The sequence below is a fragment of the Meles meles genome, chromosome 6 (genome assembly GCF_922984935.1).
Source record: "Meles meles chromosome 6, mMelMel3.1 paternal haplotype, whole genome shotgun sequence".
Taxonomy (NCBI): domain Eukaryota; kingdom Metazoa; phylum Chordata; class Mammalia; order Carnivora; family Mustelidae; genus Meles; species Meles meles.
The window spans coordinates 106,886,500-107,006,414 of NC_060071.1; the positions used below are offsets into that span (position 1 = coordinate 106,886,500).

Below are 119,915 nucleotides of genomic sequence, written 5' to 3' on the forward strand. Positions count from 1 at the left end.
TTAATAATGCAGTGTTAAGTCTTCTAGTCCATAAATACAGGGTGTCTTTGCATTTATTTAGGTCTTCTTTTATGTCTTTCAACAATGTTTTGTAGGTCAGAGTATAAAAAGTTTTGCTTATTTGTCAAATGTATTCCTAAGTATTTTAGTCTTTCGATGTCTTGAGTCATTTTTACTAAGCTCTGCTTTTGTAGGTACTTATTTCATCAAAATTTTCCAACTTACTGTCATAAAGTTATTTATAATCGTCCTGAATTTGTCAGCATTCAACCAGAGAAATAGAACTAGCAGGAGAAATATATTAGAAGATTTCTTGCAGGAATTCATTCACACAGTTGTGGAGACTAGAAGGCAAGTCTGAAACCCTAGATACACAGTGTAGACCTCTAGGAAGGGCAGGCAGGAAATCTGGCTTGAGCTGAAACTGCTGTCTACAGGTTTATTTCTTCTCCCTCAGGAGAGCCTCAGTTCTGCTCTTTAAAGTCTTTCACCTGATTGAATCAGGCTAACCCAGATTATCAGGATTATCTCACTTACTTAAAGTCACCTGATTATAATATAATCTGTAAAATACCTTCATAGCAGTACACAGGTTAGTGTTTCACTGAATAACTGGCAGATGTGGCCTAGGCAATTGACGGACAAACTGATCATGATAGGCCTCTTTCAAAAATCTGTACCATTTGTAGTTAATACATTCCTTTCTATTCCTAGTATCACTTATCACTCTTTTTCTATTATGATTAATCTTGCCAGATATTTTCCAAATTTGTCTTTCAAAGAACAAACTTTTGGCTTTCTGATCCCATTATGTTTATTTTCAATTCCATCACTTTTTACTCTTTATGATACGGTTCCAGAGAAGGTAGAAAATGGCATCAACAACAGGACCATCACCAGCAAAAGGCAACACTTCAAATTTTAGGCTTGAGTTGTTTGGTTTTCTTTTGGATTTTTTGGGTCCTTTTTTTATACCTCTTGGGACCATGAATTTGGACAGCATATCTATGTGAAAGAAAAAACACATGCACAGAAGAAAGCCTAATGACATATACCAAAATACTAACAGTGGTTACCTCCAGATATTAGGATTGGAGGGGATATTCCTCCTTATTCTTCCCGTATTAAAAAGTTGTACTTCTGGGGCCTCTAGGTGGCCGTTGGTTAAGTGTCCAATTTCAGCTCAGGTCATGATCCCAGGGTCCTGGGATCAAGCTCTGCGTCCCTCCGTTGGTCTCCCTGTTCAGCAGGGAGTCTGCTTCTCCCTCTCCCCCTGCTTGTATTCTCTCAAATAAATTAATAAAATCTTTTAAAAATTATGTACTTCTATTACAATGTATATATGTTGAAAACTAATAATTAATATAAATTAATATAAAACTAATAGAATACTGTATGTCAACTAGAAATAAAAAAATGTATAGGGGCGCCTGGGTGGCTCAGTGGGTTAAGCCGCTGCCTTCAGCTCAGGTCATGGTCTCGGGGTCCTGGGATCAAGTCCCACATCGGGTTCTCTGCTCAGCGGAGAGCCTGCTTTCCTTCCTCTCTCTCTTCCTGCCTCTCTTGTGATTTCTCTCTGTCAAATAAATAAATCTTTAAAAAAAAAAAAAAAAAAAATGTATACACTTCTAATTAAATGAAATGCAGGATTTTTTAAAAGATTTTTTCAATGCAGGATTCTTGATTGATCCTAGATTGGGTGGTTGGCAGGGAGGAAAGGCTAAAGGATGCTTTAGGGGAAATTTTAATTTATAATGCATCTTAGATAATAATACTCTTCTGTTAGATTTCTTTGATATAATATATTGTGGTTATGTAAAAAAGAATGTCTTTGTTCTTAGGGGACACAGCTTGAGTCACTGAGGGGTGAAATATCATGATGCATATTTCAAATGGCTTGGGAAAAACCCTACTTATAAAGCATATATTGCAAAATGTCAACAGTAAGTCAATCTTCAGATAAAGGGTGTATTATGTTCACTGCACTACTTGAAATTTTCCTTAGGTGTGAAAATTTTCAAAATAGAAACCTGAGGAAAAATTACATACTTCTATAATAAAGCAATTGGAAAACAAGAAAGACCCATAAGACAACCAGTCACTGATTAAGATACTTTCTACATGGATGGGTCGCATCTTTTTGTCTACGGGGATCTGTTTCCTGTTGGTGACAGTGGCTCACCACAGGCTACTGCACTGATTCGATAGGCTGTAGATTACCACAGCCCCCAGAGGTGGCAGGCATAACTCAGTGCCCACTCACTTGCTCTCTCGAATAATCAGATGATGCTCTTTTGATGAATATAAAGAACCTCCTTTTTGAGAAGTTTTTACTATTTCATACAAAGAATGAAATTAAGCAAACGGCTATATTCTACAGCACATAACAAGCTCAGAATGGGCAACATTATTGATATAATGATGATGGTTAATATATTCATTCATTTCCATTTCCATTTCCCCACTCTTAAGTCCCAACTCTCTGAAAAAAATTCTTTTTAAAGGTTTAATCTTATATAGCAAAGGAATAAAGGCAATGTTTCTTGGTTTTCAAGTTCTGATTTAAAATTTAAACCAAGTCAATACAAAAATGTTTCTTCAACCAAATAAAAGCCCTTTTTGGGACGCCTGGGTGGCTCAGTTGGTTAAGCCTCTGCCTTCAGCTCAGGTCATGATCCTGGGGTCCTCGGATCAAGTTCCACATCAGGCTCCTTGCTCGGCAGAGAGCCTGCTTCTCTCTCTGCCTCTGCCTGCCACTCTGCCTGCTTGTGCTCTCTCACACGTGCTCTCTCTCTGACAAATAAATAAAATCTTAAAAAAAAAATAAAATAAAAACACCTTTTTCTTTTTCTTCAAATCCTTAGTATTATCAGGTTCCCGTGGAACTGTAATAACTGAAGGACTATATCCTATGTACAACAAATAAGTTGAGGAAATAAAAATAAATATATGTCTACAACCATGTTTTCCAAAGTACTACAAACTTTTACCTCAGGTTCTTGAAATAAAAATTCATACAGTACTCAGAACAAAATCAAATGATGAAGCAATATCAAATACCCAATAGCATAACTAATAATAGCCAACATCTATATAAAACATTACTATTAGGAATTAAGTGTTTTTATCTCATTTAATTCCCATAACTCTAAAGTAGGTACTATTATTATACCCATTTTACAGATGAGTGATCAAAGGCTAGAAACTTGTCCAAGGTTTATTTGGCTGGTAGGTATTACAGGGAGTTTTCAGACCCAGGCTGTTTGACTTTGAAATCTGTGCTCCTAACCACTGCACCATAATGTCTCTTTGTACGAGCTATTCCTTCCTAACCTTAGTCATCATGATGTATTCCTTCCTAACCTTAGTCATCATGATAAAGAGTACCTTTGGCTTCTACATATCTGAATTTTCAACATATTATATTCCTTCCAACATATAATACATCCTCAATTCTGAGCCACCTGATTTATTTTTACTACAACCCCCCCCATCCCCACCCCCGTGTATTCTGCTCTCATTAAATGGCTGCATTTATATTAAACTCTGCTTAGAATAATAACCAAAAACATATGAAATAATTAAATCTTGTTTGTTCAAAATTAAAGAGGAGTTCAACACTTTCCCTAACTCTTCAACTACTCTCTTATCAAGGTTTCAAAGACTTGCTCAGGAAAGTACTGCTGATGATAACCAGAGTATCTTACCAAGAACACATTATGACCCGAAATACTGAAATACTATCAAAACAGTATCCTCAATCTTCTTTTCCATGTGTATGATGCTTAGCAGGATGGGTGTGATGGTGGAAATTATGGCAATAAATATAAACTGTATTTTCTAGAAACATTTTCATTTCATGGAAATACAATGTTAAGACCACAGCAAGCTAAATATGGAAACGTGAAAGTCATTTATTTTTTAAAAACCAGGCAATACAAAGACAACTGAAACCCATATATGAAGAAATTTCTGAAACAAACAAAAGAAAAAAATCTCATCTACAAAATTATTTACATGTTTAGGGTTCATATTAAAAAACATGGTCTATAGACATAGAGAAGAGTCTATGGTAACAAACCTGGAGCATGACTTCTGTAGTACTTCTCCGTACATGACATAAACCAAACAAGGAAACCCCTTGAAGGTACTTCCATGTTCAGAGGTTTTAAGACCTTGGCTTTGATGATTTTAAAGGTAAGAAACAACATCAAACTGGCATCCACTAGGACATGCCAGTGGCTTCACATCAGTGACTAATCACAGTGTTTTTCAATGTACCTCCATTTGGGAGCAGAGCAATCTGCAGAGATGACAGTTTTTACACATGCCCTGTTACCTACACCAACATAATCACTACATTATCTTATGAAGACAGATAGTTGTCACTAAACTCTCAAAAATATATAATGAGTTTTCTAAAAAAAATTTTTTTTAAAAGTCCAGGTTCATCAGTGATGAATAAAAAAATCCATTACCTACTTTCCTACTTTCTTTAACTCTATTCCTGCTTAAATGCAAAAGCTGACAGTTTCTGATTGGTAGAAAGATCTAAAGGTTTTTGCTTTTTAGGCAAATTCAGATTCTCCTTTGCTTTGTCCTTCTCATTTTCAGTTTCATAACTTTCATCAACCACATGTTTTCGCTTCTTTGCTTCCGCTCCATCACTTGTAGTTCCTCCTTTGGCCTTGGAAGCCCACGCCTTTATAAAAATATGGGAGGAGAAAAGATTTTTAGGCAGTAACAAAGAAACAGGAAGGAAATGATTTCCTTTCTTTTCCAGGTAAAAATCCATATATAAAAGAGCAGTATTTTTTTTAAAAAGCAGCATAATTAGCACTTGAATTGTTAAGCTAATCATTAAGGGTTCTCATTGTTAACAGATCTTTTACTTAATTGCAGAGCACGTTAAAAAATTTACATCCTACCTCTAATATTTCAATCTAAACTCTGCTTGTATTTAACCTATACTAAGTGCAAAATACTGTAACAGCAGTTACTTTTTTAAAAATGAAACTTTTTGAGATTATTCACAAGCAGTTGTAGGCAACAATATAGAAGGATCTCGTGTACCAGTTTCCCGGTTTACCCCAATAGGAGCATCTTGCAAAACAAATGTAGTATCACAATCAGGGTACTGACATCAATACAATCCTCTTTTTTTTATTTCTACTCCTATGTGTGTTGTGTATATTTAACTCCAATGTAGATTCCACGTTCAAGATACAAAACAGTTCCATCATTATAAGGATCCCTCATGTTGCCCCCAAAACCTACACTTGCCACACAGGTCCCCACTCCTGGTAATTAGTGCTCTGTACTTCATCCCTATCACTTTGTCATTTCAGGAATGACATTTCAGATATTCTTTTTGGACTGGCTTCTATTCACTAAGCAAGAACCTTACGAAGTTCAGTCGTTTCCATTTGTCTCTTATTGACTGACTGAATGACTGATTTTTTTTTTTTTAAGATTTTATTTATTTATTTGACAGAGATCACAAGTAGGCAGAGAGGCAGGCAGAGAGAGAGGAGGAAACAGGCTCCCTGCAGAGCAGAGAGCCTGATGCGGGGCTCAATCCCAGGACCCTGGGATCATGACCTGAGCCGAAGGCAGAGGCTTTAACCCATTGAGCCACCCAGGTGCCCCTGAATGACTGATTTTTTAAGTAGGCTCCACACCCAGCATGGAGACCAACGAAGGGCTTGAACTCACAACCTTGAGATCAAGAACTGAGCCGAGATCAAGAGTCAGATGCTTAACTGATTGAGGCACCCAAGCGCCCCTCCTCAGTCTCTTAAATCTATTTTAATATATAATAGTTCCTCCTTCTTCCACTTTGCTTCTTTTCCCGTTTCTTTACTATAGAAAAGGAACCCTCTGATGCTGCAGAATTTCTCACATTAACAGACCGGATTTAAGAAAACGTTTAAGGTTTACCTTAACAATACTGATTACATTATTAAATATTCAAATACACAATCACAACCTTTACCAAGTCTCTTCCTCTTCTGCTGCATAAGACCATTCAAATGCCATTTTATCTAATTCTTTAGAATTTCTATCCTCTTATAAATTCTTATAAAAATGAGAAGCATGATGTTGTCAGTGAAATTCTAACAAGGCTAGAGGTGGTTAAACCAGTTTCTAGCCTCCTCATTTTGTAATACACTTTACTCCTAAAACCCAGTTTATCGAGGCAGGTATCTATTTCACCAGGTGCCTATGCTGTGTACTGTCAGCCCTGGGGAAGTGAAATCTGAGGATTTAACTGATATACCGCAAACATTCCTTCCCCTTGCACCAGAAAGCTGCTCCTAGCCCTCCCTCACATGGCAGAAATTACATGAGGAGCAATAGGTACCAGCTACCTGTCCTAATTTCCAAGTGAAAGGCTATAATAGAACCCTACCTTTTCTCCCCAAAAGCAGTATTCTCATTTTGGGTTGTTTTTTTTTTTTTTTTTTTTTTCCTTAAAGTAAGCCCTATACCCATAGTGGGACTTAAACTCACAATTCCAAGATCAAGAGTCATATGCTCTACTGACTGAGCCAGCCAGGCAGTCCAGTATTCTCACTTTGTATTCAGTGTGGAAGTATACAGCATTTTAAAAAATTCTTCTTAAATTACAAGAACCTTAAAATCCAAACATGTGAATTTCATTTTTACTTATTCACTTAGTTGGCTTTTGATTTAGAAGCAATGTACTTTTTCTTGGAGTAGCCTAACTTGCATTATATAGGAACTTATATACAGATATAAACAGCATATCTGCCCCAAATTTAACCCCTGGCACTAAATAATAATAATAATAATATCAAAGCTGACATTTCAGTTATTTAATTCCCTCTCAACCAAGAGTTTACCAGAATATCTGCAATTTCCAAAAACAGAAAAAGGGAATTTTCTGTAAGAATTTTTAAAACCTGGGGATTTAGTAAGATCTCAATCTCAGCAAAATTATCCTTACCTTCCTTTCTTCAGCTGACAATACTCTAAATCGCATCATTCCTTCTTTTATTATGTCTGCTTCATCTGAAAAGTCAGGATTGTCAGACAAAATACTACTTCTGTTTTCTTCCAGCCACATCTGGAACCCAGTCTTTGGCCTAAAATAGCAATTATGTGAAAAAAATTTTATACTTAAAATGCAGTTTAAAGTGCTTTATGATTTTTCAGGTTAGTAATGAACCATTAGTCTTTGCATACCTATATAAAGTAAGAGAGACACAATTAAATTTTTTTTAAGATTTTTTTTTTTTTTTTTTTTTTTTTTGACAGAGCACAAGCAGGGGGAACAGGAGAGGGAGAAGCAGGGAGCCTGATGCCGGCTTGATCCCAGGACTCTGGGATCATGACCTGAGCCAAAGGCAGACACTTAACCTACTGAGTCACCCAGGTGCCCCGAGAGACACAATTAATTACATCTGTTAATATTCATACTACATATTACCCTGGAGACCATGGGAATAATGAACTGAAAAATCCCTTGTAAGATCAATTCAAAGATTTTACTTATATTTGTATTTTCCAAGGGGAACTCCACACTTTCAGCTCTTTTTAGAATACTTATAAGCTCAAGATCTCCAATTCCCCTCAGCCCTGCTGGGCCAGTAAAATTTTTCCAAGTATCCTTGGTGGGTTCTCTTTCCATTTCCCAAACCAGCTATTTGAAATTTTTATTTCTCTCAAGATCCTTACCCAACCCCTCTCTGCTCTCATAGCTGACCTGGGAGTGGGGGTCCTTTCTTGTGCAACTATTATGTAAAGCATAAACACAGCACACTTGTCAATTTCATTAGACTTTACTTCTGACACAACTGTCTTTAGGTCATAAGCAAAGGTTTAATGTAAACATTTAATATTTACTGAGCACTTACTATGAGCTAGGCATTGTTCTAAAAGCCATGTATTACCTCATTTCACCCTATGAGGTAGGTGCAATTACTATCTCCATTCCATAGATGAGGAAATTGAGGCTCAGAAATGTGAAATAACTTATTCCAGATTACACAGATAGCAGAAATCAGACCTGGGATCGAATAACTTGGCAGTCTGTTAAGCAGCGTCCCCATGCTTAACACATCAGCTCTACTACTGCCCCACACTACTCTGTAACCAAATGGAGCCTGAATAATAAATTTAAGGACACGGCAAAAATTAGATGCAAAAATACCACGGAAAAATGTTTATGATAAAATTTTAAATGGAACCAGAAAGACAGGATATAACATTATAGCTCTAATACAAATCTCATTAAATATAACATCTTAATTTTACTAAAAAAAGATTAGGAGAGAAGAATTACCTTTATGAGTAATTGCGGAATTTTGCCTAAACTTTTTAATTTTTAGAAAAACAAGCTATTAAAAAATATTATACTTGCCCAATTTCTGGAAAAAACCTAATATAATTCTACTTTCAGAAAAATAATAGAGCAAATAAAAACAAATAGCAACACTAAACAAAGGTTCTTGAATTTCTAGAAAGTAATATTCATTTTAATCAAACTTGGGGCAAGTCTAGCTAACAGCATACAGTCTCCCCCCAAACAGCTGTGTTCAAGAGAAAAACAAAATTGAACATTTCTCTTCTGATTAAGTATATCAACATTTGTGACAAAATATTTAGTTAAGCAGTGATAATTCTTTAATGAAATTTCAAGTAAGTTAGTTTTCTGTATAGCTCAGATAATAAAAAAAAATGGAATCTTCTTAAATAAAATCATCATTTAATATCTGATTTGAATTCAGGACAAAAATGGGAAAAATTAAAACCAAAGCTACTCCTCAAATTAAATTGGTTAACATGAGTGGCACCTGGCTGGCTCAGTTGGTAGAGCATGCAGTGTTTGAACTTGGGGTCATGAGTCTGAGCCCTACGTTGGGTATAGAGATTACTTAAAAAATAAAACCTTAAGGGGCACCTGGGTGGCTCAGTGGGTTAGTATCTGCCTTTGGCTCAGGTCATGATCTCAGGGATTCTGGGACTGAGCCCCATGTCGGGCTCCCTCCTCAGCGGGGAGTCGTCTTCTCCTTCTCCCTCTGCCCCTCCTCCCTGCTTGCGCTTGAGCTCTCTCTCACAAGAAAATAAATAAAAATCTTTAAAAAAAAAAAAGAGAGACCCCAAGAAGTGTGGTAACATATTGCACTGGCAGACAAATAGGATACAGGCAAATAGGAACTCTCATATTACAGGAGGCATAGAAAATGATACAACATCAAAGGAGAAAAATTTGGCATATCTACTGAAATTACAAGTGCACATTAACTTGAAGCATACAGGAATCCATCTTATAGCTATAGGTATATGTGAGAAATGACATTCATATGAAGTTATTCTTTGTGCTACTATTTGTACTAGCAAAAGACCAGCAACCACTTTCTGTCCACCAGTAGAGAACTGAATAAATTATGGTATATCCATTCAGTGTATGTGAAAAGATTAAAGAAACTCTTTATGTAGTAATATGTTCTATAAAAAATGTTAAGTGAAAAAAAGCAAGGTATAGAATAACATGTACGCTACCATTTCTGTAAAAATAAAAAAATAGATAAATCTAAGTGTTTGAACATGCACAAAAAATATTGGAGGGCTATGTGAGAAATCTGCTATAGTGACTGTGCAAGAGGGGAACTGGGTGGACAGGAAAGATGTTTACTCTTTATCACACTTTTTTGGGGTAACTTTTCATTGTTTCTCCCATGTAACTATCTATTTTAACAAAAAAAATTATAAAATATGTACAATTTAAAACACATAATTTATCAGGGTGTATCTTATTAAGTAACATAAATAAACATTAATCAATATTTATGGCTTCCTTTCCTTAAAGTTATGTGTTCAGAATGTCCACTACCAGTGTCAATGTATTACTTGTAATAATGAACAAGAGAGTTGAGTAATTTTGTATTGTTTCTGTATGCCTTTTATTGGGATATTATATCTTAAGAATAATAAATTTGTTGGGGTGCCTGGGTGGCTCAGTGGGTTAAGCCGCTGCCTTCGGCTCAGGTCATGATCTCAGGGTCCTGGGATTGAGTCCCGCATCGGGCTCTCTGCTCGGCAGGAAGCCTGCTTCCCTCTCTCTCTCTCTCTCTGCCTGCCTCTCTGCCTAGTTGTGATTTCTCTCTGTCAAATAAATAAATAAAATCTTAAAAAAAAAAAAAAGAATAATAAATTTGTTTATGTACTGACCTTTGATTTTCAGTGTTTTGAGGAGACATAGCTGGTGTTTCAGATGATAACTTTTTAGGATGTTCTTCTTTTACATCCTCAGTCTTATCAGTTTGGGAAGTTCTTTTCTGGAAATAGGATGCTGCAGATGCCTGTAAAAACAAACATAATGGGGCGCCTGGGTAGCTCAGTGGGTTAAAGCCTCTGCCTTCAGCTCAGGTCATGATCCCAGGGTCCTGGGATTGAGACCCGCATCGGGCTCTCTGCTCAGCAGGAAGCCCGCTTCCTCCTCTCTCTCTGCCTGCCTCTCTGCCTACTTGTGATCTCTATCTGTCAAATAAATAAAATCTTAAAAAAAAAAACAAAAAAAAACAAACCTAATGAATACTGCAACAAAATCTAGTAAGATTTTATATACTACAATCAACTTTTGAAAAGTGTGGGAAAATATATGTAGAATTCTTAAACCAACATGTGAAGAAGCCCCCTGAGATTCTCAGCTGAACATAAACATGACTACAGACACAAAATCCCCTAAAACTACAAATTCTGTATTTTCTAAATGCTGAATTTTATTATATGAAATGGAAAAGAAAAAAGATCTATTGTACTAATGACAAATCTGGGATGAAATACAAAATCTGGGCTGAAACCAGAAGGCAAAATAAGAATACAGAACAAGACTGGGGGGCGCCTGGGTGGCTCAGTTGTTAAGCAACTGCCTTCAGCTCAGGTCATGATCCCAGGGTCCTGGGACCAAGCCCCACATCAGGTTCCCTGGCTCAGCGGTAAGCCTGCTTCTCCCTCTCCACTCCCCCTGCTTGTATTCCCTCTCTCGCCGTCTCTCTCTCTTTGCCAAATAAATAAATAGAATCTTCAAAAAAAAAAAATAAATAATAAGATTGGGGCCAGCTACTACAGCATCATCTTGAAACAAAGATATGCATCAGAATCATCTGGGAATTTTTTTTAAAGACCAGATAGGTGCCTGAGTCCCTGGGCCCTGAATGTATATGAATATGTATATGTATATATGTATGTATGTATGTATGTATGTAATATATATATATTTCCCCCCAAAAAAGTGATTCTGAAGCAAAATCAGATTGGAAAACCACCACCCTTGCTAGACAATCAATCATAAACAACTGGAGCCTCCTGTCCCATACCTGAAAGAGTAAACAAAACAAACAGAATATGTGCTGCTTATTGTTAATGTGTGTAGTTGAAACTGTACCTGCTTCGACTTTGGTTTTGGAACTAGAGGCTTTATAACTGGAGACTTTTCATTATTTGTAGCTCGATTAAGTGCAGTAGATTTCTTGGATGATTTGTTCATATTGTCTAAAATATTACTTGAACGTGTTGAATTCACTGAAGTGGATGGTTCTTTGGAATTGGCTGATACCTAAAGAACAAACTATTAGCATTTTATATTTAAAGAAGAAAAAAAAATCCCAAGAGATTCATTTTTCCTTAAAATATGTCAGGTCTATATTGTGGTCTCACATTTGGAATTGAACACATTTTGTACAATACAAATTAAGACTGATACACATACTAAGTATACCACATCCCCAAGGAAAAGAGGGAATAATCTTTCAAAACTATCAGTATTTAGGGGCACCTGGGTGGCTCAGTTGGTTAAACAACTGCCTTCGGCTCAGGTCATGATCGCGGAGTCCCGGGATCAAGTCCCACATCAGGATCCCAGCTCTACGGGGTCTGCTTCTCCCTCTGACCTTCTCCCCTCTCATGCTCTCTCTCACTCTCTCTCTCTCAAGTAAATAAATAAAATCTTAAAAAAAACAAATCAGTATTTAGAAGGTAAGGAGAACATATAACTCTTAGCCCAAGTGTGAACTAGTGCTGCTTTCATCTGTTTTCATGAAGATGTGCTTCAGTCTTTAATGCCTCCAAGTCTGGAGAGTGTCATCTGGAGGTTTGGAAATATTTCTTTGTATAAAAATGTATTGAAATACATTTTAAATATCACTGAAAGAGTTTACCTTGAAGGGGTTTACTCGTCCTTGGTTGCTACAGGTAACTGCACCTTTTGTAAGAAAGAAACCCTCACTTAATAGTGGCAAAACATAGAAGACTTCTGACTTCTCTAATAATAGATGGAATATTTTAATCTGTATCATACAAAAACAAATGTACTTTGCAGCTTTAAAATCATTAACAACTATATATGACCTCCTACCTCTTTCCAAGCTAAAATACAAGCTAGTAAATGGGACCTATTCCAACTTGTTACTATGAAATATAACAACCCAATATTTATATAGATCTATCCTTTTCTCCTATTACCATGGAAGAACAGTGACTCGTTTTAGCTAAGGTTAATAATTCCTCTACTTGTGCCCTAGATCCCAATCCCTCCTGCTTTGTCAGGAAACTTGCCCTATCAGTGCCTACACCATCTTTGGATGTATACTACTTTTCCTCTTTACTGGCTACTCAAGTTTCCTAACTTAAACCCCATAGAGCCAAATTCAAGAGCTGTCGACAAAGCTATTCCCAGTTCCTCAAGGTTCATACATTCCCACATCCAATGGCTTCCAGCCCTACTATCCTATAGAATCTGCTCTTGCTAAGGACCCAATAAAGTCCGTGTGGCCAAATCTGGTGGGTAGTTTTCAGTCATCATCATTTTGACCCACTCAACAGCATTCTACATAGCTGAGTGTTCGTTTCTTTTTGAAACTGTCTCCTACCCTTGAGTTCTGAGATTCCATGTTCCTATCTCCTTCCTCTCTTACCTCATTTTCTTTTGATGGTTCCTCCTCCGCCTAATGTTTAAATGTTGGGGATTCTCCACCCCCTAAGCTCACTTTTCTTCTCACTTTATATCCTCCTCCAATGCTCAATCACCCATGCTCATGATTTAAATTGCTATAGTTATGCCAACAATTTTCACTTTATATCTCCCTTCCAGACTACTTCCCTGAGTTCCTAACCCAAACATTCAATAGTAATTCATCCTCCTCCTATTTAAACCTGAGTTTCCCTAGTGTTTTCTAACCAGTAAATGGTACCATCATTCATTCAAATATTCAAGCTGGGAAACTAAGTCATTCTTTATACCTGAACTTTCATACTCTCTACATTTTCTTCAGAAACACTTTATCAATTCTTCTCATTCTTTCTCCCATTAGTCACCACCACCCGAGTCTAAGACACTATTCAACGTCACTTGGGCTGTCTCCTTATGTGCATTCCTCCTCTGCCAGTGTGCATGCTCTGCCTCTGCTTTAAACCTACAACAGCCTCCCAGTGACCTCAGAATAAAGATCAAAATCCTTACTGTGGCCAAGATGGATCTGCATGATTTAGCTCCCGCCCTTCCCTCCAAAACCACTCGGTGTCACTTTTCTCTGCCTCTGTGCTCTTCATACTACTCTTACAGTCTTCGCAAATGCTATTCCTTAAGTCACACACCTTTACCTTGCTTCTGCTCTCACCCACATCAGCCTAGCTGATTCTTATTCATCTCCGCTTTAAACATTCCATGAGGCCTCCCTTGGGGTCCCGACAAAGCCCTTACCTCTGACTAGATTACAGCACAGTGTTATATGCTCTTATAATACTCTGTACATGTGTTTACAGGTAATTTTTTAAAATCAAAGGACTATATACACATGGTTTAAAAATTCAGTTCATATGCTGTGAAGTGTGTAAACCTGGCAATTCACAGACTGTACCCCTGGGGATAAAAATACATTATATGTTTATAAAAAAATAAAAAATAAATAATTTTTAAAAAATTCAGTTCATACTCTGTAAGATTTACATAGGACTCAACCATGCATGTCTGCCCAACTTCTGTATGTCCCACCTAGTCAAATACCTGACACACAATAGGCATTTAATAAATATTTGCAAAATTAGCAGTTTCACAAATAATATTTCTGATAAAAACAAACCAAGGGCAGAAGAGTGGAGGTGGGGGTGGGCAAAAGGGGTGTATTTGAATAGATATATCACTTTAAAGACTACTTGCACAATTTTCTTGATATTACAGAATCACAAATATTTCTTACCTAACTTAATAGCTGGCACATCAGCAGAATTTGTACTTTTGGAAAATGGATTCTGTCCTATAAAATTTAAAACAATACAATATAAATGGGGAGATAAAGTTACTCTCTATAATCAACAATCAGCATAGATATCTTAACAAAGCACTAGTATTCAATTTTCCTCAGCTAAGTAAAATGGGGAAAGCCATATAAATGACATTTCTCATCCTTAAATTGCCTTAAAAATGTATCTTATGGGGCACTAGGGTGGCTCAGTTAGTTAAGCATCCAACTCTTGATTTCAGCTTAAGTCATAATCTCCAGGTTGTGAGATTGAGACCCATCTGGCTACTTGCTTGGTGGGCAGTCTGCTTCTGTCCCTACCTCTCCCTCTGTCCCTTCCCCAACTCACACACATAATCTCTAAAATAAGTAAATAAATCTTTAAAAAAAAATCTTGCCATGGTTATGTAATTCTGGTTCTTCTTCTTTATCATCAGATTCTCTGGTGTCCTCTGCATCTTCTTCAACTTGGTTTCTAAGCCTTGGCTGGCTCCACTCTGCAGCAGTATTACTGTAACTAAAAGACAACATATTATTCAATAAAGAGCTATACAAAGACCAATTTAATATTCAGAATGGTAAAGAAAAATTTAAGCAACTGATTATTTCTTACCCAGCATTCAGTTCTTTTCTGAAATCTTCCTCTTCTTCTTCTTCTACCTGGGTTGTTGCCAATTCAGTTGCCTTCTCTACAGCCAGTTCACTAAGTCTTTGGGCCAATATTAATCTCCGGGAACGAGAAGCATATTTAATGGCTAAATTCACAGCATTTTGAGTCATTAAATCAGCTAGTTCCACACAACGGAATTCCCGATCCAGTTTACAAGAAAGCTAACCCAGAGTGGAAAAAAATAAAACCATGTCAAGAGAAACTTTTTATTTAAAAAATTTTTAAATTTATTATTATGTTCAATTAGCCAGCATATAGTACATTAGTTTTTGATGTAGCGCTCAATGATTCATTAGTTGCATATAACACCCAACAGAAACTTTTTAAAAATAAGAGAATGATACCAGTAGTAAAACTGAGAAATCAGTTTTCTAGATAATACATCTCACTGATTCTAAGAACCATATTTTTATACATTTTTATTTAACATCTCTGAAAGTGGGAGCATCTCACAACTGATGGTGGGTCAGAGTTTAATTTGTAGCATTTTGGGGGGGGCTTAAATAATGCTGCATTTTACAATCAATAGTAGCTTAGATTCAATGAAATAAGGCTTAGGATTTCAGGCTATTAATTGCAAGGGAAGTAAAGATACTCCTTTACAATTCAAATGTGGTTTTCTTAAACTTGTTTCACTGCCCACCCACCCTCACCCCACCCTCGCCAAATAAGGCAGCAAGTTCAAAGAAGGAATAGATAGTAAATGATTTATTTGCTATTACTTTGCCCAGAATTGGTACACAAATACTACTAAGTGAGTTTGGGTGGGGGGAGGTAGATTGAGCCATTCATTTAAAGTGTGATTGTCTAAGATCTCCAACTACCAGAAATAGTTACACAACTTCTAATTAACAATTCCCTTTTTCTTGCTCTATTTTTTTATATGTAACAATACAAAACAAAGGGCATTCATTTAACATCTTAGAAAACACTTGACTACTTTTCTTTTGGTATGAATTTTTACAACTCAAAGTGAGCAACTCAAGTACAATGTAAGGAAAATTAGTACTTCACAGACTACAAATAGTTTCCTAATTCATAGGGCAGAAGGATTATTTTGTTACTTAGACATCCCACATCTCATGCTTCAGCACAGAAGGTTTAGACAGTCACCTGCATGTCCTTTTCAGGGTTTCTACTATCACTCATCTATAAATAGTAATTCTTAATCAGGGTAGTACTCTGCCTCTGGGGACATTTGGAAATGAAAAGTAGTATGATTCTCATAGTAATGAGGCTGAAGTTCCAGCATTTGCCAGGGGGACAGGAATGCTAAAGAACTGACCAGTCCTTAAGCTACTGATACTCTGTTCAGAAACTCTGTTCCAGAGGAAATACTCCTCCAATACTACATGGTAAATAAACCAAACGGATATTCTTACGTGTGCTGTGGGAAATAAAAAGGTTACTAGTTCCTACACCACAAATGACATTTTTATAAAAGGAACAAAACTTAACTCTACAATAAGCTAATTAAATTTCTTTAATACTGGGGGGCACTCAGATTGGTTAAGTGACTGCCTTCAGCTCAGGTCATGATCAGAGTCCCAGAATCAGGTCTCACATCCGGCTCCCTGCTCAGCAGGGAGTCTGCCTCTCCCTCTGAACCTCCCCCCTTCACACTCTCTCATTCTCTCTCTCTCAAATAAATAAATAAATAAATAAATAAAATCTTTAGAAAAAAATTTCTTTAATACTATACTCAAAACAGTGTCACATAGTGGTGACAACAGTGAATATCACATTTTTCCAACAACATGATGGCTCTAGAGAGTGTAAGGCTAAGTGAAATTAGTCAGAGAAAGATAAATACCATATGATTTCACTCATATGTATAATTTAAGAAACAAAACTAACATAGAAAAAAGGAAAAACAAAAAAACTAGACTCTTAACTATAGAGAACTGGTGGTTACCATAGGAGACATCAATAGGCAGATGGGTGAAATAGGAGAAGGAGGTTAAAAGTACACATATCTGCCCATGATCTTAGTTACAAGGTAATGTCTAAAATGTTTTACTTATTTATTTTTTAAAATATTTTAACTGCAACATCCACTGGGAAACAATTGAGTAATGTACAGAATTGTTGAATCACTGTATTGTACACCTGAAATTAACATAACACTGTAAATTATACTAGAATTAAAATTTAAAAAAAAAAGTTTCTGAGGTTGTGGAACTTGGTGCTAATTCACATACTTTTAAGAAATCCAATCTATAGAAAAGTGCAACTTTAATTTTTCCAGCATATTTATTATACTCACCGCAAGCATTTTCATTAAAAGCTCCTGTTGTTCTTTTATTGCTTGATTTTTAGTGCTTTCCTCATACTCATAACCATTTTTAGCTAAATAATCTAGGTAATTGTGAAACATGATGGAACGCCAAAACTGTTCCTACAAAAGTGAAAAAAAACAGTTTAGAGAAAACTACCAGCTTAATACCAGGCAATTATTAAATATTTATCTTAAGATAACAGATTCTGAATTAAAATAATTTTTGAAATACTTTTTCTATAGTTTATTTTGTAATTCAAATATTAACATGATACCAAACCTTAACTTCATCTTTTGTACTTAAAAAAAAAAAAGGAAATACAGCATTTTAAACAGTATCTTAGCTATCATTAATGCTCAGAGAAGGTGGTATACTACTTTTTAAGAGGCTGGTTTACTTCCTATTTAGAGTAACTAATTACAAGATTTCAAATGACTTTTGATGGTACAGGGCTATGCCTAGAGTGAAGCAAGCCTGGTCTAAGACCCAATATTTATGGAGGCCCACCCTCTCAGGCACTCACCCAACTCTGAGAGTGAGTGAGAGCCCTTACCCTGATGTTCCTACCCTTTACCTCACAGACAAAATCCCTGGAAGCAGAGATGGCAATCAGGTACCCTTGTGATCATAAGCAGTCATCCCCACCCTGTTACCACTATTTATTTAATCATAAAGTAGTGAGTATTCAACACTGTTTATCAGGGAAATTTTTAAATGTCTACATCACAGGCAATGTATTATCAAAATCAGAGTGTCAAGTTAAGATTTCCACATACCTCCATTTGTCCTTTCTCTGTTGCAATCTGACAATAAGGAAGGTTAAAGGATAGTATAGCTACAGCAGGTCGAGGAAGGGTGGGAGGAAACCGAGAACCTTTGCAAGGAATGCACCTGTCAATAAAAAAAAAAAAGTCTCACTACAAAAACTCCCTCCCAAATCATAAAAACTGTTAAAATATAAAATTTCCAAAATTCAGTAACTTGGAATATTATTCCTATAGCTAGCTTAATAATATACAATAAATTACTTTTTTTTTTTAACTTTACACCTGATTAGGTTTAAAAACTATCCCTCCCCATGCATTTTAAGAATTTCAACAAGCCCTCCTCACATCAGTTTTTCCTTCAGAAACTGTCCACTTTTAAAATACGGCAGCTATGCCATAAATAGTTGTCAAGGGATCCATGTTATAAAACAGATCACCCAAGATGAAATGCTAATGAAGCATTTCCTTTTATTTATCAGTTTGGGAACACTTGGTACTGCTGGTAGAAAGTGTCAAATAAGAGAAAAAGACGGTGATATGTCCAATAGAGATTAAGTATCTACTACTAGATATTGGTAAAAAGTGAAGCAGAAAATCCAGTATACACCTGGTTATAATATATAACTGCTCTGCTAAATCAATGGTTGCCTTATGTGATAATAAATAGCTCAGTGGGCGAGAGCTTTGTCTAAACCTTTTCTGATTATGATATGATAGTATTTAAAGATGCCCATCAGAATGAATGGTAATGCAATTCATTAATTAAAAAGCATTCATTAATCACAGAGTGACATATGCATGTAGAATACCCTTTCAACTTATGTACTCCAAATTATTTATAAGAAACCACTGGAAAACCATGTTCACACACGAAGTACCTTGGGTGAATTTTCTAATTTCTCTAGTCATTTAAAAATACAGTACAATGTTCAATGCCTATTAATAACCACCCATTTAATTTATAGTACAGCCTTTTAGTCATGGCTTAAAGTCATGGCTTTCTTAAAGGGAAATACTAAGTAGAAATCAGATCCTCAGGTGTAAATTTTTTTCATAAATGTCTTCTAATATTATCAAATGCCCACTAGAATAGTTAAAAATTAAATAAGTGGCAATACTCAGCAATCTTTTAAACTAGAGAGGCCCCCCTTCCTAGTAAAATTTGAATACACTTTCTTCTTTTTGTGACCCTACAATAAAAATACAAACATGTTTTTAGCGTTCCAATACTTTTGAACATATAATCTCATTTCTTCTTCTTCCTCTCCTTTTACAATTTCATATAAATCAGTGGTTATCACCATACCAGGTGGCAGTTTGAATACCTGAAAAAAAATCTCTTGTAGCAATTCTGTCATTCACAGAAGCTAGTGATTTATTAGTCATGCAAAATGAAAAAGCACATGTGCATTCAGAAAGGAACAAGTCTAATTATACATATATATGTATATTAACATAATCAGAAGGAACATTGGGAATAATCTTAATTGCCTTAACATTTATTTTTTTCTATAAGAAGACTTACACTCTCTTGTTTAAAAACATTTTATACCTCAAATACTCCACTGACTTATCACAGTAAGCAATTATCACAAAGAAAAATTAGGACTTTATTAATGGTTTTTTAAAGCTACATTTACATCAAAGCAGGGTACTAATTCACATTTCTTATACTTTTAGCTTTAAAGACTTGAAGTAAAAAGACCTGTTCTCCATTAAATACCCCTTTCATGAAAGAAGAGGAAGAACAAACTCATTTGATTGCTAATTTGGTGGGTTTTGCCTGTAATGAATGAGCCTCCAGGAAATTGTGTGGCTAAACCATCTGGAGAAGAAAATGCAAAAAATAAACTATGGGTTACTAAGAAAACAAAATTACTTCAATTCCTTTTCAAATAAATAATAAAACTTATTCTTGTATTAAGGGAAGAGTTGAAAAAATATTAGACTAGTGAAAATTGGGGCCAATGTCCAGACTAAGCTTCCCCCGGGGAACGAGTTTTGCTTTGTGTTCTGGGTTGCACGGAGAAGACTTTGTTCACAACTTGTTTAGAGCACGTACTCAGGAGTAGATAATGATTTTAGCAGCCAACTCTTCCAGGCTGCTGGCCTCATTTACATTTACGTAGTACAGCACATATAGTCAGTACTGTAACAAATGCTTGTTAAACAAAACTCAAAAAAAGAATTTGTTTGCAAGCACGCTCAAAACTCTTAAGAGCTTTTAAAAGCTACAGAGAAAAGGAAGGTTGTTGGTAGAGAGCAAACTGGACTGTAGCATGCAAAATCAGGAAACTCAGTTATATATCAACCAGTAGCGATTATGAAAAATAATCTTCAGTGGAAACAATAAAGATAGTTTTTGCTAAACTGAAGTGTCATTCGAATGGAGGTAGGAGTGATAGCTTCTACAGATTAGTAATTACTCATATCCATGACTAAAGGCAGGTATTTTGTATGGACTCAAATGACATGTTTTTAATTCCTTTATTTATATCCCTAAGGAGGTGAACGGTTAAATCATATACTAACTCTATGCTTAACTGTTTGAGGAAATGCCAAACTGTACCAAGTTTCTATCCCCACCTAGCACTGTTTAGGGTTCCGCATGCTCAACAGCACTAATTATTGTCCATCTTTCAGATAATAACCGTCCTGGTGAGTATGAAGTGGTATCTCTGTGATTTTGATTTGCATAATGATGCTTAATAACTAATGAATACTTTTGCATGCATTATAGGCCGTGCGTGTTTTCTTTCGAGAAATGTCAATTCAAATACTCTGCCTAGTTTTTAATTGAGTTACCTTTTCTTAGGTTACAAGAATTCTTTATATATTCTGATACACATCCCTTATCACCTAAATGATGTGTTTCACCTTTTTTTTTTTAATATTTTATTTATTTATTTGACAGAGAGAGATCACAAGTAGGCAGAGAGGTAGGCAGAGAGAGAGGAAGGGAAGCAGGCCCCCCGCCGAGCAGAGAGCCCAACGTGGGGTCCGATCCCAGGACCCTGAGATCATGACCCGAGCCCAAGGCAGAGGCTTAACCCACTGAGCCACCAGGTGCCCCCGTGTTTCACCTTTTAAATCTACATGGTACTCTAGTGTGCACTCGTACCTAACATTACCTATTCTACTAATAGAAATTTAGGGTTCCAATCTTTTGCTAATATTAACAATCCTACAATGTAGGGTATCTTTTCCATGTGTCATTCCCACATGTGCTAGCAGCAGTATTTCCTAAACTTTAATGCACACACGAATCACCTGAGGATCTTGTTAAAATGCAGGTTCTGATTCAGTAAGTCTGAAGTGATGCCTGAGATCTGGCGTTTCTTTTCTTTGAAAGATTTTATTTATTTATTTGAGAGAAAGTGCACGCATATGCGTGCGAGAAAGAGAGCATGAGGGGCAGGGGAGCCACATGTGGCTCCATCCCAAGACCCTGGGATCATGATCTGAGAGGAAAGCAGATGTTTAACCGAATGAGCCACCTGGTGATGCTGATGCTGCTGGTCCATGGATCACACTTTAAACAGCAAGTACTAGTACATGTGCAGGAAAAATCCTAAGGCAGATAAAAGAGCACATGCATTTCTAATTCTGGTAGTTCTTGACAACTGCCTTCCATAGGGATTATAACCAATTATAACCTATTATACTATTATAACCAATTATACTCCTATCAGCAATTATAAGCTTGATTATTTCCCCCCAGCCTCACCAAATTTGATAAGAGCATTATCAAATTTTCAAATTCTCCTCACTTGATAAGTAAAAAGAGAGTTTTTATACGTTTTGATTTTTTTTCTTATTTTGATATCAATCATCTTTTCACATATCCAAGAGCCATTTTTATTTTTTCTAACTAGTGCCTTTCTTGAAATAGTCTCTACTTACAGCTTCTGTGATATGATGTTCTTCAAGTGATTTTTCTCTTATTTGCTTAGCCAATATTCCTTTTCCTCATTCAAAAGCTCAGTCTCCCAAACCTGACCTCTAAAGGTTGGAATTTCTAAGGGGTGGATTCTGTGACCTTTTTTGTTTCTTTCTTCTAAGTGATCTCATTTATTACGATGACTTTATTTTTTTTAAGTGTTTTATTTATTTTTCAGAGAGAGAGAACACGTGAGCGAGGGGTGGGGGAGGCAGAGAGAGAAGCAGGCTCCCCACTGAGCAGGGAGCCCAATGTGGGGCTCAATCCCAGACCCTGAGATCATGACGTGAGCCAAAGGCAGCCACTTCACTGACTGAGCCACCCAGGTGCCCCCTGTTTATTACTATGACTTTAAATACCTTCTATATTCTGGTGATTCACAAATTTATATTTTACAGTCATGTATTATAATACCTTCTTGATATCGCCACTTGGATATTCTGCAGGCATTTCAACAATATACCCAAGAGAGAATTTGTTTTCATCTCTCTTATTTCTATAAATGGTATGACTATCCATCTAGTTGTTTTAATTGGAGACATGGGTGTCATTATTGAGTCTTCTCTCTCACTCCCAATACCCCATCTATCAGAAAATCCTACTTGTTTCTTTTTTTTTTTTTAAGATTTTATTTATTTATTTATTTGACAGCAAGAGAGAGAGAGAGAGAGAGATCATAAGTAGACAGAGAGGCAGGCAGAGAGAGAGAGAGAGGGAAGCAGGCTCCCTGCCGAGCAGAGGGCCCGATGTGGGACTCGATCCCAGGACCCCTGAGATCATGACCTGAGCCGAAGGCAGTGGCTCAACCCGCTGAGTCACCCAGGCGCCCATCTTTTTTTTTTTTAATTTAATTTTATTTATTTGACAGACAGAGATCACAAGTAGGCAGAGAGGCAGGCAGAGAGAGAAGAGGAAGCAGGCGCCCCACTGAGCAGAGAGCCCGATGCGGGACTCAATCCCAGGACCCTGAGATCATGACCTGAGCCAAAGGCAGAGGCTTAACCCACTAAGCCACCCAGGTACCCCTACTTGTTTCTATCTCAAATCTAGTTCCCTTAATTTCTACTGCTGCCACCCTAGTTCCAGCTACACTAATAGCTCTGCTGGATGACTGCAAAATCTTCCTCAATGTTTCTCAATGGGGGCACTGATAGCACTTGGGAAGGACGATCTGTAGTTCAATAGGACCATCCTGCACATTCTAAGATGTTCAACAGCCCTGGCCACAGCTCTCTAAATGCCAGGTAACCCCTGATCATTCTGATGGCTAAAAATAAGACCCTATGTCTCCAAACACTCTCAGAAAGCAGGATAAATCCCCTGACTGAAAACTGGGCTCCCTAATTTCATTCTTACCTCTGCCAATATATTTAGCACATGTATTTTTCTTTTTATAGTATAAATCAGATTACGTCATTCCCCAGATAAAACTGCATAATGGCTTCACGATACAACTTCAAATGAAATATTAACTTCTCTATATGGTCTATAACGCAGCCTGTGTCTAACTTTCCGATATCAGCATGGATTTATGTTTCCCATCAATCCTCAACTTCTTATATGCTAGCCATTTTTGCATTCTTTCAATTCTTTAAACACAACTAGCTCTTTCTGACCTGAGGACTTTTAAACATGCTGTCTATTCTGCATGGATCATTTTTCACTCCACTTTTGCCTCATAGACTCCTTGGCCTTGGGTCTCATTTTAATTCTATCTCTACTAAGAGTCCTATGTGATCGTGCTACCTAGAATGTGCCCTTTTGTTATGCTCCATCATGGGTCTGCTCAGATTAATTTGTGGCATTTATCCCAAGTAGTAATTAACATTTACTTATTTCTGTTATCTGTCTCCCCAGTCTATAAGCTCCATGAAAGCAAAGACCTCTTTGTTCACCAAGTACCAACATAATGTCACTGCCAGTTGCTTAGACCAAGAAGATATCAAGGGTCAAAAAAAGAAGAAAATATTTAATATTGAATAGAGACTAAATGGATTGAGAGTTATTCACCTGCAGTTAGCTACTAAATTTCTATTAGCCCTCTCTCTGGTTACAATTACTGAGCCCTTTAAAATTCTCAAAAAGCTACTGAATTACTCAATTCTAAATCACAGTTTAAAATAAAAGGCTGTAATAAAAGATGAAATGCCACATTTAGCTCTCCCTTCCCTCTGGCTGAAATAATACTAAAGTCTCACCAATAAATGTAATTTCTATTTTGTTCAGTAAGTTCTAAGTCAAGCAATCAGTTGAAAACTTCAAAATGAATATAAACAAATTTCTAAGCTAGTAAATATGGAAAGCAAATATATGAACGAAGGTGAAGGACAAAAAAAATTTTAAATACCTTTAAAGTGTATAAAACAAAAAATTTCACAGTACTTTTTAGAAAGAAACAATCAAGCATGTTCTAATAGCCTACCTGAGTTGCTGGGGATTTTCATGGATACCAACCACCCAGTAGTGATCAGATTTTCCTTTGCAGTGTTCTCTTGTGTTACAGATTGGAGTCCATGTGTTACCAAGCCCTCTGTTAAGCATTCGAACAATGCCTTCTGAATCCACATAACAGGGAGTACCTACATACCAATTGAAAAAGAAATCACTTGGAGAAATAGCTACATATTTGTGAAATAAATCCTATTTCAAAAATATATACCAATGATTCAAATGTCAGTTCAAAAGCAAAAAGGTGAATAATTAAAAATCATTTCCCACAAAACTTCATTAACCACACAGAGTAAGACCTAACTGAATAAAAGAAAAAAAAAATGCATGACTAAAATTTACCCAAGGGAAAAACTGATAGTTTCAGTGAGAACTATGCCACCTACTGGAATATAGCAGTATTTTTAAAAGCCAATTTCAGTTTAAAAAAAAAAAAAAAAAAAAAAGTTAAACCTGAATCCGAAGTTTCACTACTTAAGAGAGACTTGGAAAAATGAACGGAACCTGACACACAGTGATGATCTAGAGAAATTTGTCTTTAGTACTCTTCTTCTTGCTTTCTTGGCCTTGTCACTGTTGTATTCCTCAACTCCTACCTAAGCAATTCTTAACCCGAAAACAAGTCAGCATCTCTGTTTCCCACTTACTCTGCTCCCAGGTCAGGAGGTACATAGCATATTTGCTAATTACCCCTTTCATTATCTGTGACTTCATATACCTCTCACACTGCAAACAGCATGTTCCTCAAGTCTAGATCTAACTGGTAACTGGGGAAAAAAATAAAGCTATATGAATGGAAGTTATTAATGGTCACATTAGAACATAAATAACGAATAAGGGGCACCTGGGTGGCTCAGTGGGTTAAAGCCTCTACCTTCGGCTCAGGTCATGATCCCAGGGTCCTGGGATTGAGTCCTGCATCAGGCTTTCTACTCAGCGGGGAGCCTGCTTCCCCCTCTCTCTCTGCCTGCCTCTCTGCCTACTTGTGATCTCTATCAAATAAATAAAATCTTTAAAAAAAAAACAACAATAAAATCCCACTAGAAAACATCTAGAAATGGTTGTTTTTTTAAAGACAAACTAGAGTTTCCAAAGATATAAGTGAAAGACATGAATCTCCAATGGAAATATCTGAGTTAGAGAATAGGTACCTTAAACAGGTACCTTAAAATAAGGTACTTCAAATCATCATCAGTCATAAGCCATTATTAAATGAGTCTACAAATGTAATTTTTAATTTCTTGTGCCACATGAGGAAAGGGGGAAAAGAGGCGCCTGGATGGCTCAGTGGGTTAAGCTTCTGCCTTCGGCTCAGGTCATGATCTCAGTGTCCTGGGATCGAGCCCTGAATCAGGCTTTCTGCTCAACAGGGAGCCTGCTTCCCTCTCTCTCTCTGCTCGCCTCTCTGCCTACTTGTGATCTCTCTCTCTCTCTCTGTCAAATAAATAAATAATAAAATCTTAAAAAAAAAAAAAAACTAAAAAAAGGAAAGAGAGGGAAAAGTGAAGCTAATTTGAATAGTATATTTTATTAAATCTAATATATCCAAAATATTATCATTTTAACATGTAACCAATATAAAATAATTACTGAGATTCTTTTTTTTTGTACTAAACTTTCAAAGTTCGGAGTATTTTATACTTACCACCATCCCAATCTGGATTAGCCAGATTTCAAGTGCTCAATAGCCACACGTGGCTACTGCAGTAGACAGTGCAGCTATTGAAATTTCCTATTTTTTTTTGCATAGAATCTCCTGGAAAAGCCACAACTTTACCACTGACTTGTATCTCCTCGTTATCTACAACAAACTTTTAGAGAAATATATTTTTCTCTTTGTATGTTTTCTAAACAGAATTCACATGAACATCAGATCTTATACATAAAAGAATGGCTATCTTGCCTAACAATTCCAGTTTCCCCAATGCCAACATAGTAAAGAAATTTACACATATAATATAGATAATTCACCTTAAAAAAATAATTAAGAATAAAACAATGGAAAAATTTCTACTTGAAAAAATGTCTTTAATATAAATAAGTTAATTTATCTTGCCTTCAGCTGAAAATCCAACCCACACTAGGTAGGATTTCCTCGTAAGAGGAAGAGGATCACCATGTAAAATTTGTTTTTTCTTTTTCCCCAGCTCTAGCAGTTGAACTCCAAGGCACTGATCACCATCAAATCCTGCACCTAGTGAGAATATATAAATAGAAATCAGGTATCAAAGGCTATTTAGCTATAATGCAGTCTAGAGTACCTTCTGTGAACTGAACTGATTTTGTGATAAACTCTGTATTAACTAGCACTACTTTTTATGGATAACCCACCTGACTGAGGTACCATTCCGGTATTAAAGCAGAATACTATGTTACAGGGACTATTTATATAAAGTGGTATTAAGTGGTAATTTATTCACCCAAGAAATATTTACAAAGAGCTTACTATGTGCCTGGTACTAAGGCTACAATAGTAAAGAAGACATATCCTCAGGAAATTTATATTCAGGTATGAGAAGACTAATTTTGGAAAAAAAAATGATAAGTGTTATCAAAGAATTAAAATAATAATGTGATACAGAGTGTCAGACTGAGTGATTACTTTAGACTGGACAGTTAGAGGTGGCCTGTATGAGAAAGTAAAATTTAGCTGAGATATAAACTGCAAGTTAGTTAGGGGAAAGAGCTGTAATATAGTAAACAGAAGGAACAGCTAATGAAAAGATCCTAAGATGAGAATAAGCTTGGTAAATTTGAAGAACACAAAGAAGCTAGCATGACTAGAATGAATGATAAGAAAAAGTGGCAAGAGATGAGGTTGAAGAGGCAGGCAAAGGTCAGATCATGGGGGCGCCTGGGTGGCTCAGTGGTTTGGGCCGCTGCCTTCGGCTCGGGTCATGATCTCAGGGTCCTGGGATCGAGCCCCGCGTCGGGCTCTCTGCTCGGCGGGGAGCCTGCTTCCCTCTCACTCTCTCTGCCTGCCTCTCTGCCTACTTGTGATCTCTCTCTGTCAAATAAATAAATAAATCTTAAAAAAAAAAAAAAAAAAAAGGTCAGATCATGTAGGACCCTGCTAGCTGTGATTAAAGGTTTGATTTTTATTCTAAAGCAATGGGAAGTCATCAGAGGAATTTGAGCAGAAGAGGGACATGTTCTGATTTATGTTTTTAAAAGATCACTCAGGGGGCACCTGGGTGGCTCAGCGGGTTGAGCCTCTGGCCTTCGGCTCAGGTCATGATCTCAGGGTCCTGGGATCGGGCCCCGCATCGGGCTCTCTGCTCAGCGGGAGCCTGCTTCCTCCTCTCTCTCTGTCTGCTTCTCTGCCTACTTGTGATCTGTCTGTCAAATAAATAAATAAAATCTTAAAAAAAAAAAAATTTAAAAGATCACTCAGGTTGTTATATGGAGAATGGACTATGGAAGGCAAGGGTTGAAGCTAACAAGCCAGTTACAGGGCTACTAGTCCAGGAGAAGAGGGGTTTTAGTGAAGGAGATGAAAAGACAGTTTGGAATGTTTTACTCAATAGAACTGACATGGTGATATGACTTCACTGATAGGGTTGATGTGGGGGGGTGAGGGAAAGAGAAGAATTCATGATTCATTTCTGACTTGACTGGCTGGGTTAAGAGTATGCCATTTACTCAGATGGGGAAAACTAAGTAAAAGGCAAGGCAGAAGAGGCAAGAAAAAACAAAAACGCAAGTTTTATTATGACCAAATTTGAAATGAGTATCAAAATTGTACAAAGAGATTGCAAGTGGCCACTAGATATATAAGTCTGTAGATACAAGGAGAGGATAGGGTTGGTGATACTAATTTATAGGTCATGGACACACACATCTATATAAAGCCACAGGCCCTGGGGTATCTGGATGGCTCAGTTGGTTGAGTGTCTGCCTTTGGCTCGGGTGGTCCTGGGATCAAGCCCACTTTGGGCTCCCTACTCAGGGGGGAGCCTGCTACTCCCTCTCCCTCTGTCTATCACTCTGCCTACTTGTGCTCTCTCTTAAATGAATAAATAAAATCTTAAAAAGTAAAATAATAAAGCCACAGGCCTTAAGGAGATATCCCAGGGTAGTTTCTCAAGCTGTACTTTTGAGCTATGAGTCAAGAAATCAATTTAAAGTTGCAAATAGTATTTAAAGAAAATTGAAACCAGGGGCGCCTGCATGGCTAAGTTGGTTAAGCATCTTCCAGGGTCCTGGGATCTAGACCCACACTGGGCTTCTTGCTCAGCGGGGAGCCTGCTTCTCCTCTCCTCTGCCTGCTGCTCCCGCTGCTTGTGCTCTTTCTGTCAAATAAATAATATCTTTAAAGAAAACTGAAATCAAGGAGTAAATACTGTCCATGAGACTTTTATTTCAGTTACATTTACAGATATGTATAGAATAGCAACGTAGAATGTAGTTCTTATTAGGGCTAAGAGTCAAAAGACTGAAAGTTCCTCATCTGGAGAGGGTACTAGAGAAGCGGGGCTGTGATAGAGTCCTGGAGCACTCCAGCCAAGAGGCTGGCATAGGAGGTACAGCCAGATGAATAGCCAAATGAGTTATCAGTAAAAAAACATCCAGAGTGATGTTACAGAATCCAAGAAAGGAAAATGCTAGGTGGGGGATAGGTAAAATAGGTGGTGGGGTTTAAGGAATGCACCTGTTGTGATGAGCACTGGTGATGTATGGAATTGCTGAATCACTATATTGTACACCTGGAACTAATATAACAGTGTATTTTAACTAAGTTGGAATCAAAATTTAAAAATAGAAAGATGGAACTAGAGTGTACTATGCTAAGCAAAATAAGTCAGTCAAAGAAAGACAAATATCACATGATTTCACTCATATGTGGAATTTAAGAAACCCAACAGATGAAGATAGGGGAAGGGAAAGAAAAATAAAATAAGATAAAAATAGAGAGCAAGGAAAAGCATAAGAGACTCAGTAGTTAAGAGAACAGACTGAGGGTTGAGGGAGGGGAGGTGGGGAGGGGGATGGGTTAAATGCATGATGGGTATTAAAGAGGGCACGTGCTGGGATGAGTACTGGGTGTTATATGTAAATGATGAATCACTAAATTCTACTCCTGAAACCAATACTACACTATTTATGTTAACTTGAATTTAAAAATATTATTTAAAAAATAGAAAAAGTATTTCTAATGGAATTATCAAAAAAATAAGCATAAAACGGTTATCAGTAATCTTCCTTCTTTTCTTAAGTAAGCTCTAGGCCCAACATGGGGCTTGAACTCATGGCCCTGAGATGAAGGTTGCCTGCCCCCTATCAATAATCTTGATAAAAATCAGTCTTGACACATAGTGGTGGGTACTGAAGACAGAATATGAAGTGAAGGAAGCAGCAACTTTTTAAGTCATATTCAAACTGTCTTGGTCCTCCTGTACACTAGAAGTTAGTTTATTTTTTGAGGCATTTAAACTCTGAAAATTCAAAAAAAAAAAAAAACAAAACTCTGAAAATTCTTAAAAGATTTAGACATGGAAGTAACTAAACTTGGAATTCTTTCTAGAATACAGTTTTCCTACAAATAAAATATTTTCCTTTTCATTGCTATTAGTGAATACAACAAAATTCTGTAAATTTGAAGACTACACTGATTCAAATACAAAATGAATGCAAAAGCAGGTATATAACCCAAAACAAAATAAGAGAAAGAAAAATTCTCAAGTAATTTTCATTTTACTTCAGGTCTTGGTAAAATTATAAAAGACTAGGAAAAAACCTACCTCTATGATAAACAATGAAAAGCTGTTCTCCATGTCCTGCCATTGATACGATAGGGCCAGGAAGACTGAAGATCTCTTTCTGAACACCTCCAATAGTGAACAGTCGAAGGAGCATGGCACTGGTGGCAGCAGCTGCCCATCCCAAACCAAGACATATGGCTTCAATATCTTCATTCTGAGGCATGTCTACTAACCACTCTTTGCTTGAATCCCAAGAACTAAAGTGCAGACAGTGAAGCTTGCTAAAAATTAAAACAAGATAGAAACAAACTTTCATATTTGATATTTTATATCTATAAAATAATCATGATACCCCAGTGACAAAACCAAATAGCTAATTTTTCTATTAAACATAAATAGTCCAAAAATAGCTTTGAAAAATAATTATGAAATATCCTTAAAATGGACTATATTAAAGCCATTTCACAGTCATGTTAACGGAAAGTGCTCTAACTTAATGTTAAATGAAAACAGGCAGACTAAAATCTGCAGAATATGACCTTAGGTTGTAAATATACAGAAAAAGATGACTAAATTTTTAAAAAGAGATGAAGCATCAAAATGTTAAAGAGTTCTTTCACTGCCAAAAAAATTTAATACAGGAAAACAAAAGAAAAAATGAAAAACAATCACACCATCCCACCAGCAAGACCACCAACCACTGCAAACAATTTGATGTTTCCAGTCTTTTTTCTTAGCATACATACAGACAGGTTATTAAAGTTAAGTTTGGGAATGCAGATACTATAGTATTTGGAAACAGAGGTAGTACTGATTTTCTGAAGAGTAATTTAAAATTCAATTTTATTTTTTTTAAAGATTTATTTATATGAGAAAGAGAGAGCAAGTGCATGAGTGGGTGGAAGTGGCAAAGGGAGAGGATGAAGCAGACTCTCTACTCAGCAGAGAGCCTGATGCCGGGCTCAAACCCAGGACGCTGGGATCATGACCTGAGCCAAAGGCAGACACTTAACCAACTGAGCCACCCAGGCACCCCTAAATTCAATTTTAAAACGAAAAGTCACATTGTATATAGCTATGAAATAACATATCTAGGAAAACAGAGAAAGATACCTGAAATCAAAATTGCAGATGGAAACAAATGTTCTAATTATGTTAAGACTCTGAGTTGGAGACAGAGTCAACAGTGGTTTATTTTAGTGTACTAATTTAATTCAATAATGAAGTATTGAAAAAAAATGAAGTATTGAGTGGATTTTACAATGTGTAAATTAGGAAAGCAATTAAAATGTTAAGATGTGTTTCTCACACTTTAACGCAAATTCAATCACCTATAGATCTCATTAAAATGCAGATTCTGATTTAGGTCTGGGGTGGAGTCTGAGATTCTGTTTTCAACAAGCTTCCGAATGACCCATGCTCCTAGTTTGTGGACCACACTTAGAGCAGCAAGAAGCTAATGTATCAGGTGCCTGGTGGCTCAGTTGGTTGAGCCACTGCCTTCAGCTCAGGTCATGGTCCCAGGGTCCTGGGATCAAGTCCTGCATCGGGCTCTCTGCTCAGCAGGGAGCCTGCTTCTCCCCCTCCCCTCTTTGCCTGTCTCTGCCTACTTCTGATCTGTCTGTCAAATAAATAAATAAAATCTTTAAAAAAAAAAAAAAAAAAAGAAGAAGAAGCTAATGTATCCAATCAGGATTTTAATTTCGAATCACCTCAGAGTTGGTAAAACCTATAATCAAGTGTATAAGCATTAAAATCAGCTGAAAAATCAGGAAAAGGCAATCTGGCTGAAATAAGAGAAAGATGAATAAAAACATTTTTTCTTGGGGCACCTGGGTGGCTCAGTGGGTTAAAGCCTCTGCCTTCATCTCAGGTCATGATCTCAGGGTTCTGGGATCGAGCCCCACATTGGGCTCTTTGCTCAGCAGGGAGCCTGCTTCCTCCTCTCTCCCTCTGCCTGCCTCTCTGCCTACTTGTCATCTCTGTCTGTCAAATAAATAAATAAAATCTTAAAAAAATATATTTTTTCTTCTTTAAAAAAATATGGATGGATTCAGCACTCCACTGCTTTTCCATCATAATTTTGTCTATGTATCTACTTACCAAATATCATTCTGCCCTCTCCCTTTTTAAAAAGAAGTTTCAATTCTAATTTATAATGACAAGAAAACCCAAAAAAACAGAAAAAAATCCAGGTCAGTAGTTGTCCAAGGCTGGTATTAACTGCAAAGGGATACAGGGAACATTTTTGAGTGACAAAAAATATTTTCAGGAGCACCTGGCTGGCTCAGTCCGTACAACAAGTGACTCTTGGTCTTGGGATTATGGGTTTGAGCCCTACACTGCTGTAGGGATTACTTAAAAATATAGCAGCAATGTCCACAACAGCCAAACTATGGGAAGAGCGGAGCTATCCATTGACAGATGAATGGATGAAGGAGATGTGGTATCAGGACACCTGAGTGGCTCAGTTGGTTAAGCATCTGCCATCGGCTCAGGTCATAATCCCACGGTCCCGGAATCAAGTTCCGCACTGGGCTCCTTGCTCAGTGGGGAGCCTGCTTCGCCTCTGCCTGTTGCTCCCCCTGCTTGTGTTCTCTCCTTCTCTTTCTCTCTGACAAATACATAAATTTAAAAAAAAAAAAAATGTAGAGACACACACACACAGAGGAGTATTATGCAGTCATCAAAAAATGAAATCTTGCCATTTGCAATGACAAGGAAATGGAACCAGAGTGTATTATGCTAAGCGGAATAAGTCAATCAGAGAAAGACAATTATCATGATTTCACTGAAATGTGGAATTTAAGGGGCACCTGGGTGGCTCACTGGGTTAAGCCTCTGTCTTGGGCTCAGGTCATGATCTCAGGGTCCTGGGATCGAGGCTCTGATTTTCTGAGCTCACATCAGGCTCTCTGCTCAGCAGGGAGACTGCTTCCCCTTCTCTCTCTGCCTGCCCCTCTGCCTACTTGTGATCTCTGTCTGTCAAATAAATAAATAGAATCTTAAAAAAATTATTTAAAAATGTGGAATTTAAGAAACAAAACAGAGGATCATAGGGGAAGAGAGGAAAAAATAAAACAAGGCGAAACCAAAGAGGGAGACAAACCATGAGACTCTTAATAATAGGAAACAAATTGAGGGCTGCTGGAGGGTATGGGGTTGGGGGCATAGGTAACTGGGTGATGGACACTAAGAAGGGCATGTGATATAATGAGTACTGGGTATAAGACTGAGGAATCACAGGTCTGTACCTCTGAAACCAAAAACATATATGTTAATTAAATGAATTTGAATTATAAACTTTTTTAAAAATTTAAAAAAATTTTTTTGATTGTGACAGTTGATACATACACATTCGTTAAACTCACTAAACTGTATACCTAAGAAGTACATTTTATTATATATGAATTACACTAATAAAGTAAATTTAAAAAGGGGGCAGGGGTTTGTGCAAAAAGAAATCTAGAAAGGATACATACCAAATTGTTAACAGTGGTTATATCTGAAAGTAGAATTCTGGGGGGAATTTTTATTTCCTAAATAACCTGTACTGCTTGTTTGTTTATAATATATATAATAAATATTATGTAATTATGTCTATAATACATAAGCAATTATAGAGATAATTATATAACTATAATTATATAATATACCATATTATATACATCTATATATTATATATATCTTACAATAGTAATGAAACAGAGTAACAATGTTTTATCTAACTCTTTAATTTCTCTTGCAATTATAAATTGTTAATTGTATCATGTCATCTCCCCTGCCCCCCAACAATGCAGGGCTTGAACTCACAACCCTGAGATCAAGAGCTAAGCTGAGATTAAGAGTCAGATGCCTAAACCGAATGAGTCACCCACATGCCCCATGTCATCCTGATTTGTAGTCAGAGACTGTAAAGAACAGGACAATGAGGCAAAAAGAGACATGTTCTGAGGTATTATGTATGGAACTCTTCTGTATCTAGCAATTCAGCAACGACAAATTCTTCCTAATAATCTGGAATTTACCTTGCTAGTTCATCAGTACTTTCACATGCCAACAAAATAGCTTCATAAGATAGATCTGCTACTGTGTAATTCAGAGTGTTTGATAAGTGTGTTGCGTGGTGTATGGAGGTATCATGGAACTCCACATCTATGGCATTGTCTTGCTCATCATTATAGCAGCGAATAATTCCAACAGAGTTCCACACCTACAAACATTAAGGTTAAATACAAGTCTGAGATAAATTAAAGGTCATAGACTCAGTGGACTAAAGTAGTACAAATTAATATATATTATAATTTAGTCTGTAGTGAAATTGAAGTTATAGGGGCAAACACAGCTTACCTACCTTTAAATAGTTTCAAGTAAGAGTAGTGACATCAGAACTACAGTTACTACCTACTCTTTTCATGAGAAGAAGGCACATAAATATTTAGTAACAAGTGGAGTATTTCATTTAGTATTTTAAAAATTACATGACTGCCATAAAGAAATACAATTCTGAACAACCAAACCATTAAATTCCCCAATAGAAATATTTCAAAAATTTATTTACTTATAAATATGGATATAAATGACTGCATATTTTCCTGTTCCAACAAACTGCTTTATATTGCAGGAATAAATATATACATTTTAAGGCAACATAAACCAATACCATTAAACATAAACCAATACAATTTAGAAAACTTATCTTCCACACATATATACTACAGGCTCACACTTTCCTCTACTACAAATAACTATAAATAAAATATGTAACAACAAGAAATTAAGACCTATTACTTGATAATGACTACGGACACCAATAAAAAGTTTTATTAAAATAAAACATCACTTTTAATATTTACATACAAATTTATGCCAGGCCTATCCTTTCAAAAAGGACAAGAGGAAAAGTCCTCAGTGGAAAGCCTCAAATAAACAAAAATATTAAACTTTTTAGTTCTCAGAACAAAAAGCTAATATATTCATTCATCCATTTAGGAAATATATTCTTAATGCCTACTGTGCCATACCTTGTTCTAAGTGCTATCAGTAAATAAAACAAAAACAATTTCTTATCTTTCTGGAGTTTATATTCCAGTGGGATGGGGTGGGGAAAAGAGGCAGATATTTTGTTTTCCATAGTACTTATCACCTTCTAATATATTATATTAGGAGCTGCCTTCAAAAAACACCTTCTAACCAGTGTTTTGGAATCAGTATAAACTTCTATATAAAAATATGAGAAATAAAGTTTGGAAGTACAATCAAGAGATATTGCAAGATATATAGTAGTCGCATTATGTTCATTATGTCACTTTGCAAAGCAGAATTTTTTTTTTTTGCAAAGCAGAATTTTATTTAACATAATTTCCAATATAAGGCTGAAATAAGGTTAAAACTGTAAGTTAACCATAAAATAAATCAACCACAAAATTATAATGAACCCAAGTGCTTTTGGCCAGTAAATCAAGGTTTTCAAAATATTTTGTACTGAACAAAATTAACTATAGTGAGATAAAACACTTACAGTTAAAGAGTTAAATAAAACTATTTTAAAGTTAAGTGTAGATCCAAGGCTTACCATGAACCTATGTGTGAGATGCATGGGAGTAGAACCTGACTGGAATGACTTTTGCCGGGGAGTTGGCATTGGCCCATCATAAAATGGCCTTTGGGATGTTACAAGTGGTAGATTATGAATGCTGTTGGCCTGATCATCTTCCTCCTCCTCTTTGGAAAGACTAGAACCAGCTTTTAACATGGTAACATCTAGAAAACAAAAAATCATACTTAGAGAATCATAAATACCAATGATCTAGAAAAAGGAAAGCATTATGTAATCTAAATAAACTTTTCCATTCATATTTAATAATACTAACATGCTATCTGCCTCTTCTACTATGTTAACATTTATAGTGATGGTACAAAACAATACAGGGTAAAACTGTTGGTGTGGCAGTGGCACCAATCTGTATTAGTAGTCAATTCATTGTTAACCACCACTCAATTGCAGTAAAAATATTAATTCTGTTGGATCTTGATCCAACATAGATTTTTTTTTTAATGTTCTTTTTGCTAAAATGGGAAGTGTGCATAAAGTGTGATGTCCGTCTCAAAAAAAAAAAGCATTTGTGCAATTGAGTTGTAAGCTGAACTAGTTGATTTTTTCACAGAACACCATTTATACTTGAAAGAATGCCAGATAAACTATGGCTAATGCAGTCTTTGGTATTTGGTAAACATTTTCTTTAAATAAATGAAGTTGATCATTTAAGAAAAATAACTGACAGAATTTGTTGTCAATGATAAAATTTGAGTTTTCAAGCAAAAATCAGAATATTAGAAAATGGGGCGGCTGGGTGGCTCAGTGGGTTAAGCCTCGGCCTTCAGCTTGGGTCATGATCTCAGGATCCTGGGATTGAGCCCCACATCGGGCTCTCTGCTTGGCAGGGAGCCTGCTTCCCCCTCTCTCTGCCTGACTCTCTGCCTACTTGTGATCTTTCTCTCTCAAATAAATAAATAAAATCTTTAAAAAAAAAAATTAGAAAACTTGTACCTGCCACCATGAGCTTGACTGCTTCCTAATATTTAAAAACTTCTGATGAGATTGGTGATGATACTGATACTGGATAATAGTGTCAAAATTAAAAGACCTGCAGACCTACAGTGAACCAGTATTTTCCAAATTACCAATGCATATATTTCAAAATCAAACATGGTAAATTAAAAGATTCATTCAAGTCAGACCAATGGATTTGAATGTAATACAGCTGGAATATTCACTGGAGTTTCTGGATTCCACATTGCAAGTAAGTTGAGTTTTTGGTACAGTAGCAAAGAAGACTATCTAGAAGTATTTCAACAGGCTGTTAAAATATTCCCTTTTCAAACTACATGTTCATGTGAGCCTGAATACTCTACACATAACGTCAAGTAAATACAACATACATGTCAACAGACTGAACTCTGAGGCATATGAGAGAATTCAAGTCCTCTTCTATGTTAGACATTAAAGAAATTTTCGAAAGGATAAAATAATGCCAATTTTCTTATGAAATTTTTTCATCTGAAACATTATGTATACATAAATGAGTTTATTGTTATTTAAAAGTAAATATTTTAAAAACTTCTTAGTTTTAGTTTCTACCATGGTAAATAATGATATAACTCCACAAATAATTTTGAGATCCTCAAAAGTTTTTAAGAATGTAATGAGCTCCTGAGATCAAACATTTGAGGACTTCTGTAGTATAAAACCCGTATGATTTAAATGTAGCACAATTTACCACCATAAAATGGTATTTGGCATTTATTTGATAATGCCATTTATTTGATAATGATACATTTATTGGATCATGTTGAAATGTGCTATTTTAGCATGTAAGTTGTTGCAACAGGCACTTTAAAGATTTGGGTTTGTTTTTTTTTTAATTTTATTTATTTATTTGACAGAGAAAGAGACAGCGAGAGAGGGAACGCAAGCAGGAGAAGTGGGAGAGGGAGAAGCAGGCTTCCTACTGAGCAGGAAGCCTGATGTGGGGCTCGATCCCAGGACTCTGGGATCATGACGGGAGCCAAAGGCAGATGCTTAACAACTGAACCACCCAGGCATCCCTAAAGGGTTCTTTTAATTGTTATCTCTATTTCTTTAACAGATACTATACTATTCGGGTTACATATTTCTTGGGTTAGCTTGGTAGCTTATATCAAAGAATCATCCATTTTATCAAAGTTGTTACATTTATGGGCACAAAGGTGTTCATAACATTCTCCTTTATTCTGCTGTTATTAATAGCAGTGTTGTCTTACAAAAATGAATTATATATATAATTTTAAATTTTCTAGTAGCCATATTTTAAATAGTAAAAAAAAAACCCAGGTCTAATTAATTTTAATATTATTCTATATTAAAATATTATAATTTCAACATGTACTCATGTAAAAAAGGACTAAAATATTTTACACTCTTCTCATACTCTCTTCAAAATCTGGTTGTGTTTCACACTTACAACACATCTCATTTTAAACTAGCCACATTTCAAATGCTCAGTAGCCCCAGGCAGTTAGTGGTTACCATACCGGATAGTATAGGTCTATAGGATCTATGGTGATGAGACCCCTTTCATCACTTATATTAGTCATTTGGGTCTTCTTTTTCTTTCTGGTCAGTGAGGATAGAGATTCAACAACTTTACCAATCTTTTTAAAGAACTAGCTTTTGGTTTCACTGAATTTCTTTATAGTTTTTTGGTTGTCGATATCATTGAATTGTTTATTTTCTTCCTTCTGCTAGTATGGAGTTTAATTTCCTCTTAATTTTCTAATTTGCTAAAGCAGAAGCTTAGATCATTGATTTGAAACCTTTCTAACAAGTATTTAATATTATACATTTCCCTCTGTACACTGCGTTAACTACATTCTGTAAATTTAATAATGACTTCAAATAAAAAAATCTTTTCAATAAAAAATTGAAAAGATCAATCACTGGGATGCACAATCATATCCACAAAATCAACACATACCAACTGAATTATCATCATCTTCTAGGATGTGACTTCGTTGTCTAGGACGACCTGAGGCCAGCATGAGGTCGTCATCCTCTTCCTCATCATTTATAATCATCTTTGAAAAAGAGGGGGTCTCAACTGCATTGTCATTTAGAAAATCACCAGCATTATTTGTATCATCTCCATCAAAAAGATCATTGTAATCCTTTTCCACTTTGCTAGATACCTTGAACAAATTAACACAAATTACAAAATATCAGTGAACTATTTAGATAGACTCCTTTACTCAAAAGGCAATTCTGTAATACACACCTATACATTCTACCATGTAAGCAAATATACCTGACAAGAATAATAAATGTACTTACGAGGACTGTATTTATATTTATGTGAGAACTAGTCGTTACTTCAAGTGCCTTACAGACTAAGGATGGGACAGGGGTGCAGGACAGATATGTAAAGAACTACTGTATATACCCAAATACAAGGCAAGATTTTACTCCTCAAAGGTCATTCTCCAGAGAAGTCACCTAAAGTCCCTATAAAATCTCTTATTATTATAAGATTCTCTCATTCACTTTTATTAAATTGATTTTATACTGCTTAGGTAGGATATGTTTGCTTTCAATGATCTCAGTTAAAGCTAATTTTTTTGTGGGCTTTTTTTTTTTTTGGATGCTTATAAAAGTAAATGGATAGAACCAAAAGACAAAGGAAGCAAGGAAATTCAACACTAATCCCTGATTCCTATGAATATGAACATTGTAGATGTAGAATCTACCTTTGTAGATCCCAGATGACTGTAAACAGTTTTTTAGATCACATTATTATATTTGTTGGGTAATCTCCATGCCCAATGAGGGGCTTGAACTCACAACCCTGAGATCAAGAGATGCATGCCCTACTGACTCAGAAAGACAATGAGATCACTTTAAAAAGTGAATAGTGGGCACCTGGGTGGCTCAGTTGGTTGAGTGTCTGTCTTCAGCTCAGGTCATGAACCCAGGGTCCTGGGATCAAGCCCCACGTCTGGCTCCTTACTCAGCAGGGAGTCTGCTTTTTCCTCTGTCCTTCCCTCTGCTCATGCTCTCACACTCAAATAAATAAAATCTTAAAAAAAAAAAAAGAATACTAAGCAGATATACTGTAGAGCTCACAGGTGACTCCCATAGTATAAATGAATGTACAAATGTTCAATACATTTGTTATTGTATAACAATTTTTTTTACAACTGTGTAACTGTACAAATGTTAAGCCAATGGAAACATAGTTTGGTAAAAATTCTTTTTTTTTTTAAAGATTTTATTTATTTATTTGACAGAGTGAGAGAGGGAATACAAGCAGAGGAAGCCAGAGAGAGAGAAGCAGGCTTCCCGCCAAGCATGGAGCCCAAAGTGGGGCTCGATCCCAGGATGCTGGATTCATGACCTGAGCCGAAGGCAGACATTTATGACTGAGCCACCCAGGTGCCCCTGGTATAAAATTCTAATGAAAGCACCATCAACAGATTCAAAAAGACTTTATCACAAACCTTTTAGATGGAAATACATAAAACTGTATTCTAGAAAACTAAGAACAGAAATAAAAAATGCTTCTAAATTCCTGTACTTAAACATATGATCTGAATGTAATAATTAAGAACTAAATGCTCTAGGAAGGTTTTTTTTTGTTTTTTTTTTAAATATTTAACTATTTTATCTTTAGTCCTAGAAGTTTACGTACTCACTTGGGTTAAAAACCTTTTATGGATTTTCTTTTTAAAAAATGAGGAATTTGGGGGCGCCTGGGTGGCTCAGTGGGTTGGGGCCTCTGCCTTCAGCTCAGGTCATGATCCCAGGGTCCTGGGCCCCACATCGGGCTCTCTGCTCAACAGGGAGCCTGCTTCCTCCTCTCTCTCTGCCTGCCTCTCTGCCTACTTGTGATCTCTGTCTGTCAAATAAATAAAATCTTAAAAAAAAAAATGAGGAATTTTATCAGAGAAATTAAAATCAAAACCTCATTGAGATACAACCTTATACCAGTTAGAATGGCCAAAATTATCAGGACAGGAAACAACAAGTGTTGGAGAGGATGTGGAGAAAGGGGAACCCTCTTACACTGTTGGTGGGAATGCAAGTTGGTGCAGCCACTTTGGAAAACAGTGTGGAGATTCCTCAAAAAATTAAAAACAGAGCTACCCTATGACCCTGCAATTGCACTACTGGGTATTTATCCCAAAGATACAGATGTAGTGAAAAGAAGGGCCATCTGTACCCCAATGTTCATAGCAGCAATAGCCACAGTCGCCAAACTGTGGAAAGAGCCAAGATGCCCTTCAACAGATGAATGGATAAAGAAGATATGGTCCATACATACAATGGAGTATTATGCCTCCATCAGAAAGGATGAATACCCAACTTCTGTATCAACATGAACAGGACTGGAGGAGATTATGCGGAGGGAAATAAGTCAAGCAGAGAAAGTCAATTATCATATGGTTTCACTTACTTGTGGAGCATAAGGAATAACATGGAGGACATTAGGAGAATGAAAGGAAAAGTGAATTGGAGTAATTCGGAGGGGGAGATGAAGCATGAAAGACAATGGACTCTGAGAAACAAACTGAGGGTTTTGGAAGGGAGTGGTGGGAAGGATGGGTTAGCCTGGTGGTAGGTATTAAGGAAGGCAGGTATTGCGTGGAGCACTGGGTACAGTGCATAAACAATGAATCTTGGAACACTGGAAAAAAAAAAAGGACTTTTGCTTTATACTTATGATGAGGTCCATAAAGTATCAGGGGTATTATGATAGGAATATGTACTGTGAAGAATAAAAGCAAAAAAGAAAAGAGTGAGCAGTTCTGGATATAAGGGTTAAGGTTTTATAAGAGGTGACCTTTGAACTAAAAACTGTTTTACAGTTTACTTCATTTTTATCAATGTTATACATGCTTATAAATCAGTCAGCTAAAAGGTTTATTATAAAAAAGAAAACAGTCCTCCTGCACAGCCTCCAATTTACTTTTCTATTCTTTTAGACAATTCTTTTGATAACTTCCTCCATAGTTTTAAATAATATTCTAGTGCTATTTTTTTTGCTTTTCAGTTTTAATCATTATCTATTAAATAGATTCTATTAACTTCTGTATATTAGGAAACATGAGGATTTGGTGTAATTTTCAACCACCCCTACTCTCTTGCATGTATGTACATTATTCTCCTACTCCAATCCTCCCAATATAGAGATTATTATGACCATATAGATGATATTCATGGCTGAATAAAAATACTAACAGCTATTCATGGTTGACTATAACTTATAAAGTGTTATGTTAGAGACTTTCTAATTCTATACATAATTCATATAATCCTCACAATAAAACCTACATGGTAGACATTATTCCCATCCTCATTTTATAAATGTGGCATATTATGATCACTTTTCCTTCCTTTTGTAATTTCTTTTTCCTGGAGTTAAGAATCCTCTAAGTCTTTTTTCTTGGACAGATTCCCCAAAGACAATTCTTCCAATCTCTTGCCTGAAAAGCCTAAGTAAGACCAGCTGACAATGCCATAGGAGCCAACTATGAAAAATAGGCTGGGAATTTTAACATCCAAGTATACACACTTTCATTTAATCCTTTTCAGTACAGTATTCCTCCTCCACCCAATGCTGCTCAACTGTACCCAGTGCACCAACCAAAGACCCCTGTTTTACCTTTTCAAGAGAAAAAATTTCCAGCATTCTGCCAGAATATACATGGCAGTAAGGGAAGGCAGTTACTTAGCTGTGCACATTAATGTTGAGATTGGAGATATCTACTTTGTATTAAACCAACCTTCTGTTTTTAGCCCCACTTTTAGATGTGTCTAGCGCTACAAGTTCTGAATTATTGGGGGATTCAATCAGGCAGTGAAATACTATTTCAGGCAGGCAGTCTGAATTGCATCTCTGCTTTCCCCCAACTACGGTCTTAGGAGTCAATTTTTTGACTTTTTGAGAAACTAAACTTACGTTTGCCATCACGCTTCTATTTTCCAGGGGTTCCAGTATCAGTATCCGAGTATACATAAATGGGGGGGTGTTAAGTAAATGATCTTTAACTGGAACCCTAAACCAAGACTTAAAATAAGACTGGGAGGGTGCCTGGGTGGCTCAGTGGGTTAAGCCGCTGCCTTCGGCTCAGGTCATGATCTCAGGGTCCTGGGATTGAGTCCCGCATCAGGCTCTCTGCTCAGCAGGGAGCCTGCTTCTCTCTCTCTCTCTCTCTCTCTGCCTGCCTCTCTGCCAACTTGTGATGTCTCTCTGCCAAATAAATAAATAAAATCTTTAAAAAAAAAAAATAAGACTGGGTATATTTGCCATGTAGGAGGAATAACAAACAAAAATAAGGAGTTGTATAAAACAAGGTAGCCTGTTTAAAGCAGTTCAGTAAGGCCAGATGGCTAAGCATTAAGAGATATAAGGGTAGCTCTAAGTGTTAAAGCTAATTCAGAGCAGAAAAGGTTTACAGGGTAAACTAAGTTATACTTATTAACCCTAATTTTTATCTATATTTATTTAAATAACAATCTCCAGAAAACCAGGATACTAAAATAATATTTCACAGTGGTATTTTTTATAAAGCCAAGGAATATTAATAGGCATTCTATGGAGGGGTAAAGTTTCTCAGTAAAATATATTTAGGAAGCATTAGGTCAAACAAGTTTAAACAGTTTTCTTTATAACAGGTAATTACTGAACATCTAATATAACATGAATTGTGATTTTCCAAGAAAGTAATGTATTTTGTGGTGTTTTCCAAACCCATATGACAATAAAAGACTTTGAAGAAACTATTCCACCATCTATTACTTGTTACCTTACTGCTTGATGTCTTTCCACTGGGTTCACAAACATTCTCCAAAAGCCCTAGATTTCCTTCTGCATCAGTATAAGCTATTCGACCACAAGTAGGATGCCATGCCAGGCCACAAATTGCATAACCCTTCTCATGTTTCACCCTAAAAATTAAAAAGTGAGTCTTTAAAACAGTACCAAAGTATATAAACTATACATTGCTTTAGGTTAATTTGAATTAGAAAGGTGAAATGACTTCTGACAAACTAATAACTATATACTATATGTTTGTATTCTGACAGTTTAATAATTGCAAAAATTTGAAATGCTTCATAATAAAACAAAAAATAGAAATGAGCAAAAAAACAAAAACAAAAACAAAAAATAACCAAAAAAAGGGGGGGGGGGGTGCCTTGTTGGCTCAGTCAGTAGAGCATCCAACTCTTGATCTCAGGGTCTTGAGTTTGAGCCCCACACTGGGTATAGAGATTAGTTGGGGAGGGGGGGAGGACAAAAGATATGTTGAATCATACCTTTCCATGCAATCTTTGGTTTCCACATTCCAAACTATAATTAAACCATTAATACTGCCTGCAGCTAAATATTGCCCACAGGGAGACCAGGTTACTATATTTAGGGCCTATGAGGAAAAACAATGAATAAATAACAATCTGCACAATTCGAAACTAAACACTTATTTTTATTACCAAATTCAAATTTTTATAACCCATATTCTGTGTAACTTCTAATTAAACTGATTCATAAAGGCAGGATAGTTTGGCAAGACTTTCTAAATTTCTTTTTCAGTAATATTTAACTATCACTAGCAGCTATTATTTTGTTTACCATGAGAAAATTATATTGACACAATTTTAAGATTTTATTTATCCATTTGACAGGCAGAGATCACAAGCAGGCAGAGAGGCAGGCAGAGAGAGAGGAGGAAACAGGCTCCCCACTGAGCAGAGGGCCCGACGCGGGGCTCGATCCCAGGACCCTGGGATCATGACGTGAGCTGAAGGCAGAGGCTTTAACCCACTGAGCCACCCAGGCGCCCCTATTGACACAATTTTAAAAGCAAAATCTAAAAACTGTTATTATCCTAGAAAACAGATCATAGAAAGTACAAAGTACCCTCGCAACCGTCCCTATCAAGATGAAGAAAACCACAGTAAGTGAAGTGAACCATATTAAGCCATTGCTGACTTACTGGGCCTCTTGTTTCCTTGAGAGCCAAACGGGAATGTATAACAGAAAAAGAGAGCGAGAATACAGAACAACAAACTTTCCTGCCATTTCAGAAACATTTCCTAACATTTCAGAGTCTATGATCACAAGTCTCAATGAAACTCACTAAACAATAAAGGCTAATTAATTACTGATAATGTGAAAATAACATGTTCTAATATTATGTTAGGGTTAAATATGACTTCTTATAAATTAAGAGATTTTCTTATCAAATATCACAACGAGGGACGCTTGGGTGGCTCAGTCAGTTAAGCAGCTGCCTTCGGTTCAGGTAATGATCCCAAGGTCCTGGGATTGAGTCTTGCGTCGGGCTCTTTGCTCAACGGGGAGCCTGCTTCTCCCTCTGCCTCTGCCTGCCACTCTGCCTGTTTGTGCTCTCTCTCTCTCTGACAAATAAATAAAAATAAAATCTTAATTTTTTTTTTCCATAAGGAAAGAGTTCACACAGGACCCAACAAAGACCTATTTACTGTCCGGTTACCGGCTAAATGAAGAGAGGCTGAGGGGGCAAAAGGTGGACACATGCACAATAATCTGGAGTTGTTCTCCATGTCCAACAGTACTTCACTACAACTATATTTAGGCAAAGTGTGCATGAAATACTCCTGCTAACCTAACGAAAGTTTCACTTATAAAACCTACCTGAGGGAGGAAAAAAAAACAAACCTACCTGAGAGATGAAATCGTCTGAAAGATCATATTGATTATTCCACGTTTCTCTTCTATATAGCTTAACAGACTTTTCCACAGGAACTGCCAGAAACTATTAGGAAAGACAAATGATTTAAACAAAAGTTTACATTAAATTAGAGAGAAAAAAAGCAAAAAAAAAATCATCCAAATAAGACTACAAAACATAAAAACAAAATTGTACTTTATTTGGCAACTAACAAAATTCTGAAAATTACTTAAAATTTTGATAAGCAAAGAATGAGTGATCACTCTATTGCTTGCACTGACAACCAGAGCACTTATAGTTACATATTTTTGATACTACTTCTCAGGAATCTAAGCCCTTTGGATCTAAACATCCACCTCATTTGCCAAAAGGAAAGAAACAGATCCAGAATGCTTTAAATATATTGAGAAAAAGGAAGCTGATTTTCTTAGACATTCTTCCAAAGAACAGACTAATAGAATAAAAACCATATATTCTTTCCATGTTTATACAAAAAAGAGAAAACTATATATTATTTATGAACAGAAAAACTATGTTAATTGTATTGATTTTTTTTTTAAGATTTTATTTATTTATTTGACAGAGAGAGAGATCACAAGTAGGCAGAGAGAGAGGGAGAGAGGAAAGCAGGCTCCCTGCTGCGCAGAGAGCCCGATGCGGGGCTCGATCCCAGGACCCTGGGATCATGACCTGAGCTGAAGGCAGAGGCCTTAACCCACTGAGCCACCCAGGCGCCCCAATTGTATTGATTTTTAATTAGATTAATGTTTCATGAGCAAAAAAAAAAAATACACACAAAATTCCTCAACTATCACTTTAACGCAGAATGTAGTAGTCTTAAGAGTTCACATGCTACAAAGGGCATACATTAAAAGAAAGTCTCCCTCCCATCCTTAAATCCTATTTCTACTTCCCAAAGGTGCACATAAGCATAGACTGCACCAGAATGCATAAAAACAGGGGTGGTTGGGTGGCTCAGTATGTTATGTGTCGGCCTTCAGCTGAGGTCATGATCCCAGAATCCTGGGATCGAGCCCCCTATCAGGTTCCCTGCTCAGCCAGGAGTCTGCTTCTCCCTCTCTCAACTACTCCCCCTTACTTGTGCTTGCTCTCTCTTTTCTCTGTGTCAAATAAATAGAATCTTAAAAAAAAAAAAAGGCATATACACACATACATACATACATACACAATAAACAGTAGCATTCTATTTATACACCTTCTGCTCTACAGCTTAATGTTTTTTATTTCACAATGTATCACAATGTAATTCACAATGTAATGTATCACAATAGTCAGAAGACTATTCCCAGTGAGCACATACAGATCTACCTAACTTTACCAATTGCAGAATACCCTACTTTGAGGAATACCAGGCTTAAAGATACAAATGTAGTGATCCAAAGGGGCACATGCACCTCAATGTTCACAGCAGCAATGTCCACAATAGCCAAACTATGGAAAGAGTCTAGATGTCCATCAACAGATGAATGGATAAAGATGTGGTGTGTGTGTATACACACACACACACACACACACACACACACACACACACACAGGAATATTATGCAGCCATCAAAAAATAAAATCTTGCCATTTGCAATGACATGGATGGAACTAGAGGATATCATGCTAAGTGAAATAAGTCAATCAGAAAAAGCCAATTTTCATATGATCTCACTGATATGAGGAATCTGAGAAACAAGACAGAGGATCATAGGGGAAAGGAGGAGAAAATGAAACAAGACAACCAGAGAGGGAGAGAAACCATAAGAGAATCTTAGTTTCAGGAAACAAACTGAGAGTTACTGGAGGGGAGAGGGTGGGAAGAATGGAGTGGCCAGATGATGGACATTGGGGAGGGTATCTGCTATGGTGAGTGCTGTGAGTTGTGTAAGACTGATGAATCACAGACCTATACCCCTGAAACAAATATACATTATATTTTAATTTTAAAAAGGGAAAAAAAAGGAATACCAGGATTTATTTAACCAGTTCCTATTGATAAACATTTAGGATGTTCCTATTTTGCTACTACAAACAGTAATGCAACATTTTTATTATATATACCCTACAGTGCATATATATAAATATGCTTACAGGACTTATGCCTAGAACTAGTACTGTTCATTCTGATAAAAACTGTCACACCTACTTCCACATAGTATATAATCAAACTTTTGATGTTTGGACATCTGATAAATGAAAAATAGGCTATCACAATAGTTTCAATTTGCATTTCTTTTGGTATGAAAGGTTCATATACTTTCATATGTCAAAAGTCATCTGTATTATCTTTTTCTATATACTTCCTGTTCATGTCCTTGACCATCTTTCTATTAGGATCTTACCAACTTGGTTTTTTTTTTTTTTTGAAAGGTTTTATTTTAGGGCACCTGGGTGGCTCAGTCGTTAAGCATCTGCCTTCAGCTCAGGTCATGGTCCCAGGGTCCTGGGATCAAGCCCCGCGTTGGGTTCCCTGCACAGTGGGAAGCCTGATTCTCCCTCTCCCACTCCCCCTGCTTGTGTTCCCTCTCTCGCTGTATCTCTGTCAAATAAATGAATAAAATCTTTAAAAAAAGGGGCGCCTGGGTGGCTCAGTGGGTTAAAGCCTCTGCCTTCGGCTCAGGTCATGATCCCAGGGTCCTGGGATCGAGCCCCGCATCGGGCTCTCTGCTCAGCAGGGAGCCTGCTTCCTCCTCTCTCTCTCTCTCTGCCTGCTTCTCTGCCTACTTGTGATCTCTGTCTGTCAGATAAATAAATAAAATCTTAAAAAAAAAAATCTTTAAAAAAAAAAGAAGGAAAAATTTTATTTTTATTTATTTTTCAAAAATCTTATTTACTTATTTCAGGGAAAGAGGGAGAACACAAGCAGGGGTAGACAGGCTGAGGGACAGTCTCCCCACTAAGCAGAGAGCCCAATGTGAGCCTCAATCCCAGGACCCTGAGATCATGACCTGAGCAACGCAACACTTAACCAACTGAGCCACCCAGCTGCCCCGAAGATTTTATGTTTAAGTAATCTCTACACCCAACCTGGGGCTCAAACTCACAACCTTGAGATCAAGAGTTACATACTCTTACAAACGAGCCAGCCAGGCACCCCAGATCTTACTGATTTTTAAGAACTTTTTAAAAAAAAAAGACTATTTATTTATTTGAGAGACAGTGTATGAGAGAGAACATTAGTGGGAGGAGAGCAGAGGGACAAGCCAACTCCCCATTAAGTGTGGAGCCCAACGCAGGGCTTGATCCCAGGACCCTGAGATCATGACCTGAGCCAAAGTCAGACACTTAAGCTACTGAGATACCCAGGTGCCCCGACTTATAAGAACTTTCTGAATTTTAAGAAAATTAACTCTTGGGGTGCCTGGGTGGCTCAGCTGGTTGAGCGTCTGCCTTTGGCTCAGGTCATGATCTCGGGGTCCTGGGATGAAGCTCCATGTCGGGCTCCCTGTTCAGCTGGGGGGTCTGCTTCTCCTTCTCCCTCTGTAGCTCCCCAGTTGTGTATGCTCTCTCAAATGAATAAATAATAAATAAATAAATAAATAGAAAATTAGCTCTTTGTCATATTGTTTCAAATATTTTTCCCAGTTTGTCATTCGTTCTTTGAAATATTTCATACAAAAATGTGTGCTTTTTATATTGTCAAGTTTATTAATCTTCTCTGAAAAATTTCACATATACAGAAATATTGAAAGAATTATATAGCAAACACGATTCATCATGTAGTAGGAAGCCTTTAAGATGGTTCTCAAAGATTCTCAGCTCCTGGTATTTATACTCTGCCAATATATTTACTCAATCTTCTTTTCTCCACCTTCCAATAAACTAACTCTTTACATACTGGATTTATTTCTCTGTTTAACAGATATCTATCCATGACTCAGTGGCACCCTTTAATTCTCATAGCATCATAATAGGTGTATCTGACTAGATTAGACTCCAACACTTTTATTTTCTAAGACTTTGTTTTCCACATGGATTTTACAACAGCTCTACGGTCCCCTTCAAACATCTTACTGATATTTTACATTTGAATGTTCTCTAAACTATAGGTTAATTTAGGAAAGAACTGACATCTTTATATCGAAAATTCCCTTCTAAAAACGGAGTATATTTTTCTATTTAAGTCTTCTTTTACTCCTCTTGATAGCACGTTAAAAAAAGTTTTCATTGGGGGCGCCTGGGTGGCTCAGTGGGTTAAAGCCTCTGCCTTCGGCTCAGGTCATGATCCCAGGGTTCTGGGATCGAGCCCCGTATCGGGCTCTCTGCTCTGCAGACAGCCTGCTTCCTCCTCTCTCTGCTTGCCTCTCTGCCTACTTGTGATCTCTGTCTGTCAAATAAATAAATAAAACCTTAAAAAAAAAAAAACAGTTTTCATTGGGGCGCCTGGGTGGCTCAGTGGGTTAAAGCCTCTGCCTTCGGCTCAGGTCATGATCCCAGGGTCCTGGGATCGAGCCCCACATCGGGCTCTCTGCTCCGCGGGGAGCCTGCTTCCTCCTCTCTCTCTGCCTGCCTCTCTACCTAGTTGTGATTTCTCTGTCAAATAAATAAAATATTAAAAAAAAAAAAAAAGTTTTCATTATAGAGCCCTTTCACATTTTGGTAAGTTTACCCTTGTTATTTCATCTTTTTTGATTTCACAGTAAATGCATCATTTTTCCCCACTATATTTTCTAATAATTATTTTTTTTAAAGATTTTATTTATTTGTCAGAGAGAGAGAGTACGAGCGAGCAAGCGAGCACAGGCAGACAGAGTGGCAGGCAGAGACAGAGAGAGAAGCAGGCTCCCCGCCGAGCAAGGAGCCCGATGTGGGACTCGATCCCAGGATGCTGGTATCATGACCTGAGCCAAAGGCAACCGCTTAACCAACTGAGCCACCCAGGCGTCCCTCCCCACCATATTTTCTAACTGGCTATTTTTTATATATATGATTGTTACTGGTTTTGCATATTAGTTTGTTTCCAAATACCTTGCTGGATTTTCTTACTAATAATATTTTTCCCTCAGTTGATTTAAGATCTTATATTCAACCATTTCATTTGTAAATAATGAGCATTCTCCATCCTCTTTTCAAACAATTCCTACCTTTCTATTGTCTATCAGCTGCTACTAAAATGTTAAATGCTACTAGTAAGAGGTAGACATAACAAGACTTTCTGGAGTTGTTCCATTATATACAAAATAAAGAATATAAAATTAACTCATACAAAATGTATGCTTCAGAAAAAACCTTTACGAAGTTAACATGTTTCCTTTTTTTTTTTTTAAAGTAGGCTCCATGCCCAGGGTGAAGCCCAACCCAGGGCCTGCACCCACAATCCTGAGAAATCAAGGCCTGAGACCACATCATCAGTCACACGCTTTAACCAAATGAGCCACCCAGGCACCCCCAAAGTTAAAAGCATTTCAATACTTATTGGTTGGCTTGGGGCACTAAAACTTAGAACCTAAATGAAACAGTTACAATTTAAAAAGCTAATTCTACTATTTTCACATTCAAAGTTGACAAGAACTACAAGTAACTAAAACAAAGGTTGAAAAGTAAGAGTCACTTACCTTACCATTTTTTGGCTGCCAAGCAAGTCTGCAGATTGATTTTGCATTTATCACATCATTGCATTTTTGTAGTAGTGGCCAACTAATAGTACAAGTCTGATATTTTAAAAAAGAAAATTTATTTCCCTTTATGAAACTTTTCCCAAACAGATATGCAGAATGGAATATATTTCTGAGGTGCTTTCTTCAACTGACATATAGCTATGAAAAAAGCAACCTGATTCACTTTCATCTAACTATGATATACAATTGACCTAAATTACTTTAATTCAGAGGTATAAAAAGCACAAATCTTAAATATTTAATTAAATAAGTGTATTTCCTATATAGAATAAGCAAACAATGTACTCACTGAATACACGTGTATACACACATGAAAAAAAAAATACATTAAATTCTTAAAACATCTATAAAAATAAAGTTAAGAAATCTATAAAATGTTAAGGTATCAAAGTCAACCCTTTAAAACAGTTCAAACATGAGCGGAAAAAACTGTGGCTATTGAGGCATACCCTGTGCGGGATACTTTTCTCATCAGCCACATTATCTCTAGAATGCTTCAGGAAGAATTAATTGTTCCCTTTGCCAATCCAGAGACCACTTCCCAACACATGGTATTTCATAGTAGAGTAAATATATACTGACAGATTTTTTTCCCCACTGATTTATAAAACCTAAAACTGAAATATATATCTACTATTTCCCTTATGATTGGGTATAAACACAATTACCCTTCAACACACTTTCACATTAGGTTATTACAGGATTTGATCACAAAAACAGTACTCAGTGCTACTCAAAAAAAAAAAAAAAAAAAAAAGAACTATAAAGAAAAAGAATTATTAATTTGACCCCATGCTATGTAATACCACATTTATGGCAGAAATGAGCACAAAGTTTTAAATTCAAATTGATAAGTTTACCTGATCTGAAATTTGCCACACTTTGACAGATCCATCACAACTAGCTGATGCCTGCAAGAATAAAATAAATTTCTCTATGGTTACAGCCATAATACCATAAGGTAATTGGTGCAACTGATAAAACAAACAGCCTTTTTATCAACTGTGTGAAATTTTCTGCTAATTCCCTTATAATTTTAAAAATACTGAAAAAAAAAAAAGAAGAAGAAATGGAAAAAATGATTACCAGAAAGATGTCCTTAGGATCAAAGGAAAGACTTAAAACAGGAGCATCATGTCCTCGAAATGTTTTCTGTTGGCTGCAATCCATCACATCCACAACTTTGAGTAGAAAATCACTATGAACAATAAGAGTAATATATAACAGAGTATTAATATATATCCATGCAAAAGCCTCTCCTACATCTATGACCCAAATATTTCAAAATCACAAGAGTAAATGTCATAATTTCTTTACAGCAACATGTAAAATTTGGCATCCAAATTTAAGGATCTACTTTTTAATCTTGGTTCTGTAAAGATACTAAAAACACAACTCAGGATTTCCCTTTAAAATACAAATACTTCCTAAGTGGCTTCCTTCATTACATCTTAAGCTTCTATTATTAATTAATTAATTAATTAATTAAAGTCCCAACATTTTTATTTTTAAGTCACAACCACTTTTAAAAGCACTATGCCAGGGGCATCTGGGTGGCTCAGCTGGTTAAGCAGCCAGTTCTTGATAACGGCATAGGTCATGATCTCAGAGTCCTGGGATCCAGCCCTGTGTTGGGCTCCATGCTCAGCAGGGAGTCTGCTTGAGATTTTTCACTCTCCCTTTCTACCCTCCCCCTCCTCATGCACACTCTTTCTAAAATAAATAAATAAATAAATACTATGCCTTTATTCCCCTCAGCAATTCATTAGTTCCTTTCTTTTTTTCATATGACAAATAAGCATAAAGCCAAACAACAAAAATTCTGACAACTGAAGTTCTTCCCAAAATGATTTTTAAAATTTCGTATCAAACTGTCATGTTTCCCCAGTCTTTTTCAGCATTTATTGAACAGGCTGTCTGCAAAGCAGTCTATCTCAATTAACAAAGCACAAGGTTGCCCTCAAAAACCTCTACTAAAGACTTGAATATAAAAATTAAGTGGGGCACCTGGTTGACTCAGTCAGTTAATATCTGACTCTTGATTTCAGCTCAGGTCATGATCTCGGGGTTGTGAGACAGAGCCCCACATCAGGCTCTGAGCTGGGCATGGAGCCCACTTAAGATTCTCTGCCTCCCTCTCCCTCTGCCCCTCCCCAACCCACAAAATATTAAGCCCTTCTCTCTCTCTCACACACACACACGCACACACGGGACAGAGTCCTTTGAAAATGTCACACTGAAGCCAATGAATGAGGCCACTCTGTTCTAATATTACTTCCTTTTCAGATATCAGAGGGCCTTACCTAGATCCAGCAGCAACTTTTCCACCATCCCCATTAAAGACCACATGGTTTGCATTTGTGGTGAAGCGAGTCAATATACCATCTGGAACTCCTTCAGGAAATGTGTGAACTTGAATAGTATTATTCGATACTGCAGTGACCAATTTCCCATTCTAAAAGAAACATTGGCAAAAAAAATCCAAATCAATTGAGTATCTCCATACTTAACAATCCTATAAAAAACATAAAAGCTTATAATTGTAGTTAATGTCAAGAGAAAAATCATCATTCAATGTACAAGTTTCCTGAAGTACCTATTAGCAAAAAAAATTTACTTACCACCTTTACGGAACTTAATTCTCACTTCATCAGCCAAATTTTTAGCCTCTGAATTTTCATTTACTTCTGACAAGAAAATTATTTAAATCGTATTTTTATGCATCCCCAAGTGTCATGAAAGAGACTCAAGGGAGCTTTTCGGAAAAAAAACATAGCTAGGCTCAGTGAGGGAACAGCACATCAGAAGGTATGGCTGGACGACAGCATTGCCACTGTGTTTCCACAATAAAATCATCAGATATCTTTGGAGTAAGTAAAATCTAAATGCAGAATCCATGGCTTCTCTTTAAAAACACTAAGTAAGAAGACAGCAGAATCAGAGGATCCTAAAAAGAATACACTTATAATGATGAACACTGTAAAACGGTTGAGAATTACTATATTGTACAACTGGAACTAATATAACGCTGTAGGTTAATTATACTGGAATTAAAAATATAAACAACCTTTTTAAAAATAATAAAAACACTAAATGAACAGAAACTTTCAGGATCTGAAAATGATCAGCAGATACCATTGCTCTGCATAGATTTTGGCTAAGAATCATAAAAGGTCAAGTATCTGCCCTAGAACATTAATTTTATTACTTACTTTTCTAGGAGGAACTAAGTCCTGACAGACTAAATCATAGTCTACCAATGCCTTACATGCTCTATAAATCATAATCAATTATTTAAATTAAATGGTAACTGCCAAAGAAACAAATTACTCAAGTTTGTTAATAAATATCATACAGCAATAGGTCTCAGTCATATCTGCACGTGTAAGACCCTCCACTTGTCTACAACACCTGCTCTCACTCCAATGGAAAAGGAACTTGGTAATACAGTGACATTTTACTATATAGAAAAAGTGGGGAAGATGTATACATCTGTTCAAGGCACAGTACAGATGACTCAGATTTGAACTATAATATATACTTATCTTCAATTACTGGAAAAGTGGTAAAAAAACTGTTTATGCCTACATCGTAACTACTGTGTAAGTAATTAAACAACCCACAATACACTAAATCTATCAGAAGCTAATCTAACAATAACTTAAATGTGAAAACAAGAAGAGAATTCAGGAAAAACTAACCAACTCAAGACAACACATGATGTTACATATTCTTTGGCAAAACTGCAGAAACACCAACTATACGTATGCATGTACAGGAATTTTGCAACCTGGCTGTGCTTTTCTTGGCAGACATATCTCTCAGCGGAATCCGACTAAGCATCCTCAGTTAGATCTAGTAAAGAATTTTGGTAACATTAACTGGTCCTCTATTCATGTGAAAATATTAAAGTATATATCTGTACTTACTCACCCAAGAGACCTGAATAAAGGACGTGCTTTTAAGTGAATTTCCAATAAATCTACTGGGAAGCCAAATCATTATCAGTTCTTTATCAACTAGTAAAGTTAAAAAAAAGAAAACACTCAAAAAGAATCAGGGATCTGGTCAGATCACTCTTCTCCCTAGTAGACTGAGAAGAATGGATCCAAGCACAGGCTGACCTGAGCTCCAATCCACTGTGTTCCTTTTTTTTTTTTTTTAAGATTTTATTTATTTATTTATTTGACAGAGATTACAAGTAGGCAGAGAGGCAGACAGAGAGAGGTGGAAGCAGGGTCCCTGCTGAGCAGAGAGCCCCATGCAGGGCTCGATCCCAGGACCCTGAGATCATGACCTGAGCCAAAGGCAGAGGCTTTAACCCACTGAGCCAACCAGGAGCCCCTGCCCACTGTGTTCCTTACCAACAGTGTCAATTGACCTTCTTCAGAGTTTTGACCTTTCCAAGAATAAAACGGAGGTAATTTCACATACTTCCCCGTATCTTCGTTAAAAGGCCTTGACAATGTAAAATACTATGCAAGCTTTAACTATTACTACCAGCTGATTCATCTCATTTTTACTGTTTTTGGAGAGTGATATTTTCTCCACTTTGTTCTCAAACAAAACATCTGATCGTACTTCCCTATACCAGTGACTCCAAAAACAGAAAGTGTATTTATAAGCAATTATATCTTAAAAGGAAATCTGTTGTAAAATTTTCAGCTTCATATGGCTATGTGGTAATGTCATTTCAATGAAGTACCATAAACTCTATTCCTAAAGCCAAAGAAAACATCTAAGCACAGACTATCAGACTTGTAGTGGATTGAATAATGGCCCCCAAAAGACATGCCTAAGTCCTAAGTCCAGTTACCTGTGAATGTGGTCTTATATAGAAATAGGTCTTTGCACATGTAGTAAGTTAAGGATCTAAATCTAATGACTGGTGTCCTTATAAGAAAATGAAAAAAAAAAAAAAAAAGAAAATGGACAGGAGATTTGAGACACAGATTAGAAGGCAATGTGACGATAGAGGCAGAGATTAGAGTGATGTATCTTCCAACTAAAGAACACTGAGGATAGTTCTAGCTTCTGGCAACCTCCAGAAGCTAGAAAAAAGGCACGGAACAGATTTTCTCAGGGTCTTGGAGTTAACCCTGCCCACACCTTGATTTCAGGCATCTTGCCTTCTGAACTGTGAGACAATAATTTTCTGTTGTTTTAAGCCATTGAGTTTGTGAAAATTTGTTACAGCTGCCCTAGGAAACTATTACAAGACCACTTTTTTTTTCCTTCTTTACAGTCTTTTCATACACAAATAATGCAGTGCATACATACTGTATGAGAAAATTAAAAACATGAAATTGTTCTGGCCAAAGCATGAGTTTCCCTACTCTAATGAAATAATCTCCACCAACATTTTGGGGTTAAGTCTTTCTAACTTTCTTATATACATTTATGTATATATGTATCCTTTATCTTAAACATAAGACTACACAATACAAATGACTCTGCAACTCTTTCATTTTTCAACTCACTGTAAATATCTTTGCAGAGGAAGACATATAGCACTCACTCTTTTTTTTTGTGGCTACATAAAAATACATTTCACAGGTCTACCAAAATTCATGAAATAGGGGCGTCTAGGTGGTTCAGTTGGTTAAGCATCGGCCTTTGGCTCCAGTGATGATCCCAGGGTCCGGGGATCCAGCCCCGGCCCTGGTTGGACTTCCTGCTCAGCAGGGAACCTGCTTCTCCCTCTTCTTGCTGCCCCCCTTGTGCTTTCTCTTGCCATCTCTCAAGTAAATAAATAAAAATCTTTAAAAAAATTTTACAAAACAAATTCTCTCCTGAAGGACACTTCAATCAGTTCTAACTTATAAACAATAATTTTAAAAATATACTTGACCACACAAATAGAAAGAATATAAGAATTTCCTCAGGGTGGAGCGCATGGGTGGCTCAGTGGGTTGAGCCTCTGCCTTCGGCTCAGGTCATGATCCCAGGGTTGGGGGATCGAGCCCCGCATCGGCTCTCTGCTCAGCAGGGAGCCTGCTTCCTCCCTCCCTCTCTGTCTGCCTCTCTGCCTACTTCTGATCTCTGTCTGTCAGTTAAGTAAATAAAATCTTTAAAAAAAATAAAAAAAAAATTTCCTCAGGGTAAAGGGTACCTGGGTGGCTCGTCGGTTAAGCAACTGCCTTCAACTCAGGTCATGATACCAGGTTGTGGGATCAAGCCCCATGTCGGGTTCCCTGCTGAGTGGGAAGCCTGTTTCTCCCTCTGCCTGTCCCTACCCCTGCTTGCACTCTCTCTGACAAATAAATAAATAAAATCTTAAAAAAAAAAGAGGGCGCCTGGGTGGCTCGGTGGGTTGAACCTCTGCCTTTGGCTCGGGTCATGGTCTCAGGGTCCTGGGATCGAGTCCTGAGTCGGGCTCTCTGCTCAGCGGGAAGCCTGCTTCCCCCTCTCTCTCTACTTGTGATCTCTCTCTGTGTGTCAAGTAAATAAATAAAATCTAAAAAAAGAAGAATTTCCTCAAGATAAATAGCCAGAAACGACCATGTGCATTCAATGTTTTATACACAGTATGAATTCACTCCCTTTTTTTTTTAATTTGAAAGAGTGCAAATGAGGGAGGGGGACGGGACGGTCTGTCCAAGGAGCAGAGAGAGTATGACAAGAAGACTCCTTGGTTTTGTTTTTTTTTTTTAAAGATTTTATTTCTCTATTTGACAGAGAGAGACACATCCAGAGAAGGAACATAAGCAGTGGGAGTGGGAGAGGGAGAAGCAGTCTTCCCGCCAAGCAGGGAGCCTGATGGAGGGCTCCATCCCAGGACCCTGAGATCACGACCAAAGCCGAAGGCGATGATTAACGACTGAGCCACCAAGGGGCCCAAGAGGACTTCCTGTTGAGGACGAAGCCTGTCATGGGGTTCTATCCCACAACCCTGAGATCGTGAACCAAGCTGAAATCAAAAGCAGGTCAACCTATTGTAGCTCAACCACTAAGCCACCCAAACATCCCTCAATTTACTTCTTAAAAAGCTCCCCAAGCACACCTGGGGTCATGATCTCAGGCTCGTGAGATGGAGCCCTGCGTGGGGCCTACTTAAGATTCTCTTTCTCTGGGGCGCCTGGGTGGCTCAGTGGGTTAAGCCGCTGCCTTCGGCTTAGGTCATGATCTCGGGGTCCTGGGATCGAGTCCCACATCGGGCTCTCTGCTCAGCAGGGGTCCTGCTTCCCTCTCTCTCTCTGCCTGCCTCTCTGCCTACTTGTGATCTCTTTCTGTCAAGTAAATAAATAAAAAATCTTTAAAAAAAAAAAAGATTCTCTTTCTCTTCCCTCTGCCCCTCCCCCCACAAAAAACCAAAACTCCCCAGAGTTACATTTCCAGCAACTGTTGTGCAATACTGTAAAATAATAGAAAATACATATTGGTCTCTGCCTCTTATTCCCAGAGTTCCTAAAACCCTTGTAATTTCCTAAGTGATAAGACTACTAGGAGCAGCTTTTGCTCTAATATTTGGTCTTTGATCCCAGTTCCCGACACAAGCTCCTAAATCCCCTGAGATTTCCTGGGTGATAGAAAAGACACTTCAAAGGAGGCAATTCTTGGTGGGCTCCTAGGTAGCTTCAGGATGAGGGCTGGTCATCAGAAAAATCAAACCATGATTAGACACAGAACTTTCAGCCTTATTCCATCATCATCCAAGAAAGGGAGAAGGGCTGGAAATGGAGTTAATAATCAATTATGCCAATGTAATGAAGCCTCCATAAAAATCCCAATGGTATGGGGTTCAAAGAGCTTCTCAGTTGGTGAACACATCTCCATTAATAGGAGGGCAGAGGATCCCAACTCCATGAGGGGAAAAAAAGCCTTTCAGACCCTTCCTATATACTTCTTCATCTGGCTGTTCACCTGTATCCTTTCTCTATATTTCACTACATAATGAACAAGTAGGAGTGTTTCCCTGAATTCTGTGAGCTGTTGTAGCAAAAGACTGACTCCAAGTAAGGGGTCATGGGAACCTCTGATTTATAGCCAAGTAGGACAGATGCTGTGGGTAACCTGGGGACCTACTACTTGCAACTATTATCTAACGTTGGGGACAGTCCCATGGGACTGAGCCCCTGAATGCTAAGGTCTGTGCTCACTCCTGTCAGTGTCCAAATTGAACTGAACTGTAGGACACCCAGCCAGTATTACAGAAAATTGCTTGGTGTAGAAGAAGAAACCCACACACCTAGTGCTGGAAATGTTATGAGGAAGGTAGTAATGTGAGAATAAAGGAAGAAGATGGGAAAGTGTTCTTCCTTTACAAGTACTTTTTTCTCCAAACCCTCACTATTACTGGAATTAGCAATATTTTTCACCCTTGCCAATCTGATAGGAAAAAAAAAAATTCAATTGTTTAATTTGTACTTCTTTGCTTATTAGTGAAATTTAACTTATATCTAATATATGTTGGCCATTTCTACTTTTCCTTCTGGGAATATATTTTCCATTATATATGACCTTTTTTTTTTAGATTTATTTATTTGAGAGAGAGAAAGAGAGCACACATAAGAATGCATAGGATGGGGAGGAAGAGAGAAACTCAAGCAGACTCCATGATGAGCACGGAGCCTGACACAGGGCTCAATCTAAGCCTGAGACCACCGCCAGAGCCAAAAACAAGAGTTGGAAGCTTAACTGACTGCACCCTCCAGATGCCCCTATATAGGACAATTTTTAAAAGACCATCTTAAGTATCTAAAGACTATCTCGTTCATCTACCTTAATGAGACTGGGTTCGAAAAAAAAATGAATTCTGTGAAAGTATTTTTTTCTACCCAAATACAATACATTCAACTTAAAATTCATCACAAATAAACAACTTAGTGGTTTTTAGATACTTCGTTTGCAGAGGTCTTCTGAAAACATGTCTCCATTCTCCAAATAACCTACATATCATTCCCCTATTTACCTTACATAAAACATTAGAGGGGCGCCTTGATGGCTCAGTTGATTAAGCGACTGCCTTCAGCTCAGGCCATGATCCCGGAGTCCTGGAATTGAGTCCCACATCGGGCTCCCAGCTCCATGGGGAGTCTGCTTCTCCCTCTGACCTCCCCTCTCATGCTCTCTCTCACTCTGTCTCTCTCTCTAAAATAAATAAAATCTTTAAAAACAAAAACAAAAACATTAGAAACATGTATATGTCTTAAAAAAAATGTATATTCTTGAAAAAGTTAAAATATTCCTCTTTTCTAGTGTAATTGGTTGTCTAAATTAGTGAATTAAAAACCTGAAAATGCCATGGAGTTTTCTCTCACAGGGAAATAAAGGGAACATTTAAATCTCAAAAGAAAAAGCATAATTTCTTGCAAATATTTTAATTGGTTTACCATTAATAAACCATTAATCACCTTTAATAAACCATTCAGGTTTTTTTTTAAATTTTTATTTAAATTATTTATTTATTTGACACAGAAACAGGGAGCACGAGGAGGCAGAGCAGCAGGCAGAGGGAGAAGGAGAAGCAGGCTCTCTGCCAAGCAGGAAGCCCATGCAGTGCTCAATCCCAATAGGACCTGAGCTGAAGCCAGCCGCTTAACCAACTGAGCCACTCAGGTGCCCCCCATTCAGATTTTAGATTCAGATTTTAAACCCATTCAGATTCAGATTTTACTTGTAAAAATTTTGGAAAATTTATGGTATTATTATTATACACATTTGAGTATTATTATTTCATAAGAGAAACAAAAAGCACATCCACATTCAAAACTTCAACAAAAATATTCTTTACCCATTTATAAAATATCAAACAGCAGTATCACTTCTCATCGTTTGCTACAAATGTTTTCAATACCTTCAAAGCACATGAATATGCCTTTTCTCCAACGTTAATGGACTTAGGATCATCATCATCTAAGTCTTCCCAAATCCTCACATCACCATCACTTCCACAAGTCACAATGTAACTGTGAAGGGAACACACTCATTAAAAGGTCATCCAAGTTTCAGGAAAGAAAAAAAAAAAGGTCACCCAGTTTCAGGCCTATTAATTTTTTTGGAATACTTTATCTTTTTTTCAATAAAATTAAAGTGTTACTCAATGTTTTCTCATTTTACATACATAGGCCTCAATAAAAAGGCCTACTAATCTCCTATCCTATAAAATGAAAGGTGAGTTTTATGTTCCCTACAGTTTCTCCTTGGCATAAAATTCTTTATCTGTAATAATGTAAGAAAGGTGAATGGGTAATCTCTGTTAACAACAGGGACGAGGTCTACCTTGCTCACCATTGTGTCTCTAGCACAAAGCCAGCTGACATATAGAAGCCTTGATAAATATTTAGTGAATGAATAAGTGGATAAATACAAGAGCTCAATTATCCAAAGCTGATTATTCAAATGGCCACCTGTATCTCTTGTTTTAAACCCGTATTCCTGGTGTTTTTAATCATTTGGTATGTGTCCTATCTATGTGTCCTGACACATATAAAAGCAAAAAATATAAAAAAGTAACATGGCAAATGGCAAAGAGAAGCCACATAAAGAACTGTAGAGGTTCATAAGAAAGGTGGTGTCTACATGGGGAAGTCAAAGGGCAAGTAGAACTGGATATGCTGAGATTGGTGAAAAGAGCAGTTCCAGAGGAAACCACATGAACCACAATATGAAGTTAGTAAAATACGGGGGAGTTCACTTAGAGCAGAGCAGACAGTACAGGAAATTGAGAAAGAAAATGTAGATTGAGGGTCATCCTATTTACAATGATCTTAACACAGGGTAGGAGCTTGGATTCCCTTCCATAGGAAATAAATAGAACCATTAGTCTTTTTGTCTAGGACATTCCTTTTTTTTAAAATTTTCTTAAAGATTGCATTTATTTGCTAGAGACAGAGAGAAACCACAAGCCAGAGGGAAAAGCAGACTCTCTGCTAAGCAGAGAGCCCAAAGCGGGGCTCAATCCCAGGACTCTGTGATCATGAACTGAGCCGAAGCCAGACACTTAACTAACTGAGCCACCCAGGTGCCCCAGCCTAGGACATTCCTGATTTATGTATACAGCTGGTTTAGAATAGGTCCTCGGGGTACCTGGGTGGCTCAGTGGGTTAAGCTGCTGCCTTCAGCTCAGGTCATGAGCTCAGGGTTCTGGGATCGAGTCCCACATCGGGCTCTCTGCTTAGCAGGGAGCCCGCTTCCCTCTCTCTCTCTTTGCCTGACTCTCTGCCTATTTGTGGTCTCTCTCTGTCAAATAAATAAATAAATAAATAAATAAATAAAAGAATAGGTCCTCAATTTTTTTTTTTAATTTTAAGACATATTAGTATCAGGGCACCTGACTGGCTCCATCAGAAGAGCCTGTGACTCTTAATCTCGGGTTGTGAGCTTGAGCCCCATGTTGGGTATAGAGGTCACTAAAAAAAAATACATAAACTTTAAAAAATAAATAAAATGTAGTATCTTTTAAAAAAATATTTTAATATTATTTGCATCAAAACTGGTTGCGTGGGTTTGACAGACCTCTTTGCATTTCCAGCTTCTGCCATGATCTTGTTTACTAGTGAAACGTGTACAATTAAAGAATTCTCCCTTTATCACATAAGTAAATCTAAAAGACAAGTGATAACCCATCTCCCCATTCCAATCCTTTTTTTTTATTAGCATATAATGTATTGTTTGTTTCTTGGGTACAGGTCTGTGAATCATCAGTCTTACACTACTTGATGCAACATAACTAAGACCTCCTTTCGCAGACAATAGTCTGGGAAAGGGGCTAACGAACAAAACTAAAGTGAAGCCAGTCAAGCCTTACAGTGATTTCTTTCAGTCCTCAGTGGTGATGGGGTAAGTACTTCATATTGCTGTCCCTACTGACTATTTGACCCAATCAGCCGGCCAGCAAGAGAGAAGCTGCAGGTGCCAGTTGGCAGTACCAATGGCAAATTATAGTGAAATACAGTGGAATTAATGATAAATATATGCAACAAATAGTTAAGTTAAATAGTTAAGTTGAACTTGTAGAGGTTCCTGAACGTTCTTCTGACAGTGTTTTTGTCATTTACTACAGGAATAAAACTAAATGTTAACTTTATTATTGATTATGCCTTCTAATGAAATACCTTACAGTAGCAGCTAAAAAAATGCTACAAGTTTAACAAAAGTACACATTTAACAAAAAATTAAATACTACATTTCTGCTTCTCAAGAAGTTGATAATGGAACTGTAACATGAACAAAATGTTAGTTGACGCTTATCATGGGGGCTGAAGTCAGAACACACAAAATTCCTAAAGAAACCTGAGCATCTACTTTGTAAGTTAGTAGTTATTTTGTGACTCCCTGAAAACCATGCTTCTACAGCTGCAGAGTCTGCATCTTGTCAGGCAGAACTTTTCATAATTTAGTAGTGTCTAATAGAACTTTCTTAAAGGATGGAAATGGTCTCAATCAGGCTCCTGAGTAATTAAAGTGGGGTTCAAAATGTCACTCATGCAACTGAGGAACTGAATTTTAAATTTAATTAACTTTAATTAAAATCTAAAGAGCCACCTGTGTCTAGTGGCTATTGTACTTAACAGTGCAGCATTAAAACAGCTGACAGCGGTTCTAAGTTAATTTTGTTCATTTTTCATTTTAATTTTTCTAATTCAAGTATGAAGTAAAGTTATAGCTGTTAATATGTTGTTGCAATTAGTAAAGTAATTTTTCAAACAGTTAAATGATACTGGTTTTAGGGGCACCTGGGTGGCTCAGTGGGTTAAAGCCTCTGCCTTCAGCTCAGGTCATGATCCCAGGGTCCTAGGGTCGAGCCCCACATCAGACTCTCTGCTCTGGGGGAGCCTGCTTCTTCCTCTCTCTCTCTCTGCCTGCCTCTCTGCCTAGTTGTGATTTCTCTCTGTCAAATAAATAAAATATTTAAAAAAAAAAATGATACTGGTTTTATTTCAAAGTCATCAAAGTCAATTCTCTATTGACTTTGATGATTCAAAGTCATCAAAGTCAATAGAGAATCACTCAGATTAATTCCAATAATGGCTTAGTCTTCTCTTCAGCTCATGGAAACAAAGTAAAGCTTCTAGAAGTTTATTCTGTGAATGTGAAACATCTAACATTATTGGCGATTCTATATAACTTCATTTGAAAAGTTCAATGCTAAAGATAAAATTCTTTTTTTTTTTTAATATTTTATTTATTTGACAGAGAGAAATCACAACTAGGCAGAGAGGCAGGCAGAGAGAGAGGAGGAAGCAGGCTCCCCGCGGAGCAGAGAGCCCGATGCGGGCCTTGATCCCAGGACCCTGGGATCATGACCTGAGCCAAAGGCAGAGGCTTTAACCCACTGAGCCACCCAGGCGGCCTAAAGATAAAATTCTTAATTTTTGTACTAATACAACATTTTGGTTGAGTACAGCACTGTAGCAAAAACAATGTACTTACTAAGTTAAGCAATCTATGAAACACATATGTACTTCAAATTGAAAGCATAATTCATAACAAAATGCACTGTGATAATGTATGAATTAAAACAGAAGCCATAGTTGTCAAATTCTGAGATCATTTTATTTATACCAGAAAAACAACAAAATTTTTGTAACAAACTGATATTAAATACATGAAATTACTTCAGCATTGCACGAGGTGCTTTCTCTTCTGCCTATCATCACTTAGGATTTTTTTTTAAATATTTGAGACTTTGAAGAGTGACTTTTTAAAGTTTGAATTCAATTAGCTAACATATAGTGATGATTAGTTCTAGATCTAGTGTTCGATGACTCAGCAGCAGTGTATAACACCCAATACTCATCACAGCAAATGTCCTCCTTGATGTCCATCACCAAGTAACCCCATGAAGAGTGAATTTATAAAACCTACATGTCCTATAATGATGGTATTATTATTACTGGAAACAAGTTCCCTAAGTCTTAATAGCATCTTGCTCAAAATCAGTTAACAGTCTTTAATTTAAGCATTCAACTTAAGGCTTTGAAGATTTCGGTAAAATGCAGTTAATGAAAACAAAGCTTATGCACAGGAAAATAACTAAAACATATCCCTTCAAAAGCAAATAAGAATTGAACAAACTGCCCTTTTACGAAGATGGCGCCGAAAGCTAAGGAAGCCCCTGCCCCTCCCAAAGCAGAAGCCAAAGCAAAGGCTCTGAAGGCCAAGAAAGCGGTGCTGAAAGGCGTCCACAGTCACAAAAAAAAGAAGAGCCGCACATCACCTACGTTCCGACGACCCAAGACTCTGCGTCTCCGAAGGCAGCCCAAATACCCTCGAAAGAGCGCCCCCAGGAGAAACAAGCTTGATCACTATGCCATAATCAGGTTCCCCCTGACTACTGAGTCAGCCATGAAGAAAATAGAAGACAACAACACACTTCTGTTCATTGTGGATGTCAAGGCCAACAAGCACCAGATCAAACAGGCTGTGAAGAAGCTCTATGACATTGATGTAGCCAAGGTCAACACCTTAATCAGGCCTGATGGAGAGAAGAAAGCATACGTTCGACTGGCCCCTGACTATGATGCTTTGGATGTTGCCAACAAAATTGGGATCATCTAAACTGAGTCCAGTTGGCTAAATCTAAATACAGTTTTTTCATGGGAAAAAAAAAAAAAAAGAATTGAACAAACTGTACATTAAAAGCTGAAAGACTGAATGATATAATTTTGAAACTTGCTAATTGTACTCTGGAATATCTTGACCTGTGAGAAGAATCTTTTGAGGGAACTCCTTTTTCAATTGTATAAATTTATGAACTTATTCATAAATTTATTTTTAAATTTTTTATTTAAATTTTTAAATATTAAATTAAGTACACTTAAAATTTGTGAAACATTCAAAGAAACCATACACAACTTACCTGATGAATTTTATCTTTAAAAATACTAAAGAACTCGGGCGCCTGGGTGGCTCAGTGGTTTAAGCCGCTGCCTTCGGCTCAGGTCATGATCTCAGGGTCCTGGGATCGAGTCCCACATCGGGCTCTCTGCTTGGCAGGGAGCCTGCTTCCCTCTCACTCTCTCTGCCTGCCTCTCTGCCTACTTGTATCTCTCTCTGTCAAATAAATAAAATCTTTAAAAAAAAAAAATACTAAAGAACTAATAAAATAAATTGAAGAGCTTACTATTGAAAAAGGATACTCTGAATGCAGGTAAAAAAAAAAACAAACAGAACTTGTAAAAATACTGAAGGTGAAAGATTTACCTATTTAAAATAAATGTTTAAAAATTGAGACTCTTCTGGGATGCCTGGGTGGCTTAGAAGGTTGAGGTTCTGCCTTCAGCTCAGGTGGTGATCTCCAGGTCCTAGGATGGAGCCTCATGTCACGCTCCCAGATCAGTGGGGAATATGCTTCTTCCTCTCCCTCTGCCTCTCCCCCTGCTTGTGTTCTGTCTCTCTCGCTCTAATGATTAAATAAAGCCTTTACAAAAAAAAATAAAATAAAATAAAATAAAAAATTGAGATTCTTCCATTTAATAGAATTTGCTCTGACCTTACCAGGTATGAGAACCTAAAGAGAGTATTTTCTGATTGAAAAGTATTTTGTCTAGGGTCACATGGGTAGCTCAGTCAGTTAAGCATCTGTGTTGGACTCAGGTCATGATCCAGAGTCCTTGGATAGAGTCTGCCATCCATCAGGGCTCCCTGCTCTGCCTGCTGCTCCCCCTGCTTGCCCGCTTGAGCGTGGGGGGTTCTCTCTCTCTGACAAATAAATAATCTTAAAAAAAAATTATCGTCTAAAAAAAAAGTCTCACTGAGACTGAAGGTCTCACTTCAAGGTCTCACCATAAATTTAACTCTGAGGAAGACTGCAATTTTATAATAAAAATAAAAAGAAGACAATATTGAAAAAAATATTTTTCAGAAAAATATCAGCAATATCATGTTAAAGACAGGCTAAAAAATGACTAAAGTACATGAATATGTACCAAAAATATTCTACTTATGTAAATGTTTAGATTATATGTTTAATGTTTAGAAAATCAGTATAAAATGTTTTTAATGTTTTCATGTCACAAATGTTTTTATGAAAAAAATATTTTGAAACAGTTTTTGAAAAGAAATGTTACAGATCTAACAAAACAGAATAATTTGCCAATCAATAAATAATTTTAAAAACTAATTTTAACTCTTGAAATTTTTCTCCTCATTCCCAAAGGTGCTCTGGTTTGGACAGTAAGAAAATCACTGTAAGTTTCTGAGTGAAAAAACCACTGTAAGGACTAATTCTATCATGCCTTTATCCTCTTTGTGACATAACTACAAGAAGCCAATGATTACCAAGTTATTTCTCACCATCTGGATTCTCCATCCTCACAAAGCAATGTTCTGTCCCTCATCTGACCCCCCTCTCCCTGACCCTTCCACTGGGCCTCATGAAATTCACGGTCAGGGACCAGAAAAATCGCTCCATCCTCAGCTTTTTTTCCCATCATTTCTTCTGAGAACACTGCTTCATCTTCAGCTCTCTTAAAGGGTGGCTGATTTTTCTTCTATATTCCTGTGGGGTCTATTGATGGGCCTCCCTTGCATTTCACTATTAATTCCATTCTATTGCTACAAACTATTCTTTAAAAAAAAAGAAAACGGCAAAAAACTGCTACCAAACACTTACAAATCACTAAAGAGAAATCTCCCATGTTCCCTAAGAATTTTTAGCACAAGGCTGGCTCATTGTCATTCTCTAACACCACTATTCCTATCGTAATTCTTAGAATTTTCAGTATCCATATAGACAGACTTACACCAAACCTTGTCTTCCACCTCATCCTCAAACTCCCATGGTCATAGCATAAATTTTGTCTTTATCAATACTGCAACTGCTTCATAACTTCAATTTCGATCACCCTAATCACTTATCTTTTCACCTTACACCCTTAATATCCTAACTTCAACAATTTTTTTACTTCTAATAGGATCTACAATCCATTGAAACTACTTCCTCACTGTCTCTAACTCCCTTCAAATTCTCACATCCCTCCTAATCTGGCTTAGATTCCAGTCTGTCCTTCAGATCACTCCTTTACCTCATCCTCAAACTCTCTGACCCTTCTTCACTATGTCAAACTTATCTGGCAAAATCCCTTATCTATGCCTATTAATAAATTTGCACTTGAAGCGCCTGGGCGGTTCAGTTGATTAAGTCTCTGCCCTTGGCTCAAGTCATGATCCTGGGGTCCTGGGATCGAGCCCCACTGCAGGGTCCCTGCTCAGCCTGTTTCTCCCTCTCCCTCTCCCCTTACCCTGCCTGTGCGCTGTCTCTCTCTCCCTCTCTTCCTTAAACAAGTAAATAAAATCTTTAAAAAAAAGTTTGCACTTGCAGAGCTAAACACAGCTAGAGAAAAACACATAACTGGGTTGTCTGGTCTCACTTTAAATTTGTGATCACTAACCTAAAGTAGGCTTTTAGTGCTGCCCAGTATTCCACCTAACATTTCCCTAGGCCTTTCAGCTTTCCCTCTCTTCTAAACATCTATCTCATATATACTCCTTCTTCAAACCTTTACTGCCTCCCACTATTTTTTTTTTAATATTTTATTTATCTGACAGAGAGAAATCACAACTAGGCAGAGAGGCAGGCAGAGAGAGAGGAGGAAGCAGGCTCCCTGCAGAGCAGAGAGCCCCATGTGGGGCTTGATCCCAGGACCCTGGGATCATGACCTGAGCTGAAGGCAGAGGCTTTAACCCACTGAGCCACCCAGGCGCCCCTACTGCCTCCCACTATTAACTTTGCTTCTTATTTTCCTCAGAAAACAGAAGCAGTCTACAGAAATTGGCTGCATGTTCTCCCCATCCCATTTAGGTGCTCCTTCCTTCCACTTGTGACCAAGCTCTTACCTTTGGCCACTGTCTCCCCCTTATGCACTATACCATAGCCCCTCTCACCTACTGAAGGCTACCACTCCAGCAATTCTCCCTGTTTCTATTCTAACATCAACTTATCCCTCTCTGTCAGATCATCCCCACTCATACATATACTGTATCTCTCAACTTAAAACAAAGACCTTTCCTGACCTCAAATTCCTATCCAACTACCCTTGCTCTTTATGTGTCATCCTTACTAACTCCAGTTCCTTCCTTTCCATTTTCTTGAATCTACTGCGACAAGGTTTTCATTCTTACCACTCCATTAAAAAAGCTCAAGATCATCCAATGCCTCCATATCACTAAATCTAATGGTGGCTTCTCAGTCCTCAACTTGACCCACCACCATCTGACATAGTTTATTACTTCTCTCTCTTTTTTTTTTAAAGATTTTATTTATTTATTTCACAGAGAGAGACACAAGAAGAGAGGGAATATAAGTAGAGGTAGTGGGAGAAGGAGGATCAGGCTTCCACGAGAGCAAGGAGCCTGATACCGGACTCCATCCCAGGACCCTGGGATCATGACCTGAGCCAAAGGCAGAAGTTTAACGACTGAATCACCCAGGTGCCCCAGTTTATTATTTCCTTCTCCTTAAAATGCTTATATTTCAGGGCAACTGGGTGGCTCAGTGGGCTAAGCCTCTGCCTTTCGGCTTGGGTCATGATCTCCGGGTCCTAGGATTGAGCCCCACATCGGGATCTCTGCTCAGCAGGGAGCCTGCTTCCCCCTCTCCCTCTGCCTGCCTCTCTGCCTACTTGTGATCTCTGTCAAATAAATAAATAAAATCTTTTTTTTTTTAAAAAGCTTATATTTCATTTGCCTTCTAGACATCATTCTTATCTCTTGATTTTCTGCTTTTCCAGTCACCTTTTCTTAGTCTCCTTAGCTGTTTCTTCCTCTCTAGCTTGATCTCTAAATATTTTGGAGTGTCCCAGGGCTTACCCCTTGAACCTTTTTTCTTTACATTTACTCCATCCCTAGGTGATTTCATCTAAGTTCATAGCATTAAATATCTACTTATTGACAACTTCCACATGTAGATTTCCAGCCTGGACCTCAATCCTGAACTCCAGGAGATATCAGCAAAAGATACAGATTTCTAGGGTGCCAAGGTGGCTCAGTCGGTTAAGAGTCTGCCTTCAGCTCAGGTCATGATCCCAGAGTCCTGGGATCAAGTCCCACATCAGGTTCCCTGCTCAGTGGGGAGTCTGCTTCTCCCTCTCTTTGTGCCTGCCACTCTGCCTGCTTGTGATCTCCCTCTCACACTCAAATAATAAATAAATAAATAAAATATTTTTAAAAATATATATAGATTTCAGGGCGCCTGGGTGGCTCAGTGGGTTAAAGCCTCTGCCTCTGGCTCAGGTCATGATCTCAGGGTCCTGGGATCCAGCCCCGCATGGGGCTCTCTGCTCAGCAGGGAGCCTGCTTCCTCCTCTCTCTCTGCCTGTCTCTGTGCCTACTTGTGATCTGTCTGTCAAATAAATAAAATATTAAAAAAATTATATATATATATAGATTTCTGTTTCTAGCTTACATTTATTTCTTCTCTTAGCTTTCAACCCATTTTATCGAACTGTCTATATCTCTAATTGATCTCAAAGAAATATTCCAAATGTCCAAATGTAAACTCCTAATCTCCACTCTCATTCTACCTCTGAAATAAGCTCCTCTCCAAGCATTTCAGATATCTGTGAATGGCACTATCATTTCTCCAAATATTACATCCAGAAACATAGACATTATCCCATACATCTCCCTCTCCTTCATCTTTAATGTCTGATCCACCCTCTTGATTCTACCTTTTAAGTATTTCCTGAATGTATCCTTTTTTTCCATACATATCTTCTCTCTAGTTCAAGTTTCCATCATACTCTACCAGAGTAATACAGATCCCAGTCTTTCTGCATCTACTTCTACTCCTCCAATTCATCCTCCACATAAATTCTCAAAAACAAGAGTCTGGTCACATCTCTCTGCTTCAAATTTTTAATACATTCCTACTGCTTTTAGAATAAAAACAAGATTCCTTAATAAAGTACAGAAGGTCCTGGTTAGGACAACGACTACCTACCTTCACAGATTCATCTCTCATCAGCCCCCATATCACACTCTACATTTTGGCATCCCTAGCTTTCTTTCAGTCCTTTGAGCATGGTCCCTACCCCCAACGGAATTTTGCACTGTTCCCTCTGTCTGGAATGCCACCACTACCACCTCACTGCCATCACCACCCCATCTCTTTGTACTCCCTAACGTCTACTCAATCTTCAGATCTCATCTCAAGAAACAATCCCTCAGAGAAAAATTCTCTGCTTCCTCAAGCTGTATCAACTTCCCTTCAAATATACTTATCATTCACCTATCACTTATTTCTAAACATACATTTGCTTTTGTGATTAATTTGTGCTCAATGTATGTCAATTTAAAAAGACTTTAAGGTCAATTAAGGAATAGATTGTGGTTTGTACTACTGTACCTCTAGCCTCCACCAGACTTGACACGCAGTGATGGACATTAAGAAGGGCACCTGATATAATGAGCACTGGGTATTATATAAGACGGATGAATCACTGGGGCGCCTGGGTGGCTCAGTGGTTAAGCGTCTGCCTTTGGTTCGGGTAATGATCTCAGGGTCCTGGGATGGAGTCTGGGATCAGGCTCCCTGCTGAGCAGGAAGCCTGCTTGTCCCACTCCCACTCCCCCAGCTTGTATTCCCTCTCTGTCAAATAAACAAATAAAATCTTTAAAAAGAAAAAAAAAAAAGACTGATGAATCACTAACCTCGACCTCTGAATGCTAAAAATACATTATATGTTAATTTTAAAAATAAATTAATTTTTTTAAAAGCCGTCAAAAGGTTAAAAACAACAATGAAAAAACGAAATAGCATCACAAAAGCCACGGAAAGATACAACACGAAAAAGATAGAACAGGCCACTGAATTTGACAAGCAGGTGATGTGACAAAAAAAATAATGTGGGACGCAGAGAAGAAGTCAACAAAAGGAAAATACGGGGGAAAGGTCACGTCTTTCCAACTCGTCTGGAAATAGGATTTCACACTCGCTTTTCCGAGATACTAGTAACTACCATGTCGGCCCGAATTGAACAATAAATCTAAGAAAAACATATGTGCCGTTTTAGATTTCAGCCTTATTTCTCTCTACCTGGGTGTGTCATTTTAGGTTGCCTACTTATCTAACTTAAAACAACGAAAGTGCTAATACTTACACCCGAAATATTGTTTTTGTTTTACCAAGCACCTTACCTCCCCAAATCATCAAAACAGACATCTGTGTGTCCCTCTGTATGTCCAAATCTCATCGGCTTCTGTGTGGCAGGCATCTTTTCTTCTACCTACCTAAAAATGTTTTATAAAAGCTAATATTATTTTAACGGTGAGGAAAGACGGTAGCTGATGAGGAAGGGAAGTTAGTCTCCGGCAGTCCCCTTTCCCCCACCCTGGTGGCACAAACAAGATATAGTAGAGGGTCTGCCAGACAATAAGCTGGGAAAAGGACACGCGTCCCTTCGGTGCGCGACATGGGCACCGGCAGCGGGAACGAGTACTCACCAACCGGACCAACCTCCTCCACTGAGGAAAAACGCGTTGCAAGAGCCAACCGAGCTCCGCTTCCCGCGCTCTGGCGAACTCTCTACATTGCGCCTGCGCCCGCTCGCCCACGCCCAGCGCCGGGCGGGACCGAAGTCGCCGGGTGGTGGCGTCAGCAGCGCGCCGCCTGTAAAGGAAAAAGCCGGTTGCTAGGGGAGTGAGAAAGAAAGGGAGGGTGCCGAACACGGAAGTGATGGCAGCGCCTTGGGAGTAGGTGGAGGCGGTGACCGCAATGTGTGAGACAGGAACTCAGCGCCGACGGGTGGGAGCTTGCACAAAGGCATCGGCCTTTTAGGACCTACACGAGGTGCAGAAGTGGCTGGGTCTCCCTTCTCCACCTTAGCGAGCACTCAAGAGGGATGGCGATGGTGATGGCGGCAGTTTCTCGGACAGCCCCAGTTAAGCTACGGTCTGAGAGGTGAGTGGGGGAAGGGTGGTTGCTGTCCGGCTTTGCCGATTGGGGTCGGCTATTGCCTTCCAGCCTCTCCTAACATGAAACCATATCCGAGTGCAGCTGAACGTGTCCAGCTCCTCCTTGGGGCCCAGTTAGAGAATGAGGTCTTTGAGCATCTTCTCTCAAGGAGACCGAGACCCTTCCCAAACCTTTAATCTTGGCATCCTTCGTGTCCTCACTTTGTCGTTTCTATAGAGATAAAGCAGGGAAGATTTTCATCTCAATTCTCAGTTCCAAGAGGTATGGCCTGAACATTAATGCTTATGGGGGGGGGGGGCTCTACATATATCCCTTAAGAAGAAAGTAGCTTGGGTTTCCCCCTTCACACCCCACCTAAAATTCACTGAACTGCGTATTTAGAGCTAAAGGAAGAGCCAGAACTAAAGTATATTGTTGAATACTTAGTTCGCGCCTTACAATCTGAACCAAGGTCTTGGCTATTAAGTTCATGCTTTGATTGTGTCCCTGTGTTCTCCCATGTTGGTAGACCGGTCTGATGGATACCGTCACAGTTACATATTTTTTGGTACCCACCTTCTAGTCTGCATCAGACACTAATTTATGAACTAAGGGAGACGTTTTTCTGGTGTAGACATTTACCCATTGTTTTTCAACCTAGTTCCACTGTGAAAAGTTTCACAGTTACACAAACGGTGCTATTGTTCTTCCTGTCTTGGCATTCTGTGAAGGTTGTTTCGAGTACTAGGGTTCCACATAGGCTTCCTAGATACTCAAGTTTGGTATGTTAATGAAGAGGAAAAATGGTTGGCTGAAAATGGACTTGGAATTTGTGGAAAAATAGCCAAACTGTTGTGGATTTCCTACAACAGCAAAAGATACCTGAGATGATTCTTTCTGAGTGACTTAATTTTATTGGGAGATCATTCATTAAGTTTTAGATAAACTGATTTGTAATTTTTTTTTATCCAAACAAATATCACTGGATAGACTATGGGATTGAAGTTGAACTCTGATAATATTTGTCTCCATATTGAATATACCTTGATGAGATTTCAAGGCAGTACTATTCAGAGCTCAGCATAAAAAAAAAAAATCTGTAAATTGGAACAAGAGTTATAGGTATAAAATGCCCTAACTATGACATCTATAACACTATGTGACTTTAAAACTATGAATGGCTTTGTGGCCATTCATGGCCACATGAATGAATGGGTGGGTGGCTCAGTTGGATAAGTGACTGCGTTCAGCTTCCGTCATGATCCTGGAGTTCCAGGATCTAATCCCACATCTTGCTCCCTGCTCAGCAGGAGTCCTCTTCTCCCTTTGACCCTCCCCTGTCTCATGTGCTCTCTCTCTCTCAAATAAATAAATAAAATGTTTTTTAAAAAATAATTGAACTATGAATGGTATCTATATTTCTCTCCCTTAACGCTGCCTTAGCAGTCAAACCATTTTATCCATAGGTTAAAGAAAAATTTCCTTTACAAATTTCACATGTATGGAAAGAGCTTAGGCCTTAGAGTCAAACAGCCCCAGGTTTTAATTTTTGCTGACAGTTACTCATTGTATGACCTTGAATATGCTTTACTTTTTTGAATGTCAGATTCCTTATTTCTAAAATGGAGATACCTGCTTCCATGGATTGTTATAGTGTATAGAAGATACTCATGGATGTATAAAACTAATTGTTACTAATGTCTGGTGTTATTAACAGGGTACCTTGGGTGGGTAGTTAGTGCTTTTATTTAAAATAGACTTTGTTTTTCTTTAAATCATTATTCTGTAAAAGGTTTCAAGTATTAAAAGATATACTCTTACTTTTGCTGGTATTACATTTCTCTTTCAGTCAAATGCCGACAAATTTTAATGTCAGTGAGTTCATGGTCTTGATGGAAACATTCAAACAACATGTACAAGATAGTGTGGTAATGAAATGCAAGTAACTTAAATGTTAGCAAAATAGTGTGGTTATTTAGGATAATGTAGCCTTTTAAAAAAATCTGTTGTGGCTGTCAAAATTTTCCAAATGGATTTATTTATCATTAACAGTCGGTGTCTCATAGGAGTGGGTAGCTGAATGAACTCCCTGAAAATGACACCAAGATCACAGTTTAAACTGCTGTGAAGATTAGTTAGCTTTGCTCTGTTTTGACCATTTACAGTGGCCTTACACTCACATATATTGTTCTCAAGAGCAATAGGATGAAAAAACATGAATATATTACAATTCTGCTGATGGTGATGAGCATTAGCTACATTATATATCCTTAGAGACTCAGTTTATCTAAGAAACATACCAGTATTGTGTTATGGAAGGAGTTTAAAAAATGCGTTTTCAACAAAATATGTACTTGATGTAAAAATCACTAATTATGTGAAAGATAAGGCTGGAAGAGAATGTTAAAATAACTGAAGAGAGGGATGCCTGGGTGGCTTAGTGGGTTAAGCCGCTGCCTTCGGCTCAGGTCATGATCCCAGAGTCCTGGGATGAGTCCTGCTTTGGGCTCCTTGTTCAGCAGGGAGCCTGCTTCTCTTTCCACCTCTGCCTGCTTGTGTGCTCTCTCTCTCTCTTCCTCTCTGACAAATAAATAAATAAATAAAATCTTAAAAAAAAAAAACCAAACTGAAGAGAGGGACATCTGGGTGGTTCAGTCAGTTAAGCATCTAACTCTTGATTTCATCTGATCGTGAAATTTGAGCCCCAAGTGGCCTCTGTTCTGGGCATGGAGCCTACTTAAGATTCTCTCTCTCCCTCTGCCCCTCAACCCCCATCTCTCTGACACATGTGTGTTCTCTCTCTCTCTCAAAAATAAATGAGGAGAACGGAGTATTGAAGAAAATAATATCAAAGGCAATTTAGAAGTCTGAAGATCTGTGTATCTCTGAAGATGTCCTGAAACTTACCAGCCTATTTAATTTATTTTTTGGAGTAAATAATACTTGAATATGTGTAAACTTACTAAGGTATAAAAGACAATACAATAAAAGTTCTTTTCCTAGCTATCCAGTTCTTGTGGCTAGAGACAGTGACAGTATTTGATTATGTTGTCACCTGGATAGTGGATCCGTACATAGCAAGGCAGATATAATCACACTTTTATTGATGAAGAAACCAACTCAGAGAGATTAGAGTTTGTCCAAAGTCACATTCCTACCAAATGTAAAAATGAGAGCTAGAGCTCAGATCTTTTACCTTCTGATTCAAGGTAGTCTACCATACTGCTCCTCCATATCATAAGTGTTGCCATAAAACTTAGAATTTAGTAAAACACATCAGGACACAAAAGCATTTAAGTCTAGAGTCACCTTATACTAGTTTATTAAAACTTGTGTTGGTGGGGCGCCTGGGTGGCTCAGTGGATTAAGCCACTGCCTTCGGCTCAGGTCATGATCTCAGGGTCCTGAGATCGAGCCCCACATCGGGCTCTCTGCTCCGCAGAGAGCCTGCTTCCTCCTCTCTCTCTGCCTGCCTCTCTGCCTACTTGTGATCTCTCTCTCTGTCAAATAAATAAAAATAAAATCTTTAAAAAAAAAAAAAAAACTTGTGTTGGTAAAACTAATCACCCAAGCTTAAATATAAGGATATGTAATTTTTTTAGGATATGTAATTATTATAAAACAATGGGAAGAATAATTTATAATCAGAAGAAACTTTGCCTATTCTTTCTGTTGAAATCTGTATTTACTAAATTTGCTTGCTAGAAGCTACATTTTAAAAAAAAAAGATTTTATTTATTCATTTGACAGATAGAGATCACAAGTAGGCAGAGAGGCGGTGGCAGTGGGGTCAGGGTTGGGGGGTGGTGGGCAGCAGGCTCCCTGTTGAGCAGAGAACCTGATGTGGACCCTGAGATTATGACCTGAGCCAAAGGCAGAAGCTTAACCCACTGAGCCACCCAGGTGCCACAAGAAGCTACATTTTTTAATAATTAAAGGTTTAGGACGCCTGGGTGGCTCAGTGGGTTAAAACCTCTGCCTTCCGCTCAGGTCATGATCCCAGGGTCCTGGGATTAAGGCTCACATCGGGCTCTCTGCTCAGCAGGGAGCCTGCTTCCTCCTCTCTCTGCCTGCTTCTCTGCGTACTTGTGATCTCTGTCTGTCAAATGAATAAATAAAATTTTTAAAAATAATAGTAATTAAAGGTTTAATTATTTATACCTGTAATATTTTTAAAGACTTTAAAATTTTTTAACTTTTTAAGAGGACAGTGTTTAATATCAGGAGTAATATAAAGTGCTTTATGACATTTCAGAAATCCTGAAGCCGGGCACCTGGGTGGCTCAGTGGGTTAAGCCTCTGCCTTCAGCTCAGGTGTTAGTCTCAGGGTCCTGGGATTGAGTCCTTTGCCGTTGTCTGGCTGTCTGCTCAGCGGGGAGCCTGTGTACCCTTTTCTCTCTGCCTGCCTCTCTGCCTACTTCTGATCTCTCTCTCTCTCTGTCTGTCAAATAAATAAATAAAATCTTAAAAAAAAAAAAAAAGAAATGCTGAAGACTCCTCAGCCTCAGATTTTCAAGCCTTACATGTGGCCTTTGTTTTCTCTTGTTCCTTTTTTTTTTTAATTTTGCCACTTGCCCACCTCTCATTTTTAGAAATTAATTTTACATGAAAAGTTCTGAGTACTCCTGGAAGCTAACTAATACGCATTTTCATTAGTTTCAATGTATGCTATTTTCATACATCTTAATCCTGGTGGTAAAAACATAAGGCAGCTGGCATTATCCAGATTTTGCAATGTGAAAATTGAAGCTAAATGAGTTTTTAAAATCAGATGATATAACTAGTATGTGACAAGTCTGGATTTTAGCCCATGTTTGATGATTTACCTCCTCATGCTATTTCATCTGCCCATGATCATTTTTTTTTTAGATTTTATTTATTTATTTGACAGACAGAGATTACAAGTGGGCAGAGAGGCAGAGAGAGAGGGAAGCAGGCTCCCCACTGAGCAGAGACCCTGATGCGGGACTCGATCCCAGGACCCTGAGATCATGACCCAAGCTGAAGGCAGAGGCTTTAACCCACTGAGCCACCCAGGTGCCCCTGCCCATGATCATTTTTAAATATAATATAGTGAAAAACTAGATTGTTGATTTTTTATAGATGTTTAAAACATTTAAATTTTCTCTCTTTTTTTTTAAGATTTTATTTATTTATTTGACACAAAGAAAGAGATATCACAAGTAGGCAGAGAGGCAGGCAGAGAGAGAGGGGGAAGCAGGCTCCCTGCCGAGCAGAGAGCCCAATGTGGGACTCAATGCAGGGCTCAATCCCAGGACCCTGAGATCACTGAGCCAACCAGGCATCCCTAAAATCTTCTCTTCAGACTAAATCACTCTTAAAGGAAAAAAAACTGCAAGAAACTACAACAAAATGTCTAAATTCACTACCTTTAGGTAATTGAATTATAGGTTTTTAAAAAACTTTTAAACTTCTCTGGATGTTCCATATATTTTATACTGAGCATATATTGTTTTTATAATTAAAATATTATAAATTGGAGGGCGCCTGGGTGGCTCAGTGGGTTGAGCCGCTGCCTTCGGCTCAGGTCATGATCTCAGGGTCCTGGGATCGAGTCCCGCATCGGGCTCTCTCCTCGGCAGAGAGCCTGCTTCCCTCTCTCTCTCTCTCTCTGCCTGCCTCTCTGCCAACTTGTGCTCTCTCTGCCAAATAAATAAATAAATAATCTTTAAAAATTTTAAAAAAATATTATAAATTGGAAAGAAAAAATACATCTGTTTAATCCAGTTTATTCCCTAAAGAGTTAGAATCATGTATCTTAAATATTTTGGTTTTTAAGATTCTTTTAAGGTCCTTCCACTTTTAAAAGTCCAGGTACTGCCAGCTCTTAGTTTTCTGTTCTCTCTTGTTCAGTGACAGGTTCCTGGCCATTTCTCTCTGGCATGCTCAGGGAACGTACAATCATTTAATATTAGCCCAAGTTAATATTTCTCCTAAAATTTGCTCCAAAAGGATTTGTGTGGACTAAGTACAGGAAACTGTGGCTTAGCAGGCTTCTTAACTGGAGGACCTTCAGAACCTTTTGCTAAATATGCATTGTAGTAGTTCAGATGGGAAGCCATTCATAAGCTTGTTTAACAAGGAAACCCCTATCTCTCTAGAATGTGTATTAACATCTTTTAGAACTAGTGTCCATGAAAGTACAGGCTGGCGGACACCGGCATAAGCTAACTATAATTGGGAAAGTAAGTGGAGAGTATGGGGAGAGGGCGGATATAGTAGTACTAATTAGTAATTCCTTTTGTTAGTTTGTTTATTATTCCAATTAGGTCCCGTGAGCCCTGACTTGATAGCATGAAAATGGCAGACACCAAAATATTTACTGGAAAATGAACCTATATTGCTCTTGTAATGAGAAAAACAAAACAAAGCATTTTTTTAGTGCTGAGATTTTTTTTTCATGTGAACAAACGTGGTTTTTGTGTTTTTCCTTAGTATTTCAAGGAATTCATCTGTCATCTACTGTCCAGTATATTCCATTTGTGGGCTCTAAATGTCTCCACAGAATCCTCCTCAAGTATCAAACTATGATCAAATGTTAAAGACTATGACCCATAGAGTCTAATTCAGCTATCACAAACTATGATCAGAATGCTTTCTGTTTGGGGACATATAATGGCAGGTAGACTTTGGAGTCCTAGAGCTGAATTACTACCAGAGTAATAATTTATTTATAAGTTCTTTATGTAGTATAATAAATAATTATTTTAGGATCAAATTTATTTTAATTTAGTATTTACATGAATTCTGGCCTTAGATATGCATCAGCATTGTAGGTAAAGTCATTGTTCAGTGAATAATTAATACATACAGTAATGCTCTGGTATCCAGTGTCATAGAGAATACAATGAATTTTTCAGATAGATGAAGTTTAACCCTTTAATTATTGGCTTTTTTTTTTTTTTAAGGAGCCTTCATGCCCAACATGGGCCTTGAACTCATAACCCCCTGAGACTGAGAGTATGCTCTGCCTACTGAGCCAGCCAGACAGGCATCCCTAATAGTTGGCTTTTTAACAGTTTTCTGTGGAAATCTTGAATTAAAATCACCTATTTAAGGGGCGCCTGGGTGGCTCAGTAGATTAAGCCGCTGCCTTCGGCTCAGGTCATGATCTCAGGGTCCTGGGATCGAGCCCCACATCAGGCTCTCTGCTCCGCGGGGGGCCTGCTTCCTCCTCTCTCTCTGCCTGCCTCTCTGCCTACTTGTGATCTCTCTCTCTGTCAAATAAATAAATTAAAAAATCTAAAAAAAAATTAAATAAATAAATAAAATCACCTATTTGGCCTTATTCAACAGACCTAATTAAATGTTATTTAAACCTTTGTTAGTAGAATGGCTATGTTGGATATTTATTCTAGGTTCACCATCCTTGCAGTAGAAGCTAGAATCAAATGACTGCTGGGAATCTGGGAACTTGCTTTCTTGAAAATGACTTTTATATAAATTTCCTTTTTTAGATATTTGCCTCTTGCTCATTAAGGAATAATAATTTTGGGGGTGCCTGGGTGGCTCAGTGGGTTAAAGCCTCTGCCTTCCCCCCGGTCATATCCCAGGGTCCTGGGATCGAGCCTCGCATCTGGCTCTCTGCTTAGCAGGGAGCCTGCTTCTTCCTCTCTCTATCTCTGCCTGCCTCTCTGCTTACTTGTGATCTCTGTCAAATAAATAAATTAAATAATTTTTTAAAGAAAGAAATAATAATTTTTTAAAGATGTCACTGTGTACTCCCCAGAGCAATGTAATTTAGCTGCCTTCATAAAAAATTAATTATTGAATCAAGAGCCAAAGCAACCTTCTCCCTAGTGATTTTTTTTCACCCTCTTAAAAAAAAAAAGCTTTGCAGTTACCCAACAAAGATCTTTGATTTGTCAGCACCCTTTAAAGTATCATCTTTGATTTCTATATTAAAAATGGTAGTAAAGACACTTTTTTTTTTTTTAAGATTTATTTATTTGACACAGAGAGAGAGAGAAGTCACAAGTAGGCAGAGAGGCAGGCAGAAAGAGAGGGGGAAGCAGGCTCCCTGCTGAGCAGAGAGCCCTATGCAGGGCTCGATCCCAGGACCCTGAGATTATGACCTGAGCCAAAGGCAGAAGCTTAACCCCCTGAGCCACCCAGGTGCCCCATAAAGCCATTTTCTTATCACTTTGAATCTCTTCTGCTTCCTTTATTCAAAATTTGTAAAATTCCAAGAACTAGTGATAGGCTATTTGAAAGGATTCATTCAGATTCAGAACCCAACACTTTTTTTTTTTTTACATTTAGATTTTACTTCTATAGGCAAGACACCAAAACACTTTTCTAATACTCATCTTTCGTCTTTAAAAATAGAACAGTAGGGGCGCCTGGGTGGCTCAGTGGATTAAGCCGCCGCCTTCGGCTCAGGTCATGATCTCAGGGTCCTGGGATCGAGCCCCGCATCGGGCTCTCTGCTCTGCAGGGAGCCTGCTTCCTCCTCTCTCTCTGCCTACCTCTCTGCCTACTTGTGATCTCTCTCTCTCTGTCAAATAAATAAAATAAAATCTTAAAAAAAAAAAATTTAAAAATAGAACAGTAAAAATAATGTTCTCATTAAAAATTGTTATTTTTATGGAGAACATCTTGATTGAACTTTTATTTTTAAGAATTTTAAGGTTTGGGGTGCGTGGGTGGCTCAGTGGGTTAAAGCCTCTGCCTTTGGCTCAGGTCATAATCCCAGGGTCCTGGGATCAAGCCCCGAATTGGGCTCTCTGCTTAGCAGGGAGCCTACTTCCTCCTCTCTCTCTCTCTCTCTCTCTCTCTCTGCCTATTTGTGATCTCTGTCTGTCAAATAAATAAGTAAAATCTTAGAAATAAATAAATAAATAAAAATAAAATCTTTAAAAAAAAGAGTTTTAAGGTTTGGGGCACCTGGTGGCTCAGTCGGTTAAGCTTAGTAAGTGTCTGACTCTGGATTTCATCTCAGAGCATGATCTAAGGGTCATAGAATTGAGCCCCATGTCAGACTCCACACAGCATGGAGCCTGCTTAAGATTCTCTCCCTCTGCTCTGTTCCCCACCCCTTGCACGCACTTGCTTTAAAAAAAAAAAAAGTTAAGTTTTAATGAAACTTGTGGAAGAGATTAAAAAATTATTTTTCTAAGTATAAAGAATTGAGAGTTTATATATATAATGGATTTTTATCATTTTTGTAAAGAAATCATGTAATAGTAAAGGAAATTCTGAATATCTTTTTTCTAAAAAGATCTCTCTATAGCACAAATTTTTTTAAGCAGTTACTTTCTTAGTAATTAAGATATTACCTACACCATGAAGTAACCAGCTAAATGTTTGTTTTGCCTTTCTTTTTAATATATCTGCTAAATAGCTTATGAGAATCACTTATCCCAGTAAAGATCATCAATTTTAGAACACCTTAAATTTCAACAACTTCAGTACTTTACTAATTACCTTAAGGTAACTAGCAAACCTGATATGTTATAAAATTTCTATGATTGTGTCTATTTACAAATATTGTGAAGATTATATTATTTAAGGTAATATAATCCACAAATCTATTCTAGCAACATGGAAGCAGGTGCAGTTCACCATAGGTAAACAAAGAAATGGAGAGGGCTGCCATCAGGTACTCAGCTTTTTGGAACTCCCACTCTACCTTCAGGAACAGGACACCATCCAACAAGTAATTTGACAATGAGTGATGGGAACATTGCCAACCATATATTCAACATTAATGAATTTTAATTTTTCTAATATTTATACAAATATAAGTAGAAGTTAAATTTTCTTACTATTTTTGAAGACTATAACATTAAATGGCATTTTGGACCATATATTGATATGGTATGTTTTACCAAATCAATTTTTTGCCATAATTTATAAAAGTGGGAGGGACTTCTGAAGCATGAACTCAGTTTTCTAGCAAAAGAATAGCTATGTGAAATTTATAGAAGGCTATAATTCTCAGATACATACAAAACTAAGTCAAGATTTTCTGTGTATTAACTCTTTAAGTACAAGTAAATGTATGGAACATTCATCTAGGGCTATGGTATGTCACATTATTTTATGGACATCTGCAGCATTAGCACATGTAAGAACAGTTAACTAAAAATCCAGAAAATACTTAATTTATTAGTACCTATTATGTACAAGTTGGTAAGCCTTGTCAAAGTACATCTGTTATGTTGGCATGTTAGCTGATATAGAATAAGGGTGGAAATTAGTTCTCTGGGAGAAAATGTGAAACTGTTCTCTAGCTTCGTGCCTCTTGAGTTCCAACTATATCTGGCATGTTGATCCTTTTTCACTGAAACATGTTATCCTCCTGAAAATTCTATTTGCTTATAAACTTTTTAAGTTAGAATTGGACTAGAGACAAAAGTATTCTTTTTTTTTTTTTTTTTTAATTTGACAGAGATCACAAGTAGGCAGAGAGGCAGAAGAGAGAGGGGAGGAAGCAGGCCCCCTGCTGAGCAGAGAGTCTGATGCGGGGCTCGATCCCAGGACTCTGGGATCATGACCCGAGCGGAAAGCAGAGGCTTTAACCCACTGAGCCACCCAGGCGCCCCTAGAGACAAAAGTATTCTGTCGTTATAAACTATTTCTTTTTTTTTTTTTTAAGATTTATTTATTTGAGAGAGAGAGAGAACAAGTGGGAGGGACAGGAAGAGGGAGAGAGAATGTCAAGCAGACACCGTGATGAATGTGGAGCTGAACATGGGGCTGGGATCACAACCAGAGCAGAAAACAAGAGTTGGACATTCCCAACGACTAGGTCACCCAGGAGCCCCAGGAATAATTTCTATTAAACTGGCTTATGTGCTTTAATAAAACAACACATGTATAATCTGTTTCTTTAAAAAAAAATAAGAATATTTATTGATTACTTAATACATTTAGGATCTGAGCTGAGTACTTTATATACATTATTTCATTTAATCCCCAATAGCTGAATGAAATAGCATCAATATCTCTATTTTTTTTTTTAAGGTTTATTTATTTATTTGTCAGAGAGAGAGAGAGCATAAGCAGGTAGAGTTGCGGGCAGAGGCAGAGAGAGACGCAGTCTCCCTGCTGAGAAAGGAGCCTGATTCGGAACTCGATCCCAGGACACTGGGATCCTGACCTGAGCCAAAGGCAGCTGCTTAACCAACTGAGCCACCCAGGTGTCCCCAATATCTATTTTATAGAGGAAAAACACTGAGGTTTCAAGTCATATGGCTAGTATAAAATAAACCAGACTTAAACCATACTACTAATGGCCGCCATTACTGTGCTGTGGAACTACACTCTTGTCATATTCATGACTATTCTTGTCACATTCTATGTCACATTCTATGTCACATGACATATTCTTGTCACATTCATGACTATGAATTACAGTTATTTATGCTCATCAAAATGATATATGCACCCAGGTTAAAAATGAAGTTGAAATATTAGATAATATAAATGCTATAGTCCTACCCATTCCAAAGGCATCTACTTTCAATCTTTTAACTGTTTCAGATATTTACCTTTATATTTCTAAATCATATGCTAATACCTCTTTCTTGATTCATCAGTTATCAGACATTGTCACTTGATTTCCTTTTATGATAGATGAGGATTTAACTCTTTTAGTCTCCTTCCTTTCTTTCCTTTTTTTTTTTTTTAAGATTTTGTTTATTTATTTGTCAGAGTGAGAGAGAGTGCATGAACACAAGCAGGAAGCAGGGGAGCGGCAGGCAGAGGGAGAAGCAGGCTCCCCACTGGAGCAAGGAATCTGATGCAGGACTCAATCCCAGGACCCTGGGATCATGACCGGAGCGGAAGGCAGATGCTTAACCAACTGAACCACCCAGGCGTCCCATCTTTCCGTTTTCTTATTGCATTTATATCGCAGTTTTGATGAATATGTAAATTATATTTTCAGTCCTGAACCAGATGTTTTACAACTCTGCTTTCTTGTATAACTCTTGAATTTTTGTGTAATTGATAATTACCTAATTCTTCTTCTGTTGGCATTGTTCTCAATAGAATTTTCCAGAAGTCTGTTCTTTTTTTTTTTTTTTTCCCCTCAAGATCTTCCACCTTGGAGTCTATAGCCTTGTGTCGTTAAGTGGACTGTTGCTCTGGAGACCCTATTATCTAGAGACTTTCCTTCTTCATCATCCTAAGAATTCACATTTCCTCTTTCTAGTGTTAAATATCTTATTTCCTGTGTTATGTCTTTTGTTGTGGGTATACATTCTTACTTTAGAAGACTGTGTCTTAAAAAAAAAAAAAAAAAAAAAAAGACTGTGTCTTCTAATATGAGGTGAAATTGTTGATGCTTTGCATATCTGAAAATTTCTTTATTTTATCCTCATATTTGATGGATAATTTGGCTGGTTATCTCTTTTTTTTTTTTTTTAATATTTTTATTTATTTGACAGAGAGAAATCACAACTAGGCAGAGAGGCAGGCAGAGAGGCAGGCAGAGAGAGAGGAGGAAGCAGGCTCCCCGCGGAGCAGAGAGCCCGATGCGGGGCTCCATCCCAGGACCCTGAGACCATGACCTGAGCTGAAGGAAGAGGCTTTAACCCACTGAGCCACCCAGGCGCCCCTGGCTGGTTATCTCTCCAAAGTTGGAGTAGCTTCTAGCTTCCAAAACTAGCCTCTGGCTTCCAGTGTTACTGTTGAAAAGCCAGATGCCATTTATTTACAGTCCTTTGTGACCTTTTTTCCTCAGGAAGATTTGTTTTGTTTTGTTTTAAAGTTTTTATTTATTTGACAGAGAGAGAGAGAGCGATCACAAGTAGGCAGAGAGGCAGACAGAGAGAGGGGGCAAGCAGGCTCCCTGCTGAACAGAGAGCCTGACGTGGGGCTCGATCCCAGGACGCTGAGATCATGACCTGAGCCAAAGGCAGAGGCTTAACCCACTGAGCCACCCAGGCGCTCCAGGAAGACTGTTTTTTAATTTTTATCTATTTTGGGGTGTGGACTTATTTATTTCTTTATTTAACTGTGGTAAGAACATTTAACATGACATCTACCCTCTTAACTTTAGTATCTGCACTTTATCTCTAGGGTTCTAAAATTTTAGAATAATGTAGCTCAGTGTGCGTTTCCCCCCATTGTGCTGGGTACTCAGTGGACTCTGTCAGTATGGATGCACATATCCTTTAGTTCTGAGAAATTTTCTAACATAGTTTCCCTTCATTTTGTTATTTTCTGTGAAATGTCTATATTGATCCTCTAAGTTTTCTTATCTTTTATCTTATCTTTATCATTTTTTTCCTATTTCATGTTATTTCCTTAGTTTATTCTCCTAACTTTCCTATTGAATATTTTATCTCTGTAATCATGTTTTTAATTTACAAAACTTTCTTATTCTCTGATTGTCCCAGACTCCTCTTATTCATAGGTGTGATATCTTCTCTTAACTTGGAAGAAATCAATTTTATTTTCTTCTCTTTTTGTGGTTATTGTTTTCTCTAAGCTTTTAGTTTTAGCCTCTAAAACTGTCGTTGTTCATGTTAGAGGCTTTCCCCAAAAATCTGATGACCTGTGACTATTCATTCATATTGTGGAGTGAATGAAGCACAACAATGCTGCCCGACAGCTGTGTGTGAGTGGGTGGGGCTTGTGGACTGGCAAGCTTCTCTGCATGCTTGGGTGGGTCTTCCAGTTTTATTTTGTTCTTTTTGATTCATTTATTTATTTTTCGAGAGAGAAAGAGTAAACATCAGGGGAGGGACATAGGAAGAGGGAGAGAGAGAATCTCGAGCAGACTCCCCACTGAGCATGGAGCCTGGCAAGGGGCTTGATCTCACAACCCTGAGCTCATGACCCAAGCCGCAGTCAAGAGTCCACTCTTGGATTGCTCAACCAACAGAGATACCCAGGCACCTTCCCCCAAGCTTTTTATTAGTGGAGTCCCAGCTGTCAGCATCTAGAGGTCTTTTCTCTTTGGCCATTCTATTTCTTCTGCAAAGTATCTTTTAGTCCCCTATTAGGAGGTATAAGTCTGGCTGCTGGAGTTTTGGGTGTTGGATGGAAAAGGGAAGTAGGAGCTTTCATTCTGATTTTTGTCCCAAACCCCCCCTCCGCCTTCTATGTCTGATATCCAAAGTTCTGTGCCTCGCTAGTTCTTTTTCCCCAAATGATAAATATCCCATCTCCTCTAAGCGTAAGAGTAAAAAATGGAGAGATACAGTTGTACTTATGCATATTTTCAACCTGCTTCTGCTATTTTCCACCCTGTTCTCTACCCACTTCTATATCATCTGGTACCTCTGGGTCCTGGACTTTGCTTACTCTGTTGGTTTGCTTCTTATCCATGTCATCTCTGTACCTAGTGTTACCCAGCTCTCAGCTGCTGAGTTATTTACTGCTCCTCCATTCATATTCTGTCCTCATATTTTGTGATTCAAGTTGTTGACATCTGCTAGTCTTGTCGAAGATAAGATTTGTGTTTTCTCATTTTTTTCCTTGTTTTAGGTTGACTTCTGAGAGGATAGAGCAAAAAGATTTTCACTTGGCCATTTCAAACCAAACAATTACTTATTTTATAGTCAGAAGAAAACAAAAAGCTGTTCTCATTTTGAGGGGAAATGAAGTTACAATACTCACTAACAAATTTAGTAATGGAAAGCAGCAGGTGTAGTAGCTAAAGGAAGCATTAGAATCACTAAAGAATTTTTTTTTTTTTAAGATTTTATTTATTTATTTGACAGAGAGAGATCACAAGTAGACAGGCAGGCAGAGAGAGAGAGAGAGAGGGAAGCAGGCTCGCTGCTGAGCAGAGAGCCCGATGCGGGACTCGATCCCAGGACCCTGAGATCATGACCTGAGCCGAAGGCAGTGGCCTAACCCACTGAGCCACCCAGGCGCCCCTAGAATCACTAAAGAATTTTATAGGAGACTTGGTTGTTACTGACAGCAGAGAGAACTTCAGAGAGAAAAACTGAAGCAGGCCCTGGTAAAGATGGGAATGCCATCAAGAACAGAGATAGGGAGCTTATCTTTGATAATAGAAGTGAAAGAAGAAATGGTACAAGGAAGAGTTAATAGGCAAGTTGAGGGAGTTTATATCCAGTGAAGTAAAGTTGCTCATAGAGTTTAATAAACTGCTGTTTGGATATTTTTTTAGTAAATCACCAGGCATTTCAGATCTTACATATTTTTCAGAACTGAATTAAAGAAGTAGAAACTATGTAGTATTAATGAAAAAGGTCTGCTTAGGGTTCCTTTATTACTTTTTTATCTTGAAAAATATGTTTAAGTATAAGGTCTTAATAACAAGTGTCTCTTCTAATCAATGACCCTTCATATTCTTCAGCTTACTTTGTTGCTTCTTGTTTGTTTTTGTTCAGTGGAACTTAGTCAGCAAACAGCCAAAGCATAATGTTGAATATAATTTTGGTATAATAAATGATGATGTATCTCCCAAAATTAGATTTAAAAATACTTTCCCTATGGATTTTAAATGAGTATACACTAGTGAACTCACTAAACAAAATAGTCTGTATAATCACCAGGTGCTATTCAGCGTTCAGAAATGGAGTATTTTATTTGGCAAGTCTGATTCATTAGTTCACACTTTTAAGTCCTTGCCAGTCATATTTGCTACTACAGATGCTTGCTTGAAATTGCTTTGAAAATGCATTCAGGTGGCTCTAAACATTTATGTGACTGGTGGGATTATAATGTTCCTCTGACATAATCAGAAACTTAATTGTAAAGTCTCCAAATTCAAATTTCATTTGCAAAATATTTGAGATTATAAAATCCTTATTTAGGATTACAGAATCCCAATTCTGGGCTTAATATTCCACGTAAGAATAGTTATGTTAATCCCCTCTATGTCCAATCGTTACTGTTAGTCTTAATAAAACTCAGTGCTTCACATTCTTTAATTCTAATATATCTAGCCAATTTTTTTTTTTTAAGATTTTATTTATTTACTTGACAGAGATCACAAGTAGGCAGAGAGGTAGGCAGAGAGAAAGAAGGGGAAGCAGGCTCCCTGCTGAGCAAAGAGCCCAATGCAGGGCTCAATCCCAGGACCCCGGGACCATGACATGAGCTGAAGGCGCAGGCTTTTAACCCACTGAGCCACCCAGGCGCCCCTCTAGCCAGTTTTATAAGACAGTCATTGCTCTATAGAAATTTATCTGCTTGTTTCTCAAGATTACCACGAAAAATACAAGGGTGTATGTGTAAAGTAACAGATTTTTTTTATCCTATTCCTTATTTTCTAAAAACTGCCTAGACTGATAGTGAAGTTGACCAGTTACTGAAATGAGTTGACAAAACTGCATTGGGAATGCTTGCATGACATTCCTGTTGTTCAGTGGTGATTATTTAATTCTCAACAGGTTTTATAACTTAAAGTTGATATTTTCTTTTTTTTTTTTTTTTAAGATTTTATGTATTTATTTGCCAGAGAGAGAGTGAGTAAGTGAGCACAGGCAGGCAGAGTGGCAGCAGAGGCAGAGGGAGAAGCAGGTTCCCCACCAAGCAAGGAGCCTGATGTGGGACTCAATCCCAGGATGCTGGGATCATGACCTGAGCCGAAGGCAGCCGCTTAACCAACTGAGCCACCTAGGCGTCCCTAAAGTTTATATTTTCAATCAATAGGAAACAAAGCAAGGAGAGGGAGGTGAGGGAACTACAGGGTAGTGGTTCTCAAACACCAACTCATGTGTTTCTGTCTCTTATAATCAATTCACTGACTGGTGTGCTGTGAAATAAAAATAAGGGGAAGAGAGATTGGCATAAGGTATACTTCAAGACTAGAAATTGTTCACATTTTGAGCATTGTTGGACTAAGAGGCGGCCTCACTTTTTCCAACCTACATTGAAAACCAACTGTAGGAAAGGAACGTATATTCTTGACTCCTGGGCAATATGAAATAGTATATGCTCTATATGAAATAGAGCAGATCATTTAAGTGAAAACAAAATATCTTGGAACTATCTTCTAACATATCCAGTACTCTTATCTTGTTCATGTACTGGTTATGCTTTTTCATCTTATGTCTGATTGGGGCTTAAAATAGAAACTGCTGTATGCAAAGTAAATGACAGTTGGATGCCTGGGTGGCTCAGTTGATTAAACGTCTGATTCTTAGTTTCAGCTCGGGTCATGATCTCAAGGTTAGTAGATCAAGCCCTATGTTGGGCTCGGTGCTCAGTGTGGAGTCTGCTTGAGATTCTCTCCCCCTCTCTCTGCCCCTCACCCCTCATCCCTACTCCACCCCTGCCCACTTGCTTATCCTGAGCATGGGGCCTGCTTGGGATTCTCTCTCTCCCTCTCCCCCTCCCCTGCTCCTGTGGTCTCTCTCTCTCTCTCAAAAAAATTTAAAAAAGAAGAAGAAGAAGTGAATGACAAATGACTGCTGTTTTGTTTTGTTTTCCTTTAGATATATCCAGAGAGTGCCCAGAAGAAACTTCCTGCTGGAAAAACTGAAAAAGCAGTATTTATAACACTGGAATTTGTGGATAATTTGTTAAAATGGCAGAAAATAGTGAAAGTATTAGCAAAAATGTAGATGTGAGGCCCAAAACTAGTCGAAGTAGAAGTGCTGACAGAAAGGACGGTTATGTATGGAGTGGAAAGAAATTATCTTGGTCAAAAAAGAGTGAAAGTTGTTCAGATGCTGAAACAGTGAATGCTTTGGAGAAAACTGAAGTTCCTTTAAGGAGCCAAGAAAGGAAGCACAGCTGTTCATCCATCGAGTTGGATTTAGATCATTCCTGTGGGCATAGATTTTTAGGCCGCTCTCTTAAACAGAAATTGCAAGATGCCGTGGGGCAGTGTTTTCCAATAAAGAATTGTAGTGGTCGGCACTCTTCGGGGCTTCCATCTAAAAGGAAAATTCATATCAGTGAACTCATGTTAGATAAGTGTCCTTTCCCACCTAGATCAGATTTAGCCTTTAGGTGGCACTTTATTAAACGACACACTGCTCCTATAAATCCCAAATCCAATGAATGGGTAAGCACAGACTCGTCTCAGAGTGAACCGAGGGATGGTCAGCTAAAACAAAGAAGAAACATGGAAGAAGAAGTAAACTGCTTCTCACAAACCAATGTTCAGCCCTGTGTCATAACCACCAACAGTGCTTCTTCATGTAGAGGTGGTCCCGTGACTGGCTCTGTGATGAACCTGGTTTCAAATAACAGTATAGAAGATAGTGATATGGATTCAGATGATGAAATTATTACACTTTGCACAAGTTCCCGGAAAAGAAACAAACCCAAATGGGAAATGGATGAAGAAATCCTGCAGTTGGAAACACCTCCTAAGTACCATACCCAGATTGATTATGTCCACTGTCTTGTACCAGACCTCCTGCAGATCAATAACAATCCATGTTACTGGGGAGTTATGGATAAATATGCAGCTGAAGCTCTACTAGAGGGAAAACCAGAGGGTACCTTTTTACTTCGAGACTCAGCACAGGAAGACTATTTATTCTCAGTTAGTTTTAGACGCTATAGTCGTTCTCTTCATGCTAGAATTGAACAATGGAATCACAACTTTAGCTTTGATGCACATGATCCTTGTGTCTTCCATTCTCCTGACATTACTGGGCTCCTAGAACATTATAAGGACCCAAGTGCCTGTATGTTCTTCGAACCACTTTTATCCACTCCTTTAATTCGGACTTTCCCCTTTTCCTTGCAGCATATATGCAGAACAGTTATTTGTAACTGTACAACTTATGATGGCATTGATGCCCTTCCAATTCCTTCTTCTATGAAATTATATCTGAAGGAATATCACTATAAATCAAAAGTTAGAGTACTCAGGATTGATGCACCAGAACAATGCTAGGGAATGTGTAGGAATATGGGAATGATTATATACATATTTTCATTTAATATTTTATTTTTCTTATGTCACTTTGAATTTTTCTACAAGGGCAGTTGAAATCTAAAATAAATCTCTGCCCTAAATTTTACTTCCAGATCAGTTTATTTTTCTTATGATAAACTCATTGTTTAAAGTTACACACTAGGGGTTAATGAATATTTTTGACCAGGTGTTTGTTTTTTGGTTTTACAATAGATTGTATACTTAATTTTTTTTCTTAATTGTAATTTGCTTAAGGTCCAGGGATATTTGAAATTTGGTTGGCAGTGCAAATACAGTTAAGTAATCTATATTTCATACTTTTCTTTAAAAATAAGCTATGTCCTTTCCTACATGTTCCCTTGTTAACCTATGCCATTGGTATTCCTATACATAAAATATAGTTTCCTCATCCCCCTTTCCTGAGTTGTTTTAAAATTCTTCAGTAAACCTGAGTGTGTTGTAATTCACAATCCATATCAATGTAATTGAGTGTTGTAACTTAATAATAAATAATAGGGATGTTAAAGGTAACAAAATGGTTTGAAATTAAACTTGAAGTGTTTTCATTTTAAATACTAACTATAAAGCAGTATTACTAAATTTGATTAATCTGAATAGGAAGAATCAAATGAGAACATGACTTCTTGGAAGTGAATTTATTTTCTACACTGTATACGGCATGGTCATTTATTTTTGAATAGGTCTTTCGCTCAACATAGATGAGTTGCTATCTTCAGAACAAATATTGTTCCTTTCTCACTGGAAGCTTTAAAAATAATAACACTATTAGTATAGTAGTTACTAACTTATTAAAGCAACTATGGGGTTTTTCTGTATTTACTTATGAAGGGTTTCTTCTGATTAGCCTTTTCATAGAAACTCTGAGCCTGTTATTTTGGGGAGATGTCACAGTTTTATAAACAGCCAGAAATTTCCATCAGTGACCAAAGAGGACCTAACTAGTCTTCATTATTTTAAAGTGAGCTTCACTAAGGAATCAAGAAGTAAAACATGGAGCTCAGTTTTCTGAAACTTAATATTGGTTTTGATTTTCAAGTTTCAAATAATTATTCCTGTCTTCAGAATTAACATGTCTTTACTGTGGCTTCAAAAAAGGGAAAACGTTTTGAGAGCTACATGGCTTATACCATACTGAATAGCACTAGGCACTAGGAGTAGTATTTTAAATTTGCTATCCCAGTACAGAAGCATTTTTAGGAATGTCATCCCAATATGATAAAGGTAAATGGAGTGATACCCTATCTAACTCCACTTTTTTAAAGAGTCAGTGCATAATAAATATCCTAGACAGTTATATCTTCTGGTGAGCTGTCTAGCCCTTTTTACAAATTGGCATTTTTAATATCCTTGTAATTGATTTCTTGATGCCAATTTAGGTCGGGTAGGAAGCTTCTACCTGGATTGGAAGAAATTTGACTCAAGTTTCCAAGTTAGAACAGATGTTTCTTAAGTATCATTGCTTTTATGTTGAAGAAGCATTTCCCTTTCCTGCAGTTCTGTTGTTAAACATAAAGTTGGCATTTTTCAGTAATAGCTTTAAAATAAATTTTTAGCAATTACAACAAAATTAAACCAAGAAAATCTCTTACCATTTTCTAGCCTTTTTTTTTTTTTTTTTTTTTCCTCAGTGATCTCAAGATTGTCCTGTTCCAGGTAGGGTAACTAATTATGGCACCTGTCTGTGGAGTAATGAGGCTCAGGATATCATTAACACCGATACCAGGATAAATATCTCTTCTAAAGATGATATTTCCCTTTTACAAAAGTAGAAAAGTCTCATACTACCTCATCTTTATTGTGACACTTTTGTAGATCACTGAGAAGCTTGTCTTATTTACCAATAAACCACTTCCTAAATATCCATTTTTGGTGAAAGAACACTAATAGTGTAGTAAGACTCTACCCATGATTATAGTTTTTTATCAGAATTTGATAATGAGACTTTCTGTTTCTGTGAAACAATTATTGTTTTAAATATTTTTCTTTTAAAAGTAACTTTTTATCAGTACAGAAAAACCTAAGGGATGACTAGCTAACAAATATTCTGTTATAGAGTAATTTTATAAAGAAAAAATGAAATATAATTATGTTGTCTTTTATAATGGTAAAAATTAATGTTTATATGAAAATCAAGATATGAGTAGCTTTTCATATATACAAACTGGTTGCTTGTGATATATTTTCTTTGGCTTTCTTATTTTTTCAACTTAAAGGTATTAATAACTGTTAACATTTTCAAAATACTGCCATATATATATCCTTGAAGTAAATGATCTAATAAATGAGAGCAGGGAGGAGACTCATTTACTCCGAAATGGTTTGTATTTTTCCTTTGGTATTTGCTAGAGTGAAAAGAAATATGGAAAGTACAAGTATAAAGACTTGAGAAGGGAATTGTTTACCACGAAGGAAAAAGGAAAGAGTAATTAATTTTTTAAAACATTGAAGAATTGGAATTTAGAAAGGTTAATACCTTTCTCTGACTTGTGAGGATACATTTGGAAGAGCATCCAGTATTCACGAACTAATTTTAAAAATGTAAAATATGTAATTATTGGAATATATAAAACAAAAGTGACTAAGTCATGAAAGGAACATAAGGAAAGATACAAATATATCTAAATATAAATTTTGTAACTCTTAGGTTTGCAGGCATTTGAAAAGTGTAAATTCCAGAATTAAGAAAGCATCAGCATGGTGGAAATATGTAGAGCTTATTGGTGAGAGAAGATGGAGCTAAAAGAAACAAGATAAAATATTAAAATTAAGAATTTAGGCATCACCTCAGGGAAGAGCCTTGATAGTGAAAGGGAACTACTTAACTGCTAATAGCTGGTCTGGACCAGACACTTAACTGTGCTTTGGGAATCATCCTGCACTAATCAGGAAATAAACTTGACTTTTCTATTTCTCAAACTTTTCAGGACAATCCCACCACCACCACCATTCATTTTTTTTTTTAAAGCTATAGCATCTTGATTCATATTCTAATTCCTAAAATATTCTGAATGGATTTTTTTAGGATCCTTGAGCATTTTTGTATGAAGAATCCTATGTGATCTTTCTATAGCTATGCCATTCACTTAAATAATTCATAGAGAGAATGGTTTAATTTAAAGGAGGAAGATTAAAGGAAGCTTTTAGTCAGCCTGTGGTTAGATTTATTGATTTGATGAACAGAACCGTGTTCTTTCCTGAATTTCAGCTAATGGTCAAAGAATGGCTTTCAGTTAAAGTTGTGACTTATTATAAATAATATAAAGAATGTCAAAGTAATTAGAAATCCTTTAAAAAGTAGAGTAAATGTGGCCAATAGGACTCATACAAATTGCATTTCTTTTTGTAAGAAAAACACAAACCATTATCATTTATTCATGAGCCAAAGCCATTAAGAAGACAAATCAAGTTATCAGCTTCCTGTCTCTCTGAAGTTTGGATCATTTTATAGACCCACATAATAGAGCAGTTTTTTTCCTTTGAAACAAAAACCTTGAAACCTCTTACAAATATACTTATTCATTTAAAAACTTTTTTGTCACTTTTATTTATAATGAGTCAAATAGGTTATATATTGATTTTGGTGGAATAAATTTCACAGGAAAGTAGACTTAACTATTTCTGGAGACAACACAGGAAGAACAATGTTTAAATGTAAAAAAAAAAAAAAAAACAAAAAAAACCTCCTTTGTGTTAAATAATACCCAAATGAATGAAAGATTTTTAAATCAAGCAGACTATTGTTTCTATTTTGGAAAAAAATCTTTACAATTTTGGTTTTAACTGTAATCAGTTTTACATTTATTTTTATTTCTAAAGAATGAACAGAAAGCACAAAGTTTTTTTTTCTTTTTTAATGACTTTGTAGAAATGAGCAATGCTACAGGAGTCTGCCTATGCCATTCTAATATATTAAGATATTTGACACAATGGAGGTGACTTTTTAAATGGATTGGCTTCTAAGAAGTGTAGACTAATGGATATAACCCAGTGGAAAGGGATTTGGGGTACATTAATCCTATTTAAAATAAAAAGTCTATTTTTTGTTTAATTCTGAATAGATTACTCAATCCTAAATCTTTATCTTCATCTCTTAGCGTATAAAATGTAGATAAATAATACTTGTCACTTGACTTCCTAAAGGTTAATTCTTCATTTAAGAGGTGACCCTTGGAGCATACTTGAAAATAATTTCTGTAATTTCTTAAAAGTAACATGATGATACATTTTAAGAGTATCCCCTTAGTGGATCCTGCAAGTTCACATTCACTTCTTATAGTCTGTATTAGGCTTTCTTGGCTTGATTTGACAATAGAGATAGGAGTACAATTTGGATTTGTGGTTTAGACTCGAATTGAATGAACAATTGCAGTTTCCTCCTACCCTTAATAAGGTTTATGTAAAATTGATGTTTGCCTGTTATTTTTAAAGTTGATTACATTTGCAGGAAGTGAAGATAATCACTTTTGCTGTGGTTATAATCAAATCTAAGCTTTCAGACTTAAGAGAGTAAAACTCAAAGAGGTTTACTTAAATTACCCCGACTTTGCTAGGATTGAATCAATTCTGTAAAAACCAAGTAAGAACTTGATATATACTTGAATAGACAGTTTAACTAGTAACTTCACAAAGCTGTTAGTACTCTTCAGTTGGGCTTGTATGATCCTCCCCTTACCAAAAAAGAAGTAAACTGTTCCCATTTTTATTTCTAATCCTGAAGTTGAATGTTTCTTCTTGGATGTGAGTTCAAATAAATTGATCTGAATAAATTTTCACTTCTTAATTAAAACTTCATATATAAAATCCAAAGTCTTTGTATTTTGTTTTTAAAACATTGTGTATTCTGGGGTGCCTGGGTGGCTCATTTTGTTAAGCATCTGACTCTTGATTTCAGCTCATGTCATGATCTCAGGGTTGTGAGATCAAGCCCTGCCTTGGGCTCCATGATGGGCATAGAGCCTGCTTAAGATTCTCTTCCTCTTTCTCTGCAAAAGCTCTCTCTCTAAAAACAAAAGACATTGTATATCCTGGCTTTGCACATTCAACTTAGAAACAAAAAATTGGGGGCGCCTGGGTAGCTCAGTTAAGCATCCGACTCTTGGTTTCAGCTAGGTCATGATCTCAGGGTCCTAAGAGCCCCACCAAAGGCAGAATCTGTTTGGGAGTCTTTCCCTCTCCCTCTGCCCATGCCCCCCACCCCTTTGCTTTCATGCGAACGCACTCTTTCTCAAATTGAAAAAAGAATCTGAAAAAAATTTTTTTAAATCTATACTACACATTTTCTAATTTAAAATACACTTTCTGGGGCGCCTGGGTGGCTCAGTGGATTAAAGCCTCTGCCTTCGGCTAGGGTCATGATCTCAGAGTCCTGGGATGGAGCCCCGCATTGAGCTCTCTGCTCAGCAGAGAGCCTGTTTCTCCCTCTCTCTCTCTGTCTGCCTCTCTGCCTACTTGTGATCTCTGTCAAATAAATAAAATCTTAAAAAAAAAAAAAATACACTGTCTTTAGTGTGTCGGTTTGGGTCTTCTAGAAGCAGATGCCAAGATGTGAGTAAATGTGCAAGAGATGTATTGGGGAAACACCTATAAAGGAAGAAGGTGTGGATGTCTTCCTATCACTTTGCAAGTCTGACACACATGAAAGAAATGCAAAGACAAATGATGGTGGGCTTCAGAATGCACTGCAGTTGTGAAGAAGTTAGATGGACATTTAGTATCCAAGAAAAGGTTGACTGAGGGAGCCCACATGGGACAGGAATGGCCTAGCTCTAGAACACTCAGTATGCTGTTACTGGCTGAGAGCATGGGAAAACGAGGTTGTCAGTCACTGATAGTGACCAGGACCAGAGTGAGGTGGGTGAGGCACTGAATTTGGGCACAAAAATTTTTTGACCAAAAATCTCAGCAATGAAACGCAATATTTCAGTACAACGTTCTAAATTCAGAATTAAGGGGCGCTTTCGCTGAGGTCATGCCAGTGTACTGAATGGAGCTCCGTGACTGGATCTCTGCTCAGCAGGAACCTGCTTTTCCCCCTGTGGTTCCCGCACTTGTGTTCTCTCGGTCTCAAAATATTTCTTAAAAATAACACCAGAATTAAAACAATACCTAATGAAGAGAAATGCCAAAATTTTACATATAATTTTACTGACTTCTGGTGACTCAGGCTTCCTTATACCTCCACGAGGCACTGTGGATTCACTGCCTCCTGAGCGCAAGGTAAGTTCACACTGATACCATTTTTCCATAGACCATTTTCCTTGTCTGAGAATGTCTTCAACAGGGTTGGGTATTTGCACTTTCTCTACGTTTTTCAGTAAAAATCGTGTATGTGCTGGTGAAGCATAACCAGGAATAAGTCTTCGTTTAAGGGAAAAAAAAATTTTTTTTTTAAATATTTGACAGACAGAGCGAGAGGGAACACAAGCGGGAGTGGGAGAGGGAGAAGCAGGCTTCCCCACTGAACAGGGAGCCGGGTGAGGGGCTAAGTACTAGGACCTTAAGATCATGACCCCAGCACAAGTCAGACGTTTGATGACTGACCCACCCAGGCGCCCCAGGAAATTTCTAGTAAGATGCCCCTGCCCATTGACCCACTAATGGGCTACACAAAGAAGCTAAATGTTTTATGATTCTGCATACTTCTAACGTGTTTTTACGTGTACACACATATTATATGTACATATATTTTTCACGCTATGTTATTATGGCATCATATAACTCGCTAGCAGATTCCTTGGCCCTGGGGGAATGTGTCAATCATCCGTCAGACGCGACCTGGAGTACGTAAAGATTTACTCAAAGATGGACATGTGGAGGGAAGAGGCGCTGATCAGGGAAAGGCTGCATAGACAACTTCCAGTCAGTATCAACTGTCCTGCCATTTACAAACGTCTTCCCTTCCCCGTGCAGTTCCTTTAGCGCTCCTCAGTTTGGGCCCGAGGGCCGGTGGCCGCGTCCACACCCAGCCCGCTTCGAAGTCCGGCTGTAAAAATCTCTAAACCTAGGACATCCAAAAAATCAGTCCTTCCACCACTCCAGGAAACAAGTTCGCAGTTTCCGTCAGGGTGACCAGGACGTCACTGACTACAGGAATTTCCGGAAAACCGGGGAACATTCCGCCCGCCAGAAGAAAACAGCCACGCGGGGCGAGCCGGAAGAACTACCGCGTCACGCCTCGCGGCGCCGCCGGGCAGGCCGCAGTGCCGCCAGAGGCCTTCGGGAGGCGCGCGCGCTGCCCTGCCCGGCTCCGGGAGGAGGCGAGAGCGCGGGCGGGGGCGGTGCGCTCGGCGCTTCCTGTTCCGGCGCCAGGAGGAGCCGCGCGCTGTTAGTGCTGTCGCTGCTGCTGCCGCCGCCGCCGCTGCCGCTGCCGCCGCCACCACCGTCAGTCACTCCGCGTTCGGTTCTTCGGCACCCGGTTCGCTGGGACCCTTCGCCGCTTGTGAACTTTGCTGCGGGTTCGGATCTTGCCGGGTAAGGCTGCTTCGGCGCTGTGGGGATCGTGGAGGGGGTCAAGGGGGTGCCCAAGCGGGAGACAGGCGCGGTAACAGAGGTACCTCGAGTCGCCTTTTCGGGGGCCAGGACTAAGCGCCTGCCCGCGCCGTCTTCCTTCGAGCTGCGAGGTGCCTCCCTAGTAGCCCCCCAGGGAGAAGGCGTCGGAGGCGGGTGACGTCGCGCCCGACGGGTTTCTCGGCGCTTGACGTCGGGCCTGACTTGGGGGCGGGGCGGCGAGCGTGCCTGATCCCTCCCCAACCCACCCCACCCCACCCCCACCCCTTCCCGGGCGGCGGGACCCGCTCGGAGGCCGGTTCGCTCCGGTTGATCCCGGACTCCCTTTGTTCGTTTGGCCCTAAGGGGTTCCCGGCTCGCGCCCCTCGGCCCCAACCCCCTCCCCCATTTATTAATTTCTAATAAAACGTGAGATACGGGCCTGAATAGTTTTAGGGGAATCTGGCACTTGTTTTAAGATTGTCCTCAGTGTGACAGTGTTCTGGTCGTTATTTAACCAAAGGACTTGCTGGCAAATACATTCGATGAATACACATGACGGAGACCTTGAGAAGTGCTGAGTTCTATGATAGTCTCTTTTTTAGGATTTGGGAGCTTATGTTACACATGGAAGCTTATAAATAGCTGAACCATTTCCTCTTTGAAGACCAAGAGCAGTGCTTTTACTGGATAAAATTTCTAGTGTTGAGGCATCAATCCATACCGAAAAAATTTTTTTACAGCATTAAAGCTAAAGAAAAACACAAGTCTTACACCTGGTGATTTTAAAGCCCTGTTTTGGAAACCAACGTTTATTACAGGCCAAGAATAGCCTTCAGAGATCTTTCAGAAGTTCTTTGTTCGGCTGTATTCATTGGGCAGGAGAACAGAAATTATTTTTGGTACTGTCGTCTCTGATTGGAAACTGGTTTGTCTCAGAAACTTCATTTGGGTTGTGTGTATTAGAATGTTCTTTTCCTCTCTCCAGGAGCAGTAGAGGTAGACCCATTCCCCAAGCCTTGGGGCCAGTGTGTTTTGGAATTCAGAAATCTTTGGATTGTATCTCTAGATTTTAGGAAGAGAATAAGATGCACAGACGAGAGGTATCACACACACACACACACCCCCCCCCCCCGCAAAGTCCCTGCAACATCCCCTAAGACAACATTTATATTTGTGCAGTGATAGGTGTGACTTAACGGAAACTATAAATATGCTTAGGTTAGATTTTGCCACCAACTGTTCTATGCCAGACTTGGGAATATTTCTTTTATTTTCAAAAGTTTCTGAATGGAGAACTGCAGATAAAGGTTTGCAGACCTGTAATAGCAGTTGTAAAAGCTAACATTTGTTCAGCTTTCTTTGTGTGGCAGACATTGACCTGGAGGTTTGTTTATGATGTAAGTCTCAGGGCAGGTCCGTGAGAGAGATACCATTCCTGTCTACTACGTCTCTGAGGTTTGAAGAGTTCAGCCTGTCCAGAGCCAGCCAGCAAAGAGCTGTGGTTTTATCTAGGCGGTGGTACCTTTCACCGTCATTCTCAACCTGTGCTTCGTGCCTGTGTACAAAGGAAGAGGGGGGAATGTGTGTGTCACCAATCCACTGTTTTTAGAGCACTGTTTTTATAGACACTTACCAGTACCATTTAGTCTTTCACGTCACTAGCCCCTTTATAGATGAAGAAACTGAGTCACTCAGGTGAGCTGAAGCTGATGGAGACCCTCAAACCTTAGCCTAAAGGAGCTCTGCTAAGACTCCTGTCCCTCCCCTTTCTGTATTTCAACCAGTCTGAACTGCTTACATTTCCCATAGTGTACTCTTCATCTTTTGCACAATCTGCTCTTCTTTCCTAGGGCCTGTCCCACCATCCCCTACTCCCAGCTCTTCCTTCATTGTTCCTACAGACTGCAAAAGAACCTCTTCTCAGGATTCCTCCCCTGATACTCCCTTCCTTGATTCTTTTAGGAGCTCTTTGAGGTACTCTCTTGGTGCCCTGTGCTTACACCAGGTAAGGTAGTTAACTGTTTAAAGGGTAGTTCTCTACCAGACTGAATTCCTTAAGTATTTATTCTGTGCAATATTACTCATTTCCCCAAAACCCAACACAGTGCCTGGCATGTATATTTCAGGCATAAGTATAAAAAAATGATTTTTTAGAAATTACATATCTTTGGGGCGCCTGGGTGGCTCAGTGGGTAAAGCCTCTGCCTTCAGCTCAGGTCATGATCTCAGGGTCCTGGGATCGAGCGCGGCCCCCCCACCCATGGGGCTCTCTGCTCAGCAGGGAGCCTACTTCCTCCTATCTCTCTACTTGCCTCTCTGCCTACTTGTGATCTCTCTCTCTCTCTCTGTCATATAAATAAATAAAATCTTTAAAAAAAAAAATTACATGTCTTTAAAAAGTTTAAAATACTCCAAACCTTTATCAAGTCCCCAGTTCCTTGAGTTGCCCAAATGTAAAATAGAACTTACCTAATAAAAGAGCCAAAATTAAATATGATCAAATATTCTAATTCAAATTTTGTATTTTTCCCTACCCCCCCAACATCATTGCAAAAATCCTGATTTTTCTTAGTTTCTTATTTATTTTTTTTTTAAAGATTTTATTTATTTATTTGACACAGAGAGAGAGATCACAAGTAGGCAGAGAGGCAGGCAGAGAGAGATGGGGAAGCAGGCTCTGGGGCTCGATCCCAGGACCCTGGGATCATGACCTGAGGCGAAGGCAGAGGCTTTAACCCACTGAGCCACCCAGGCGCCCCTCTTATTTATTTTTTTAAGAGGTGGAGAGGGGCAAAAGGAGAGGGGGAGAATTTTTTTTTTAAGATTTTGTTTATTGATTTAGACAGAGTGTGGGAGTGAGGGACAGCACGGGGTTGGAGGAGATGGATCTCAAGGTCACTCCTCTTGGAGCAAGAGCAGGGAGCCTGAAGTGAAGCTTGATTCCATGACCCTGAGATCATGACCTGAGGTGAAACCAAGAGTCAGACGTGCCATCCAGGCACCCCTCTTAAGTTTCTTTTAATAAACATCTTGCATGTCTGTAGTACTTTATAGATTATTAAATATGTTACTTTTAATTATCTGTAAAGTAGTCAGGAGTTAAAACTGTTTTGCAGATGAGAAATGGTCTGTGATTAAGAAGTTTGCCTTAGTCAAAAGGATTGATGTCCACATTTCATAACTCTAGTTCTTTGTTCTTTATCACCCCACCACAATGTGATGGCCCTTTGAAATAGGCCTTGTTCGGTAGTCACTAGTGATTTACAGAGTTCAAATTTTAAAACCTCCTTGTGATTGGATTGCCTTTTTTTTTTTTAAGATTTTATTTATTTGACAGAGATTACAAGTAGGCAGAGAGGCAGGCAGAGAGAGAGGCGGAAGCAGGCTCTCTGCAGAGATCTGCGGGGCTCGATCCCAGGACCCTGGGACCATGACCTGAGCCGAAGGCAGAGGCTTTAACCCACTGAACCACCCAGGCGCCCCTGGATTGCCATTTTTTTAAAAAGATTTTATTTATTTGTTTGGCAGAGAGGCAGGCAGAGAGAGAGGAGAAAGGCTCCCCGCTGAGCAGAGAGCCCGTGCGGGGCTGGATCCCAGAACCTTGGGATCATGACCCGAGCCGAAGGCAGAGGCTTTAACCCACTGAGCCACCCAGGCGCCATGGATTGCCATTTTACTCTAAAAGCCGTAAGAGTTACAGAAATGTTTTACCGTTCTAGTATATGTCAAAAGAGATTTGTACTGTGTTTCAGTTACTATTCTTGCTGCTCAGAAAATAGAATTATTTTTCGGGTGATACATAGATCTGCCATAAAGTAGCAATGGAAAGTTTTGGAAATAATAAGCTTTTCAGTATTCCAGAAAGAGAAAGGAAAATCTCTCTTGCTTATAAACACTTTTTTTTTTTTTTTTTTTTGGCCAGTTCCGGGTTACATTGGCCTCATCTTAATTAGCATAATCCATTGGCACCTGAGTGGCTCAGTTAATTAGGTGTCTGACTCTTGATTTTGGCTCAGGTGAAGTCCCATGTGGGGATCCACACTGCATGGAAGCCGCTCAAGAGTCTCTCCCTCTGTTCCTCCTCTAAAAAATTAGCATAATCTAAGTATTTTTGAATGCTTTCTTTAGAAAATCTAGATTTTAAAAATTATGTAGCTCTTCTCATATTCAAACACTAATGTCCAACTCTATTTTTTGCCTTTTTATGATGAAAGTAAGAATAAATTAGAATGTTTCCTGTTAACATGAACACTGTATGTTCTACACATGGAGAGAAGGTCACTTTACTAAAAGTGCTGTAGATCAAGAAATGATCTATTTTTAATCCCTTTATTCAGGGCTTCATTACTTAAAAGATGCTAATACCTCCTTTATCTTCCAGGATTTAACTTTTTTTAGGATTTTATTTATTAGAGAGAGACAGAGATAGTGAGAGAGAGCACAAGTGGGAAGGAGAGGGAGAAGCAGGCTCCCCGCTGTGCAGGGATCCGGACTCGGGGCTCAATCCCAGGACCTGAGACCATGACCTGAGGCAGACCCTTAACCGACTGAGCCACCTAGGCACACCCAGGATTTAATTTTTAACTTCAAATTTGGAAAGCCAGATTTGTAAGTCAGTTAAGTAGTATTAACTTGTGGAGTTACTTACTTGTGGAGTTAACTTACATTCTAATGTAATTTTATAACTATTTAACTTCATATTGTGTATATATGTATATATTTTTTTAATTAAGAGAAAAGAGAATTCTGAAAACCCAAACAGCAAGACCACATGAAATTGAATGTATTACTTGTTAGTTCTCTGCTTCAGAATTAATGTGAACTTTGATACAGAACCATTTTCTGTTTCAGAAAGGCTCACCCTATTCAAAAAGCATGTTAGTCTTATGTAGACTTTAAACTTGCCCAACTTGCCATGCACTGATAAACACCCTTCAGGTGTTCATCCTAAGAATTTACTATTGTGTGATATAATGTTTTAGTATAAAACCTTAATGTGGGAATGAATGGATAGTTGCATTTGCTATATATTCTAGATGTTTTTGATGATCTGAATAAAGAGCAAGATATAGCAGTTGTAGCCTTCATATTCTTTTTCTTTTATCATTCCTGTTAGCCAATTGTACTTGAAAATAACACTCTAAGAATGCAAGGGTGGCTCAGTATTAAGTAGTTTTATATATAATTGTCTTTGTGGGTCAAAGGAGAAAAACTAATCAGCTCATTAGGTGTCAAAAAGATCTGAAGAAATGCAGTGTCTTCTTTAAATGGCTTTTTCCTCTAAGTGTTGTTTTTTTTTTTTTAAGATTTTATTTATTTATTTGACAGAGAGAGAGAGATCACAAGTAGGCAGAGAGGCAGACAGAGAGAGAGAGACAGGGAAGCAGACTCCCCGCTGAGCAGAGAGCTGACACGTGACTCGATCCCAGGACCCTGAGATCATGACCTGAGCCGAAGGCAGCGGCTTAACCCACTGAGCCACCCAGGTGCCCCCCTCTATGTGTTTTTTAGCTAGCAAAATAGGAATAAGTAAATCCAGCAACATAGGCATAAATAGACATCTTTAATGTAAGTTTTTCCATCTCAAACTGAAAATGGGAATTTTATTTAAACATTAGAAGCATTTCCAGGAGAGTTGAGAACAAGACCATTGTGCTCACTATTTAACATTTCACTATTAAATTTAGCTGATGCAGAGAAAATAGATGTAAATATTGGAAAGAGAATGTAAAATTGTTATTATTATTGTTACAGATGACATAATTCTTTACCTGAAATCCCAGAGAATCAACTGTGACACTTTCAGGAATAAAGTAATTTAGTAACGTCACTGCTTACAAAAGTAATACACTAAAATTTAAAAAGCTTTTCACATGGGGTGCCTGGCTGGCTTAGTCAGTAGAGCATGTGACTCTTCTCAGGGTTGTGAGTTCGAGCCCCACCTTAGGGCTAGAGTTTACTTTAAATATAAATAAATAAATAAACTATTGAGTGATAAATGACAGTGATGGGAACTAGGAAGATTACCTTTTTCTTGAATGAAAAGATTGGATATTTTGAATATGTTACATGTCTTCTAAATTAACTGTAAATATAATGCAGTTCCAACCAGAACACCCAACAGATTCTTTTTATTCTATTTTTTTACAAAAAGATCTGGAAGAAAATAAACAGAATATTCAGGAATCTAGGGGGAAAAGACAACAGCAGTAGGTCAACTAACATTAAAATCTGTTAAAAATGCAAAGCTAATGAAATTAAGATGGAATGTTGTGGTGCAGATGGGTAGGAAAGAATAGACTTCAAAATATCTATAGGAGGGGCGCCTGGGTGGCTCAGTGGGTTAAGCCTCTGCCTTCAGCTCAGGTCATGATCTCAGGGTCCTGGGATCGAGCCCCCACATGGGGCTCTCTGCTCAGCAGGGAGCCTACTTCCTCCTGTCTCTCGACCTGCCTCTCTGCCTACTTGTGATCTCTCTCTCTGTCCAATAAATAAATAAAATCTTTAAAATATATATATATCTATAGGAATAACAGAGACTCTAACCTGGTGGTTAAGATCCTTGGCTCTGGAGTCAGACTGTATACCTGAGTTTGACCCCTCTTCTACTTGTCACTAGCTCTGTCCCCTTAAACAAGTTAACTTGATGAGCTTCCTTTTTTCAAGCTGTCAACTGAGTGGAAGAATTTGTGTCTGTTCAGTGAGATTACCCACCTAAAACACTTTGAGCACTGTACCTGTTCTGTGGTAAATACTCCATTTGTTGTTAGTACTGGCAGTAGAATGTGTTAAGGGTAGCTTGTCGTATCCACTTAGAAGAGGTAGATTATACATTAAGTCAGGGGTGCCTGGATGGCTTGATTAAGCGTCTGACTGGCTCAGGTCATGATCTCAGGGTCCTGGGATCAAGCCCACATCCGGCTCCTTGCTCAGTAGGAAGTCTGCCTATCCTTCCACTCTTCCCCCTGCTCATTCTCTCTCCCTCTCTCTTAAATAAAAGCTTTTAAAATATACGTATTTTGGGGCGCTTGGGTGGCTCAGTTGGTTAAGCAGCTGCCTTTGGCTCAGGTCATGATTCCAGGGTCATGGGATCGAGCCCCGCATGGGGCTCCCTGCTCAACAGAGAGCCTCCTTCTCTCTCCCCGCCTCTGCCTGCCTCTCAGCCTACTTGTGGTATCTCTTCTATTTCTCTGTCAAAATAAATAAAAATCTTTAAAAAATATACATATTTTAAGTTAAACCATATTAATACTGTTAGAAAGCATGGGTGAATTTTTTGTCTCCTATGTTTCAGAGCTAATCTTAAAATTTTATAAAGCACTAAAAAAAGATATTACTACTAGTAGAAAAGAGTGAAATTGTCAAAGGCAAGAAGAGCACATACTGACTTTATTTAAATGAAGTCAAAGAATAAGCAAAAACTAAGAAAGTGGTTGCTGAGTGGAAGGGCAGTTGATTGGAAAGTAGCATGAGGGCGCCTGGGTGGCTTAGTGGTTTAAACCTCTGCCTTCGGCTCAGGTCATGATCTCAGGGTCCTGGGATCGAGCCCCGCATCCGCCTCTCTGCTCAGCGGGGAGCCTGCTTCCTCCTCTCCCTCTGCCTGCCTCTCTGCCTACTTGTGATCTCTGTCTGTCAAATAAATAAATAAAATCTTTAGAAAAAAAAAAAAAAGAAAGTAGCATGAATAAACCTGGAGTGAAGGAAATTGTTTTGTACCTTGGTTAAAGGGGCATATGCAGTTGTCAGAGCTTGTTGATCTAAACAAGATCTGTGCATTTTATTGAGTATTATGCATCACTTTTAGAATTTGACAAAAGTGGCTCAAAGACATGAGCAAATCCACAAAAAAGTTTATTATAAATTGGGTATGAAAGTTTTAAAAATGCTCTACTTTACACTAAATTTTAAAAATGTGAAAGTTAAAATAACAGTCAATTTTTAACCTGTCATAATTGAAAACTATTTAGACATTTAATACCCTCCAGTAGTGAAGAGAAGTTTTCAAAGATAGTGTAGAGGTACCTGGGTGGCCCAGTTAGTTAAGCATCTGCCTTCAGCTCAGTTCATGATCCAGGGGTCCCAGAATCCACCCCCATGTTGGGCTTCCTGCTCAGCAAGGAGTCTGCTGCTCCTTCTCCCTCTGCCCCTCCCACTGCTCCTTCTCGCAGCACAAGTGCTCTCCCTCTCAAATAAATAAGTAAAATCTAAAAAAAAAAAAAAAAAAGTATAACTGGCAAAGGACTTGAAAGTGGCATGGAGTTTTTGTGGTTTTGTTTTGTTTTAAAGATTTTATTTATTTGACAGAGATCGAAAGTAGGCAGAGAGAGAGAGGAGGAAGCAGGCTCCCTGCTGAGCAGAGAGCCTGACTCGGGGCTCGATCCCAGGACCCTGGGATCATGACCTGAGCCGAAGGCAGAGGCTTTAACCCGATGAGCCACCCAGGCGCCCCTATGTTGTTGTTTTTTTTTTTAATAAGATTTTATTTATTTATTTTCCAGAGAGAGAGCATGAGAGTACAAGCAGGGGGAGTGGCAGGCAGAGGGAGAAGCAGACTCCCCGCCTAGCAGGAAGCTGGATGTAGGAGTGGATTCCAGCACCCTGGGATCATGACCTGAGCTGAAGGCAACAGACTGAGCCACCCAGGCTTCCGGTGGCATGGACTTTTAAGATGTGTTTTAGATAGCCTTACCTGTTGACCGCAGATTTCCCTTTTAGTACTTTTCTGATTACACATTTACAAGGATATGTATTGAGAAGTGTTCACTGTATCATGGTCTGAAGCAGCTCAAAGTGCAAAGAAATGTAAACTACCACCAAAATGAGAGGCAGACTATATTGTGGATCACTTCTCTGTGATGTGCAGCCAGTGGAAGGGGACGACATTTACAGAATTAAATGAACTACAATGAAAGTTTGCCCTCTGTAAAGAGAACGACCTTGCGTACGTGATTAAGTAACAGTGGTATATACAAAGAAAGTTCCTTAAAAAATATGTAAGAGGGGTGCCTGGGTGGCTCAGTGGGTTAAAGCCTCTGCCTTCGGCTCAGGTCATGATCCCAGGGTCCTGGGATCGAGCCCCACATCGGGCTCTCTGCTCAGCAGGGAGCCTACTTCCTCCTCTCTCTCTGCCTACCTCTCTGCCTACTTGTGACCTCTGTCAAATAAATAAAAAAAAAATCTTTTAAAAATAAAAAAAATATGTAAGAAATGGTAAGCACTGGTTTTGAAGTATTTTTGTTTTTTTCTTTCTCTTTTTTAGGAAAATGTCTGATGAATTTTCGGTAAGTTGATGCATTTATCCTTCGTAAGTATTTTGGCTTTTAAGAAAATGACATAGTTCTAACTACAGGCCATATAAGTCTTTTAATTTAAAAGAGATGCTTTTTGTGATCCTTGTTTTTGGCTGGGGAAAAGCATGTGCTTTTCATAGATGATCTGCCTTAATTGACTTAGATATGATATGTTTGAAATTTTGTTCTGTTGTATGTATTTATGAATCCTTAAGTAAAAAATTTTTAGAAGTGTTAGGTTGCTTTTGTTCTCTGTTAACATGGCAGTGTTAATAATAGACAGCATTTTTTAATATAACATACACCAGGTACTGTGTTAAGGGTATTACATGAATTATCTCATTTAAGCCTCAAGTTAATCCTAAACCTTTTTTTTTTTTTTTAATGCAGAAACTAAAACTCAGAGAGAGTATGTAAGTTGTTTGCGGTAAAGCTAGGATTCAGTTCCGCAGTACTTTTGAGTAATTGTATTTAGAAAATATGATCTTCTCTAAGAAATTTGCATTGGAAAGTTGATTTTTATATTACATGAATTGCTTTTACACTGAGCAGTTTGGCTGTTGAAGATGTTCTAGGGGTTTGCAGTCCCTCACTCTGCAGCTTACTATCCTTGATGGCTTTATAATCATGTTTGACATGATTTGTCCCTAAATAAGATAGGTAAGACATGCCTGTTTTGTCTTCCAGTTGGCAGATGCACTACCTGAACATTCCCCTGCCAAAACCTCTGCTGTGAGCAACACAAAACCTGGCCAGCCTCCTCAAGGCTGGCCGAGTTCCAGCCCTTGGAATAACCCAAGCGCTCCACCTTCTGTGCCGTCCGGACTCCCGCCAAGTGCAACACCCTCCACTGTGCCTTTTGGACCAGCACCAACTGGAATGTATCCCTCTGTGCCTCCCACCGGACCACCTCCAGGACCCCCAGCACCCTTTCCTCCTTCTGGACCATCATGTCCCCCACCTGGCGGTCCTTATCCAGCCCCAACTGTGCCCGGCCCCGGTCCCACGGGGCCATATCCTACACCAAATATGCCCTTTCCAGAGCTTCCAAGACCATATGGTGCACCCACAGATCCAGCTGCTGCTGGTCCTTTAGGTCCATGGGGATCCATGTCTTCTGGACCTTGGGCACCTGGAATGGGAGGGCAGTATCCTACCCCTAACATGCCATATCCATCTCCAGGGCCATATCCCGCGCCCCCTCCCCAAGCACCAGGGGCAGCGCCACCTGTTCCCTGGGGCACTGTTCCACCAGGAGCCTGGGGACCACCAGCACCATACCCTGCCCCTGCAGGATCATATCCCACACCAGGACTCTATCCCACTCCCAACAATCCTTTTCAAGTGCCTTCAGGACCTTCTGGTGCTCCACCGATGCCTGGTGGCCCCCATGTGAGTGTTAAATTTGTTCTTTAAAATGCACTAATAGTCACATAAGCACAACTGAAAGATTACTTGCCTCCTGTTTCGGATAGAAGATTAGAAAGCATTTAAAACTTTGTAGAAGAAGGGGTGTGTGTATATAAGGTAAGAGTAAATTTCAAACTTCAGATAAAGCATTTAGAAGGATGAAAACAAAAGTATTCCTGGTACTTAAAAATAGAAAAATTTCCCAAAGATCCCCAAAGACTTTGTGATGTAGAAAGCAGTGTCCTCAGTAACATCCTTGAAATAAACTCAGGTGCATTTCATGGACCTTTTTTTTTTAAAACTATTTCTCAGTCGCATTTTGTAGCATCACACCAAAGCACAGTTCAGTAAAACAGTCTGCCTGGGTGACTTCATCCAGATGTACATTTTCAGAGCATCTAGGACAGTGAATACATAAGATTGCCTGTCCTTCCTGTAACTCTCCCTCGTGTTTCTCAGCCAAAGTTTTGTTAGATCCTCAGCAGCACTGAGCTCCAGAATAGACCACTGTTCTGCACTGTCAGTCCCAGGCAGTTCATGCTGCGCTGCCAGCCAAGCCAGAGGGCCAGGGTTGGCATTTGAGTTGGAGGACCTGTCTTGGACATAAGACCAAATAGAAAAGCATTCCTCTTCTCCCCGCCCCAGAAGTAAGCCAAGTGAGTCTTCAGAAAGAATCCTGATTCTCCGTGGGGGGTAGGGGTTGGGGTGGGGGAAATAACTTACTCTTAACAAAATAATCAGGTCTCCAGCTAGATGAATATCCACTTCAACTGTCAAGGAAAAAGAATCCTAATTAAAAGCCCCCAAAACTTGACTTTCTTTAAAGATTTTTTTTTTTTTTTTTTTTATTTACTTATTTGACAGAGAGAGATCACAAGTAGGCAGAGAGGCAGGCAGAGAGACAGAGGGAAGCAGGCTTGCTGCTGAGCAGAGAGCCCGATGCGGGACTCGATCCCAGGACCCTGAGATCATGACCTGAGCCGAAGGCAGCGGCTTTAACCACTGAGCCACCCAGGCGCCCCAAACTTGACTTTCATTAGTATAACTTTTTGCTATCCAAATTCCCTTAAAAAGCTTTTTTTTTTTTTTTTTTCCAAATTGTATGTCAAAATAAATGGGATGAGTTGCCACTTGGATTTATTAAGCAATAAGTTTATTTTATTTTAGACCACAGCAAGGAGTTAATAAACTCCACTTAGAAAAACTGGAGGTTTACTTTTTCTTTCTTCTATTGCAGTCTTACCATTAAGTTAATGGACGAAGAGATGACGCTTTGCTTTTTGAAGTACATATATATGCACATGAATGCATATATAAAAATTGCTGGTCTCACTATTCTTAGAGGGCATTCATGAAAGAACAACCCTTGCACCTCTCAGAGAAGATATCTGCCTCTTGTACTTGGATGTATAGTACATCTGATGGATACAATCAGATAAAAATGTAAAAGTAAATCATTCAAATGTGATTTTTATTCGGTTTTTATGGAACGTTAAAGTGATGAAGTATATTGAATAACTCTTTGATACAGTTTGTTTAAAACAAGTTTTCGATTTGTTTAAATTATGAAACCACACACTTAAAAATCTAAGATGATGTGGATTATTGTTAGAATCTGCAACCTCATTGGCGAATTATTTCAAGTATTTTTCTATAATCACTTTTTCCCTAAATAAACACACTTTGAAAACAATCACATTGTCATAATTTAAACAAATGATGCCTCAACATCTTGAACTGCTCTGTCAGTAGAAAAAATACACCTGGGCCTCGTGAGAGTGTAGTTTGGATGTATATTTTCAAGCTGTTGGTAATTATTATCAGATGTTGAATTCATTAGCCAGGCAGTGTTCACTTTTATCCTCGAGCTTTTAGTAAAAACTTTTCTTTCATTTTTGAGTTCCACCTGATTTGCTTTATTTTTAGCCAGATGGGTCACACAGCTCTAAAATCTGCCATTTATGAAAACTTTGTTCTTTTTAATGCAGGCCAACGTGTGTAAATTCTTAGAGACTTGGTCATCTCTGTATTGCTTTGGAATAGATTTCGAGATGTCAGTATTGCTTTGGGAAGAACTCGAAGAAGGAAATAATTCTCTCCTTTGTCTTGAACCTCAAGCCAGAGGAAGCCCCAGAAATTGCTTCATAGTGACAAGTCACTTGCATTCCCACAAAACCCTCTTCTACTCAGACCCTTCCCTGTAGGTCCCTCTGCCTCGGTTCTTTAGAAGGAGCACATCCCTTACTTTCTCCCTGATATGGAAAACTGGCACACTCTGGGGGTCTGTTGTAAACACGTATAGCAGTTATGGTTCAAGAACCTTAGTCATTTAAACATGACTCTGTATACAAGTGCGATCAAAATGTGTACATGCTTTTCAGAGTCTGGTTAAGCTGTGTCATTGTCTTGCATAGTTTCCTGCATCTGTTGTAAAGTGCTTATGGCTAACAGTTCAGTTCTTTGTTTGTTGACAGGTAAATAAGTAGAATTGAGTGCCATTCTTAAAAATTCTTAAAAATTACCATCTAGCTCTAACACTGAAACTAATAATAATAATAATAATAAGGAGTAGATCTCTGCAATGTGACTGTCGCCTAAATTAGTGTTGTTTGTAACCACCAAAATACCCTGAGTAGCTTTTTGGCACCTTATCTCTAAATCAGATCCTTAGAGTCTTAGAAGTGACTATGTTATTTGTCAAAAAACATTGTGAACCTATGAATGTATCCATAGGGTTACTAAAATATGTTGTGAATTTCTTGCCTTGTCTAGGAGAGATTTATGCTGGAGCTCTTGTTTTTGCTTAGAAATAAAATATTTAGTAGTTCGTTTCTCTTACAGTTAAAATGTCAAGAATGCCAAATGCTGCCAATTTAATGGTTTGATAGCTACCTCCTTTTAAGAAAGCAAGATGGTCATCTTTGAGAAAAATTCAGTGTTTAAGCTCCCTTTTAAGTAGGTGATAGAGTCAAGTTTTTAGAATTGAAGCTGATTTGTTTAGATATCTTCAGACTAGGGAATGTAGTTAGACAGCTCCTACAGAATGGCATGACCGGTCTTAAACAAGCCGCACAGATCTACAACACTCCTGGAATCTTTCATCAGAGTAGCCTCCCATTTACAAGGCAGGAGCCTTGGAAGGTATTTTAGCTTAAATGATCAGGCAGTATCATGTCAGCTAGCCGGGGGTGGGGTAAGAGGAGGCAGTGAGATAGCAGTGAAGATTTCCTGGTGGTTATTTTGGCTGTGCTACGTTGGGAGAAGTTGACAACTCTGGCTTTAGACAGAATATTTAATGTAACACTAGAGGATACTATTTGATTAAGAGAAGTGGTAGCAGGTTTGGGGATCTGTGGTCATGCAGTTCGTTTATTAGAGGGAGAAAATCTGCTAAAGGATTTGAAGGACCATGAACATGAGATTTGGAATTACTACTCCCAATAAATACATAAACTTGGCCAGTGACCCGTACTGCCCCGTGTGCCCTAGACATAACACCTTTTCTTTGCTTTTCAAGGACTTTCCAGCTGGTAGTTGTGCAATTCAGTTTAAGCTGAGAATGGAAATCACAGGGACTAGAATTTGCTTTTATGTTCCTTTTGGTTTTTTAGAATCTTATTTCTCAACCTGCGAGGAGAGTCTTAATTCTTGTGGGTACTCTGGGACAGAAATGTATTTTTAGGTTCAGGGTAAAGTTAAAAGCAGAAGTTGTTCTAGTGGAGGAATGGGGAAAAGCACGGGGGAAGGTTTTTCTCTTTACAAGGAAATACCATTGCTATTGAAACCAGCCCTTTTAGGCTGGCATCAGTTTAGGGAAGAGATTGTTTCTTAGAAAGTTTGTTTGGTCTCAGAAGGGAATACACAGGATGGAATATGCTGGCACTTGCACTCTCTCAGAACAAGAACTTGAAGGCAAATTTGATGGAGATAATTGAGATGTGTTGAGAATTTGTGTTTCTGGAGTTGGAATCTTAGATTTTGAAACGTTAAACCTAAAAATGATAAAAAAATGAAAATAAAGACCTTAGGTCCTCCTCCTCATATGATGAGAATCAAGGCTCCTTTCCTTAAAGGGGTGTTTGAAATCCTTGGCCTTGTCTGTACTGGACTTAGTCTGACACCTTTTCATGCTTTTGAAGATGGCTGTTCACAGCTCGGACTCCACAGCCTGTTTTGTGTAAAGTAAAACATTGATGATTCAGGAATAGGCAGTACATTTGTTTTAATTACCTAGGGCCTCCTTCCTTTGTCAGTTTTCCTGTTGTTTCAGTAGAGAATAATAAAAGGGGAGAAAAGAAAGGGGGTGAATTTTTGGCCTTGGTCTGGCACACCACTACAGACCAAGTAACAGAATATTGGCCTATTTTCTAGGAAAGAAGTCAGTTTTGCCCGAAAAATTTTACCTCACCAATAATAAGTGCTACCTATTGTACTCCAGTGGACAGCTTTTAAAATTATGTGTTCAGAAGAATGAAGCTCTACTCCTGTTTCAGTTAAGATGCTGTGCCTCGTTTGCATGTCTGTCAGTTGCCTAGACTTCGACTTCTGAATGATCAGTGCCATTGTCTTCCTTCCTCACCCTGAATAATCGAGTGCTAGATTTATAAAGTGCCAGGGTTATAGACTCTTGACATTAAACCTAAGCACAGACCTTCAAGTGTTGGTTTTTGAAAAGCGTAAGATTAAATTCAGATGATAGAGGTACTATGCAGAGAAAGTGGTGGGCAGCCGTCAGGGGAGACTAAAATTTAATTAAGCAATATTGAGTATTGAAGACAGACCCTTTTTATTTTGAGAATTCTGCCAAGTAAAATTAAAATTGCCAATAAAATAATCAGTATTAAAGAAATGCCATGCAAGCTTCTGGCTAGAGAACACATCTGAGAACTGCATTCATTTGGCAGACACTTGAGTGTCCAAACAAGCTTTGCCACCTTACAGAGGCGCAGAGATGAGAGAGAAGGCCTGTCCCGCGGAGGCTTACCATCTAGGGGTGGCATTTACAGAATGAATTAGTACACGCATTTTTGGTTTACCTAGATAAACATATTTTAGTTTGCTGCTGGTGGAAGTGAGAGGCCAGCTTTTGGACATTTTTAAAGAACTAAGTTTGGTGTACCTTTTTTTAAAGTAAGAAATTGTTTCTCAAGATTGTAGTGTTTGTCAGTGCAACTGCTCGCGTGTGCAAAGTAACGGGATGTTTTTCCTCTTCACTTCTTCCCTGGATGAAGGCACTTACTGCCTGTCACTGGTTAGCAGATACTGATTTGTTGCCATTAAGTAAACTTGACTTATGCGTGCTCTATAAAGGTTTTTTTTTTGTATTTTTTCTTAATATTGTGATTTTTAAAATTGACTTAATGACAAATTTAATGTATGTAATTGTCTATGCATTTTAAGTTAAACTGCCTAAAATGTGATTTGAGACATAGACACTTGTTTTGTATTATGAACTGTAAGCAATCTGTTTGAGACGTTAGGTTTTATCACCTGCTGCTGTATTTGTAAACAAAGACATGTTGCTTTAAGAAGTAATTATAATTAGGAATAGTCTATGGATGTGATACTTGATATTTTTTAAGATAAACTTGTTTGCTTTTGTGTATTATACCTGAAAACTTTTTAAAAAAATGTATTTTCATGGTTTCACAGTTTTTCCCTGTATCTTATTCTTTAGGCCCAGTTCTGGGCTTCCCTGAGAAGTCCAGAGCCTAATTAACTACAAAATTGTTATCCTAAAGAAAGAAAGAAAAAAGGGCCTGAGATTCTCCTCGGTGTGTGACCAGCATTCGCTAAGTCATTTAAATAGGCTGCCTAGGAACAGCCTTCCTCAGACCCTCCTTCAGCAACATGGTGTCCACTGTGTGGGTTTCCTCTTCTCCCTTCAAGGCTACATTATTCTTTGTAACCAAATTATCGGTGTATACAGAGTTAGGGAGCTTTCCCTCTCTGCCCCAACTGCCACCACCCCCGCTTTCTTTTATGAAAGATGGTTCTATTCTGTGTAACTACTATGCCTATGGTGAGGGTCACATTATCAAACTGGGTACAGTTTGCCATTTCCACAGGGGAGTTGCTAGCCTGTCATGAACCCCGGTGTGGGTGGGCCTGTAAATGAGTCGTTTGTACTACATCGTGCTTTTGGAAGAGTCTTCTGCTTTTTGCCTTAAAATTGAACAAAGTGCAATGTAAATATTTAAGTTCTGTTTGATGTCTTACTTCCTGTCCCTTAATGGGACCCACCTCAAACAGAGCTCTGAAATAGGTAGTAGAAATGCAAGATCATTCTTTTTTTTTGTTTTGTTTTGTTTTTGTTTTTTTAAGATTTTATTATTTATTTATTTATTTGACAGAGAGAGAGAGATCACAAGTAGACAGAGGCAGGCAGAGAGAGAGAGAGAGGGAAGTAGGCTACCTGCTGAGCAGAGAGCCCAATGCAGGGCTTGATCCCCAGACCCTGAGATCATGACCTGAGCCGAGGGCAGTGGCTTAACCCACTGAGCCACCCAGGCGCCCCTGCAAGATCATTCTGGAACAGGAGTAGGGCTTTTTTCCCATCGTGAAATGACATCACTTCAGCAGACACGTTCCTCCCCGGGTACCTGACCCAAGCAGGTTCTTTTTTTTAACCACCATATTAAAACTTAGCACCATTTCTTTTGCAATAGATATCTATAGCAAAACAGAATTCTATTCGCTTTTTTTCAGTAAGCCAATACAATAGATTTTTTTTTTTAAGATTTTTTTTTTTTATTAGAGATCACAAGTAGGCAGAGAGGCAGGCAGAGAGAGAGGGGGGAAGCAGACTCGCTGCTGAGCAGGGCCCCAATGCGGAGATTGATCCCAGGACTGTGGGATCATGACCTGAGCCGAAGGCAGAGGCTTCTACCCACTGAGCCACCCAGGTGCCCCAAAACAATAGAATTCTAATATCAGAAGAGAATTTGGACCATCCCATAGTTTGTTCCTGTGGCATGTGAACGTCATACTTCTGTGTGGGCATTAAATAGTTACTTTCACTCTATTTTGGGACCCTGGGGTTCCCAGGATGAGGCGGAGCTTAGTCCCTCCCTATTCTGTGTTTTCTCTAAAGCAATTCCTCTCTTCCACATTTTATCATTTTATTTAGTGTTTTAGCTTGGGCTACCATAATAGAACATCATAGACCGGGTGGCTTAACCAATGGGGATTTATTTCTCAGTTCTGGAGGCTGGGAGGTCCACAGTCAGGGTGCTGGCCTGCTCATTCCCGCCACAGGGTCTTTGTGGCTTCTGGATGGCCATCTTCTCACTGTGTCCTCATTCATGGTGGAGAGTGAGAAGCAAGCACTGTTGTCTCGTACAAGGACACTAATCCCATCATGAGGCTGCACTTCTTGACCTCATCTAAATGAATTAGCTCCCAAAGGCTCCATGCCCAGATACCGTCTCATCTAGCGTTAGGGCTTTGGTGTGAATTTTGGGGGACAAGTTCGTTCGTAACACAGATACATTGTTGGGGGAACAAAATATTTTGCTGCTTTTTTTTTAAGATTTTATTTATTTATTTGACAGATACAAGTAGGCAGAGAGGCAGGCAGAGAGAGTGAGAAGGAAGCAGGCTCCCCACCGAGCAGAGAGCCCCATGCGGAACTCGATCCCAGGAGCCCGAGATCATGACCTGAGCTGAAGGCAGCGGCCTAAACCACTGAGCCACCCAGGCGCCCATATTTTGCTGCTTTTAAATTCCAAAAATGGTTGTAGATGACTGTGTTTCCTAGTTGACATTTGCTAAAATCATAATCAGATACAAGTATAAGAGAATCTTAATCCATTTAGAATCGGAAGCTATGCTCAAAAGTGTTAGTGTCATATAAAAGAGGAAATTTAACACTTCAGTTTTTACTTTGTTCTTATTTTATGTTAAGCCTCATTTTTTAAAACCCTCGTTTAGACTAACATTCCTTAAAGATTGGTAGGCAGGGGCGCCTGGGTGGCTCAGTGGGTTAAGCCGCTGCCTTCGGCTCGGGTCGTGGTCTCGGGGTCCTGGGATCGAGTCCCGCGTCGGGCTCTCTGCTCAGCGGCGAGCCTGCTTTCCTCTCTCTCTCTGCCTGCCTCTGTCTGCTTGTGATCTCACTCCGTCAAGTGAATGAATAAAATCTTTAAAAAAAAAAAAAAAAAGATTGGTAGGCAGATTTAAAAGAGCCTTTTTTTAGAGATAAAGAGGTTAAGTAAATTCCCAAGGTCATAATCATAAAGGATAGTGCCCAGTTCTTGTCTTCAAGGCTTAGGGTTTGTCCTGGTTTTTTTGCTCAGGCATCCAGTACCCTTTTAATGCAGTTGCTTGCCTACCAGTCTAGACCCTTGCTGTTTCTCTTCCACAGGACACCCTGACTTGTTCTTGTCCCCTTAGGATGCCACTGGTAGGTAGGTTCCAGAGCTGTGGGAAACTCTGATGAAAACATTCAGCTGGTTAACTTTCTAGATCAAGAAGCCAAGTTAAACTGAGCTCCATGTATTTTCCTACTTAACAGTTTAATTTCTTGGGAGCTAATGATCGCTTTTACGTACATTTTACATACTTTGGCTCATTCCGTTCTTAACACCCCTGCGTTTGAGATTCATGCAGTCTAAGAGGAGACAAAAACAAGTAGTTGACAGATTAAACAGTTCACAGGCATTATCTCAGTTAAGCCGCACCACAAACCCAAGACAAGAACAGTTCTTGTCCCCATTTTATAGATGATGAAACTAAGGGTAAGAGGTTACTTAGCTCCTCTGCCTGTGTGACTTAGGTCACATAGCTACTATGTAAGGAACAGAGATTAGAATCCTAGCTGTGACTGGTACCAAAGCTATTGCCTTATCCCTTCGTACCACAGAATGCTGCTTTCTAAGAACAGCATCTTATCCTGGTCACCTGAGTGCAGTAGTTCTGCTTCCCAAAGTGTATACCTTGAAAGTCAGATACATCTAACATTGAGTGCGATGCGGCAGACCTTTCACACGTGCCATGTCATTAATGGAGTTGAATTGGAAATTCACTTCCAAGAGCTAGAACTTGTGTCTGAAATGCATGTCCTCACAGTTGATGAATAAGCACCGTTCTTAAACTACTAATGTAGAACTTAGTTGTATTTTCATAAACACAGGTGGATTATGTTCAGAGGAGTAGCAGTTAAGAGTAGGTTTCAGATATGTACGTGAGAGTTGTTAGGAAAGGTACTGGACAATCAAGCCACCAGTTGCCTGTCCTACCGATTATCAAGGACACTGGGCGTCCAGCTGCTCTGCAGTGGGAAAGGCTTGGATGAGTCTGTCAGGAGGCTGAGACAGGAGGTCTCTGTTAGCAGTGGAGGAGCAGCCAAGATGTACAGGAGAACTGTACAGAGGGCGGGAGAGTCCAACGGACATTCTGCCAAGTATGGCTTGACAGTTCTTTTTTTAAACTTGCCAGTACAGGACATGCTAAGTTAAAACATCTTAACCGTTGCCTAGTTACTGCAACACACAAAATTCCCAAGGACTAAACTTAATGAATACCTGGATCCCTTCTTGAATGCCCAAAGGAATTTTTACAGAAAAAAAGACCAAAAGTACATGACTTATGATTCGGACCAGGACCCAGGCTTTTTGGGAATTGGGATGAAGAGGATTCATGCGAACTGGAAAAAGCCTCTTTAACAAATGTACAAGATTTCTTATCTGAAGGGCAGTCCTAAGTCTCCACCTCCAGTGAGTCTGCACTTGAAATCTGATCAAATTCTACGAGGCCACCCTTCACATGACCAACACAACTGCTGGGGACTCAGGGAACAGAGTTTTTAGCTCTGAGCTCAGCTCTGCACTGTGATTTGCTGCAACTGACTAGCTTCCTGTGCTCACCTTAATGGAAAACAATACTCAAAGCACCACGAGGGAAAAAAATGGAACATGTCCTTCTTGCTGAAGGATCTGTCTGGTGTAGTAGGATAACTAAAAGATTATAGCTCTCATAAATAGTACCTATATTAATGTCCCTTTTTATAAATTTTTTTTAAAGATTTTATTTATTTATTTGACAGAGAGAGATCACAAGTAGGCAGAGAGGCAGACAGAGAGAGTGAGAGGGAAGCAGGCTC

The 119,915-nt window shown here is 38.3% G+C and overlaps 4 protein-coding genes across 8 annotated transcripts; 3 read left to right on the plus strand and 1 right to left on the minus strand.

The window, feature by feature from the left end:
* Positions 1-3,909: 3,909 nt before the first annotated feature.
* WDHD1 (WD repeat and HMG-box DNA binding protein 1) lies at positions 3,910-72,418 on the minus strand. 3 transcript variants are annotated; one of them, XM_046010323.1, is made up of 26 exons: positions 72,328-72,418; positions 72,022-72,114; positions 60,737-60,848; positions 53,244-53,395; positions 52,027-52,138; positions 51,801-51,851; positions 50,878-50,973; positions 45,308-45,400; positions 43,923-44,029; positions 43,412-43,553; positions 38,587-38,797; positions 35,646-35,833; positions 34,099-34,283; positions 30,110-30,351; positions 26,425-26,562; positions 24,343-24,499; positions 17,990-18,104; positions 17,201-17,332; positions 14,878-15,095; positions 14,663-14,781; positions 14,223-14,279; positions 12,186-12,229; positions 11,414-11,584; positions 10,198-10,328; positions 6,971-7,109; positions 3,910-4,702 (listed from the first exon to the last, which is right to left on the minus strand). In XM_046010323.1, the coding sequence occupies exons 2-26, from the start codon at positions 72,096-72,098 to the stop codon at positions 4,502-4,504; spliced, it is 3,390 nt and encodes a 1,129-aa protein (XP_045866279.1). In that variant the 5' UTR covers positions 72,099-72,114; positions 72,328-72,418; the 3' UTR covers positions 3,910-4,501. The 3 variants fall into 3 exon arrangements, with proteins under 3 accessions (XP_045866279.1, XP_045866280.1, XP_045866282.1); XM_046010324.1 differs by lacking the exon at positions 72,022-72,114 and having other exon boundaries at positions 72,328-72,388; XM_046010326.1 differs by lacking the exons at positions 45,308-45,400; positions 53,244-53,395; positions 60,737-60,848; positions 72,022-72,114; positions 72,328-72,418 and having other exon boundaries at positions 50,883-50,973; positions 52,027-52,112.
* On the plus strand, positions 64,975-65,442 carry LOC123944889 (60S ribosomal protein L23a-like). Its single transcript, XM_046010327.1, has one exon. It carries the CDS (start codon positions 64,975-64,977, stop codon positions 65,440-65,442), a length of 468 nt encoding a protein of 155 aa, XP_045866283.1.
* A 132-nt stretch (positions 72,419-72,550) lies between the features above and the next one.
* Positions 72,551-96,491, plus strand: SOCS4 (suppressor of cytokine signaling 4). The gene is made up of 2 exons (XM_046009835.1): positions 72,551-72,784; positions 90,169-96,491. Exon 2 carries the CDS (start codon positions 90,261-90,263, stop codon positions 91,584-91,586), a length of 1,326 nt encoding a protein of 441 aa, XP_045865791.1. The 5' UTR covers positions 72,551-72,784; positions 90,169-90,260; the 3' UTR covers positions 91,587-96,491.
* Positions 96,492-98,734: 2,243 nt separating this feature from the next.
* MAPK1IP1L (mitogen-activated protein kinase 1 interacting protein 1 like) lies at positions 98,735-115,462 on the plus strand. Of its 3 annotated transcripts, none has more exons than XM_046008915.1 (4): positions 98,964-99,098; positions 108,376-108,397; positions 109,094-109,798; positions 111,054-115,462. In XM_046008915.1, exons 2-4 carry the CDS (start codon positions 108,380-108,382, stop codon positions 111,063-111,065), a joined length of 735 nt encoding a protein of 244 aa, XP_045864871.1. In that variant the 5' UTR covers positions 98,964-99,098; positions 108,376-108,379; the 3' UTR covers positions 111,066-115,462. The 3 variants fall into 3 exon arrangements, with proteins under 3 accessions (XP_045864872.1, XP_045864871.1, XP_045864870.1); XM_046008914.1 differs by lacking the exon at positions 111,054-115,462 and adding an exon at positions 101,079-101,121 and having other exon boundaries at positions 99,009-99,098; positions 109,094-110,622; XM_046008916.1 differs by lacking the exon at positions 111,054-115,462 and having other exon boundaries at positions 98,735-99,098; positions 109,094-110,621.
* The last annotated feature ends 4,453 nt before the right edge of the window (positions 115,463-119,915 follow it).

What these genes read in the sequence shown, in the direction of transcription:
- LOC123944889 (XM_046010327.1), top strand. Translation starts at nt 64,975, where the DNA reads ATGGCGCCGAAAGCTAAGGAAGCCCCTGCCCCTCCCAAAGCAGAAGCC.
- WDHD1 (XM_046010323.1), bottom strand. Translation starts at nt 72,098, where the DNA reads ATGCCTGCCACACAGAAGCCGATGAGATTTGGACATACAGAGGGACAC. An exon ending in TGTGGCAAATTTCAGATCAG is followed by an intron (nt 50,974 to 51,800) that starts GTAAACTTATCA and finishes TTAAAATATCAG; the next exon opens with ACTTGTACTATTAGTTGGCC. An exon ending in AGTACTGATGAACTAGCAAG is followed by an intron (nt 30,352 to 34,098) that starts GTAAATTCCAGA and finishes TTTAATTTTTAG; the next exon opens with CAAGCTTCACTGTCTGCACT.
- SOCS4 (XM_046009835.1), top strand. Translation starts at nt 90,261, where the DNA reads ATGGCAGAAAATAGTGAAAGTATTAGCAAAAATGTAGATGTGAGGCCC.